The 127,316-nt window shown below is 40.0% G+C and overlaps 9 protein-coding genes, 3 non-coding genes and 2 pseudogenes across 12 annotated transcripts; 6 read left to right on the top strand and 8 right to left on the bottom strand.

Annotated features, from left to right (window-relative positions):
- Positions 1-21,180: 21,180 nt before the first annotated feature.
- On the bottom strand, positions 21,181-25,332 carry LOC120289481 (annotated as a pseudogene).
- A 2,131-nt stretch (positions 25,333-27,463) lies between these two features.
- LOC104425959 lies at positions 27,464-28,585 on the top strand. The gene is made up of 2 exons (XR_005547917.1): positions 27,464-27,607; positions 27,985-28,585. It is a non-coding gene; the product is annotated as an uncharacterized LOC104425959 (transcript).
- A 451-nt stretch (positions 28,586-29,036) lies between these two features.
- LOC104425961 (hypersensitive-induced response protein-like protein 1) lies at positions 29,037-32,901 on the bottom strand. Its single transcript, XM_018865754.2, is given in 7 exon segments — positions 29,037-29,431; positions 29,434-29,607; positions 30,036-30,132; positions 30,203-30,294; positions 30,401-30,521; positions 30,916-31,123; positions 32,739-32,901. Coding segments are annotated over 6 exon segments (858 nt in total). The 5' UTR covers positions 31,108-31,123; positions 32,739-32,901; the 3' UTR covers positions 29,037-29,249.
- Positions 32,902-40,496: 7,595 nt separating this feature from the next.
- On the top strand, positions 40,497-42,825 carry LOC104425958 (homeobox-leucine zipper protein HAT5). The gene is made up of 3 exons (XM_010038840.3): positions 40,497-40,951; positions 41,670-42,064; positions 42,235-42,825. Exons 1-3 carry the CDS (start codon positions 40,840-40,842, stop codon positions 42,652-42,654), a joined length of 927 nt encoding a protein of 308 aa, XP_010037142.1. The 5' UTR covers positions 40,497-40,839; the 3' UTR covers positions 42,655-42,825.
- A 2,238-nt stretch (positions 42,826-45,063) lies between these two features.
- On the bottom strand, positions 45,064-49,791 carry LOC104425957 (annotated as a pseudogene).
- Positions 49,792-50,349: 558 nt separating this feature from the next.
- Positions 50,350-51,363, bottom strand: LOC104425956 ((-)-isopiperitenol/(-)-carveol dehydrogenase, mitochondrial). The gene has a single exon (XM_010038839.3). It carries the CDS (start codon positions 51,280-51,282, stop codon positions 50,494-50,496), a length of 789 nt encoding a protein of 262 aa, XP_010037141.1. The 5' UTR covers positions 51,283-51,363; the 3' UTR covers positions 50,350-50,493.
- Positions 51,364-52,636: 1,273 nt separating this feature from the next.
- LOC104425954 (RNA polymerase II C-terminal domain phosphatase-like 4) lies at positions 52,637-53,917 on the top strand. Its single transcript, XM_010038838.3, has one exon. The coding sequence runs from the start codon at positions 52,637-52,639 to the stop codon at positions 53,915-53,917; it is 1,281 nt and encodes a 426-aa protein (XP_010037140.1).
- Positions 53,918-54,863: 946 nt separating this feature from the next.
- LOC104425953 ((-)-isopiperitenol/(-)-carveol dehydrogenase, mitochondrial) lies at positions 54,864-57,395 on the bottom strand. Its single transcript, XM_010038837.3, has 2 exons — positions 57,370-57,395; positions 54,864-56,166 (listed from the first exon to the last, which is right to left on the bottom strand). The coding sequence occupies exons 1-2, from the start codon at positions 57,393-57,395 to the stop codon at positions 55,107-55,109; spliced, it is 1,086 nt and encodes a 361-aa protein (XP_010037139.2). The 3' UTR covers positions 54,864-55,106.
- A 441-nt stretch (positions 57,396-57,836) lies between these two features.
- LOC104427703 (heparan-alpha-glucosaminide N-acetyltransferase) lies at positions 57,837-61,558 on the bottom strand. The gene is made up of 13 exons (XM_010040757.3): positions 61,169-61,558; positions 60,907-61,044; positions 60,412-60,493; positions 60,047-60,123; positions 59,815-59,930; positions 59,615-59,723; positions 59,403-59,519; positions 59,229-59,320; positions 59,064-59,130; positions 58,902-58,983; positions 58,681-58,772; positions 58,427-58,570; positions 57,837-58,296 (listed from the first exon to the last, which is right to left on the bottom strand). The coding sequence occupies exons 1-13, from the start codon at positions 61,400-61,402 to the stop codon at positions 58,150-58,152; spliced, it is 1,497 nt and encodes a 498-aa protein (XP_010039059.1). The 5' UTR covers positions 61,403-61,558; the 3' UTR covers positions 57,837-58,149.
- Positions 61,559-67,246: 5,688 nt separating this feature from the next.
- On the top strand, positions 67,247-67,364 carry LOC120290094. Its single transcript, XR_005547968.1, has one exon. It is a non-coding gene; the product is annotated as a U5 spliceosomal RNA (small nuclear RNA).
- Positions 67,365-68,535: 1,171 nt separating this feature from the next.
- Positions 68,536-68,650, top strand: LOC120290083. The gene has a single exon (XR_005547957.1). It is a non-coding gene; the product is annotated as a U5 spliceosomal RNA (small nuclear RNA).
- Positions 68,651-86,387: 17,737 nt separating this feature from the next.
- On the top strand, positions 86,388-92,927 carry LOC104425950 (serine/threonine protein phosphatase 2A 57 kDa regulatory subunit B' beta isoform). Its single transcript, XM_010038836.3, has 2 exons — positions 86,388-87,992; positions 92,301-92,927. Exons 1-2 carry the CDS (start codon positions 86,823-86,825, stop codon positions 92,622-92,624), a joined length of 1,494 nt encoding a protein of 497 aa, XP_010037138.1. The 5' UTR covers positions 86,388-86,822; the 3' UTR covers positions 92,625-92,927.
- A 1,241-nt stretch (positions 92,928-94,168) lies between these two features.
- LOC104425949 (probable pectate lyase 12) lies at positions 94,169-98,833 on the bottom strand. Its single transcript, XM_010038833.3, has 5 exons — positions 98,427-98,833; positions 97,311-97,771; positions 96,173-96,615; positions 95,222-95,430; positions 94,169-94,467 (listed from the first exon to the last, which is right to left on the bottom strand). The coding sequence occupies exons 1-5, from the start codon at positions 98,558-98,560 to the stop codon at positions 94,314-94,316; spliced, it is 1,401 nt and encodes a 466-aa protein (XP_010037135.2). The 5' UTR covers positions 98,561-98,833; the 3' UTR covers positions 94,169-94,313.
- Positions 98,834-125,880: 27,047 nt separating this feature from the next.
- LOC104425948 (aquaporin TIP1-1) lies at positions 125,881-127,241 on the bottom strand. Its single transcript, XM_010038832.2, has 2 exons — positions 126,597-127,241; positions 125,881-126,514 (listed from the first exon to the last, which is right to left on the bottom strand). The coding sequence occupies exons 1-2, from the start codon at positions 126,978-126,980 to the stop codon at positions 126,140-126,142; spliced, it is 759 nt and encodes a 252-aa protein (XP_010037134.1). The 5' UTR covers positions 126,981-127,241; the 3' UTR covers positions 125,881-126,139.
- Positions 127,242-127,316: the final 75 nt, after the last annotated feature.

The following is a 127,316-nucleotide window of genomic DNA, read 5'->3' as shown; positions in this document are numbered from 1 at the left end:
TTCTCCAACAATCTCCCCATTTTTTATGGTGACAAAACTTTCTGCAAATTTGGATAACTTTGACCCGCAAAACAATACTCAAGCAAACATGGATATCTCACAAAAGATAATTGGCATAGTAAAGATAACATTAAAATCTGCATCCACATAAAGTAGGTTAGTCTGTAAATGAGCAACTATATTTGCCATGAAATACCGTGAGTGCTTAAGATAAACAAAAAGCGTTAAAAGCAGTCAAATCCAAAATCCACCAAATCCAAACAAGCCAAACACAAAAAGTAAAGTCAATCAACCACAAAAGTCACAAAAGTCACAAAAGTCGACAATTCAAGAGTTTAAAATCTCAAATCCCGCACATCTCTCCCCCTTTTGTCACATTAAAAAGGTAGAGATGAAAAGATAATGGAATTATGATTGCTTGGAACACGAACAAGCTGGAAATCTCCCATTGACTGGACAATCCCTTCTAGCTTTTCCGGATCCTCTTTCAGCCGAGCCATCTTCACCATTGGCATTGGCTTGGACTTGAAGAGCAAGGGCATGAAGTTGATCATGCAAAAAAAACTTAAGAGGCTTGTCCTGCATTTTGCAAATTAAATGCTTATCCCGAGCATAAATTTGGCCTCGCATTTCCAAGAGAACATCAAGCACTCATGTAAAAGTCCGTTTGAATTGTCGGTCCGACACTGCTTCGCTCGATCAGATGGTGTATTGGAGATGATGGCAAATTAGCATGATCACTTGCAGATTGGGCAATGAAACCTCATGTCCTTCCTTAGGAAATTGGAGAGGCATAGATGTCCTCTAGATCCGCCGGAGAACGACTTACTCATTCATTGGTGGTAGCAATTGAGGACGCCTCTTTCTCTCGGATCTCCCTTGTTTCAATGCCTTGAAGCGTGAGAAGTACTCCTCATGCTCGACTTCTTCTTGTTCTTCTCGACACTCTTCTTCCTCTTCCTCAACTTTCCTCTACTTCTTTCCAATTCTTCTCTCTCTCTCAGTCCTCTCGTTTGATCCCATCCTTGTCTTGTTCCCTCTCTTTGTCTCGGGAATGAGAATGACTTAAGTTCTTCAATGCAAGCGCAGAAATGGTGATATCATCCTCATCCTCTTCATCTTCCAAGATGAGTGCTTTTCTTTCTTCGATGGAGCAATCATGAGCTCATTCCCTTTCCGCTTGCGGCTAAAGAGACCCAGGTGAGTCTTGACAAGGGTTTTAACCTTGAATTGCTCCAAAGCCTTGTTAAGTTCCTTGAGGCACGTATTTTAGAGACCATCTTCAGTCCCACCATTTGATCGCATGTTGTTCGAGCACAAAGAATCCGGGGGAGGTTGAATGTTCAAATGTTCGAATAACGGTCACAAGTGCCGAGTAAGGAAGACTGACCATTGTCCTTCACCATCGTTACGCCATGGGAACATAATAGTGTGTGGAAAAGAGAACTTTTTGCCAAGATTGATGGCATATATCGGCTCCAAGTTTGAAACATCGGTCTTTGAAGTTGATTTTGGTCTCGAGCGCAGTTGATCACTTCTTGTGAAGCAAGATGTTGGATGCATTCATCCTCGAATATGAAATCTTTCATTTAAAATTCTCTATCCCCAACAAGCCTATCGTCAGTCGCTCAATAGACACACGATTGGTTGATATCTCCTCTTTCAACTCCAATCACATCAGCCACATAGTCTTGATCTCGAACACTTTGAAAGAGAATCTATTCCATCCAAGAAACTTAGATTTGAATAGAGTAGCGTGAGTTCGGCGCATGGCCTCACGATTCGAGAACAAAACCGTTCCTGTTGAAGAAAACTGAATTTTCTCTCAGCTTGACATCTGAGATTATTAAGAAAATCAAAATCCACGCTTCTAGGGTTAATTACACACGCTTTAGCAACTATAGTACAGCTTGCTTGTGTTCCTCCGAACGAAACAAATATGTCCTCTTGCTTTGGATTTTCGCTGCAACACCCATTTTAGGTTTAAATTAAGTATACATCCTATCATCATCGTTCCCATCAGGTTGACTCGGCCCTCAAACACATGGATCGCTTGGGATATTTGCAAATGCTTTTCTTCAACCACAGGGGCAATTCCCAAATCGTTCTATTGTGCGTAAAAAGTAGGTTTCATTTTCGATACCTTTTTGCTCAAAAATTCATCAATGTAGTTCAAAGGAGTACCACCTGTTCAAAGCACAGTAAAGCTTATAAGTAAAAGCGGGCTTTTGAGTTCTTACAAGTTCTACATCTCCGATGATTTCTTCCTCTTTATGATGTTCAATATTCTGAGTCCAAAAGGAGAAGATGGATGCTGAGAATGCCATTGGGCTATCTTGGAGGAGATTCTTCTTCCTCGTGAGATCAAATGCGTAAGTCCCTCCATTTGCCGTGGTCCCCCGGGTTGCGATCCTCGAAGACTTTCTTTAGGGCGACATTTTTCACAGTTTTTGAGAGATTCCAAGCCTGTTTCAAGAAAAGATGAAATCTTTTAAGGATTAAACAATAAAATAAGACAAGTGGAAGATCTGCGTTTCTTAGGGTTTTTGTGAGTAAAATGAAGAAGAACTGATGAGTATATAAGACAAATGAAGCGGATAATGAAGCCGTAAAAAAGAAATATAAAAATGCATTTTCAAAATAAAAACGCCTTTTCAAAATTAGATAACCGTCATTTCAAAATGACTTCTTTTTTAAAGGAAAGATTGCAATAATCACGGAAATTGGAAAATAGCATCAATCAATTATGGATAGATGATCGTACATTTTCGAGACTTGATCCGAGAGATAATTTTCTAAAATAAAAGTAACTACGGTCGTAACCACTTGATCGTGAGTCTAAGTGTCTTTTAGACTTTCGATCCCGGGTCGAACTTCTCGAGACTTTAAGATATTGAGTCTGAACGAATGACTTCAAATTGATTTTTCTCCAAAGGCTTTGTGAATATCCGCCGGTTTATTCTTTGAATCTATAAACTAAATCAAAACTTCTCCATTTTGAACATGATATTTAATGAAATGATATAGAATCTCTATATGTTTTGCTCTTGAGTGAAGAATCGGATTCTTGAGTGAGATTGATTACGCCGGTGTTGTCACATTTGATCTCCGGTGCATGAATCTTCAATTTCAAAGTCTCTTAGCTGTTGTTTTATCCACAGAATTTGTGAACAACAACTTCCAAGAGCTAAATATTCTGCTTCGCGTAGAAAGAGCTACGGTATTTGCTTCCTTGAAAACCAAGACACTATCCTATTTCCAAGTAGTTGACAGGTGCCCGAGGTGCTCTTTCTATCAACTCGCATCCTACTAGATTCTGATCCAGTATCCAAGAAGAGTAAGTCTCCTTCTTTAGGATACAAAACCTAAATTTGAAGTTGAGGCAATGTATTTGATAATAAGCTTTAACGACTTAAATGAGATTCTTTAGGGTCCGATTGAAATCAAAGGCACAAATACAAACACTAAAACAAATGTCGAGTCTAGAAACAAGAAGATAAAGAAGTGAACCAAAATGCTCCTATATAGCTTCGGTCAAGCTTTCTTTCTTCCTTCATCTTTGTCCAAATCTTCAAAGAACTTGACATTGGTATATCAATCTTTTTGCAATTCTCGAGTCAAACTTTTGACAAGTTCTTTAGCATATTTTTCTTGATGAATAAAGGTTCCCTCCTTCAGCTTGTTTCACTTGAAGCCCGAAAGAAGGTTAGTTCACCTACATCATGCTCATTTCAAATTCATCCCGCATAGACTTAAAGAATTTCTTGCACAAATTTTTCATTAGAAGATCCAAAAAAAAAATAATATCATCAACATAAATTTGAACAAGTAAAAAACTTTTTGCTTTCTTTTTTGATAAACAATGTAGTATATACTTGGTGCTTTGGCGGGCTAATTTTGAGTACTGTAATCGGGTAGGATTTGGGTTGGTTGGGATCCTACTTTGTGGTTTCCTGAAGTTTTATCGGTCTCGGATCAGATTCTTGGGAAGCCATGGTTGAGACAGGTGGCCACTTATGTCTCTTCATTATTATGCCGAGCATTCTTTCTACTCGTCGACCTCTTTGGGAGGATTTGGTGGCTATTCTCTGCAGACGTGCCTTGGCTTGTTTTGGAGACTTTAATGCTATAAAGGACCCCTTGGACAGATTAGGTGGCTGGACTTTGGTTCTGGAGTGCTCCCAAGGGACTTTAAGGCGGTGTCTGGATCGAGACGGAGCTGGATGACCTTCGGTATGTGGGTTTTCGATACACTTGGTCGACCTCTTCGGGGCCCTCTCGGAAGATGAGAAAGATTGATAGAGTCCGGTAAACCCTTGTTGGAGCCCGGAGTTTTCCTTTTCGGAACGTCCTTCCATGCTGGGATTCCGACCACTCACCTATGGTGGTAAAGGTGGAGAACGATCCTTCGGAAAAGGCCGTTCAAGTTCTTCGACTTCTGGATGCAGCACCCGGATTTCGACTCAATTGTGAAGCAAGTTTGGGAGAATCCGGGTTATGGAGTGCCCATGTTTAGGCTGGTGCGCAAACTAAAGATCTTGAAGGGTCGGCTCAAGCGATTAAATAGAGATTCATTCGCCAACATCTCCGTAAGGACTTCGCGAGGAAGCCTTAAAGCAAACTCCAAGTGGGCCTCCCTCAATGACCCTACCAGCATGGTCCTCGCGGACTGGAGAGAGTTCGGCGGCGTACTTTAGTGGAGCTTAGGTCTCGGAAGAGTCATTCTTTAGACAGAAAGCTCGTATAAGATGGCTCAAGGAAGGTGGCCGAGACACAAAGTTCTTTCACCCAGTATGTCGGTAAGAGACATCTCGAGAAACAAATTCTCTTTTGTGGATTCTCGGGTAACCAAATCACGAGCCTCAATTGGTCCAACAGCATTTTGTGGAGCATTTTCATGATCTCCTTAAGCGAGGATGGAGGACACCCTCGGGTATTGGAGACTGGGGAAGTTATCCGCACCCGAATGAATGATCGAGATTTCTTTTCTTGCTCGCCCGTGGCTAATCTTGAGATTTGAGATACTCTTTTTCCCCTTGCCCAAGGCGCAGTGTCCGAATGGCTTCACGGTTAGTTCTTCAGGAGAATGGGATACGGTGGGTCGGTGGTCACGGAAGCCGTGAAGGACTTTTTCACATCGGGAGGCTGCTCGGAGAAATTAACACCATTTTGGTCATGGTTCCAAAGGTTCCCAATGCGACTACCGTTGATGACTACGGAGCTGTGCTTGTTGCAACACGGTCTACAAGATTATTACCAAAGTGATGGCGAATAGGGTTGCGGCGGTGCTTTAAAAGACCTTGTCAATCCGTCTCGAGTGCCTTTGTCAAGGGACGACGAATTAGGGATAATATTCTCTTGGTGCAGGAACTTTTCTCTAAGTTCCATGTCGAACCCTATTCTCCCAAGTGTTCTATCAAAGTCGACTTCGAAAGGCGTATGATACCGTCGATTGGCGGTTTCCGAGTGTACTACTTGCTTTTCGATTTCTGATCAATTGGTTCACCTCATCATGACTTGTGTGAGGACTCCTCGGTTTTCCATCGCGTTGAATGGGAAGCAACATGGTTTCTTCCTAGTGGGCGAGCTTACATCGGGAGACCCCATCTCTCCCTACTTATTCACGTTGGTTATGGAGGTGCTCTCCTGGATTCTTAGAGGTGCTCGCTCAGATAGGGATTCCATTCTTACCGGAGATGTAAGTCTACTTGCCTCTCGCACTTGTTTCGCGGATAATGTCTTCCTATTTTGCGAAGGCCACTGCCATCCGTGAAGCTTCTCGGGGGGATGGTCTCCATATGTTTTCTTCTTGGAGCGGACTTTTCCCAAACCCAAGGAAAAGCGAGGTGTTCATCTCGGGAGGCACATGTCGACCTTGAGAAATCAAATCCTCACGAGCTTGGCTTTGTTGAGGGTAACCTTCCCGTCCGTTATCTTGGGGTTCCAATCATCACATCGAGGCCCCGGAAGGCAAATTGCGTTGAGCTTGTGAGGCGCATCACCTCCGGTGCGATCCTGGACTCATCGGTTTCTTTCTTTTGCTGGCCGAGAGCTTTTAGCTTATCGAATCGGTTCTCCATGCCATTCGGGCTTTTTGGGCAAGTGTCTTTATTCTTCTGCAGGTTTATGCTGGACCAAATAGAGCGCATTCTCAGACAATTCCTTTGGAAAGGACCCCGAGTTGGGCGGGAAGCAAAGTCTCATGAGAAAGATGTATGCCTCCCCAAAGTGGAGGGAGGTCTTGGTATCCGGGAGATTGCGTGAGTGTAATAAGGCGGCCATGCTCAAGCATATCGGAATTTATTTTCGGATAAAGAATCTTTATGGTGTAAGTGGGTCCACTTTCGACCTTCTTAAAAACCAAGAACTTATGGGTAGTTAAAAAGCCAACCCGCCTGCTCTTGGGCGTGGAAAAAAATTTACAACTCGGAGACAGTTGCCGGCTTCACTTCCACCGGAGGTTAGGCGATGGATTATCGGTGTCGCTCCGGTTCGACAATTGGCATCCCAGGGGTCCTTTGAATTTATATTTCACGGATCCCCTCATCTATAGCTCCGGTCTCTCTAGGCAGGCTTTGGTTGCCGATCTCTTCTCTGAGGATGGACGAGCTATCAAATCGGAGATTGAGTCTTGAGGTTCGCCGCTTCCTTCCCTTGTCGGAACCCAAGATCGGTTATGTTGGAGGGAGGACTCGGCCCAGACTTGTTCTCGGTGGCCTCGGCTTGGGGAGGCCTTGAGGAAGAAAGCCGAGTCAATGGCATTGTTTCATTTTGGAGTAATGCCATCCCCGCCTCGCTAGCAACTGAACCCGTGGCTCATCACCAAGAGGAGGTTACCTGGCACGATCTCTTCTCATGTCTTATGGTAGGATTGATGTTGCTTCACGCCTTTTTTACCTTGAGTGCACTTGATTCAATCAATCATCTCTTTTTTGGTTGTCGCATTACCTCGAGTATTGCCTTTTCAGGCTACTATATGCAATCTCCCTGGACCAACGGGACTTGGGAGGAGACTCTCGGTTGGGCCATTACCTTGCTCGGCGGCAAGGAGTTTTATAAGTGTGTTGTCCGGTTCTCCTTTGGGCTACTGTGTCACATCATCCTGAGAAACAGGGAACAATATTCTGTTCGGGGAGCCGTTATCTATTTCGGCCATGAAGAAGCATCTCCTCAAGGTTGTTAGGATAAGGCCCTAATTTTTAAGAATGTTGAGGACTCTCCTAGGAATAGGCGGATGCAACGCTCGTGGGATGTGGACCCCATTATCTTCGCTTCCTTGTAGTCCGGTGACTTAGGCTTTTCGGTGGTTGTTTAGGTGTTTTTGCTAGGCTTGTTTTTCCGTTGGCTTTACATTGGTCGTTTTTTTGCTTGTCCGGCTTCCTTTCACTCTTAATGAGCGTGTTCATTTTGAGTGTAAGCTTTTGGAGCCGTGTTGTTTGTACAGTTTGACCCCTATTAATATATTGCTTACTCTTACCCAAAAAAAACAATGTAGTATATACTTTACCTTTGACAAAGCCATTTTGAATTAAAAACTTACTTAGTCTGTCGTACCAAACTCAAGGTGCTTGCTTTAAACCATATAGAGCCTTTTTCAGTCTGAATATAGAGTCTAGTTTCCTTGGGTCTTCAAAACCGGGTGGTTGTTCCACATAGACTTCCTCTTGGATAAATCCATTTAGGAAAGCACTTTTGACATCCATTTGGAATAACCTGAAATTCTTATGACAAGTAAAAGCAAGTAATAATCTAATTGCTTCTAACTAATGCAGCCCACATTGAAGACCGGCTCTCTCGACCAAGAAGATCGGCCCGCATTAAAGCTCGCGAGAAACCGAGAAGCCATAACGACATCTTGAGTCCATCCCGGAAGCTGGAAAGACACCTTGGGAGCCATGAAGACGTTATGTTTTTATTATTTCTCCTAGTTTTAATGTTCTGTCTTTATTTCTCCTAGTTTCAATGCTCTGTCTTTATTTCTTTGTGATATAAGCCATCCAATTTCTGGTAGAAGACGAACAGCTTTTGATGAATGAAAAGCTTTGCTTGAAGCAAGTATCATGAACCTTGTAGAGTTCATACCCTTGAAAACCTAGAAGAGTTTTCCTCCGTCCTGAAGAGTCGGAGCTTTCGAAATCTGCATCCTTGAAGAGTTGCAGGTCATCGATATAGAAGAATCGGTGCCCCCTCAACTTCCTTGGAGGCCTAGAAGAGCAACCAACGAAGTTTCTATATTTTCCTATTCTGTTCGTTATTTCCAACCCAATTTCGACTACTCTACAGTGCTTATTTCAGAAAACCAAAAACAAAGAAATTGTAGATCCAGAAGTCTTTGTTCATTTGGTTTTGGAATCAGGTCGATCCGATCTGTATCGACAAAGATACGACTGTTCTCCTGAGCTTGCGCAGTGCTGAAATTTCTGTCGGTCCTGTTTCCCGTGCACGAGTCACTCTCCCGATCCTATTGTTTGAGAAAGCCTACCCTAGGCTTGCATCACAAATCTTGCTACTGGCACGTAAATCTCATCATAGTCCATCCCTTCTTCTTGTGTATATCCCTTGGCCACAAATCTTGCTTTGTTTCTTACGACTTTTCCTTTCGTTCATCTTGTTCCTAAAAACCCATTTAGCTCCAATGATGGATTTTCCTTTTGGTTTAGGAGTCAATTCCCAGACATCATTGTACTAAATTGCCCGAGTTCTTCTTGCATAGCTTCAATCCAGCTTTCATCGATTAGAGCTTCTTCTATGCTTTTAGGTTTTATTTCAGAAATAAGAGTCATAGCACTAGACTCTTCACGTCTTTTGGATCTTGTGCGGAATTCCTTCATTAATATCACCAATAATGAGATCTTTGGGATGACTAGACTTATGCTTCCATTTGCTGGTTGATTTGTCAAATTGTTGATTATTTTTCTCATTTGAATCTTCGATGATCATTTTATTCTTGGTCTTTTGAAGTTTGAGCTACTTGGAGATTTAGACTTTGTAGAGTCCGGAGCGGGTTCGAGATTCTTCAAGTTGAGTCTGAATCGATTCATTTTGCATAAAGTCTTGAAATTTGACATTCATCGATTCCTCCACAGATTAGTCTTTTTGTTGTATACTCTGTAAGCTTTGCTTGTAATAGAATATCCAAGGAAGATACCTTCATCTGATTTTTCTTCAAACTTACCAACTCGATCATTTGCATTTTTCAAAATAAAATATTTACATCCAAATACATGAAAATACGAAACAATTGACTTTTTTCCTTTGAATAACTCATAGGAGTTTTCTCAGAATAGGCCTTAGAAAGACTCCACTAATAATATAGCACGTTGTAGAAAGCTGCTTTAGCCCAAAAACGAGAAGAGATGTTACTTTCAATTAAAGAGTTCTAGCCATTTCCTAAAGCGATCTATTCTTTCTTTCCATGACTCCATTTTGCTCCGGAGTATTTGGTGAAGAGAACACATGCTGAAAACCAGATTCATCACGGAATTTTGTAAAGTCTTGATTTTCAAATTCGCCTCCATGGTCTGTCTTGTATACTTGAAATAACATACATTTCTCATTTTAGACCTTTTTAGCAAACTTTATAAAATAGAAATGGTTTCAGACTTACTTGCCGGAAATATACCCAAGTGAATCGTGAGTAATCATCCACAATTACTAGGCAGTATTTCTTACCTCCAATACTCTGAGTTCTAGTTGGTCCAAAGAGATCCGTGTGTAGGAGCTGCAGTACACGATTAATGGATACTTGATTTATTGGTTTGAATGAGTTTCATGTTTTCCCAACACACATGGTGTGCATAGATCAAACTTTTTGGTATGTCGGTTGGGTAGTCCACAAACAAGCTTCTTTGCTAAGATTTTGGCTATTTGCTTCATGTTGATGTGCCCAAGTTTTCTATTCCATAAGTTTGCTTCCTCTTAAATTGAGATTAGACATTGGGTTTCATCTGGTTTGATATCCAAGAGGTAGATATTCCCATGTTTCGCCCGTGAAAGACTAAGAGGAATCTTTACTGGTTTCTGAACATATTCCTTCTTAAAAGTTGATTTTGAAACCGATTGTCGCACGCTGATTAATGCTCGCAAGTTGTAGTTGAGTCCTTCTACTAAGGAAACATTACTGATCGTGAGGCTTCCAATCTTTACAGTTTCGTATCCCACAATTCTTCCTTTGCTATTTCCTCCAAAAGAAACTTTTCCACCACTAACTTGTACAAGTTTTATGAAGTAATTTGAGTCTTCCATGTCATATGTCTTGAGCATCCACTATCCAAGTACCATTTAACATTTTTCTTGATAGTGACCTGCATTTAGAAAAGAGACTCAAGCTTTCTTTGGTACCCATATTTTCTTGGGTCCATTGGTGTTAGTGTAATATACCCCATACCTTCTTAATAGGTTTCTAAACCATAGGACATTCTTTCTCAAAATAATCTGAGCTATTGCACTTAGAACATTTAAGAGCACTGCGACCTATTGGTTTTACAAAAAAAAATTGAAAATGATTTTTGTAAGAATCTCTTGTAGGTCTTTGCTTAATTCTTTCCTTTTACTTTAGGAAAATCAATTAGAGGAATGGTTTTAGGTAGTCATTCTAAACCTGATTTGTTGAAGTAAGGTCTTTGTCTTGAAAGAATTTTTAAGTTTCTCAGATCTATAGAAAATCTTTTAGAAATACTTGAGATATCATTTTTAAGAATGCATTTTCTTTTGAAAGATTGTCTACATTTTATTTCAAAGTAGTAACACTTTTGTCTAAACTTTTGACCTTTTTTTCAAAACATTTTCCTATTGTTTCAATGCAAATTTTCTCTTTTAAGTTCGGAAATCCTTTTGAGAGAGGTTTTGAGACTAAGATACAATTCATCAACGTATCTAGAGACTTTAGTAGGGATTTTCAAATTACTTACCTCGATTTCCTTTGTCTGAATCTGAGTCTATCTCGGAGTCTGAATAAGGTTTGATTGTGCCATGAGACAAATATTGGCATAATCATCATCACTTTCCTCACATTTTGTATCACTCCAAGTTTCTGCTTTAAGTGCCTTTCGATATTTCTCAGTTTTTCCTTTCTTTTTTTCAAAATGGGACAATTGGGTCGATGTGTCCTTTTTCTTGCATTCAAATGGACTATATCTTTATTGGATTCATCATCCTCAACTAACTTATTCATTTGCTTTTGAAAACTTTGTTTCTTTGGATTGAATCTTCTCCCCTTTCTGTTTAGTTTTCTAAATCTTCTTATCATGAGAGTGAACTCTTCATCATCCATATCGTCTTGAAACTGTGATATCAGAATCATCATTAAATTTTAATGCAATGGATTTCTTACCTTTAGGATCTTCATCTTCGTTGATTTGTTCCACTTCATAAGACTGAAGAGTCCCAGCAATTTTTCAACAGAGTGGCATGATTCTTTGTCTCCCTTATTGAGGTCTTTATGTGATTTCAATCCTTGGACCAAACCCAAGATAACTTGTTTACCTTCATGGGTCCAGAAATGGTTGATCTTGATATTCAAGACCATTCACGATTTCGTAAAACAACTAAACATGTTAGTGATAGATTCTCATGATTTCATTTTGAATGCTTCATATTGACCGAGCAGAATGTTGATTCTGGTTTCTTTCACTCGATCGGTTCCTTCATAGGTGATATGTAATCTATCCCACTTCTTTAGCTATTTCACAAGAAGATGTTCTGTTATATTCAGTAGGAGATAATGCAATATAAAGAATAAATTGCTTTTGCATCAAGAGCTTGTCTCTTGATTATCCCTCTTGAGTCATTTCCACTTTGGACTCAACACTTCTTTTCCTCTTTCTAAGACCTGGTGCAGCTTTAGGAATGATTCCTTTGTCTACCACATCCCATTCGAGGAGGATCCTTTGATCTTAGGAATGCATTCATCTTGTTTTTTCCATATGTTGTATACCTTTCCATCAAAATAAGGCGGTGCTGGTATTGCTTTGCCCTTCAGAGTCTGAAGCCAACATACTAGCCATGGATCTTTAACTGCAAGTAAAACACTTCAACTTAAGTGAGTACACAAGCTCGATACCAATTGAAAGCTAGTACGAGCACCTAGAGGGGTGAATAAGTGCAAAAATAAATTTCTCGAGAGAAGTGTGCAAACACTAATCAATAATAGATTATGAAAAGGAAATTAGACTCTTGTAGACAAAATGAATTACAATCAAAGTAAAAGAGCGTAGAGAAGAGAATAAGAACACAGGGTTTATAGTGGTTCGGCTTAATCCAAGTCTACGTCCACTCTTCCGCACTGACAGCCCACTGGTTAGATTTCACTATGAATCAAAAGAGTTGTTACAGTAAAGCTCTTCCTTAATTCCATAGTGTAGAGACTCTGCTACACTTCCTTAAGGTCTCACAAAGATATAGACTCTCTTTTGAGTACAAGATTTCACTCAACAATTTAATTGACTAAGAACAAGGGACTTGGACTTTGGAATTCTTCTATCGCGCACACACTTGAACAACTAGAACGTCTTCCTTATATACTCCTTCATGCCATCACACCCATTGGCACTTACTAAAGGAGTTCTTCCGGTCTACCCGTTGACCACGAATCAATTAGAAAGATTTCGGAATTATTTAAGGAATATCACGATAGCCCACCAATCTTTGCTTAAGCCCATACAATCGGGATCTAGATTTCCATAAGTAGAACCTTCCAAGTATACTTTGTCAATCAACGGATCAAAATCCCTGAATCAATCTCAATTTGAATAATGGATTCCGACATGCTGTATCCAGCCAAGAGATCTTCTCGGTCGATAGAATCAAATCCTTAACAAACATTCAGTTCTAGATAAGCCTTCTTTGACGGTCTAGAACGCCAATGAGGATAGACTTTGGGTCTTGAGTCTGGCAGTCCAGAAGTCTTCAGACTTTGATGGAAGAGTCTGCAAGTCTTCAGACTAGACTAATGGAAATGTTTTGTCAACTTCAAAACACTCAAGGAAGTTTTCTCCAACACGTTATTAGGTGTAATTGGAGCTTGGAAACACCGAGAGTGTTTGAGTGACTTAGTATGTAATCTCATTATATCGCTTGATCTATAGCGAAATTCGCTGCTGCTCTCCCGTGGACGTAGATCTTTACAAGCCGAACCACGTAAATCTGGTGTTCGATTCATTTTTCTTACTGTCTATATTATTGTTCGATCGCTCGCCTTTTCGCAGCAATTGGTATCAAAGCCAGGCTTGTCTAAGTTGGAAGCGAATCGATGGCGACGAAAGAAGTAAAAGTGAGAATCGACGATTTGATGGGAAGGATTTTTAGTTTACGGAAGATGCAGATTGAAGATTATCTTTACCCAGATAAAACTGCACTTACCCTTATTTGGGGAGAAACCAAAGACGATGAAGCAAGCTGATTGGGATTTGCTGGATAGACGAGCTATGGGTGTTATTCAGCTGACGTTGGCTTGTAACGTCGCGTTTAACATCTTGAAGGAGAAGACCACTGCTGATTTGATGCAAACCCTATCAGATATGTACGATAAGCCCTCTACAATTAACAAGATCTGTTTGATGCGACATCTATTTAATCTGAAGATGAGCGAAGGTGCATCAATGGCAGATCATATTAATGAATTCAATGTGATTGTTAGTCAATTGAGTTCAGTTGAGATTAATTTTGAAGATGAGGTACGTGTTTTGATTCTATTATCCTCATTACCTGATAGTTGGAATACTATTGTTACTGTTGTTAGTAATTCCTCTAGGTCAACAAGTTTGACGTTTGATGGGGTTTGAGATTTAATTCTAAGCGAGGACATTCGTAGAAGAGAATGCAGCGAATCTGTATCTTTGCTTTAGTAGGTGAAAATAGAGGAAGGTCTGTAACACGTGTGGGTAAGAGTAGTACTAATATGAATAGACGCAATCAATCTAGGACTGGTAATGTTGTCTGTTGGAGTTGTGGTAGAGGGGACATCTTAGAAGGGATTGCCTTAAGTTAAAGAATGATAAGGGTAATGGAATTATGGTTGATTCTGCAGATAATGTTGCAGCTATAGCAAATAATGCCGATTATGTCTTGTTTGTCACTAATGATTCATCATTTGATGGATGGGTTATCGATTCCGGTTTTCTTTTCATGTCACGCCAAATAGAAATTGGTTTATCACTTATCGGTGCACGGGTAGTGGTAAAGTCCAGGTTAGGGAACAACGCTGAGTTCGATGTTGTGGGTGTTGGTGATGTTAAAATCAGAATGCATGATGGTATTGTGAGGACATTGACTGGAGTGAGGCATTTTCCAGAATTGAAAAAGAACTTAATTTCCTTGGGTGCCCTAAATTCAGCTAGTTGCAAGTATTCTTCAAAAGGTGGAGTTCAAGGTTGTTCGAGGTGCCTTGATGATAATGAAAGGAATTAAGCATGATGGCTTATATAAACTTCAAGGTGAGACAATGATAAGTTTCACCCCGGAGACGTCGAATGCATATGTTCGAGAGTCTTTTGATTGCTCGAAGAAGACCTGGAGGTTTGTGCCAATGCACAAGTTTGATGCTAGTGTCAGGATCACGCAGTCAAGAGCTTTGATCAAGACGAAGACTAGTAAGTCGATCAAGCATATGTAAACTGACAATAGTATGGAGTTTTGCTCAGAGCTAGTAAATAAATTCTGCATGAAAAAGAGCATAGTGAAACACCGCACTAGTGCAAATAAATCACAACAATTTGCAGAATTGACTAGAAGAACATTACTAGAGATGGCCCGAATAATTATCTCTAGTGCTGGTATTGCTAGGAGAATCCTAGCTGATGTGTAATACAATGAGCTGCACAGTGAATAGATCCCCATCAACTACTATTGAATGGCGGACTCCTGAAGAAGTGTGGTCAGGTAACGTCGCTGGTTATTCTATTATTAGAATGTTTGGTTGCCCGTGTTATTTTTGAGTGAGTGATGGTAAGCTTGATTGGAGGACAAGGTGCATATTCCATGGTTATGAACAAGGTGAGTGGGGCGATAAATTGTGGTGCCCGAATATAAATTCACTATTGATAGCAAAAGAAGTTACCCTTGACAAGTCTCCGATACTTCTGGTTAGGAGTGTTTGTGGCGGTGTTAATATAGATCTGGACGGTGTTCAACCTGAGATGGAGTTGCGACCAGAACTCCTAAGGTAGTGAGTATGAGTACTAGCAAAGTAATTGACACAGATGGTACTCATAGCGAGGTGGAGCCTATAAAGCCAACGGTTGCTGTAAATGCTGATATTGACAAGGTACTTTTTCGATCTCCTAATAGATATAGATGCAACAATGGTTTTGCTTTATTTGCGGTTGAGGAGGTTGCGTCGGAAAATCCTTGCAGAGCAGTCAAAGGTGCATGTGGAGTTGGTATCATGATGAGGTCTCGATTATGGCAAAATTCAAGTAAGGCTTGAACTTGAATAATATACGTAGCGGTTGAGCCCATTGGGGGCTATGCAAGAGTAGCAGCAAAGTTTGAAATTTTGTGAAGCGATTGCGACTTGGCTCAAACGTCGAGTCAAGGTGGAGAATTGTTAAAATATATCTCGAGTTTGAGTCCAATGTGAAATTACTAATATTCCGAATTGGATATGTTATGGACATTCGAAATCGAGCAAAGAAAATCCGAATATCAACTTCCCAAATTTGAATCTGCGTTGGAGAGTTTGGCTGCTAAAATAGGAAAGTCCAACTCGACTAGGACTTGGATTTTGTTTAAATTATTGAAGATATGTTTTGGATAGGAAACAAAATCCTATGAAAAGTTGGCAAAGGAATAAGAGTTTCACTTATATATAGACTTGTGGCCATGGATGGTAGAAGTGGATCACAAATTGTCTTGAAGTGCCGCATGAATGCTCGGTGTTCCGCTGTTGATCATGAAGAATTGTTCTTGAAGCGCCGTCTTGTCGTCGAGTGCTTGGGAGGATTTTCTTTGTCGTTCTTGTTTGTGAATTACATCCAAGAAGATTTAGTGTTCATGCCAATTAAATCTTGTGGTAAGATTTGCATGTAATTCCTTCATGAGATTGAGAGATTATTTCTTGAAGAATTTCGGGGCTAAACACTGCATGCGTTATTGGGTGTAATTGGAGCTTGGGGACACCGAGAGAGTGTTTGAGTGACTCAGTGTGTAATCTCCTTATATTGCTTGATCTATAGTGAAATTCGTTATTGCTCTCCCCGTGGACGTAGGTCTTTACAACTGAACCACGTAAATCTGGTGTCCGATTTATTTTCTTCTTCTGTCTATATTATTGTTCGATCGCTCGCCTTTTCGCAACACCATGCCTAACAATTTTACCACATAATCAAGCGCAATGCATCACAATCATTCACACGTGTTCCGATTAAATCTTGTGGTAAGATTTGCGTGTAATTCCTTCGAGATTGAGAGATTATTTCTTGAGGAATTTCGGGGCTAACACTGCGTGCGTTATTGGGTGTAATTGGAGCTTGGGAAACACCGACAGTGTTTGAGTGACTCGAGTGTGTAATCTCCTTATATTGCTTGATGCATAGTGAAATTGGCTATTACTCTTCCCATGAACATAGGTCTTTACGGCGGAACCACGTAAATCTGGTGTCGATTTATTTTCTTCTTCTGTCTATATTATTATTCGATCTTTCACTTTTCCGCACACTATGCCTAACAATTTTACCCCATAATCAAGCGCAATGCATCACAATCATTCACACGTGTTCCGATTATTACGACCCCTCAAGCCACGGCCAACACAAGAGTCGGTGGTCTTCTGACATAACCAGGCATCATCCCGCCTCATCAGGCACGACAACGTCTAGAACCCCTGCCTAGATGGCATTCCATAAAGGAGCATCGGTCCGGCCTCAACCGCGACTCGGCTTCGAACTCCTGCCGGGCATCCAATAAAATCGGGCATCATCGGTTGACAGGTTCCATTAAGTGACCATGCAAGCACATATTTAGCCAAGAACACCATACTTTGTTTTCAAATGCTTTGTTTTCAAATAATGAACTTGGCCAATTTTTTTATTTAAAAATCTCGGTAAAATAATCGTGCGTGGTCACGTATTCAAATCGAACCGTCAAACTTAATACACTCCCATTTAAAACTCCACAGTTTTATATAGCACGTAAGATTTGGCGTACGAACCCGACACTTCACATTTTTTTTCATTTAATTGTCCATAAAATCATTTTGGCAATAATAATAGATAATTAGCATGGAACAACCAATCACATAATATCGCACGTGCAAACACTCAAATTCACGCATAATTTTATCCAAGAAAATGAGCGTAAAATTCTACGTAACGACTAACCCGTCACTAATTACACTAATTGCAATTAATTAAATAAATGAAGATTAAATAAATAAATTACTATTAATTAATATAATCGTAATTACTTAAACTAATCGTAATTAAAATTAATCTAAACCATTCTTAATCTCAATTAAACTAAAACAAGCTTACTTAGGACTAATCACAATTAGTGCTAATCTAATCACCCCTAAGCACAATTAGTGCTGGTGGCAGCAGGGGTGAGCTGGTGGTGGCACTGTGGAGTCGCCACTGGTTGGTGGCGTGAGGCGCAGGCAGTGCTGGTAGCAGCGATGGCTGCTCGGTGGGTGCTAGACGGTGGAGACGGAGAAGTTGATGGTGGAGTTGGCGGGTAGAGATGCTGGTGTGGTGGTGACGGGGTGGGGTTGGCGTGTGAAGTTGCGGGTGTGTTGGGGCGTTGGTGGTCGGTGAAGTGGACGGTGGTGATGGAGTAGTGGCGTGTGAAGTTGCTGAGGTGAAAGGAAATGGCAGAAGGAAGGAGATGAAGAAAAATGAGGGAGAAACGTGAGGAAGAAAATGAGAAGAAGGAGCAGAAGGGGAGGGTCGGCTGATCTTGCGTGAGAGAGAGAGAGAGACAAGGAACAAAGACCAATCAAAACTCTTAGATAAATATCTCAATTCATCAATCATCACATAAGCCTCCAAAGTTTTATGCTCATCCTTGGTCACCCAATCACAAATTAACTCTAATTTCCCAAAATTAAAACCTTTTTGGGTAGAAAAATCCAATTTCTCATCTCTATCCGAATTTCATTTCCTTTTTCTTTTTGTCCAAAAATCATTTTCCACAAAAATTTCGGACTCGTTGAAAATTTCCCAAAAGATGAGACGACGTCCAATAAATAAATTATGACAGCGGCAACATTCGATTCGAAATCAAATTAAATTTCGTGGTTAAAATTGATCGAACGTGACTTTAGTTAGCGTTTGACCCATGATCGATAATTTTGATCCACGTTTGTGCATCTCCGAATCGTAGATGAGAAACCAAACTCACTCTATGGATCCGATCCGCTTTCAAAGTCAATTTGGAATCAACTGATTATTTTAATTCATTTTCTATTTTCCTAAAAATGACAAGCATGCTATTTAAAAATTAAATATCCATCAATAATGCGACATTAAGCAACCAGATAATGACCACCAATATATATCAAACATAAATATAAGATAAGATAACAATAGAAAATTACACTTGCAAAAAGTAACAAACCATAAAAATGAACACGCGAGGCAAGCGGCAATGCAAGTGAATAGAAATGAGCAACAAGACGAGTGAACAAAGGCGAGCGATGAGACAAGCAAAGAGAGGCAAGCCCCAATGCAAGCAGTGAGCAGTCAAGCAACGCGAAGGCGAGCAAGCGAGGTCAAGACAAGTGAAGAGTTTCTTTTCTTTTCTTTTCTTTTGTCAAATTAGGGCTAGGTTTCTAGGCGCTAGAATTTAAAATAAACAAAAGCATATAATATATAATAACATATATTATGTACAGGTTAGTCCAATCAGGACCAATCATAAACTCGTAGGATCAAGGATCAATCCGCACAATGTAGGGTCTAGAGATCTAAAATCAAAGATCAACCTAGTCTCCCTGAAAATCATATTAGAATCGGCTGGATTGAGTCTGTCCAAAATTGGTTCAGAATTGACCATGGACCAATGCTCACCATAAGGGGTGTTTTCAACTTTTCTCCACTACTCAAGATATCTCTCTCAAGTTGACCGTTGAAGTAGCTCCCTCTCAAAATATCTTTGTTTTCTTACCAATCAAATACCCTTCTCTCTTTAATATCTTATCCTCTATAAAGTACTTTGGCTTAAAAATAAAAAGTATCAAGTACACTTCGTATTTTTCTTATGATGTATTTTAGAATAACTACTATTTGGAACACGTGCATTGCATGGGTTGTTCCTATTGCAACTTTGATGGAAAGTCTTGTTATAGGATCGAAAATATTAAGTTGTTGTTTTTTTAATTGACTACCCTTTGGAAACAAGAAATAACCGCACCAACAATAAATGGAAATTCTTTACCTTGACATATTTTTAAAAAAAATTGATTAATACCACGAAAAACTTCAAATTAATATACATGTGATAAATTTATCATAAACTAATTTTTTTTTTAACTCTAAAAATCCCAAACTAATATTTTGGCCACTAAAGAGCCCAAATTAATATATCTATGACAAATTTACATCTATTAGTTTCAATAAATTAGAATAATACAATGAAAAAGCCACAAACCAATACATCTATGATAAATGGACAATAAAACCTGTCAACCCATTACGTGTCATCTAACTCGGCAACTTACCTATAAAATTTCACGAAAATTAATATAGGGTAAATTTGTCCCAAGTATATCAATTTGGGGGGTTTTCATATAATGACCCTAAAAAAACTTGCGAATGATTATGCAAGTGTGTGAATCTATAATGAGAAAAAGTAAAATTTAAGCATTTTAAAGTTTATTAAATCATTATTTATAAACATGTAATAAAATTATAAAAATAATAAATTGATTCTCAAGCTTCAAATGAGCCAACACGGAACTTAAGAACTAGAGGTAACTTTTTTTTTTTAGTAGTTTGATAATTGTATGATAGAGTTTTGAAATTCCATAATGAATAAAAATTTTTCCAAAAATAAAATTTGCTCTGAAGCCCAAAACCAGCGTGGACTGAACCGAGTAATCTCGGTCCAAGCATTAAGAAAAGTCAGGGCCCGTTTGTTTGGGAGGCCGAAAATCCCAATTATTTTGAGCCGTTTGCACTCTAAATTACTTACAATATATAAAAGAAAATGTAGTTATTCAATTAGACTGACCAGCTAAGTGTTTCCAGGCTCAAACTCAACTCAATAATTACTTCACATCGTTTCTTTGTAAAGTTTAGGTATACGTATCATCTCAGTACAAAATGACTTAAAATATTTAATTTGAATCTTTTAGGGTAATATGCATCATCTCCTCCTGCTAACTTCCGCCGTTAGAATCTGCATTATCAGTTCATGTCAAAAAAATTCAATGGCTGCAGCTACAAGCATTATCAAGGCCGGTCGAGTCAACCACGGATATTGCTCAGACACCTGAACTCAACTAGACTAAAAACTCAACCGTCTCGTACTCAAGAGTCAAGCTTAATCAGATTTCATTCTTTCATGCTCGACTTTGGTTATGAATGCTCACCCGCTCGAGCCTGGTTCATTTATCAAAATCAAGTTCGACCTTTGTGCATGATCGTGCCTAAATTTTGTAACTTTCAACTCACGTTGTGTCAACCAAGGTACCCTTTTGAGCTTGATTGTGGTTTCAAGTTTGAACTTCAACTCACGAACATTCAATTGCTCGACAGTTTGACCCAGTGAAAAATGCATGAAATATCCATATTCATCTGGTCTTTAGATACAACCTCCCGAAGAAAAAGATATCATTGCATGCTGTGCATGAAGATAGTACCTGAATAAACTGAAAATGCTGCCTTGGCAGGAATTATGAGATACTAAAAATGTAAGAATCTACTGATTCACAAAAACACCATTATTCGTAAGAGAAAAGTTTGCACGTGTCTCACCCGATGAATGGAACTGCATTTCTCGACATTCCCTAAGATGACTACAAATCAACATTTTGGAAAAAAAGGCATGTTCCTGGTTGAGCATGTGGTCAGCATGTCCGACTACTTAGCCATTGGTGGAGAAACAACTAATACTTGAAAACAGTTCTAAAAAGACCGGTGCGCTTGACATTGCCATAGGCACAGTACACTTACTTAGTAAAGAGAATAAAAGTGTTACACTGTGCAGTCTTACACTCAACATCATCAAAAAGACAATGCAAAATCAAAGGGAAATATTTATTACTGTGATTAGGAGCCCATGAGAAATGACTTGTTGAAACTAAGTCGACCAATATTTCACGGAATGTTCAAGGTCGTCAATGAACACTAAAGAACATCACGAACTATAAATGTAACAGAAATGTTCCATAGTTTTACAACATACATATGATCTACTGAGCTATTCCCATTCAGAAACCTTCTGTCATTGCAAAAACTCGACCAGCTAAGGAGGACCTAATGCAGAGATAGCCGCTTCGATTTCCTGTCAAGTGAGAATTGCAAATTTCAATTTTATCTTTCTGTGAATAAAAAGGTTGAAGGAGCCATCACAACTAGTCATATGTAAATTCAACAGAAAAGTATTTAACACTTGCACCTCATTCCTCCATTGACTACTGACTAGAGTAAGATGTATGATTAAATCAACACAAGCACAAACAAAAAGTGGATTCTGCTAAAAAGCATGGAAATGATGTCTTTTGATGCATATGCACTTTCTCATTTACAATGTCTGGAAAACACAAACTCCACAGTGTATAGTAGGCCCAATTAACCAATACCCTAAAGGCACTCGTCAACAAGACCAAATATCGAAATTTGAAGCCAACTAAAAATAAAGAGATGTTGTACCTCTCGTTTATGTCTGGCTGAAAAGTGAATCAAAAGAATAGCTTTGTTTGCAAACCTATCTGCACAGCCAACAATCTGGGTTCCCAAAATTGAACAAACATAGAGGTAGGGCGATCAGGCGGCACAACCAAAAAATGCAAAGTTAGTTTAGGAGAAATCACACTAGATCTGGAAACTTACCTCAGAGAGATGAGTATGCCCATAGTCCTTGGCATGTTCTACTGTCACCTTGTCATCGACAAAGGTGCTCTGCATGATGAAATAGCAGTAGAGAAAACAACTAATTAAAAACAAAATCATGATAAGCTAATGAGCAAGTAGCATATCAAATTTGTTCTAAGGATAACCTAGATAAAAAAATATCATGTATGGTACAATGACCTTATTCTGACTGTAGAAGTAGCAAAATGGATTGTCAAATCATACCCCATTAAGCACAATGCTTCTTCCTGGAAGCTTAAATGCCATCCCTTAAACACACTCCGGCAGCTAATTAGGCACAAGAAACGAGATTCATCACTTTCATTTGTTTGTCTTCAAACGCTCTAATGAATTACTACTGGATTACTATCACTTCAGTGCAAGAACACAGTTACATCCAAAGCCGTATGCACACAGGGTAGCTTATGCTACCCAAAGTCCTCTTACTCCTTGTCGAACACTCTAACAGAGAGTAGCATATACTTTTCCATCATTGGTTATGCATACTGAAATTTTGCATATGCATGTTTTAAGTAAATGCAACCAAAATCTGCTCAGTCATCGATCATAGAAAAGAGATCGATAATAAATAAGAAAAGGTGACAGAACAGAGTTAAAATGAGCCCTTGAGTAGTGAATAAAACTCAAGTGTGCAGCCTCTTAAGAAATTTACATCTCGAAATTAGAAAAAGAGACCACATGGCTAAGGTTGTTTCTTGTTGCAATGTCTTCATTGGAGAGACTGAAGCCTATCTATATGAGTGATCGCACACTGTGTTATGTTTCGTGGTCTACCTGCTTAAGCAAATGGTAAATTTAAACCACTTTTAACTTAACAAATGCAAATCTGATGGTCATTATCTTTAACAACCTTCTCCGGGAATGTACCAAATGCATGCTTTGCTACCTAATACAAGTTCCACTCTAGAAAATCCAGAATAATAGCCAGTGACAATTCTTGATTTTCCTCCCAGCTCAGTTCTTTCCTTTGTTTCCAAATAGAGAAAGGAAATTCATCCCATGTGCAAGCAGATCAGAAAGTGAAGAAGAAAACCCTTTTTGATCCCCACGTTTCCACACTAGAGACATGGGGGTAATGCCAGGGATGGCTATATTTCTGGGAGTGAACTCTAGGCAAATACTAACTTGCTAAGAATTAAGCTGTAGAGTCAGCTTCAACAGGAATCACGTAAGGGTAGATTGATTCACGTTGTGCTCCAACTCGACAACTCTAGCTTTCCTTGAACAACCCTCTGTCTTTTTTTGCCATAGAGGTGACAGGGGAACTTACCTCCATAATAAGAATCTTTGCCCTCAAAACATCAGCATTATTTTCATCATGGATAAAATCAGAAGTGGTATCTCCAGTAAAAGCAACTTCAGGTGTCGTTGTGGTGTATGTGATCTGGCAAAGCAAGAATGAAGCAGAGATGAAATAACAAAGCAATTAAACAGGAGATGATGAAATAAGAAAGAACAATTCTCGTCGTGTCACAGAGAATGCAAAGCATCCAATGGAGTAATACAAATCCAAGAGCAATAAACAACACAAGGTGCCTTTTTCTCTGTCCAAAGACAAAATGCTTAATTACAATGATGGATTCCAGCATTAACTTACAAGCCACAAGGCGACCGCAGCTTTTATCTGAAAGCATTTCAGTCAGTGAAATTTCTTTCTAGCAGATAATTAAACTTGGGCAGGCAATTCATCCGAAGTCAACGGGAAAGTTAACAAAAATAATCACAAAACCGGTAATTAAACACTTGACAGGAAAAAATAAATATCAGATATGTGATTTACATTCATTATCTAGTACTTTTAACAGAGAATGCATAAAGAGGTAAGAGCCTCAAGTAGTTTTAGAAGGAAATACACAAGTAATATGGTAAAAATTAAAGGAGAAAGAATAGATTGATCACGAATTTCTAAGGAAAGGCAGAGTTATTTTGCAATTGCTTAAAACTAAAGACAACAAGTTCGGCAGAAAGCCTGCAAGGAATAAAAGAGAAAGGACATCCTCTCAAAGGGCATGATTCTAACAATCAAATTGGAAAACTGACCTCCACACCAGATAGCTTGAGATCCTGATCTTATTTCAGGAAGGCCCATATAATCCTGCTTGAGTTTCTCTTTCACTGAGTAAAAACTACATAACCCTGTAAATTATTAAGAAAGATTCATTTACCTTAAGGCAGGAAAGCATTTCAAATGAAAGTGAGAAGAGAAAGCATGTAGCATTTTAGCCTAACCTGGCTTGGTATGACATGATAAGTCCTAAAAGCTCGTACTTTAACATCTCTCCTGATATAAATCTCTTCTCCTGCACGCATAGGTCGTATGATCTAGAGTAATACAATACTGAGAGAAGTGAGAACAACAGCAGAGGATCTCTTTCAAAACTAAAATTCTGTAAAAGATGGACATTACCGACATCCATGCCGATTAGATTATGCTTCAGTTCTGAATTGTCCATCTTTCTGTGAACGTCAAAAAGTCTCTCAACATCTTCTTTTACACACTTTGGCACTATTACTGTTGGGGGCTTCAAAGAAAACAATCCACGACTTGCAACATACATGGCAACTCCTCCCTGATCACCCGGGCAAGATAACAAAGCCATTTTCCATAAGAACACACCACAATTTGAACAATGGTGTAGTCTCCCAAACAAAAACAACATGTAAAATTCAAGGAATGTGTTAAAGATGACAGATTGGGAAATTAATTGAGTGCACAACAACTACAAAACTCCCCAAGTGACTTCCCGGTATTGCAAACGCCACTTCATTCTGGTAAGAATTACTCATAACATTTAACACACCAAGAGTATACAAAGGCTGCTAATTGTAGAGCCAGAGCATTCTTTAGCAAAAACTCCCATCACATAACTCCACATCAACTGCCCAGCATCGAGAGCAAATGCCGACCCGACACGAGACCGAGACACTTCTCTTCAGAGGAAACCCACAACGTAAATTCTCTCAAAGAACCGACTTTTCAAGAAAAAAACGAAAGAAAGAAAGGAAGGGAGGAAGGGACTGACGATGTGATCCATGTGAGCGTGGGAGATGAAGAGGAAATCTTGAGAGATGGCGCGTTGCGGGCACCGGCCGATGTCGAAGGCCAGCTTCAGGGACGGCAAGATCACGCACGTCTCGTGGCCCGCAATCGACAACCCCTCGATCGGGTATCCTTGGATCATCAATTTCTTGCCGCTTCTCCGGTCGGTGCACGAGTCCGCCGATTCAGAAGGCCCCTGCTCCGACTCTTTCCCGACTTCCGTTTTCCCGCTTCCGGGTTTCGTCTCCATCGAAGAAAGGATCGAGAAAATCAAAACCAATTGATCCTCCTTGAGCGCGCGCGCGCGCAGGAAGAGACAGGAATTACAACGGTAAAGCGAGAACGAGGGATGTGTCTGGTTGGAGACACGAGCATGCACCGCAGGAGCACGAACGAGGGTTGGAGCAGAGGAGAGCGTTTGCACGGCGATCTTGGGCCTTTTTGTGGAATCGGCCCAAATTGGCTTGCGAGGAAAGCCCATCATTATCGGCGTACCATCCATCCCTTCTTTGAGCGAAGCGAAGGATTGACGCTGCCAACGCGGACAGCCCATGAAACTTTAACCATTTACACTCTATTTGTTTCGCGAAAAATCTAATATTTTTAGATAATATTTTTAGAAAAATGACAGTATTTTCCGATATTTAGCTGAAGCCTCTAAATGAACTAATGGTATGAAAAATCCAATTACCATAAAAATTTGAATTTCTTTCTTTTTTTTTTTTTCCTTTTCTTTTTTTTTTCTTTACTTTTTCCTTGTTCCTCGGCCAATGGCTAACTATGACGACGGCCGGTGACTAACCAGAGGCAAAGGAAGAGCTCTCCCAAGGCCGATGAGACTTGAGCTCGGCACAACTCACCGCGAGTCACCGATTTGTCTAGGTGGAGCCTCGTCCTTGACTCGGCTCGTCGAAATCTAGTGAGCTCACGTCTTGCCAACCTTGGTCAAGCACATCCCATGCCTATGGTTGGTGGCCAGCCGTGGGGTCGCGGCTGTTGCCATGCCCAATCACCAATCAAGGAAATAGAAAAAAGAAAAGGAAATTATTAAAAATTTGAATTTTTTAAAATATTTCTATAAGACATATGTCTCTTGCCAGTGGCCGGCGAGGCTGCCGTCGCCAGACATACATACTCACATACATACATTATATAGGCATCTTTAAGATGATCCGTTGGCTAATTTATAAGAGATATCATTCTCCTTGCATTGAGAAATTTTTGCAATTTCCACTCATTTTGGTTCCAGTTCGGATTTATACTTATCTCATTATATAACAGGATTATTATTCAACCAAAAAGGAAAATAATCTTAATGAGCTTTAACGTTACAAATTAACAATTGTGGGAAATTCTAACATATTTTGTGATTCTTATTACTAAGTATATCCCCATGTCATATGATAACGACAAATCGGAATTTCTACCTGTTATCGGATCCTTATAAGTCCCAATAACATAATAATTTACCTAACGATTCCACCCTTGTGTTCCAAAGATATTCATACGTAATAGAATACAATAGATTGCTAATATATATATATATATATATATATATATATATCTGATTTTAGTCAAATGAAAGTATTTTACTCAAGTGAGACTCACGACTAACTAGCTAGAACTCATCATGCACATAGAATATGAATTTCTTGTAAAAAAAATGACATAAATTATTTTACAAAAACAACTTATTATAAATTGTTCTTTACCCAAAATTCACTGTGAATGCCTAAGAATGCGTTGAGATGGAATAAAGTGCAGCATCTATCTCTATCTATATATGTAAGTCAAAAGTGTATATCGTATTACTTTTAGATCCCCTTTTAGCCTAGAATAAAATGTTGCCTTAATTTTGCAACGCAATTCATCTTCAGATAGAAAGAATAAAGTTGGTCAGAGAAAAAGGATAGAAAGGTTAAAAAAAAAAAAGAATACACTTGGCGAAGCTCCTTAATTGACGGTGCAACAACCAATTTCAATGTTCTTGGCGGTTCTTTCTTCCGTGGATCCATCTTTATGTTTATTTGGCACTATGTATGTACACAGTTCTATCCATGGATTGTTACAGACATTCAACTCAAGTTCACATTGATTTTTCGTTCTGTCTTTTATTGGTTCTGTCGAACGGGATCGAAGGTAGCCCCATGCGAGTTAATGCACGCCTGGACTTCTTCATAAGGAAAGTAAAGAATCGCCCCTTTGCTTGAGTTTGACACCCCTGTCTCTAGGGTTACGAAAATAAGTTTGGAATAAGAGAACACCTAATCTTACAAGGAAATCTACCTTGGATCCTACACAATTTTAAAGTAACAATCCCAAAACACTTCGCATATATCTTCCATCAGCAATCTCCTGCTATAAATAAACCAAGGCGTAGCACCATTAAGTACTTTTGGGGTAATCTTGAAAAGCTTCCCGAAAAATGGAGAGTATTGCAAGCAGAACGCGCTCCAAAGACCATAAAGTCGAAGAGTTTAAACCTGCTTCCGGTGGTTCGAGGACTCGAATTGCCATTACCTCGTTGTTGATCTTCCTGGTACGAAAACTATATAACAATGTCTTTAACCATTTTGTGTGCAGTGAAACATCATATCTCGATATCATGAGTTTTCGGCAAAGTGCCGACCATTCCCGCTTTAATTGAAAATTTTCTTAGAACCGTTCCCGGTAACATTATCTTGGGAGTGTTATAATTTTTTTCTCTCTTCCTTCCGACATTGGAAGTATAAATTAGGAGGAGGTCAAGAAATTCATGTTCTAATCTGTCTCCCATAACTGATTAATGTAGAAGAAGAATTTGAGAAATTGCGTCTAAAATGATCCTCTTAAGCTGTTGGAATTTCCCTCGAAGTCTACTCTGATGCTGGGTTTTGATCTAATTTTCTCCTCTCTTACTCAAAAACAAAAATATAGGTTTCAAGAAAGAAGACATCAAGATTCAGACCGATAGCATCGATCACGTAACGGTCAGCGGAGAAAGACTAGTGAAAGACAAAAGGTCAATTTGCTTCGAAGAAACCTTCAAAGTTCCGGAGAACTCGGCAATCCAGATGACGAGTGGAAGAATTGAAGAAGGAATTCTCACCGTGACGGTGCCGAAGCGAGCTCCAACTGTGACGGAGGAGGAGGAGGAGGAGGAGGAGGAGGAGGAGACCGAACACCATGAACAAGACTTGAACAAAGAAAGCCACGACGAAGCCGCCAAGCCACCCGAGAGCGAAGTGACAGGGAGAAAATCCAGCGGAGAATGTTGCCCCAGTGACGAGATCATCAAGAAATGGGGAGAAGAAAGAAGCATCTTCAGGAGCGCAATGAAGATGCTTAACGAGAAGAAGGGGATCGTCATTACAGCTGTTTTAGCATTCTCTCTCGGGGTCTGGGTATCACGTAAATTCAATTTGGGTGGCCATGAGAATGCACTTGAATGATTTGTTCTCCAGACGTTATATGTCTCGGATGCAATCACAATAAGAGCATCCTCAAGAACATGAAATAATGACTTTCATTAAGTTGCCCTGTCCATTGTTACTTTCCGTGGCAAACTAGACCTTAAACTGCAAAAGGGCGAAGACAAGTCCATCCAGTCTCATCTTCCCCTGCCAAATTTTCACAAGAAAAGGAACTTTAAGAAAGCAAATGCACTCAATGAATGGAGTAGGTTACGACAGAACGGGGCGAGAGCGGGAGCACAATCATAGCGTTACAAATACAAACTGATTCGTTGTCACAGGACACAATGTGAACCACCATATTAAGACTCTTCATTGGAAAAATTTCTTCCTCGAGAGTGATGAAGAAAAGTCCAGTTTGAGCACTTCTACCTTGATTACAAATTATTTTCTGACAATAGCATTGCATATATTGGCTTTGCACAACAAATGGACCGTATCTGTTGGAGCATATTACAAAGCAACAGATGACTGTGTAAGGTTTAAGATATTATGCTACTGACTGGACAAAAAAAGGGAAATTGAAGAACTAACTTCTTAAGTAGATCATTCATCAAGATGCATATTTACATTACTAAATCGTCTGATATGAGAACCGAATATGAAAGCATAAATCACCCTAAAAACCTTGTAGTTTCTAGCACTTTGAAGCAAATATCTACATTAGCTAAGACAGAATAGTTCATATCTCAATTATTTAGAGGCCATACCAGACTTATACTAGCACATTTACTGGTGTGTTGGCGCTTGAAGAAGACCATCACGGATCTGGGTGGTCACATCACGGATTGCCCCAGGACCATGGGGAATGAACACGGCAGAAGATTTTGATGATGCACCGATTTCCTTCATGGTGTCAAAGTATTGCGTCACAAGAACCATGTCCATGACATCTTTTGCGGTTGTTCCCGAACTTTCTCTGAGAAGCCAAGCACACTATCTCTTAAACCATCCACAATGGCCTGACGCTGGCGAGCAATACCCAGACCAGCAAGGTACTTGGACTCAGCCTCGCCTTCAGCTTTCTTGATTTGCAGAATTTTCTCCGCTTCAGCCTTCTCGTTTGCTGCAACCCTCAGTCTTGCAGCTGAAAAGGATGAAATTGTTAGAGACAGAATAACAAATAAAAACAAAACTTGCAGTAAATCAAATTTGATGCAGATCAAAATATACTTTTATATGTACTGGTGTATCTTATATTTTGTCTGATGCTGATGAAAAAATGTTCCAATAGTGGAGGTTTATGCAAGTCCATTCTCTTGTCTTCCATAAGCATGAGATTTCCATTTTTAAGTTGTCTAAATGGTAGCACTGGCTCAAAAAGGAGAAACTTTACAATGGCCACGGATCATATCTATGCTGAGTTTTAATTAAACCTTTGACATATGGCCTCTTAGAGCTGCAGATTACATGTTGCCATGTATCACTGACCATTTAGAAATTTTACCGTATGAACAATTATCTAGAATCAATCGGCAATTGAAATTTCAAGGGCTTCAAGAACTTTGCAGTTACCAGCATTAATTTCATTCATAGCTCGCTTAACACGTTCATCCGGTTCAATGTCAACGATCAGAGTTTGCACAATCTCATATCCATAGGCAGACATAGCCTGCAAAATATAGAGAACTCCAGTTCAGATTAACTCTCATAATAATATCGAGAAGTCTAGAGTGGGCAACCTTTTCAAGTTCATCTTCAACAGCTTTGGCAATTTCATTCTTCTGTTCAAAAGCATCATCCAAGTTTAGCTTTGGAACACTAGCTCTGATCACTGCAATGATTGAAAAACAAAAACAAGTTGCTTACTCAAAGTAGTAATTGAAGGACTGAAGTATGTTACTTGCACATGAGAACTGCATAATTTGTTCCAATAATACCATCAAACACGTAGGCCTGGATCTGACTCCTTGTGTTGGTGAGCTTGTAAAAGGCATCACTTGCTTTGCCTGCAAGGGCTCGGTATTGCACAGATGCAACAACATTGACAAAAACATTGTCCTGTGAGAAATATATCATGTGAGGTTAATTACCTATTCAATCATTGACATGTCAATTGGTAACAGTAACAAGATGCCATATCAAAGAAATGAAACAAGAAAAGGAATATGACCACTTCATCAACATTCAACTCCAAATTCACAAATTATTTAAAATGCATCGATAGACCCTCACTAAAACAACTCGACAAATCCACGAAAACTTGTTTAATTTTGAGCATAGGATATTCAAAAATCGATGTGCTGATTTAAACATTTTTCATTTCCCAATAAAATGATCACTGGCACATTTGTGTACTGTCGCAATATCCTCTGCAATGAAATCCATATGTTGTTAGAAGTTTGCACAATAGAACTGATAAACTTGCAAGGCAAATCAGCGTAATTGAACAAACCTTGGTCTTGGTTTCACATTTCACATCCAACTGCTGCAATCGGAGTGAGAGATGGCCAGCGAGCTGACTTCCGAGAAACCAAGGAAGACAGTGGCACCCTGGTTCCATTACTTCTTGAAACTTACCAAATCTTTCCTTAATAGCTACTGTGGACTGGTCAACTTGAACGCAGCAGCAGAGCAGGTTACCCATCTTATATGTCTTTCAACTGGATCCACAAGATTAGAAAAGAAGAAAAAACGTTTAGATCTAAGACCAGTCCAATTCAGATAAACAGAGGACACATGAGATGTCAAGAAGAAGAAGAAGAGGAGGAAGAGGAAGAGGAAGAATCCCAGAACGTGTCAGAGAAAAGAATTGTCCATAAAAAGCAGCAGCCAATTACTCTGATCAGCTCATACTGTTCAAATAGTAGATCGTAGTCATAGTACCATTACTTCTAAGTCCTAACCAGTACGGAAAGGTAATATATCTGATGCCAAGCAGATCATAACAAACAATTGAAGCAGGAAAAAGATCCAAATTTCATACCCCTCGAGCAAATTAAATCACAACGAGAATATGGTATCATTAAGAGAAAGAAGATTAATCAAGGCACAGAGAAAGAATGCCATAACATTTGGACAATTCAACAATACATGAAAAGTTTACACTACACGAAAGAGATGTAAGCAACAATTAAAAGACAAACTCACTAAGCACACATACAAGGGAGAGAGAGAGAGTTACCACCAGTAACTATGCACAAGATGGATGGAAAAATGACTAGAGAAAGATGAATATGTATGCATTTAATTCACTGACCCATTGAAAGACCATATAGTGCAACTTTGTTTATGAGTGTGATAGATATGGAAGTGAGCAGCTAAGGAAATCAACAGTACAACCAATTTAATCTTCTTTTGATAAATTGACATTTATTTTAATATCTGAGCTTTATATAGAGAAGCTATTGAGAGGAACACTAAGGTAAGCATCAAAAAAGTGGATTTTGACGAGAAAAAGGAAATACTTGAACCACTTTTTGGAGTTTGGATAGACGTTACAACTCAGGTCACAAATATTTCCTAAATGGCTAGAAAAGGATTCTGCACTTAATCCTTATCAGAATTACCACCAATGCATAGCCAGAAAAAATGTTTAAAAGATCAAGAAACAAGAAATATGCCAGCACTTATGAAAAAGTAATCCAAGCCAAATGATCAATTACAATGTTAGTCTTTATCCCTTATCCCTGTCCTCTTGTAAGAAAAGTTACATCTAACTTTGCTTCACTCATCAAGGCTATACATACTCTAATGGGTTAAAAACATTGATGACTATACACTGATAAATTAGAGGCAAATGCATTTCTTTTTCTGCAGATAACAATAAGTCACAATATCAGCAAACCTTTTGCAACATCAAGTTAATCAATCCACGTTAGAGTAAACCCTAGTACTAAGATTTCTGTGAGACAACCAAAGAGGCGAAACATCAAACACCATACAGACCACTCCAGAGAACTCTGAAAGGAAACAGATGTGACGAATAACTCGCCGAAAATGATCATTCATCGAAGTATCAAAGACAGAACAAGTATGCATAGTTCAGTAATTTAAGCAAACGTTTATAAAAACACTAATTGTGCAAGGCCAGATTATATATAAAAAGTGCATTATATTTTGCAAGACAACATGAAGCATCAGGAGCAATTGAGTGCAAGAGTAGGATGATCCCTATTATCTCTTATAACGCACCCACCACCATTTAGGAATAAAGAATTGCATATTTTTAAACATGCACAGACACACACAGAGACAAGGAACTACGTTTTCTAGTACCAAAGCGTCAGAGGGCTCGGCACAGAATGACTTGGAGGAAGATAGGATCGTGAGACTTCTTCGAGACCTGAACAAACGCTGTTTGTTAAATGCTTTCAAATACGATGTTGGCTCTTGAGATCAAAATGCAAAACAGTTTCTGTAGATGAAGATATTAAAAACGTATGAGGGGAGTCAACAGGTCAACCACTTGGAAATTCTCGCTACGACGCCATTCACTGCCTCAGCTGGAACCCCGACAAAACATTCCAAGAGCGTTTAAAACAATTAAATCGCATTCCATCCTAAGATATTTTCCTTGGTTGGACCACCATGAAGGATTACCTCCACATTCGCGTAAGAATATTCCCTTAAAACTCCACAAGATGACAACTCAAATCAATGTACAAGAGAGTCCTAATCAAGACTACACAAACAGGCATTCCACCCACAGACGCCAAAGCGGAATTACCAATCACGATTCAAAGGCGTCGCGCACAGAATGAGATTTTCACAGTCACGAACTTCAGGCACGAGTACATCAACCTCGCACGCTCGGTGCAGATCGTGGAATCACAAACCCACCAACTCCCCCACGTCAAACTCCATCAAGAAAATCATGGTGCCGCCGCAAGCTCCGTTCCGAAGTTTCCGAGAAACCCACTTGGAGAAGGAAACGTAAAGAGAACAGAGATGGAAAATTCACCTCCCTCGTCGTTCCTTCGTGCCTGTCCGGGCGTCCTGGCGAAGAAGGGTGGCGCGAAGAGGTAGTAAATAATCTGTGCTCAGTGAGACTGGGCGTGGCTGGGGGCGACGCCGTGGCCCCGGATTTGAAGGGGAGGGATGGAGTGGGAGTGCGGAAAAGGAGAGATTCTGTGGGTTGACAGCGGAGTTGAACGAATCCGAGATTGACTGCCCATCCACGAACTAATCGGAATGATACTTAATGGGTGAATTTGAAGGGGATTTTGATACTTTGCATCTGAGGGAATGAAGTGTTGATGAGAGATTCGTGGGATAAGATTGTACTTAGAAAATTTAAGATCTGCGAAAATATATTAAAATCAATCTTCCTCTTTTATATCAGGTATGTTTGAGATTGACATCAGCCTAAAGATTCTTATTGATACTTTTATTTTAAGGAATGAGATGCAATGAAATTGCTTAGAGATAAGGAAAAAAAAATGTAATCTCAATCCTGAATCATGAGAAGTTCATGAGATATTATTATGCTTAGAAATTTAAGATTTGCGAAAATATATCTAAAAGGTCGTAGGATGAAATTGCATCATAATCACTTTTAGAAATTCAAATCGATCTTAGAATCTAATATCGCATAAGTTTGAGATTTACATCCGTCTAAAGATTCACTTTTTGATACTACAACTTATATTCATATCCTCCCCACATGGGTGCAAAAGAAATTCTCGATCTTTTTCCCCATAAAATTCCTTTCAGCAGTAGACAATAACTTAAAATTTTATTTCGTATATGACCCAAAAAATTGTACTTTATATATAATAAACCTTTTCGATTATGGGCTTATTCAACCAAAAGAATATTGGGCTTTTTTGCTTCTTACGATGATGGATCAATAGACAAGCCCAAACACCGTTTGCTTTTTGTCAATAGGCCCATTTTGCACGCCACGGGAATTGGATCGGATTCCTAGAGAAACACATGCATCATGTCATATGCATGTATATATCTAATGATAACGACACGAATGGCCCATGAACTTTATTTCAATATATAATGCGATCCTTAAATTTTTAATTTGTCCAATATAATCTTTGAACTTTAGCCCAATGTACATTATGATCCATAAATCTTTAATTTATCTAACATGTTCTCTTAACTTTTGATACATATTCAAGTTAGTCCTTAAACTATACAAAAATATTCAATATTGTCATTGAACTTGAATTAATGAAATGACAATATCGAACATTTTCAAATAATTCAAAGATTAAGTCGCATGTGTACCAAAAGTCCGCGAGTCAATGTACAATTCAGAGACCACATTATATATCGGATCAAAATCCATGGATCATTCGTGTTATTTTCTCATGTGTCCGCTATATAAATATTGCAAAAACAGAATATTCAAACTGATTACATAACCGTCGTAAGTTACTTTATTGATATATCCAATCTAAAATAGAAAGAGGTCAAGAATAAATAATCGAGGGCCCTGTCAAGTCTCGCACCTTTTTTCATCCTTATCAAATGAGCGATGGGACCGTTATAAGAAGTGCTCGCTATTCATTTATAGTGTGAAAATGGGGTGTCCATCGATCGAGCAACGGCCACCCCACAAGGGCGATACGTAGACAAGAGGGAGCGCAACATTGATTGAAAGGTGCATGGCAACCTCAAAATCCAATCCATCTTTGATAAGACATCAATCGACAAGCACGTATCAAAATTTATATAAAAAAAAGAAAATTAATAATAATAATAAGAAGAAGAAGAAGAAAAAGAAGAAAGAAATTAGGGAAATTGCAAGCCTCGATCCGAAGCGATAAGCTCGAATCTGACACGACGGGCTGGGGAAGGGGGGAGGGGGGCCCACGGTCACGTTGGTCCGGCCCGAACGGGTCCTCACCTGTTGGAGCCCGCCCCGGGTCGACATCTTAGTTAGCATTTCTCTCGCATGGCCCACCTGCCCTCCTCCTTCAATCCCCTTCTTTTTTTTCTTTCTTTCTCCCTGGCTTTTTCGGTTCTTGCTCCGACACACGTTCTCTCCCCGCCCTCGTGCTCGAATCGCGCCCTCATCTCTCGTCCGTCCCGACTCCAAATTCCGAAATGAGACCGTGGTGGCGCCACCCTGAAAGAGACAGAGGTGGGTCACCGTGTGCAGCGCAGCACTTGCACGGCAAGAGCATCGAATCCTTGCTAGATCCATCAAATCAAATGGCTAAATTGAATCGAAAATGATCCGACAATAATGAATATATATGACCCATTTTAATTATTTTTCGTTGCAGTATAAATCTAATGATTTATTCGATCCATATCTCACACATACTTGATCCTCACCCATATTGCTAAGATACTATTATACTTAAGCTAATTCAGAAAAATTAATGCCCACATATGAGAGTGCGGAGTAAGGGTAAAATCAAATAAGGACAAGAGAAAATAAAAAGAGAGTTATAGAAATAAGTTAGATCTAAGTAAATTGTAAATTCATCTATGACTCATTTACTCTATATAATTAATTCATATATTAACTCGATCTATTATATATGAATTGACAAATGGGTCTATGAACTATTTTAACAGGTTTAATTCTTTTGGAACTTGGCAATTCGTGCTAATTGCCTATAGGTTTCCATTCCTTCGTTGCAGTTGCTTTTCTATCACGGGTTTCCTTCAAATTTAAACTCCATGCTATGGAAAAATAAAAAATAAAAAATAGCTTCTTTTTCATCATTGCTCTTATAGCAATCTTGTCACCCTACCTCAAAACTCACTTTGGTGGGGACCTGTCCCCACTTGTTAAATCAAAGAGTTGGTGAATTTGTTCGGCTATTACCGAGAGATACTTTTACTCATATCATGCGAGAAGATATAAGAATTTTTCAAAGTACAATAAGAACAATGACGTGAAAAGGTTTTGCACGTCAAGATACCTTAAAATATATAATTTTTTCTAGACGTTCCGTGGGTGATATTAGTCATTGTCAATTTAAATTGAATCAAAATCAGTTGTCATTTTAAAGTTTATTTTATTTTATGCGGAGGTGTGATTTAATCGAAATTTTAAATTTTCGCATTGAGAATGTAATTGTGACTCTACTTTCGGCAAGGAAACATGTGCTATAGGCCTACAATTCTCAATGGAATACACGATAAGACCCACTTTATGTTCCCTACATAGAAAAAAGAGAACCAAAAAGAAGAGAACGTAATAAATTTGGAGTCCATCGCTTTAAATTCCAATAGAAAAATGAAGGGCAATTTTACCTTTTTAAACATAAACGAGATAAATGGAGACGAAAGTAACCCAACTTAAACATGAACGAGCAACACATGTTGGACCAAACAATCCATTTGTTTTCATCACTTCATTTCGTTCGTTTAACGCTTTCCATATTATAATTACGGGGGGCAAGGGCAAGACATTCCCCTCGTTATTATCGTTCTTTACATTTTCCTTTCTTCGGGGGATTTGCGAGCCAATGATAGGGAAGTAAAACTCAATCTTGACATCATGAGAAAAAGTCAATGTCGATCCCAGCGTAAACCTATCAAATCTCACCACATTGACTCATTGGTAACCTCGTTGCCCTCGATGGAGAATTAGAATATATGGAAGCCGTACTTCGGCAATAGATTAGTGTCTTTATAATCATAATTAACACATGCTAACCCTGTTGCAATTGGCTTAGTCACCAGCCATCGCCCTCGCTATCCTCTCTGTGGACGGTAGATCGCCACCCCCATTCACCTTCGACCGCGACTGATTGGACGTGTTCCTTCTTCGTCTGGTCTTGGGTTTTCCATTTTTTTAACATTTTCTCAATCGTGGGACCCAAATGTTCCAAGAGTTTAAAATTTTAAAAATTCAAATTCAAAATCTTCTAATTTAAGTATTTATATGAAATTTTGTGAAATCACTGATAAATGTTCAAAAATTTAAAAATAAGGCTGGGTTTATTATTTGAATATTCTAACATTAATTTTCCATTTTATTATTCCTTTTTCATAGTTGAAAATGAGAATCCAAACTCCAATTATTGTTCTAAACATTAGATGGTGAATTTGGAAGTAATGGTTAGAGGAAACCCTATAGTAATGTATTTTTAGATGTTCACACGCACGTTGTGCAGACCATCGTAGGAAAACATTATTAGGAGGGTTAGTACCCTAAAAAATTCTAAACTTGTACATTTATGACAAATTTACCCTAAACTATTTTTTGACAATGAAAAACCTCAAACCGGTACACTTGTGACAAATTAACCCAACTGATCATAAAAAAACTATAAACTAATACATTTATGACAAATTTATCTCAAACTAATTTATTCGACTGCAAAAAATCTCAAACTAGTAAATTCGTGACAAATATACCATCCACTAAATTTGATTAATACTACCAAAAAAATCACAAAAATTGTAAACTGTGATAAATAGAGCGTAAAATTCCAAATTAGTATACCGGTCAACCGTTACATCTCATTTAACTTAATAATTTGACAGTAAAATTTAAAAAAAAAACTAATATATAGTAAATTTGTCACAAGTGTATCAGTTTGGAGTAAATTTATCAAAAGTATACCAATTTAGGGTTTTTGGTAGTCAAAAAAATAGTTTTATGTAAATTTGTTATAGGTGTACCAGTTTGAGGTTTTTTAGAGTATTAACCCTTATTAGAATTGAGCGTGAACTGCATTAGCTAGCATAAGGACAACATTCGTTCTAATGTATCGTTAGTTGTGAAAAGGTGAGCGTTAAAATTAAATTACCGAACTACAAAGCAACTATCGTAAATGTTTTGTTATCTTTGGATTGCATGTAAATTATAGAAAGTTTTATCTACTAAATAACATGAGAAAAGGTTTAAATGTTGTTGTGCTAAAATAAACTTTTTTTTTAAATTTTTGAAAAAGGATATTTCTCGAATGCTAAGGAGTTACAATGAAATAGCAAACTAATGAAGGGAGAGAGAAAGGATAATGGCGATAAATTAGTGCATATATGTTTTGCTACTTTTTATAAAAGAAAGCATTGAAATATTTTTTTTGTGATGAGGAGATTCCAATTCTAATATTAGGATAGCTATATAAATGATCTCTAGACTTTGATTAAATGTGTAATATTGCTTTTGAACTTTTTAGCTTGTTCAATATGATCCATGAATTTTAGCACAATGTTTAATGTCATCCATAAACTTATCATTTGTTCAACGTGGTTCTTGAACTTTTCGTAAATGTTTATTTTATGCCCTAAGTTATATGAAAATATCCAATATAATTTTTTCATCATTAAATATTTTCATATAATCTAAGACTACAATGAATATGTACCAAATGTTCGGAGACCACATTAAATAAATTAAAAAATTTATTGATGGCATTGCATATTATATTAGAGTTCAAGGATCACATTGAACAAATTAATAATTTAAGGATAATATTACACATTTGGCTAAAGTTTGATGATCATTTGTGTCGTTTTCCCACTAATATTCTACAATCCTAGATGACAAACTTACATAAGATTTTGTTTTGATGGGTTCTAGAGAAGAGCCACCAGCTAGCAACCCCTCAACCAAAAGCTACAAAATGTTTGTTTGACTCATATCTAACCGTAGAGGTACAAGTTCGTCACTACAACCTTTGGGACGTGTCAAAAGCCAATAGATCTCGCCGCTCAAGCTGGCCAAAATTTTACTCCCGACACGATTAGAATACGTGATCTTGTGAAGGATTGTAATCCCTTCATCGTCAGGTTATTGCGCTCCGCAGTCCACCCTCTTACGTCAAAAAGGAGGTAATCGCAATTTGACTGGCTCTCCGGTCCAGGATGGCAAGCTCCAGGTCTTCATGCTGATCTCACCTTGCATGCCTCTTGTACTCCCCAGTTTTTCTCCCTTCTTGGATTATGGAGTTGAAGCCTTGGAGCACCATCTTTCCCTATTATTTTATTTCTCAATAGGCATCATGTTGAATATATCTTTATTTCGATCTTGCCACTTTTTCTTGAGTTTACACCTGTCTTTCCTCTAATCTTTTTTTAAATGAAAACTAAAATAGTTTACCGGCAAAGGTAGAAAAAGAACCGTTCACCTGGAAAAAAAAAAAAAAAAAAAAAAAAACAATGAAGATTTATATTCTTGTGAGGACCTTAGATAGGTCTAGGATGCTCAACATCAGCTAAAAGGTCAAACTTTAGATGCTGAAAAGATAAAAAGTTTGTATCATTCCCGACACATGTCGATGATATAGAATTTGCAAGTATATAAAATCAACATGAAAGCTTCTCATTTGCACGACTTATCAATTTTTCTGCTAAACCATTGGGGCTCGTTTATGCAAAGTATAAGCTATCTATGACAATTGAAATGCGATAAACTACATCAATTGAAATAAAACCAAAACCCTAGTCATCTATGGATTATATAATTATATTTCTGAAAGTGGAAATAGACTTCAAAATAAGGGGAACTCGATACCCTAAAACCAATAAAATAAAATAAAAAAGGAGGAGGATTGATTCACCCTCTTGAATTTATGTCAGCTTCGAATAAATGACTCTTTTTTTCTTTTATTTTTTATCATCCTTGACGTTTCTTAATAAAAGATGTTGATATATTGTAAAGATGAGAATTTTAGGATAAACATGTGAATCTATGACACGGTTTTCTCCGAAAAACAATTAATGATTTGAAAAATATTTTTCAAAATATGATTGCTTGAATCACATATGAAAATGAAAAAACGAAAAATATTTTCATTGTTTATGAATATGTTAAAATATAAATTATTATTGACAATGAAAATATTTTTCATTGATTAGTTATTTTTCGTAAAATAAACAGAACTTATCAAAATTCATTAATCATCCACCGTTGTTTTCCGCCAACGGATAAAAACATTCTCACTTCGAATCATATGGGAGCCTACAATAATTCAGATAAATGCTCAGTAATAACATATAATCGCACTTTCTATCAAAACTTTCTCAATTAATTAATAATCAATTTTATGCCTAGAATCATACTCTTCCACTCCAGGAACACCCCCAGCTCTATAAAACCACAGAGAGAAACAGAGGAAAACAGTCATCTCTGTTCTCTCTCTGTTCTCTCTCTGCCTCTCTTACCCCATCGGCCACACCTTCTTCCTCGCTTGCGAACCTCTTCCTTTGTCGATACACTCTCCCTCCTTTGGCCCTCCAAAAATTCTGCTCTTCTGAGTGATGGGTGTGACCTGCCGGTGCTCGCACACGTTCCACATAACCGAGATCATCATGACCAGCTTCTTCCGCCATAAGTCTTAAGTCCTTCATCTCTCCCGGTTCCAGACCCCCTTCTTTTCATTTCGGTCGATGGTGTCGAGCTAGAGACCAGAATCCGACCCAGAAGAGCACGCGTGGCGGGGGATCGTCCATGGCGGGCGGTGGTGGTTGCGAGGGTTCAGCGATCGCATCTTTGCTTCAGAACCAGCGAGTCTCTCCCTCTTCCGATGCCTTTTTCTTTTACGGGTCTTCTTTTTCTGTAGGTATGAATTTCCATGCTCTCTTTGCTATATGCGCCTCGCTTTCTTCGTGCATAATCTGTGTATATTTATGTTTACTGGGTATGTTTGTGATTGGACAATCTGGGGGGGTTCGTTGACATATGCGTATGTGTTGCGTGACTTTTGTTGGCGTTTGCTCTCTTTTCTTGGGTCAAGATCTTTTGCCGGCGTTGACTTGCCGAATCTAGTTAGAAAGATCGACAAGCATGTTGATTTGATGGAGAGTTTTCTCCTGCAAAGATCCATTACCTGGTTGAATCGTGATACGTGTGATGGGATCAACAGAAGTCGCAGGATGAATGATTAAAGATTGTCTTGAGTTCGATGCATATCAATACAGTTTAATGGTGGGTTACAATGCGCCCGTGAAAAGATGCTCTTTCAAAAACGCAGATCTCAAACCCTCGTCTTTCTATCAGTACTGTCGTTCTTCTGGCTGCTCGTCAGCCATTCGTTTAGCAGCATGAGTCAACTCTCGGTATTCTTTTTCTAGATCTGTTGTTCTGAGGTGCTTCTAATGGGCTATTCTTGCACGGAGATTAAGTTTACGGCCATGTGAATTTCCCACAAACTAAGATCGCTTTCGAAGTCTGCGAAGTTTTTTGTTCGATCGAGCAGTTGATGCCTTATAGGAAGAATTTACTCGTCTAAGATGGGAGCATTTCCCGGGTGCTTCATTGCTGGGTGTTCTGTGGTTCAGGATCGAGATCCATGGTGAGCTTTGAGGATGCTAGCGGGGCAAACGTGTCGAAAAATCCCTTCTTCCAAGCGTTTGATCCCCATGAAATCGGGGAGGAAGAGCTGGACGAGTATCTCCATCAACCCGAGAAGAAGAGGAGGCTGACGACCGAGCAGGTCCATTTCCTCGAGAAGAACTTCGAGCTGGAGAACAAGCTCGAGCCGGAGAGGAAGATCCAGCTCGCCAAGGACCTCGGTTTGCAGCCCCGGCAAGTCGCGATATGGTTCCAGAACCGCCGGGCCCGATGGAAGACCAAGCACTTGGAGAAGGAATACGAAGATCTGCAAGCCAGCTATAACAGCCTCAAGGCCGACTGCGACGGCCTTCTCAAGGAAAACGATAAGCTCAAAACCGAGGTGAAAATTACATCGAAACGTTCGAATAATCAATTGCCAGTTAGTATCGAAATCCCACTATTCTAGTCGAATGAGGCAGGGATTGTTGAGAAATGAAGAGGAAGCCCGAGCATTTTTTAATGTACATTTTGCTTTGAATATGCTGATATGGTCAAGATGTCTGTCTGCAGGTTCTTGTCCTTACGGACAAGCTTCTTATCAAAGCAAGAGGAACGCAAAATTCCAAATTGTCCAACGCATCATCTCCTGGACCACCGGAGAATCCCGTCGCCTGCTCCAAGGGCGAAGAAGAGAGAATTTCGACGGTACCCGAAGATGTCTGTCCCGGCAAGAGCGAGATATCGGATTCCGACAGTCCAAATGGTGGCTATTCTCCGCTGAGAGAGCACGGTGATTCTTCCTACGCCTTCGAGCCCGACCTCTCGGATTCGTCCCAAGACGAGGACTACACGCGGAATGAGAACCTGCAGCATCTGTGCGTCTTCCCGAAGCTAGAAGAGACTCGAGACGATTACCCCATCCTATCCACAAGCTCGTGCCATTTCGGATTCCCTCCCGAAGATCAAGCCTCCTGGCCCTGGCCGTACTAAGGAACTATCGGTATCTTAAGGCTTGTTTCTTCCATGAAACTGGACTCTTGTGAATTATGACCATAAATAAGCAATCAACTTCATCGTTAGCGCTCAACGCAGATCTGATCCTGTACTCCGCAGTAGTTTTTTACCCTTTTCCGAGCCGAAAGTCATGTTAGTAGTTGTCGACCCCGTCTTCTGCCACGCAATTATACTTGTATTGAAAGCAAAGTTTGTTTGCAAGCTCAATCGTGTGACGTTCCGATACGTGAATAGGCCCATATGCCGTTTGACATGATACAACCGTGCACGAGAGGATCCCGCGCGAGAGTTTGTATCGGTTGTCCTCTCTGTCCGATGGCCGTCTGGTATCAAAGGAACTTCCTTAGATCTGTTGAGATGATGAGGGCACGTCCTTTTCAATTGGGTTCCATTTCTTGAAGCTTAGAAAAGGTCCGAGGCTTTAGGTGGTTCACTTCACTGAAGAGAGTATTTTTAAATTTCATGGGGGAAGTTGGGAAATCTTAATTTGGGATTTAATTAAAATTATCAGCGCAGATGATTAAAGCATAATTGGCTGTTGCTCTCCTCCTTTAATCTTGTGGGGTCGAGGGACTTTTTAGACTAGGACTAATAGAGGTAGCTTTTAGACGTGAGCATTTTCTAGAAGGAAAAGGATTAATTAAATATTCGGGGGAGGGGTTAGTGGTTTTAGACCTGTAAAGGTCTTAATCATGTCGATTAACCTTTTTGGTTTTTTGGGGAGGCCTTTTGAGGGTTGCGCATTCAACACCCGAAGTGAATCTTCCCGCTCGCCTATGTTGTGATCCGAGGCGTACACGTTCGCACGGCAACCGAGCGATTATATCGGTGAAGTTGTTTGGAATCTCAATCGGTGAGTATTATAAAGATGTGATCACGTGTTACTTTGTCTCGAGACGCAATGGGCGATCCCCGACAAAAAAAAAAAAAATGATTTCTTACAAAAAAATGGAGTTTTTCAAACCTCCTACACTCGGCATGGACCACATAAAGTTCGCTTTTATAAAATTGGACGAATTGGAGAGGTTGTAAATGGGCTTATCTCTCGCTTTTAACATGTCTTTTTCGGCAAGCACGATGCGATGAACCGAAATCATCGATGGAGTGTACAAATCAATCCCATGGCGTGTAACGTACATTAGGATGCGTATTTCCTTAGCGACTGATTTTCAGCGGAACGTACCGAAGAGGTTTCGCATAAAATTCGCGGCGATAATCCACGCTGTACACGTGAAAAACGACGGCGTCCCGATGTCCCGCATTGGACGACTCCGCGGTCACGGGCATCGTTTCCAAGGAGACGATACCGTGGAATCTGCAACTTCGTGGGGCCCGGTTCTCCGGCGCACGTGGCGGACGATCTCGAATCCTATTGGCTAACCAAGGGGTGGGGCCGGACGGGGAAAAGAGTACGGGGGTCGTGGGGCCCACCACTAGTTGTTCTTTCTTTTGCAGCGGATGAGAAAGGGACGGCAGGATGGGGACGGGGGGCGGGGGGCGGGTCCCCTGATTCGCAGGGCGGGCCTCCGCGACGGCGACGTTTCCGTGGTGATTGCGCCTTTCGGCCCCGCCTACTCCCCCTCTCTCTCTTTCCAACCGGAACGGGTCGCTTGTAAATCGAATCCATCCCAATCCGTTGATCATATAAGTCTCCATACAAGTTGGATTAGTAAAATTTGTATAACCGATTATCACCATTGAAAGTGATCTTGTTGATGGTCGTTGGCGACATTTAATTATTCAGTAAAGATCATCGATGGTCTGCTTATAACTTTTTAATTGCAAACAGACAATGTTATTTATATATGTTATTGAACAAATTTTTTAGTGTAGTATCATTAATTAGTTTTGATTATTTCTTTTTCTATTGATTCTACGCTACTCTTTCTCCTCCAAGAAAGGGTGATTTCACCTAGAAAAAAATTTGTTAATTGGAAAAAAATTATCGTGTGTTTATTTCACGGAAAATAAATGATGTATAATTTTTTTTCTAAAAATAATTATTTACATCGCTTTTCAAATTAAACAGCTTAATGGTATTTTCATTACCCTCGAAAATGCTTAGACATGAATCATAACTGGTAATGAAACATTTTTATAATTAACTAATTATTTAAAATAACACAAACAATCAATTTTAGGAAAATGATTTTCAAATTATTCATTTTTTGCAAAAAAGATGAAGTCTTGATGGAGTTCAATTTCTCCAACTTGGGTTTATATATCAAGTGTCTTGACCTTTGAGTCTGACCTTGCTATGGAATTTCATCACGCTTCATCTTCTCAATCTTCATGTTAAGCAAATCGAGTGATAATGTATATGTGAGAAGTTCAAAATATTTTAGGTCGAATTTTATGGCATAAGATAAAGTCGATTCGAGATAATTAATGTTTCAAAATGATTAAGAGTAAATGGACATGAATCCGAAATTTGATTCAAATCCAATTCCATATAAGACAATGTCCAATATAATCTTCCGTAAAGTTGATCGAAGAAGACACCGACGTGGGAAACTGAAAAACAACAAATGCGGAAAGAAAAAGCGATCCAAATTAAGAAAATTAACGCCGGAGTAGGTATCCGCCGTCCACGACCAAATCGTGCCCGGTGATGAATGCCGTCCGACGCCAGGAACAACACCGCCTCCGCCACGTCTCCGGCCTTCAGCATCCCTCCGCCCTTCAACACCATGGCCGGCTCATAGTACCTCTCCACCTCCTCCGCGCTCATCCCCCCGAGCGCAGCGCTCGTGAGCGGCGTCGCCACCGCGTACGGCGACACGCAGTTCACCCTGATCCCGTGCGCCCCGAGCTGGACGCTCGCCGACCTCACCAGCCCCACCACCGCGTGCTTCGACACGTAGTAGTCCGTCCGCCGCACCCCGCCGCAGCTCCCCGAGGCGCTGCCCGTGCACAGGATGCTGCCCCTCACACGCCCCTCGACCATCGCCTGCGCCGCGTGCTTCACGCACGCCGCCACGCCCCGCACGTTGAGCGCCATCAGCCGATCGAACTGGGAGAGCTCCAGGTCAAGGATCTTCTGGTCGGAGGGGCTCGCCATCCCGGCATTGCAGAACATGACGTCGAGGCGCCCGTGGGCCTGCACCGTCGACCGGACGAGGGCCTCGACTTGGCCTTCGTCGGTGACGTCGCAGCGTGCGAAGGTGCAAACCTCAGCTCCGATCGAGGTGGCCACCTGCTCGCCGAGGGCGTCCTGGATGTCGGCAATGACGACGGCGCGCGCCGTGGGAGGCGAAGAGGCGGGCGGTGGCCCCGCCAATGCCGCTCGCGCCGCCTGTGACGATGGTCACCTTGCCTTCGAGCCTACCAGCCATGCTAGACTTTTTATCAAAATGGCTGTACCAGAAAACGGTATAAGTATACGCGACACTGGCTTCGTAAAATTATTTAATTTCTTTTTTTTCCCCTCTCAATTAACATAATATTTCCCACATGTCTGTCTTCATTTTTTTTTTTGTTTATCTTTTTAATCCATTCACAGATAAATTTATTTGTTTATCAATACCAAAAAAAAAATTATTTATTTATCTAGTTTTCCATCTCGTCTTTCTAAATCAACCCACTCAGGTATCCTTTTATAGTTTTATATTTTTCTGCTTTACATTGTTGATAGACCATTAAAATATTTCGTTATTGAATCCAAATATGAAAAAATCATTTCAATTTGTTTAGTTGTTTATTGCCTGATAAATCAAACTTGAGATAATATTATTTATTGCATGTCCCAACTAATCCCAACTAATCCATATTACACTAATGCTATGTGTAGGTGGTGCTCCCATGTGTCTATGTTTTATCTTCCGTGACACAGCTAACGATAAGACAGTATATTTTATTCTTTTATTATTTCGACTGAATATTGAGATAAAGTCCGTATCCTTGTAGAGTTCATTTGCTTTTTACATAATTGACAATTTTTTATATCAAATAAATTCGTTTTATCAAATTAGAGAGCATTGGCAAAATAATGAATTAATTTGCCAAAAAAGTTTAGCGTCCTTTCACCAAATTACTTCATTTTCCTTTTTAACACCGAACCATACAAACGTCTTCAATACGAGCATTTCTTTTTAAATTTAACTTTTGTTTGTACCCATTAATCTTATTTTATAATTATATCAAATTTTAGGCAAATCATTGTCGTTATTTTTAACGTTTTGTCTGGTGGGCACATTTTTCTACCCCTAAAGAGACGTTTAGGGTACGCATGACAAAATTTCTATTTCTCGATTTCTTTGTTTCTTTGTTCCAACATTTAGGAACGGGTTTGAAAGCAAACTGTTTAATGCAATTTGATTTCTCTATTTCGAAACAGATTTCTATTCCGAGGAAATAGAGAAATCGAACAAATCGAGTTAAAATTTTTAACTTCTCGGTTTGAAATAAAAATCGAAGCTGAAATTAAACTATATAAAAGAACCTTGCGCTTTCTTGCTAACTTAATTCACTCATAACCATAACTTCACAAATTATTGCTAATTTTCTTTTTCTTATTTTGCTCGTGTTTTTTTTTTTCATTTTTTTTATAACCTCCTCTTTAGGATGAAAGGCAATTGAATGAGTCCCCAATTTTAAAAAACGACCAAAGTTCTTAAATACTTACTTAAAAACAATGGGGCTCTTTCCTCCTAGAAAGGGCACGCGCATGGCCAGTTGAAGAAAAAGTTCTTACACAATAGATGAATAAAAAACGTGCCTAGCCTTTACCAAAAAAAAAAAAAAAAAAACGTGCCTAGAAATTTAACCTTGTTTCTTTACGGATTCAAAATTCTTGCAAAATCAAAATAATTAGATTGTTACCCAATCTTGAATTTTAATTCGAAGGCAAGAGATTCAAGAGAATCTCTCTCTTTGCTATGCAAGGGCCATTAAAGGTTCATTGAGTAACAATAAATAAATTAGGGATGAGCAACTGAACTGATTCAATTCGAGAATCAAAATAAACCGACCTTCCCCCGATTGGTTCCTAACCATAAATGTTACTTCAAGGTAGAATTGTCATATATTTCTTTACACCGTCAATTTTATTTTGTTGATAATCTTGTAAAATACTAGTCTTTGATAAAATGATAGGGCTATATAGGCACCATTGATGGCACTCATATTCATGCTTCCATAGTACTTGTCTAAACCTATGCAAGATGAGCTTGCAAACAATACATTGACCAATGAGGGAAACCAAATAAATATGCTTAGGAAAGCCATTGCCAATAAAATGGCAAGGGATAATAATATGCCGAAAATTTCATGAAATTGTATTTTCAACTTTTGTAATGTATTAATATTATTTCGACTAATATTTTGTATTTGAGGATTTCCTATGTTGTTTTAGTATTATTTCGACTATTATTTTGTATTCGAGAATTTCCTATGTTGTTATTTAATCAATTTCTATTCCTAGAAATAGAAATTTTATTCTGTTATCAAACGGATTTTTGTTCAAGAAATATAAATTTTGAGTCGTTATCAAATGGGTTTCTTTGCTCAGAAATTTGTCTGGGGAATAGAAATTGAGAAATCAATTTATGGAATAGTAATTTTATCACGCGTGCCCTTAGAGCTGAAGGCAGCCGCTCATATAATTTCATGTGGTCAAGTCAATTAATATTTTAAATTAATCAGACCATTTAAAAAAAACCTAATATAATGAAAAACACTAAACTGATATATCTTTGATAAATTTATCCCAAAGAAAGCTTTTGATCATAAAAATACTCAAAACCAATACATTTGTGCATTAAACTTTACCCTCAAATAACTGAGTTTGATGATATATTAAAGTTGATGGGTGTATTGATTTGTGGGTGTTTTACCCTCCATTTATCATAAATGTATTGATTTATTAAAGTTAATGAAAAATAATAAAAGATAAATTGATCATAAATGTATTGGTTTGGAATTTTTTATAGTCAAACAATTAGTTTGATATACTAAGTTGGGACTTTTTTGTGGTAAAAAATTTAATTTTTTTTATAGATTGTCGATTATGAGTTTTTTGATGTTAACCCTCTTTAAAAAAAGCAAGGCTTGGAAACCTAGACTTTTTAGAATCAGGGGGTACATCACGAAGGAGAGAAGTTTATGTGCTTCCAGATGGCGTCTGAGACCAAGATTTCATTTGGTAATATTCCTATCTTTTCAAATTATTGTTATTTTGTTCTGTGAAACAAAATAAAAATAGACATTCATTTAGTGATGTTAATTGACTTTTCTATTCCACGGTGTAGAAAATAACTGGGAAATAAATTTGGAACATAAATAAGAGATACAAAAAGTAATTTCTAGTTTGCGGGAATAATTTATAAAAGTAAGTCATTTTCTTTTTTTTTTTAATTTTCTTTTTCTTCCTCACTGCCTACCGTTTGCCACCCTTACCGCAAATCACCAGCTAGAGAAAGAAGAAGAGAGGACAAAAAGACAAATCTAAAAATTATTAAAAAATTAAAAGAAATTTTACATTATTGTGAGTCATACTAAAAGCATTTATATTATTTTTTATTTTGAGAATATAAATTTTGTATGGTTATAAAACGCATTCTTTTATCTAAAAATTATTTTAGGAAATAAAAATATAAAAAATTATTTGTGAAAATAAATCATTACCGAAATAGAAATGTTAATTGCCGGATTCCAAATTGCCATTCTCATCATCGATTGAGAGCCCCCAAAACCCCCCGCGGGTAAAGATTACGTTGTACACGTGGCCGGGCGATCCCGAATCCGATTGGCTAATCAAACGGGTGGGGCTCGGACGGGGAAAAGAGGACGGTGGGGGGGGGGGGGGGGTCGTGGGGCCCACCACTAGTTGCTCTTTCTTTTGCAGCAGATAAGAAAGGGACGGCAGGATGGGGACGGGGCGGGTCCCCTGATTCCCGGGGCGGCCCTCCGCGACGGCGACGTTTTTGTGGTGGTTTCGCGCCTACTCCTTCTCTCTCTTCCAACCAGAACGGGTCGCTTGTAAGTTGGGTCCATCATAGTCTGTTAATCATTTAAGTCTCCATGTGAGTTGGATTAGTGAAATTTGTACGACTAATTATCATGGTCGAACATGACCCCGTTGATGGTGTCGATGGTGGTTGGTGATAGTTCCATTGTTACTATGATGATCATTACTGATCTGCTTATAAGCTTTTGTTGCAAGCAAATATTATTCATAGCACATATATAGGCCGAACAATTTTTTTGGGCAATATATTTATGCTACCCTTTCTCCTTGTTGGAAAGGGCAATTTCATCTTTAAAAAATCTGTTAATTGGAAAAATATCTCGGGTGTTTCTATTTCATAAAAAATAAATGATTTAAAAAATATTTTTCTAAAAGTAATCGCTTACAAAATTGAATAATCCAAAAATATTTTTATTATCTACAAAATATTTAGATATAAATTATTATTGACGATGAAAATATTTTTAATCAACTAATTATTAAATAATATCCAAATCATTCATTTTTCAATAAATAAAGAATCCTTGTTAGAGTCCAAATTTTCAAACTTGTGTTTAAATTTCATGTGTTGTGACCTTCAGGTCCGACCATGCTATGGACTTTCACTGTGATCCATCTTCTCAATCTCCATGAATGCAAATTGAGTGGTAATGCATACGAGAGAAGCTGAAATTATTTTGGTCAAATTTCATCCCACAGATAAAGTCGACTCTAGATAATTAATTGTTTCGAAATATAATGGCCAATATAATCTTTGACAAACTTGATCGAAGAAGACACCGTCGAGGAAACTACAAAATAATAAATACGAAAAGAAAGAGCGGTCCAAATTAAAAAAAAAAAAAAATCTAACGCCGGAGAAGGAATCCGCCGTCCACGACCAAATCGTGCCCTGTGATGAACGCCGACTCGTCCGACGCCAGAAACAGCACCGCCTCCGCCACGTCCCCGGCCTTCAGCATCCCTCCGCCCTTCAACACCATGGCCGGCTCGTAGTACCTCTCCACCTCCTCCGCGCTCATCCCCCCGAGCGAGGCGCTCGTGAGCCGCGTCGCCAGCGCGTACGGCGACACGCAGTTCACCCTGATCCCGTGGGCCCCGAGCTGGACGCTCGCCGACCTAACCAGCCCCACCACCGCGTGCTTCGACACGTGGTAGTCCGTCCGCCGCACCCCGCCGCAGCTCCCGGACACGCTGCCCGTGCACAGGATGCTGCCCCTCACGCGCCCCTCGACCATCGCCCGCGCCGCGTGCTTCACGCACGCCGCCACGCCCCGCACGTTGAGCGCCATCAGCCGATCGAACTGGGAGAGCTCCAGGTCGAGGATCTTCTGGTCCGAGGGGCTCACCACCCCGGCATTGCAGAACATGACGTCGAGGCGCCCGTGGGCCTGCACCGTCGACCGGACGAGGGCCTCGACCTGGTCTTCGTCGGTGACGTCGCAGCGCGCGAAGGTGCAAACCTCGGCCCCGATCGAGGCGGCCACCTGTTCGCCGAGGGCGTCCTGGATGTCGGCGATGACGACGGCGCGCGCGCCGTGGGAGGCGAAGAGGCGGGCGGTGGCCTCGCCGATGCCGCTCGCGCCGCCGGTGACGACGGTCACCTTGCCTTCGAGCCTTTTCTTGGAATCGGACATTGGTTTTTTCTAACTTCTTATCAAAATGGTTCTGTACCAGACTAGTCTGGCAGTATCGGTAAATGCGACAGTGGCTTTGTAGAATTTATTTATTTTTTCTCTCAACTAACGCAATATTTCCTACAAGTTTTTCCTTTTTATTTTTATTTTTATTTTAAGACGATATTATTAATTGCATATCCCAACTAATCCCTATTACACTAATGCTATGCGTAGCCTAGGTGGGGGCTCCCACTTGTCTATGTTTTATTTTTCGTAACCCCACTAACAACAAAATGAATATTTTATTCTTTTATTATTTTGTCTGAATACTGAGATGAAGCTGGTATCCTTCTAGACTTCGTTTGCTTTTTACATAATTGACTATTTCCTATCAAATATATTCGTTTTATCAAACTCGAGAGCATCAGCAAAATAATGAATTAATTTGCCAAAAAATTTTAGTTCCCTTTCACCAAATTACTTCATTTTCCATTTTAACACCGAACCTTACAAACGTCTTCCACGCCAGCATTTCTTTTTGAATTCTACTTTTGTTTGTACGCATTAATCTTTTATATATAATAATATCAAATTATAGGTAAATCATTGTCGATATCTCTAGCATTTTGTCTGAGGTGCACACTTTACTAACCCCAAAGAAACGTTTATAGCTGAAGGCAGCAGCTTATATAATTTCCTGCAATCTAATCAATCAATATTTTCCATTAATCAGTCTCTTTTAAAATAGGGCTACTAACATGAAAAATCCTATATTCAAAATTAATTTTTTGACCATAAAAAATTCTAAAGTAATATACTTATAACATCCGTTAAATCTTACCGTCTTATTATTAAGTTGGATGGTATGTGACAGTTAATAGATATATTAGTTTGCGTTTTTATGAGATTAATCAAATTTAACGGAAATTAATAAAAATAAATTTGTTACATATATATTATTTTGGAATTTTTGGTAGTGCAGAAATTATTTTGACAAAAAATTGTCACAAATATATGAATTTTTAATTTTTGATGATTAAAAATTTAATTGAAAGTAAATTATGAATTTTGCGTGATATTTATCCTTTGGAAAAAGGTAAGGCTTGGCGACCCAGACTTTTCAGAGTCAGTGGGCGTACGTCATGGACTCATGGAGGAGGAGAAGTTTCTCTGCTTCCGGATGGCGTCCGACACCAAATTGCCATTCTCATCTTTAATTTGATCGATTGATAGCTCCCCCCCCCGCCGTGAATATATGGTCGTGCTTGGATCTTTCTTGTTTTCATTATTAGCACCTAATTTCTAGATTTCGAAATAGCTCCAAGAATCGCAAAGTCAGACGAAGGATATAGGAGTTTTCACTTGGCCATCGATGAAGACGGATCATTCTTCCGGCGACCATCCTCCCATGTCGTCGTCCGTCACTCGCTCCGTTTCGTCGTATCTTAAGCAGAAGTTGCATTCCATCCACTCTCACCTGGGCGGCGGCGGCGGTCGCAAGCTCGACGAGGAACCGGCGCCGTCGGGTTCGGGACAAGGCTCGAAACCCGGATCTTCTGCAGCCACGGCGTGCAGCCACGCCACCGTCCTCGAGGGGTCGTGCGCCGACTGCGGCAAGACCCTCGGGGGTCGCTACGGCGGGGATTTCGGGTACTTGGTGGAAGGGCTGCGGCTCTCGGCGGCCGAGGTCGCGGGGTACCGCAACTCGTGGAATCTCGCGGCCACTAAGAAGCTCTGCTTGGTCCTCGATTTGGACAACACGCTGGTGGACTCGATCCTGGCGTCGCACTTAGCGCCGGAAGAGCAATGCCCGCTGGACGCTGCGGATGCGCCGTTGAACGGGACGCTCTTCGTGCTGCAAAATTTGCCCCTGGTGACCAAACTGAGGCCGTTCGCGCTCGAGTTCCTGCGGCAAGCCGGCGACATGTTCGAGATGTACGTGTACACGATGGGCAACCGGGAGTACGCGTCCACGGTCGCCCGCCTGCTCGATCCGGCGGGGGCCTACTTCGGCTCCAGGGTCATCTCGCGCGAGTTCAGCACCTCCTCCACCTACAAGAGCCTCGACCTCGTGCTGGCGCCGGAGAGCGCGGTCCTCATCCTGGACGACACCGAGGAAGTCTGGCCGGATCACAGAAGGAACTTGATCCCGGTCCCGGGGTACAAGTACTTCGATTTCGAGAGCGGTCCCGACGAAGGCGTAGATTGGAAGTCGTACGCCCAGACGAAGGTCGACGAGGCCGAGGACGGGGGCGTGCTGTCGTCGATACTCGCCGCGCTGAAGGACGTGCACCGGGAATTTTTCGACCCGCAGTATGGGGCGGACAATTGGGACAACAGGGACGTGAGGAAGGTGCTGGCCGGGGTGCGGTCCAGGGTCCTGAAGGGTTGCGTGCTAACCTTTAGCAAGATCGTGGCGTCGGGGTCGGAGTCGGGTCGGCTCCGGGCCGCGGCGGAGGAGCTAGGGGCCAAGTGCAAGGCAGGCCTCGGGTCGTCGGTGACGCACGTGGTGGCGCTGGACGGCGGAGAAGAGAGCTCGAGGTGGGCGAAGCGGGAAGGGAAGAAATTGGTATCGCCGGATTGGTTATGGGCTGCTTATTATCACTGGCGGAGAAGGCCGGAAGATGAATTTTCAGTGTCATCGGAAAGTTAGAATTAGATCGTTGAGAAATTTCTTCTTTTTATTTTCAATTTTTTTTTATTTATATATTTAGTTACATAGCTTTGTTTTATTTTGGTGAAAATTTTAATTTGCGAGACCATTTGTTATTTGGTCTTTTAGGTAACGCGATGCTTTCTTGACTTTATGATGGGAACTCTCGAACTCGTGCCGCCGGTGTCTTGGATTTTTGCAAAGATTTTATTTTCCTTTATCACGTGGCTTCCGATTGTCCACTAATTTGTGATTTTTCTAAGGTTCGATAAGACCGTGCAAAAATAAATAAAAATAAAGAGGAAATTGACTAATTTGTATTTGCTTTTTTTTTTTTTGACCAAAAAAAAAAAAATCCCAACTTTTTCTAGTAGCCATCATTTGAGCTTGAAGGTGACACTTGACAGAAGTTGAAAAGAAAACATTGAAAAATAAGAAAGAAAATTTCTCGATGCCAAATTAACTTTTAGCTGACGACTTAAATGGTGGATTTAATAAGAGAGAACGTAAATCCACGTTTCAACCGAACAATTAAATAGAAGGTTAGGTTTTCCTTGGGTGGTGGATAGCATCGATTTTTAAAAGTAACCCTTAGAAAAAAAGTCTGTCATATTACGAAAAACCCAAACTCATATATTTGTAATAATTTTTTTCATTCAAAAAAAATTTGCCTAAAACTAATTTTTTACTTATCAAAAACTCAAAGTGATATATTTATGACAAGTATACCTTCTGTTAAATTAAACTAATACCACAAAAAATTACACTTATAATAAACGGAGGCTAAAATGCCAAATTGTACATGTGTCAATTATTATGTATTTAACTCAGCAATTTGTTAGTAAAATTTAATGAAAATTAATGGACGATAAATCTGTTACAAGATTTAGAATTTTAGTTTGGAGAATATTTGTTATAAGTGTACTAATTTAAAGTTTTTAATGACATTAATTATAATATTTTTTTTTTATGAGTAGTTACATATTATCCATGCATTACATCCCCGAACGATAATTACCCATTTCGATATAATTATTGAAGGAAAAGATACATTTTTTTCCCATCATTTCCAAAATTATTCTTGCATCATTACACCATCAACCATTTCATGTAGATGTTCGCAAATGCCATCATTTCCAAAATTATTCTCGCTCTACTATATTCTTATGTAATTAGTCCGAAAAAAAAGCTACTGGCTGGAGCCGGGAGACGGCCACCGCTGACTCGACCTGAACGGCTGGTGCAGGAATCCGCCGTCCACCACCAGATCATGCCCCGTCACGAACGCCGCCTCGTCGCTCGCCAGAAACAGCACCGCCTCCGCCACGTGCCGCGCCTTCATCGGCTCCCCGCCTTTCAGGCACACGTACTGCTCGTACGCCCTCTCCGCCTCCTCCGCCTCCGTCCCCAGCATGCGGCACAGCCCGGGCGTCGCCACCGCGTACGGCGACACCGAGTTGACGCGGATCCCGTGGGCCCCTAGCTGCACGCTCGCCGACCGCACCAGCCCGCCCAGCGCGTGCTTCGACACGTGGTAGTCCGTGTTGCGGACCCCGCCGGAGCGCCCCGTGACGCTCGACGTGCACACGATGCTTCCCCTCACGCCGCCCTCCGCCATCGCGCGCGCCGCGTGCTTTATGCAGGCGGCCATCCCGCGCACGTTGATCGCCATGACGCGGTCGAACTGGCCCAGGTCGAGGTCGAGCACGGTCTGGTCGCACCCGCTCACGACGCCGACGTTGCTGAACATGACGTCGAGGCGGCCCCACAGGTCGACGGTCGATCGGACCAGGGACTCCACCTGGGGCTCCTCCGTGACGTCGCAGTGTACGTAGGTGCAGTTACCGGTGCCGACGGAGGCGGCGACTTCTGGGCCTGTTTCTTGGACGTCGGCGATGACGACCATGCGAGCGCCGTGGGCGGCGAAGAGACGAGCCGTCGCCTCGCCTATGCCGCTCGCGCCGCCGGTGACGATGACGACTTTGCCTTGGAGTCTATTCATCTTCGAGCTGTCGGTGGCGGTTTCGGCGTTTTTCCAGCGGCGGACGACTGACGAGTTTGTGCCGAAAGGAATATTGTTTTTTTTTTTTTTTTTTTTGCTTTGAATTAGTAGGAAAGTTTCTATAGGGCCAAGAGGAAAAGGACAAAAAAACTTCGGAAGGACATTTTGGGCCCCAACGTGGTAAGTTCTGGCAGAATTGCCATTTTCATTCAAACCCTCGAGATCTTTTCTGGATTCCGATTTGTCCCTTTTTCTCGATAATTAAAGCAGAACCAACACTGACCAAAAAAAAGCAGGACCAATAAAATAGGGACATCTTCTTCTTTTCAAGTCTTTTTATAATGCAGAAAATTTATTTCACTTTGATAACGTGATTTGCGTTCTGAGGGACCCGCGACTAAAGTTGTCCTTTTCTTTTCTTTAGTTTTTTTTTTATAAACCTTTAATACATCTACTTTTGAGGGAGGAACAGAAACGAAATGAACAGATGTTGAATAATCTGTTTGATGCCCAAGCTATCGAAGTAATATTATCTATCGACTTGGCTGCATTTGGTAATGATAATTAGGACCTTAGGTTGTTTAACTTCATGAAGGTGTAGCTTCTCTAAGAAACATCAGATAAATGGGCAAGTGATTGGACTCCATCAAGAAAAAATAAGGCAATTTCCATGAAATTTGAATATAGATCAGCATTAAGTGCGTACCATAGAGTTCGTCAACAGATTAAGATATTTCTAATTTTTTATTGGCGTTCTGATAATCCCTTTATATTCTCTATTGTTTTTTTTACCCTACTAATACTATTACTCCAAAGGATATTTTTATAACAGCAACATGCACGACACTTTACGATATATTTTATCGAAACATTATTATAACTTTTAGCAATATATGTCATGTCTCTTCCAATTCAATATCAAAATATGTTTAGTGAAGATGTTGGAATATCGGACTCTCAAATTTTAACTATTGTCACATGAATGTCCTTATAACATGTTTTTTTTTAACATATAATCATGGTACAACAAAATTTTATTTTACAAAGTTAGAATAAGTAATTAACTCCAAGTTCCACGAGAAATCCAATTAATCTCTTTATAATACATTGTCATGGATGAGAGATCCATCAACTATTGCCAAACAAAAGGTTAGATATCAAATGGTCACCAAAAAGATTAGGAAGAGATTCGATAAATAATGAAACTAAAATATTTGGAATTGAAAAGTAATCTTGAAAGAAATCATCTGACTTTATAAATAGAGAGAAGCACATGAAGAAGAGAGAAGAGATCATTTTACCTCAAGAAGATTCTACACAAACAGATTGACTGTCATTCTCAAACCAAGTTGTTCACAAAAAAAAAATGAAGATTTTGACAACGAATAAAAGCCATCCAGAGAGGGGAATTTACATTCTTTGTGCTTTCATGTATTTTATTATTTCATACCATTTCACGGGCTCGAAAGATTGCATGTACTTATAGTATGATTTACTGTATATTGCAATTTTAGTCTCGTATTTTCTTTTAATCAAGGGATAAACTTACATTAAGGGGCTCAAATCTATTTCGAATAAACTTCACGGTGAACACTAGCGGAGAAATTGATGGATGTGAACATTTGTCTGTTTAAGATATTTTGGTTATTATTTTTCTTGTGAAAATTCGCATCGACCCCAACATTTGGGGCAAAAGTTGATTTTTGATGCTGTACGAGTTCATTTTGTGGTACTTTTACTCCTAATGCTTCTCGTATAGAGGCTCACCACTGTTCATTATGTAGGACGAAAACAGAGCGAGCCTGACTAAATCGTATCCTGTCAATCTCCTTTCCGATCAAAACTCTTGAGATGAGTGTTGCAGTCGACTAATGGCATGAATTGTTACAAGCAGCTCAATCAAATTAGAGTGTCGCTTACAACATAGATTCGTAAATTCCAAGGAGCGATGTCTAATACTATCCCTACATCAAAATCATGCTACTTCCAATAAATTTCAAGGATCAATGCTAATTGTTCTTTCAACAGGCGCATTAGGTAGGGAAACCATGTTACACTTCCCGAATCAAGATATGCTTATGTACAACAAACCCACATTGACAGTAAAACAAAGCAGATTAAAATCCGAGCAACTTCCGAAAAGTACCAAGAGAAGCCAGGAAAAAAGAAAGGAAGCAAATTCAGGACGTGCGAGAGGAGCGACGAATAGCCATCTGCAGATGGTTGGTTCTCATAGCTTCCAGTATATACCCAGTTTGTGTAGGATGCCGGAGACGACTCCCCAGAAAACTATCTCCGCGAATATCACGTACAAGAGCGTCCCTAACCGCTCCGAGTGCCAAACGTTGATGAATATGTGCTTTTGGATCCAATTCACCTGCTCAAGTAGCGGAAAGTTTTCTCAGCTTGCATGATCCAGCAGAGTTTACTGTACTCGAACTAAGGCTGGAAAGTTTTATCTGACGAGACTTGAATTCTGCATGAACAGGGGTTTCTGCACTACTTACCAGATTGTCGTCTGGATCTTTGTAGTACCATCCATTTATGAATGCAGCGAAGATGCCCTGTGCAGCCATCACGAACACAAGCATCGCGTTCATTCCAATCCACTCCAAGAATAAGAAGGGCGTTCTCAATCCCCAAACATCGATCTGTAGATCATTTGTGAAATTCCAAGTAGGAGTGAAAACAGGTTGTCAATTTGCATCGGCTATTTGTTTAACCTTGCGACAACTAAGTATCTAAAGTTGCAATTATGTACCACTATGTAGAAGGCAGAAAACACAATTCCAGCTACACCAGCTGTGAAGCAGACATAGCTGAAGCTATAAAGCTGCTTGTTAATAGGAATGGCTGCAAAATCAGGGGTAGGCTGTTTCAATCATCCACCAGAAGAAAAATCGCAAAAAATATTGTAAATCCTGCGATCTATAATGTGAGAGTTGTAATCAATGGCGGCATTGAAGAGTCGAAGGAGATCACCATCTGTAAAATGTAGGATAATGGCAACAATAAGTAAGCAAAGCCCCATTGAGACCCACTGCTTGAGCCTCTCAGAGTGACCCTGCAAAACCAATTACCATCTTTACGAGCCCAAGGTTGATCGGAAAGGCAAATTTGTCCAAGCACAATTCATGATCTTACCTTGAAGTGAATCAGGACATGCCCGTAGTGGATGCCAATAGTGCCGGATAGAATGGCTGAAATTGTACTGTGCAAGGCAAAAATAACACAATCATTCAAACACAAAGCTAGTAGGTCCAAACAAGATGGGCAAATGAGAACACGGCTAGGATAAACTGTCAGAACCTCAATAAGCCTTCTGGCTCAAATGGAGCCCGGCACCACGTAGGAGCATCATCACGAAAAGGGCCGGAACTCGGGGAACTAAGGGTGCAAGCCTGCAAGCAAGATCAATTGGTGACAAGCTTCTGATCAGAACAAGTCAGATTAGAAAATTTTCTCCGATGAATAAAAGCTAACCTTTAATCGTTGCCAGACTGGCTGCGTATACAGATGATTGATGCCCCAAACCTGTCGGTCGACGTAGCCAACCGCGTTGCATGCAGGACCTAGGTGTCCTCTCATTCCACATTTGACCTTGCACAAGTCGAGCAAAAGAAATCAAAGTTTTTCACTTGAAGTCATTTCTCCAACAAATAGTACCTCCAAGATTTTATGACAGTTATACATACTGTATATCTCTCAGGTTCATCCTGGCCATGGACAACGAAGCTCCAATCAGGAACATATAAAGCATACGTCGTCACCATGTAAATTACAAAAGCGACAAACCCCCCGATCCTAATCATACATGCGTAGATCATAAATCACTTAGATCATTAGTCAAGGTATAAGTTGACTCTCAGTAATCTAAGCACAAAATTGAACTCACCATTGCCAACGGTATGCTGTGAAAATAGATAAATGTCCAGGCTCCAGTACTGCTGGTCTGTGCTTTGTGGTGAGAGTCTCTATTAGGGCTACGATAAAGTAAACAAGTGCTATTCGCTGCAAAAATGCACGAGACATATAGTTGTGAGCATGATAGCTGGCTTGAATCTGATCTGATACGCCAATTTAAGGGAAGAATTTCGAAGTACTATATATTGAAATCCAAAAATAACCTGAAGGATGCCGAACCATCGGATGTGCTTCATGTCTACTCCATAGGACAGATCATCAGGTGCATGGGAATATCCTCCTGCAGAGCTTGTTTAGTTGCCAATTATACCTAATCTTTTTGTATTATCTTTTGTTAATTCATCTATTAAAATAGAATTTTTTTTTTTTTGGTTGCCAAAATGCTTTAATTTGTCTTCTGCGAAAGAACATTGTATAATTGACTGAGAAAGCATGAAACGCTTCTTCAAATCCTTAGCCAGCAGAATCACATTTGAATATCAATGCTGCAGGATCTAAGAAAGAACATCTTACCGCTCTCAGGACAGACAGAAAGGAAAGACAAAGCCAGGAGGAGTATTGATGTTACCTTGCAACAGAATGCCCCAGAAAAGAAGCTTCAATGTCCTTATGACAATCTTTTTTATTGCATCCTTGATTCTGGGAATTTTCTGCAATATCGAGAAACTGTGCTGATAACATGCTCAAATGCTTCTGTTTCCACAGAGAGGGTGAAGCAGAAAATATGAACATTGCTGAAACTTTGTAGTATAGGACACTGAACTAACATGAGCTCTCAACACCAAATTATCGGCCCAGCCCTTTTGGAAATTATCTCGAATATGTCCCATTAGATGAAACATAAAAACTCTCAAACTCTACTTATATTGGAACAGTTTACTGATATCTATACGATGCTGCCATTTCATTCAAAGTTGGAAAGTGCGACTATGTTGTCACTTGCCAGAACGAAGAACAAATCTTCTAGTTGGCGGGGAGCAGATTTTCTAGCTATAGCCAGACAAGAGACAGAACTAATTTCATTAACGGAAATGAGCAACGATTGGAGTGGGAATTCTAGTACCTTGAGAGCAAGGGCGATTGCCACGCCAACAATGAAGAGAAAGAAAGGCATGACAAAATCAGCCAACGTGCAACCATTCCAAGGCGAGTGGTCGATGCGTGCATATGCTCCCCCAGCATCATCCACGAGTATCATCAACTGTACATAAGTTCAAAAACATTATCAGCAAAGAATTAACAAGTGCCTCATAAGTATAAGTATTGGCAGATGATGCAATAGGCTAATGACTGTAACATATATGGATTTTAGGAGTTAAAATTACCACTATGGTGAGGCCTCTAAATGCATCCAAAGTCGCAACCCTCTTGCTCTTCTGCTTAACCTGTGGCTGCTCCTCTACTTGCTTGGCAAGAGGCTGGTCAGGCACATCGTCGATGCGATGTCCGCCATCGTTTCTGTCAATTTTCTTGCACAAGTCACCTTCGCCATGTTCCTTAATAAGCTGTGTCTGGGTGTCCCCGGCGAGTCCTTCTTCTACTCTCTTCGCTTCATCCATAGCTTGTGTATGCCAATTTTCTTTTCAAGCTAATGAAGTGATGGGAAGTGTATATATTAGAGTGGAGCTTGAGCTGTTGTTTGTTGTGATAGCAACATAACAATAGGAAATAATGAGACAACGTCAGGATCAAAAGGGCCGGCACATGAATTAATCGCCTTGACTGGAATAATAAGGGGTGGGGCATGGAATTTGAAAGAGAGACAAAAGAGAGAAATAAACTAAGGTGATGAGGACTCACAGAAAAATCAGAAGCTAATTCAAGAAAAGAATATGGAAAACAATTGAAAAGTCTTAGCTGACCGTTTCTCTGTCAAGTGATAGAATAGTGACAGAGGAACGGTCAGCTTAGGACCGCATGTTATCAATGGAAACCGGTTCATTTGTCAGTCAGTTTCCACCCTTTACTTTTTTTCTTTCTTGATTTTTGTCTTTTCCAAAAGAAATTAGTGAGAATGCTACTAATGAAAAATTATAAGTGAACCACCAACGTGATAATTTCTTATGTTTGTACACATAAGACTCAAGGTCACCCTCATAAAACCCTCCAAAATTCCAACATAATCCAAACACCATCAATTACAAGAAAAAAATATTGTCTACTAGAAAGAAATCCGGAGACTTTGGATGGAGGCGATGGCGGCTTCTTCCTCCTCTTCAGCCGAAGGAAGAGGAAGACCTCCTCTTGTCGCTCTTTCTTATCGTCTCCAGCTTCGGCTCCCGCTGCCTCGACGACCCACTAGCTATGAGTGATCCCTCTCCGGTTAAAGCGTCGTGCACACTCTACTGACGGGTTTCTACTCGACTTTGCTACTGCTCTCGCGACTTGCTTCCTTTTCGACTCACCCTCCTTCCTCCATCAGCTGCGATGTGAACTCATCGGACACGCGTGTCCGGAGGCACCAGGAGGGGTCCTCTAGATGTCGAAGGGCTGGCACCTGGCGGATTTTCTCGGGAATGCGTTCCGGCAGCTATTGACGTCCCGCGGGAGCGGGCTCGGGTCCTACGGCTTTTGTGACGTGACGGAGGAGGCCATGGTGACGAAGGTGAGGACGGACCGAAAGAACCGCTGCGGTGAGAGAAAGCACTTGTGGCCGAGCTAGAGGAGGTCGGGTGCTCAGACAGGACCAAGAGTGTTTTTTAATCTTTTAAATTTTATAAATCTATAAAATCATACGGACGATTTCTTTTTAGCAGATGAATAATATTTTTTACTTGTACTTAATAATGTTTGGATTGTGCTAGAATCTGGAAAGGTTTTACGATGATGGTCTTGAGTCTTATGTGCACAAATATAAGAAATTATCATTTTGATCGTTTATTTTTTCCTGTAATTTTTATTACTAGGATTCTCACTAATTCTTTTTTGGACAAGATAAAAAAAAAAAAAAAGATGAGTAAAGGATGGAAACCGGTTGACAAAATCAACCAATTTCCATTGAAAATATGTAGTCCTTAGCTGACCGTTCCTCCGTCACTTGACTGAGGGACGGCCAGCTAAGCCACAGTTGGAAAACAATTCTTGATCCCTAAAGATGGAAAGTGAGTATTTCCGTAAGGTCAGCACACTTTTCATAACTTGAGAATGCGGTTGGGGGTCGGGTCTTTGCTGTAGTATTCAAAGGTTTATGAGTCTAAGAATTTGGCCAAAGCAAATTTACTGAGCTATAATAATTGAATTATGAATGAATTGTGGATTTTGGTTGATCCTTGTTTATGGGCAATTTTCATCTGCGAAAAAAGTTTGAAGTCTTATGATTGGGCATTCAGGTCGGGCCTTACCTACATTCATGTAATTTTAAAATATATTAGTTTTAATATTAGGTTGCACGAGACTTATTTATCGGCACAAATGCTTAGACCGTGGCAATGCGAGATGTCTAATAATTATCAAGGGTCTCCAAAATTGACTAATGAAAAAAAAAAAGAAAAAAAAAAGGAACACTAAAATCAGCTTTCGCTTCCGCTGCTTTGAAGAAGGAGGCCCCACAGCCAGCCCGTGAGCATACTAAAGTTGATTATCGTTCTCTTGGTATCGTAGGAGAGACTCCCTGTTGCAACAGGAGATCAACAAGGTGTGAATCTTTGTTTTGAGGTTGTATACAGTGACAGTTGCCATTGCTCTCATTTTGTCCCATCTTGTGTTTTCCTCCTCTCTCTCTCTCTCTCTCTCTTGCTGATCTCTTCTTTTCACACTTTTGATGCCTGAAAAAGGCGAATTACTAAGATATAAAATACATTGTGCGGTATGCTTTGATAGCTTAGATTTTTAATATGGAATCCGAGTCACAAATTATCCTTTGAGCTTTCTTTGAATATATTTATGAGGTTCATCTAGTCATTTTGTCTACGGTTAAGGCTTTTATCTCTGTGTCGGCTTCATATCATGTGAAGATTGGTGTTAAAATAGGAAATGTGCTGCGCGCCATAGCCTTCTAGTTTTAAGCTTTTGGTATCGGATCCTCTGATGAGATCATTTCCCAACAAAGTTTATTGGCTCCCAAGAAAAGGTAGGGCTGACTGACCTTATGACATTTACGAATTCACATGTATTTCTCGAAGACCATATAAAATCAAGTAGCGTAATAGAGTAATTTTGGAATATATCTAGGGATAATAAAAGCGTTGTTTACTTTTCATTTGGATATCTCTAAATCTTTTGGAGCCGGCAACAAGTTCTAGATACTCTTGTTTTCTCAATTTGCAATTTCATTTAGAGCGAGTATAACATACAAAGTCAATGTGAAAACAAAACTTGTACATTATTGATTTTAAAGAATAGGCCATTAAAATTCTCAAATTAAGGGTGGATAGAATTGTCTGCGTAAAATTTGAATTAACTTTGTATGCGAAATGATGTATTTTCCATAAATCCATTCATTGTTCTTTTAATCATTCATTTATGCAAGTTCATTTTCAATTTTATAAAGGAACTTAGCTTCGCTTCTTGTACTTTTTAAGGGGCTTAGATTGACATTCATTTTGTTCTTTAAGTTTAAGAGTAAGATATATTTTTCAGTTAAGCTTTCTCAATAATTATACAGAAACTGTAGTTTTCAAAGCACTAATTGTTTCGGTGTTATGTTCAGTTTATGTGTTAGATTATTTGGGTTCTCTAAACAGTTTGTCGCAATTTGCATTTTCTACTATTAATAGACGCAATTTCGTTCCAACTTCAGTATTTTATGGTTTTCAATGCTCACACGATTGGTCCCGACCTTCAAGCATCTCATTCCATGTGCATGTTAAAGATGCTCAAACTCGTTATCATAGCAAATTCCGAATCAAATGCTTTAATTAGGCTCACTCACTAAAATAATCACTTATAAAGTATGACATCGCTTAGTAAGAGCGGTTTATTCGATGGGTCCCCGGTCTTTCTATGTTAGCATGGGATATTTAAACCTAACAATTTGACCAATACCCAAAAGTGCATGAAAATCACATAGTATTTAAGAGAAAATGACACTAATTATATCTGAATTTTGATATGATCTCGAACTTTTAATTTTTTTTTAATATATTTTTTAAAATTTAGTTTAATATGTAATGTAATTCTTGAATTTTTAATTTATTCGGTGTACTTAAACTTTTGATATATCTTCTATTTAGAATTTAAGTTATGTTCAAACTGTTGATTAAATCCTGAAATGAGGGTAATTTCATTAAAAGTCTCTCTCTCTCTCTCTTCGAATAAAATCCGATATTCTTATACACCGGACTGCAGCCACGGCATCATCTAATCACTGTGGTCAAAGCTGAGGTGACACCGTCGGTCGACATTTGTCCAGGGCTGCCGGCCACAGCTCCTCAGAAAGGGAGTCGATTCGATATTCGATCTCGGCCGTCCAATGGTTAGACTATTGTCCTCCATTGCACGCAAGCAACAAGACCTGTGCTCGAGTGATAGAAATTATTAGATTAACATCCGGCGTAAAATCATAGTTTATTCATCTCCTTAAAAAAGGGCGTGCCTGTCAGTAGAAATAAAAAAATTAAAAGAAAAAAGAAATCTTCTCACAACGGTGTCCTATTTGTATTAGAGGTTTGAGCTTTCCAGAAAAAAAGAAAAAGAGATTCTCTTTGTGCATCTTAGGGGAAGGCAACGAATTGCGTCTAGTAAATTATGACTGCTATTGACGTGTTGTTGTTGTTATTTTCCAAACGTTCCTTTCATTTTGTCCATCAGAAATTAATTTCCTTTCTATCGACACCCAAAATTCAAGTATACCCATTGAATGAGCCAAAGAAGGCTCTTCCTATCAAGCTAAGTCGACGAGGACACGAGGAGGCCAATGATTGATCGAGCAGTCACATGCGCTCATATTGACGATTGGGAGTTGAAAAAAGGATTCATTGACCGCCTAAGTCCAATAGTGGATAAGATTAAGATAAGCGATTGCGCCGGTTTATTGAAGGAAACCGCTCAAACCAGCATTACCCAACTAGTTCACACGAGTTGGTTCGGTTTCTAAATCCAAAAATTGGGAGCCGGAGGTTTCACTTGAGAATAGGCTTTGCAATGTCGATTTCTAGATTAAACATGAAATCGAACTAGTTTCAAATAAGGTATCATGTAATCGAGGGAATAAAGAGTCCCTTCAACTTTGATTTCTTTCTCCTCTTTTTTTTTTGGGTTTCCAAGAGGCTCACTAATTAGGGTGGACTAAAAAAAAGTTGAATCTCAAGCCTTCTTATTCTCGGGAGTTAAAATAAATGTTCTTTTTTAATGTTTAAATCTTCTCACCAGTGAAGTGCATATAGGGTGCGTTTGGGAGTAACGTTGGAAGGGGCTTTGGGCATCAAAAGCATTTTGGGCCAAAAAATGGATGTTTGGAAACCAGCTTTCGAAGTCTCTTAACGGGAAAGCAAGTACTTGGAAGGTTGAAAGCCCAAGGCAGCCTTGGGCTTTTCAGCATTCTCGGCATGCTGGGAGCTCACTGTTCATCTTCTTCTTTTTTCCAAAATTGTCCTCACGAATTTTTCGTTTTTCCGATGCGTGCCCTTGTATGAGCACTGTTCATCTTCTCCGGAACGCCGCGAGCCTCAGGGTTGGGCGACCTCCTGCGAGGGTCCGCCAGAGGTCGCAGGTCCTCGCGGCGATCGGATCTGGTCACGGCGACCTCGCTGCGCGACCTCTGCGCAACCAGATCTGGTCGCCGGAGGTCGCGCGATCTTGTGGCGACCGGATCTGGTCGCCGCCGATCGGTCGCCGCGAGGTCGCGCGACCTCCGGCGAACAGATCTGGTCGCACGACCTCCGTGCGACCTCGCGGCGCGACCTCTGCGCGACTAGACTTGCCTCCCGCGACCCGGATCCGGGGTTGCCAAAGGTTGCCGGCGGTCGCCGGAGGTCACTGACGGCCGCTGCCTTTGCTGGTCATTTTTTCTTTTGATAATTTTTTATATCACAAAACTCCTTTGTAAATGTAATTTCCTAAACACTATTTTTCTCAAAACACTTCACAAAGAGCTTTCAAAATATAATTTACCAAACACAGTTTGTATTTTGAAAACACCTTTAAGTTAAAGGTGCTTTCGTTTTCCTAAAGCGCTTTCCCAAAAGTGGTTAAACGCACCCATGTAACCCAAAGCACGCCCGGGCTCTTTGGATCATACACCCCATTGAATCTTGGTCTGCTGAGCCCGTGGGTCTTCAGGGACCAGCCCGCAAATGGGGGCCCAAAGTCACTTTGACAACTGGGCTCGGACAGGAGCCTCGTTTCGTACCATAGAAAGCCCGAAACAGAACGACCAGAACGTTGTCCCATATCGACAGGCGATGAACCAGGAGAAGAGAGAAGTCGATACATTATGATTCTTTCGGCCGCAAAACAACTCAAGCAGCTGCGCGGTGAGCACAGAGCGAACTATTCTTTCGCCTTTTACTAAAGAATACCGTGTGCGCGCCGCAAATAGCAGCATACTCCAATTTTTTGAGGGTTTTTGCCTTAATCGGCATTAGCCCAACAAAACTTAGTGTAAGCATAAAGTTTCTGGTGCCAGGTTTCTCTTGTTGAAGGGATTGAATTGAATGCCTTATGGAAATACTTGACATAGCAGAACAAGTTTATGGTAAAAGAAGCGGGCATTTTGGACTGGTGCATGTAGTTTGATTCGTTACGCCCTTAACTAAGAACCAGAATAAAGCTCTCCTGGCCTCATTTAACTCATCAGCTACCGAGGATCCGAGTGGCCGGTAAACCAGATTGACTTACCAACCAACACGGAAGAACTCTAGGAAGCTCAACCTCAATATAGATCTCTTAAAGCCCTGAAATGTTCGTGGCTGTAGCAGCGATTGGACCAAATCGATCTCACCGAAGCTCAACCTTGTAGGTGCAGCATCCTGGATTACAGGAGCAGCGCATGAAGCTGGGTTTTTTGGCTCTCAGGTCAAGCTAAATATTCTCCTTCATAAGTATTTTCACTGTCTTCCCCACATCCCAAAGCCTTCTTCATCTGCAAGGATAGAAGGGAAGCTCAGTATCATCGCCCTGCTCGTGGTGGGTACCCGTGGCACTATCACGATGTTCCATCACACTGCATTCTAAGCACTCTTTATGACACAATTTCATTAGGCCAGTCCATTACCTTAGGCTTCTTTCGAGACAGTCGGGTGACAAATTCATTCATATTTCTGTTTTGTGGTGAGGTTCGAAGATTCTCTCTGAATCTTTCATAACGGTTCGCTGTAATGCATTCCAAGTTATTGGGTGCCAATCAAGTAAAGTCAGTACCTCTGTTATGACGATTTTGATTTAATCTCAATGCGCCATGTAAGTTCTTAGGAGGGTTAATTCAGCTATAGCTCTAGCTTTAGTCAAAGTTACAGCGGTGACATGTCTGGGTTGACCAGACCCTTTCTTGCTACCTTCAGATTTCATGAATCTCTCCTGTTCTTTGAAGCAAAGATTTATAGCCCAATCAAATTGCAATTTTGACCCAGTCTTTTACTTGTTTAGTTATCAGCTTTTTTTTCTTTTTCTGAACTTTTGGCTCACTTGAGGCTTTTCTTTGCTACCGTCCAGTCTCGTGAGCCAAGCTCAAGAGTCCCACATCGAATTGTCACACACAACCACGTGAAAGACTCCCAGTACATGAGACCTGGTTCACCCTTCTCACAAACCACGCAGCTGCGCAGTGAGCACAGAGCGAACTATTCTTTCGCCTTTTACTAAAGAATACCGTGTGCGCGCTGCAAATAGCAGCATACGCCTATTTTTGGAGGGCTCGCCTTAACTGGCTTGAGTCCTATAGATCAGTAAAGAAAGGTTTCTCGTCACTTCTTTGTCTCTTCTTGTGCTCTCTTGCAAGCATACGTTAAAAAATGCGTCTCTGATTGACATGCTTTAAGTATTGCGTTACCCGTGACCTCTGATGATTTGAAGAGACAGGGGACATTGGATATAAGGCGTCAGGTTTTGGCAGTACCTATATGGTGTCGTGACCTCTGATGATTTGAAGAGACAGGGGACATTGGATATAGGCGTCAGGTTTTGGCAGTACCTACATGGTGTTCGAACTTTTGTCCCAGTGAGTTCATCTGATTGCTATCCAACGAGAGATGGATGCTTCCGACGATTGCTCGATGTCAACGACAGAGAGAAGGCAAAGGGATCTGTCCGAGCTGTTCGCTAGATATGGTTTAATTTGTCGGGCAGGATTCGACTGCCGGCTAGACTAAATTATTCACAATCGAATCCAGAATGACGACACTTGCGACTTCTTTAGTCCAAGTCCTAATCTGCAGTCCATGGGACATTAACAAGAAATCATTATATATTGAAACTGGATTCTCCGCCAATGAGACAGCACAATTCCCTTCCCTTGTTCTTGCTGACCAGAACAACAGACGGCAGATGCAGAGGATGGCAGTACCCGAGTCTGCAGTCGACGCTAGCAAAATGGCATGGATCGGGGATATCCCAAGAGCTTTCTCTGGCAGGTGCTCACAGGCCCGTGGTTCATGCTCTCCTCGACGCTCCTCATCATGTTCGTCAATGAACGTCCTACATGTTCGGCTTGTACTCCAAAGGCATCAAATCGTACTTTGGCTACGACCAGACAACCCTCAACTTGCTAGGCTTCTACAAGGACCTGGGTGGGAATCTGGGCGTGGTGTCCGGATTCATCTACGAGCTTGCGCCCCTGTGGGCCGTTCCCTTGATTGGGGGCGCTCATGAACTTCTCCAGCTACTTCACGGTTTGGCTCGCCGTCGCTGGCCGCATCCCTAAGCCACCAATATAGCAAATGTGTCTTTACACGTGCGTTGGCGCAAACTCTCTCCTTTCCCAACACTGGGGCCCTGGTCACATGCGTCAAGAACTTCCCGGAAAACAGAGGACGTGTCATCGGCCTATTGAAGGGGTTCATTGGCTTGAGCGGGGCCATCATCACACAAATCTACTATGCCTCCTATGGCGATGACCCTGCGGAAGTCATTTTGCTGATTTGCGTGGCTTCCTGCAGTGGTGTCCTTAGTTTTCATCCGGGTGATTCGCATCATGAAAGCTTCTCAGCCAGTGAATGAGGTCGCGGTATTCTATCGCGCTCGGTCTTGCTGGGTTTCTCATGATTGTAATCGTCCCACGGAGTAGGATTAAGTTCACCAGATCTGAATGCATCGGGAGTGCCTTTGTTGTCTTATGATGTTGATTCTGCCATTTGGTTTCGTCATAAATGAAGAAACCAAGGTTTGGAAAGCCGAGATAAAATGTTCGCCCAATGATCTTCCATTTGAAGTGGTACTGGTTGATCAAGCTCCCGGCAGAACATCGCCTGCAGAAGCCAGGTCAACTCCTCCAAGAAAATTGGACCCGCTTTCTTGCCTTGGCGACATTTTAAGGCCACCCAAGAGAGGAGAGGACGATTCCATATTGCAAGCGATCTTCAACATCGACATGTTAATACTAATCGTCTCAACTACCTGTGGAGTGGGAGGAACCGTGGCCGTGATCAACAATCTTGGCCAAATCGGTAGTTCCCTAGGCTATCCGCCTCACAGTATCGCGACCTTGATTTTGCTCGTGAGCATCTGGAATTTCCTCGGTAGTTTTTGCGGGCTTCTACTCAAGAGTACCTTTTGATCAAGTATAAGCTTCCCGCCACCTGATGGTCCCTGCGATACTCCTCTTCACTTGTGTCAGCCGTGCATTACTCGCCAGTGCAGTCCTGAACTCTCTTTATATCACCACAATGATCATGGGATTCTGCTTGGGGGTGCAGCTACCATTGGTGTGCTTTTATCATATCTGAGGTATACGGGCTCAAGCATTACTCTACGCTGTACAACGTTGGGTCGATATCGAGCCCAATCAGTTCTTTACATTTTCAATGTGAAGGTGGCTGGGCATTTGTATGATAAACAGGCGCAGAGGCAGTTGAGAGCGTCAGGGCTCATGAGGAGAGCAGGTGATCCCTTGAACTGCGCCAGGGTAAAGTGCTATCAGACGGCCTTCATGATCATCACTGCAGCCACATTTTTGGGTTGCCTCGTCTCTGAGGACGAGGAATTTCTACATAGGCGATATATGCGAGGTTCAGAGAAGACCAAGAAAACGCAGCAGTCGATGTCGATGCGATTCCAATAAGAAATTGAACTGATCTTCACGGTGGTGAAAGAGCATGAGAAATGTGAAATGATCACATCATTTGATTGGATATCAAGCAACATTCAGCGAATTTGATACTTGTATAATTAGCCTACCATCTTAGCTGAATGGAAAACTGTTACCAGTTACTGCAAGCTATTAAGGGCGAAGAGACCATTCATTTGGTTGAGAAACGATTTTTTTTTTTTTTTTTTGGTCAGTTGGTTGAGAAACGATTTGATGAGTCGAACTTGCACGCACTAGGCTACTGCTGGAGTTAGCCAAAAACCGAAAATAAACAAATAGAAAGAGGTAAAAACTTCAGCATAAATTCGCCCTGAGTAATTACTCGGATGCAAGGTCACGATGAAATTCAATAGTACGAGAGCTTGATAGTGCTCTTTATGAAAAACACAGACGTCTGTCGATATACTGAAGGTTCCTTCATAGCAAGAAGTGATATATTCATGTACCAGAAGGATTAGTAGTATATTCGAGTGCACTGTCCAGAGCGATAAGATGATTCATATAGCCCTCTGATTCCAGCCCATCTTCGTCGCAGCGACCAGGGACAGCGTCACGTCACCATGACCACCACACTCAGGAGCAGACGGAATACATAAAACGAGAGTTCGACCACATGGCGCACGTAATGCAAGAGCACCATCTTTCTCTTCCTTCTTCTGGTCCTCTTGCTAGAGAGAGAGAGAGAGAGAGAGATGAGATGTAAATGATCAGATGATAGTTAACTCTGCCATTCAAGTGTTGTGTAATCGCGTCCTCTGTTTTTGTCCATTTGGGGGAAAATGATGATGGTGGTGGTTGGTCCTACTCGAAGGATTATTGTGCTCTTAGCGATTAGATTCGTGTTGGAGTTAGTGGAGAAAGCTACCAGTTTTTTCCCTTCGCCCATTCCAGTAGCCCCCGGCTTGACTGTTTGGTAATGGCTACACCCAAGCGTATCCACGACGGCACCTGAGGAGCGTCTACGTTCCGGCCTCCGGCGACTCGTCCTCCACGGTTTGCCACTCTTGTCGTAGGCTGAAAGTAGATCAAGATACTTGGGCAGCCTTTACTTGTCTTGGTTGTCGTCGGTAATCCTTAGCGTTCCGTACATGTTCCGACATGTTACTGTACTTTAAAAAAAAATGTCGTAGCAAGTCATGACGTTGTTTCATGACTTTACGTCGTTGCAATCAAATGTGAAAGAGTAGTGAAAAATGCGGTGGTACGACACACTAATGTGCTTTGAAAAATCCTTGGGACTGTTGAGTTTAGACCAACAGCAGCGTTTGAAAAAGAAAAATTACATGGAACGCTCGTGATTGGTGTGGTACTAACCGAGTGCCAGGGAAGTTCTATGGTCCCCTTTTGGAAAATATAGGACCGTTCCTGTTCAATTTGAGCAATTAGATTAAGACAGAATAACTTTCCAGTCGGATGATTTAAAAATAGATAGCAATTTACAAACATTTAAGGAAAATTACTAACTATAAGATCGTTAACGTTTCTATGAATTACAGGAAGTTGCAATGAGGATAATTACTCACTGATAGGGCCCCTAAACTTACGAAGTGTAAATGAGCATTACGATCCTTGGGGTTAGTTACATACAATAGGGAAACAGTACAAAAAACAACTTAGGTTGTTTACGATGATTTAGGGAAAATCGCTAGGGAATTCAATTTGGATAATTACCAAAAAAGTTTTAAACCTATTATATATGTGTCAATTCAATCATAAATATTAACAACTTATCACTATAGATCATCTGGCTAATTTTTGTAAGAAATCACTGGCATAGATGCCAATCGTCTCTTACATGGCACGGTCATTATTGACGTAAACAATCTTATTAATTTTTGATGTTTTTTGAATTATTTATTTATTTTTAAAGAGGGTTACCAGAGTTCACCGACCACTCTGCGAGGGTCGTGGCCATAGGCAAAGTTGGCTAGGTTTGGCGACCCTTGTTGACCATGGTGAAAAAAATTAAATTAATTAAAAGATTGAAAAAAAAATATTCATGTTAGCTTCAGCAATGCTACATAAAACAATCAACATTTGTAATGATAATTTACACTCAAAATTGATCGGATAGACTAGCTTAGCAAATTGTCAAAAGTTTATAGCTAAATTGGCTATATTAAGAGGTTTAATATTGAATTAATACAAATGTAATGGACATAGAATATTTTTGGTAATTTTTCTGAATTCAACTCTACAAGACTTTGGGGTATATTACTATACCCGAAGAATAATTACAGGGACTTACAGTGAAATTACAATTATTGAGAAAAATTACTAAGTGTAGGTACAATTACAGTGATGGCATCACTTACAAGAATTTATGGTATGGTAAGTAGTAATAAGTGAAAATATTTTCAGTTTATGAATCTATAATTAGATTATTATCCACTATGCCTCCATTTATTTCTTGGAAAATAAGTGATTTGAAAAATATTTTCTTAAAAACAATAGTTTGTGTTGCTTATAAAAATGAATAAAAGAAAAATAATTTCATTGTCCATGAAAATATTTAGAAGTTAATTATTGTTGGAATAAAAAAAAAATTATCGGTTAATTATTTTAAGCGATACAAACAATCATTTTAAAAAAATAATTTTTAAATTATTCATTTTTTGCGTCACAAACAAGCCTAAAGGTATTTTTTAGGGACAGAGTCAAAACGACTACATATATATTATCTCATAAAATCAAATTAATACATATAGATGTGACCAATTTTACAATGATTCTAGATAAATTACAGCAGATTTTAGGAAAATTACGAGCTTAAACAGGACTAGTCTCGTTTTTCTTTGACATTTTGGACGGTACCAAAAAATATGAGTGAGGTTTCAATGTTTCATCAAGAAATCAAAAACATACATTGGCTTTCAAAACTACAAGCTTGCACACTCACCTCTATTAAAATGACTAAAATACCCTTCTCATGAAAAAATCTCCAAAAAGAGACCCTAACCTCGAATCATCCCCACCACCACCACCAGTACCACCCCCAAAGTCCCAATCCAAGTACGTCCACCACCGGCCCCCACTTCTGAATCTCTGATGCTATCATTGCCATTTGAACATCAAAATGGTGGAGCCATTACTCAAAAGAAGGTTTAACATTCTGTCATTACCATTATGGGTAACTATCTCCACCGCACGAAAGGAAAAAAAAAATGTAAAAAAAAGGTAAGGTGGAAAGAACTGCATTCTCAGCATTTCCTTGACGGAAAGTGACCAACTTGGTTGATAATTGGTCAGAACTATCAGCAATTTGAAGAATCAACGTGAAAATTACTGATGAGATCTTTCATTAAAACTAAGATTGATATGACTACTGGGTAATGATATCTATCGCGGCTAATTTAGGATTTGTATAACTTCTTATAGATAGGTGTTGCTATAACTTTTCATGGATAACTGTTGCGTGGACTCTTTTTTCCTAACCGCTAATAGCGTTAGGAAGTTGCTTAGTTATGTGAATTCAAAAACAGTTGCTTGTTCAGGCGGCTACTTGGCCAGGATGGTGTAGTCGATGGCGAGTGGTCGTCGGCTGCAGTAGCTAATGGCTCGCAAGAGCGGAGTGGACAGCAGTGGTAGGAGGCCACGGCGGAGGAGGGGAAGTGGTGCCTGAGTTAAAGGGCGTGTTGTTGGGTTTGGTAGGTTAAGTGTTAGTGAGGGTACATAGATGTACAATTTTGCTGAAGTAAGTATGCAAATTTGTAGTTTAAAAAATAAATTCGTTTAGATAATCATGGAGTTAAAAAGGGAAGATTTTTTTTCATACATGCCTTTCCCTTTTCCTACCGGACGCTAGAAGCAGCCAGTTGCGGTGCAAGAACACATTAGAATTTTCGTCTCTAACGTGCTAAGGCCCCATTCAGATCCTATGAATTTTCCTTGGCTGGGTATACTAGATACCAGAGTTTGTGCAGTACTTGGTGCCTCACTACTCCATTACCCCATCATAGATTTCTATGAGCACTATTTCGATGTTAATTTGATGGTCAATGATAAAGATAATTACACAAATGATTCATGAACTTTGATTCAACATTTAATATCATTCCTAAATTTTTAATTTATTAAATATGGTCTATAAATTTTAGCTTAATTTATAATATTGTCCTTAAATTTTTAATTTGTTCAATGTGATTTATGAACTTTTCATAAATATTTAATCTAATCCCTAAGTTATATGAAATTATCTACTATTATACTTCTATTAATTTACATTTTCATATAGTTCAAGAATTAAATTGAACATTAGTCCAATTGAAAGGTTTAGCATTGAATTGATATTAATATAATAGGTTTGTAACTTTTTTTTATTTTTATCCTTTTTTTCCTCTTTTTTTTTCAATTGCGGCCAACAAGTTTGCGAAGCTCATTGGCCACTTGCGTGGGTCGTGGTCATAGGAGGGGGCAGCACCTCATCCAATGGCTGGCGAGCTTCCTTTGTTAGCGATAGTGAAAATAATGAAAATAAATAAAAGATTCGGATTATATTAAAAAATTATCCACATCAGATAGTAGTATTACATAAGATGGTTGGTATCCACATCAGCAATTTCCACTTAAAATTAATCAGATGGACTGTATTGGCAACTTGTCAAAAGATTTATAACTAAATTGACTATATTTAGGACTGAATTAGCACATATGCAACAGTTTTATTTATTTTTTATTTTTTACAATATTTCCGAATTCAACTCTATGAGACTTTGGGGTATACTAAACCCAGAGCATAATATCATTTCCAAAAATTTATAGTATTTTACTATTCTCTTGGTTAATTAATAAGTGATAATATTTTTAGGTTATCAATCAATTCTATAGTTAGATTATCATCCACCGGGGCTTCATTTATTTCATAAAAAAAAAATGATTTGGGAAATAATTTTCTAACAACAATTACTCATATCACTTATAAGAAGAATGAACGAATGAACGAAAGAAAATTTTTTTCATTGTCTACAAAAATATTTGGACATAAATTATTGTTGTAAGAAAATATTTTTCATTGACTAATTGTTAAAAACTATAAAAGTAGTCGTTTTTAGAAAAAAGTAATTTTCAAATAATTCACTTTTCATGAAAAAAAAACTAAAGATATTGTACTACCTTTACGGGACGCAAAGTTAAAACAACTACATATAAATTACAACTCATAAAGTCAAATTAATACATATAGATGTGACCAATTTTAGAATGGTTCTAGGTAAATTACAACAAATTTTAGGAAAATTACAGGCTTATTATATAGGACTAGTCTCGTTTTTCTTTATCATTTTGGAAAGCACCAAAAAAATGAGTGAGGTTTCATCAAGAAATCAAAAATATACATTGGCTTTCAAAACTACAAGCTTGCACACTCCCCTCTACTAAAATTACTAAAATTTCCTCCTCATGTAAAAATCTCCAAAAAGAAACCCTAGCCTTTAATCATCCCCGCCACCACCCCCAAATTCCCAATTCAAGTACGTCACCGATCTCCACCGCCGGCCCCCTTCGATGCTATCATTGCCATTTGAACTTCAAAATGATGGAGCCGTTACTCAAAAGAGGGTTTAAACTTCCTATCATTACCATTAGGATTAGTACCCTAAAAACTCCAAACTGATACACATGTGATAAATTTATCTCAAACTATTTTTTTTACCTCCAAAAATCCCAAATTAGTATACATGTGACAAATTTACCCCGACTAACCATAAAAAACCCTAAACTAGTACATTTATGATAAATTTACCTTGAACTAATTTATTTGACCGCAAAAAACCTCAAACTAGTAAATTTATAACAAATATACCTTCCACTAACTTAATAAATTGACTGTAAAATTTAACAAAAACTAACAGAGGGTAAATTTGTCATAAGTATACCGGTTTATGGTAAATTTATCAAAAGTATACCGGTTCGGGGTTTTTGGAAATCAAAAAATGGTTTGGAGTAAATTTGTCACATGTGTACTAAAGGTTTTTCAGGGTATTAACCCTCATCATTATGGGCAACTATCTCCATTGCACAAAGGGAAGGAAAATAAAAGGAGGAAACAATTGCATTCTCAACATATTCTCAACCACAAGTAACAAACTTGGTCAATAATTGATTAGAACAATCGATAATTTGAAGAATTAAATATACACAACATGAAAATTATTGATGAAATCTTTCATCAAAACCTGAGAAATGTAGTTCTATCTATTGCCGCTAATTTAGAATTTGTACAACTTCTTGTATCTTGATAACTGTTGCATGGACTAATTTTTCCTAATTGCTAATAGGATTAGAAAGTTACTTGATCATGTGAATTCAAAAATAGTTGTTTGTAACTATCACTTGTGGATTATAAATACTCACACACTTTTCTTTCTAAAAGATCATCAATTAATCACGGAATTCAACGATCTTTTTGTAAATTTATCTTTTACCTATACTTTCTTGTATTTTACATCACTAGCAATGATTGATCCCAATGTTGTACTTTCAAATTTCTTATCATTTTTTCTCCTGTCCAAAATCAACAAAGGATTTTTCACAACCTTTATCGATTCACTTATCAATCCATCATATTCTTCAAGGACATTTCACCAAATCCTAGTGAAACATCTCCACAATAGAGAGGGAAAAAAAGAAGGAAGGCACTGTAATTTCAACTATCTTTTACAGTGTTACTGGTGGCATTGTAGGCCGCTAACCCGACCCCCTCTCTCTCCAAACAACCGCAAAGCTCTGTCTCTCTCTCTACAATCACGGCGACTTCATCGCGGCTATGATTGCACCTCTATGGTTGTGGTGGCCTTAGATCCGAGGTTATGTCAATCTATCGTCGTCATGCCTCATGGCAACTGGTCAAGGGGACCAAGGCTGTCCATAGGGAAGGGACATGCCCTCCAGCTCCCTTGGCTGACAGACCAGTTTGCTTGGGCAGGCGGCTAATTGGCCGGGACGATGTAGCCGATAGCGAGTGGTCGTCGGCTACACTAGCTTGTGGAGCCAATTAATGGAGTGGGCAACAGTGGTAAGATGCCACGGTGGTGGAGGGGAAGTCGTACCTAAGTTAAGGGGCCTGTTGTTGGGTTTGGTAGGTTAGGGTTACTGTGTTGGAAGATGGAAAAAGATGAGCTGAGGGTGCTTAGATGTACAACTTTGCTGAAATGAGTATGCAAATTTGTAGTTTAAAAATAAATGCATGTAGATGATCACGGAGTTAAAAGAGAATATATATATATATATATATATATATATATATATATATATATATATATATATATATATACCTTTCCCTTTTTTTACCATACGCTAGAAGCACCCAATCGCGGTGCTAGAACACGTGAGAATTTCCATCTTTCATGTACTAAGACCCCATTCAGATCCTACGAATCTTCTTTCGCCACGTTTAGATTTTATAGCTTAGGTGATGCTTGGTGCCTCACTACTTCATTACCCCTCTATAGATTTCTAAGTGTGCCATTTTGGTGATAAGGATAATTATACAAACGGTTTATGGACTTCAATTCAATATATAATGTCGTCTCTAAACTTTTAATTTGTTTAATATGATCCATAAATTTTAGTTTAATGTGCAATATTGTCCATGATAAATATTCAATCTAGTCCCTAAATTATATGAAAATATATGTTATGCTTCCATTAATTTTCATATAGTCCAAGAACTAGATTGAACATTTATAAAAAAAATTTAAGGACTATAATGAACAAATTAAAAGTTATGGAATGACATTGCATATTGAGCCAAAGTTCATGAATCACATTGAACAAGTTAAAATTTCAAAGATGATATTATACATTGGATCAAAAGTCAATAATCATTTGTAAAAAAATATTTACGTCGGCACTAACTGTGCCACTAAAATAGCAAGCATTCATGTAAGCAATTTTCAAATTAAATTAGCTAAATTGTCTCAATTGATACTAATGTGAAAATATTTAAGATTAAATTAATCCAATTAAAACGTTTATAATTGAATTGATACTAATGTAGTGGGTTTATAACTTTTTCTAGTACTTTTCCTATAGCAAAGGAGTCAGAGGAAGGCAAAATATTTGACAAAAATAATTTTAAAAGATTGATTGGTTTCTTAGGATATCAGCAAAATAAGTCAATCTAAAACACAATGAGACAAATACATTCAACAATAATCAATGCTTGATTGAACTATACTATTATATATGTAATGACTATGATATTTAATGTAAACCTTCGCACTCACTCATGAAAATGTTTATCTTTTCAAAGACTTGAAATTAAAAGGGAGGAGAGTTGAAGCTGCAAAGCTCGAGTCTTGTGGGGCTAGGCTTGCCCCAACCCCATGAGTTCTAAAAGTAGTGGGCCGATAGCTTTTGAAACATGTTGGACTCTCCCTTAAGTTTTAGATTAGTTTAAACCTGGGAGAATGAAATAAATAGTCTCTCAACTTTGACCCAATACGCAATATGATCCTTGGATTTTTGAATTATTCAATGTGATTCTTGAACTATAACCTAATGTGTAACGTGGTCCTTGAACTTTCAATATGCTTAATGTGGTCCCTAAACTTTTAGTATATGTTTAATTTAGTCCCTAAGTTATAAAAAAAGGCATTTAATGTTATCCATGAACTTGAATTAAATGAAGGATGACATTGAATATTTTTATGTAGTTCGGAGGATAATTTGAATAAGTACAAAAAGTGTAGGGACCACATTGAACAAATTAAAAATTCATAAATCATATTGAATATTGGGCTAAAGTTCAAATACTATTTGAATAAATTAAAAGTCCATGAACTATATTACACATTGGGCCAAAGTTCAAGGACCATTTGTGTCATTATTCATTTATATTATTATGACCAAATGTAAATAACTAAAATGAGAAAACTATTTTCTTTGAATTAATAAATTAACATGAATCAAAATAACTAATTATGATTGAATATTAAAATAAAATAATTTTTGTTGTCTTACGTGGCATGATTGGCATTAACATAAAAATTTCAATACATTTATGATTTTTATTTTTATTTTATTTTATTTTTCCTTGTTTCTTTTCTTCTATTTTCCTTTTTGTTTTTTTAACTATGACTGGTGATGATGCCCTCACCAACCACTGGTGAGAGCCACGATGTCCTCACTTGGCTTCACCCAAATCCAGGTGAGTGATTGTAGCCATAGGCAAGGCTACCTCGCTTAGATCATCATGGTTGTTGGTATTATTGCCTTGCCCAAATCATTGTGGTACCTAGCAAGACCGCCTTGCCCAAATTTAGGTGAGGTTGGCCTCACTTGCAGTGATCGAAGGCCTAACGACCCTCGACAACACAATAGAAAGAAAAGTAAAGAATGAAAAAAGAATTAAAGAAAAAATAAATAAGAAAATTTAAAATATATTAAAATATTATTAAAATTCTTCACGTCAGTGCCGGTCATGTCGATTCAAAGATCTCCAAACAAAAATGATCAAATTGACTCAATTGGCAAAACATAAAAAGATTTATAACTTAATTAGTATAATTAAAATATTTGGGACCAACAGCCATAGGCAAGGCTACCTTGCCTAGATTATCATGGTTACTGATGAAATACCTTGCCTAAACCATCACGGAAGCTAGCCAGACTGATTTGCCCAAAATTTGGGTGAGGTTGGCCTCACTTGTAGCGATCGAAGGCTTGGCGACCCTTGACGATATGATAAAAAGAAAAGTAAATCATGAAAAAGAATTAAAGAAAAAAATAAATAAGAAATTTGAAAAAATATCAAAATATTATTAAAATTCCTTCGTGCCAAGTAAAAAAACTCCAAATACTTATGGTCAGACGGACTCAATTGGTAAAATGTAAAATGATTTAAGATTCAATTAGCATGATTAAAAGATTTGGGACCAACACTTTTGATAATTTTCCCCTACATAACTACACAAGATCGGATGTGGGATATGGGTTGCCATAAGCTCTCTCACTTAAATTAATGACATTCTACGTTGTTAATGGTACTGTCCAACAACATTATCTATCTCCAATAATTGGTCCGGTACATTCCCACCATTCCCTCTACAAAACTTATTAGAAGTTGCACGTTATTCGAATCCTTTCACCTCAGCGATTACTTTGTGCTCCTCGTCGATCAAATTAACAACATTTTTACTAAAAAAGAATCGCATTATGATATTATCTATAATGACCTGACATGTTTAACGTGAGTACAATTTTAAGGAGAATACTACGAGCAATCACACAAGATAGCGACCCTTTGGAGGTAGACTTACTTATGAATATTGCCACAAAATCTCATTCATCCCATGCAGAACTAAGGACATCACAAAACTAGTCATGTACACAAAAACCCTAAGCACGAGGCATGGAGGCGGACCGAAGGGGGGCTAAATGGTGGCCCCGCCCCCTCGGCTTAAAGTTGCTTATATTTTCATTTCAAGTAAAAAATAAAAAAACACGTTTAAAAAAAATATTATATACGTCATTTACTATAAAATAAAATTTCTCGCCCCCAGCTCAAATTCCTTGGTCCGCCACCGACGAGGCATGCCACCAGCCAGTTGAAAAAATACACATATTTTGAGTCTCAGAATTCCTTGGTATCTAGATTAACTTTTATTTTTTATTTGACAATAAAATATTGCGATTCACTTTGACTTCTTTTTTCTTTTTTTAAATCCAAGACACTTGAAATCAGATATATAGAAATCGACACGCCATTAATATAAATATTTTTCATAATTCTTGAAAATTCAAATATTATTTATCGCTGATATATTTTTGCTTTTCGCTTTTACTCGATGTTAGCATACAACAAAGCGTACATCACATGTCAGGCGTCCAATCACACATCGGAACCTCGTACAGAGTGCTTGGATGATGCATCCGGTACGTGTTAGAAAACTTAACCACATCCATTCTTGTCTTCCTCTCACTGTCCATCTCCTTTTTCATTAATTTTTTCTAAACAATTTGCTTTAGAATTTCCTCTCTGCCTCTTTTTTTTTAATGATAAATAAATAAGGACGCACGTTATTTCTACTCTCAACTCCATGCACATCATAAAATTTAAACTGTCCGAAATACCTTCGTAGATCAATCAATCTAATGACCTTTATCAATATTTTCTAGACTGTTTTTCTGCTTCTTTTATATTCAAATCGGCTATGTATTATCAACACGGACACACGATATATCATTTCTTATAAATAAATTTTTTTAATATATTCCGACACATTATATATTAAACATATTTATAAATAAATAAATAAATAAAAAGAGCCTAGAATTAATTCACACTAAAAACATTAATTTAACATTTTTTAATTTTATTTATTATTTTAATTTGACAAATTCAACAGCATTCTATTACAATCATACATAAAACTCAAAGAGAAAAAAACATTATCTAAAGAAAAATGCTGAAGTGATATTTTTAAATTTATTTATTTATTCTATGTGGCATTTTTATTAGATTTTTCATAGTAAAAAACTTTTACAAAAATTGAAATAATTCTAAAAAAAAACAAAACTGAAAAGAAGAAGAAGAAAGAAAAGCATGGTCATAGTCATGGTCATGGTTGGGCATGCTACTGCAGCCGACATAGGTAGCGGCCCAGCCATCGGCGAAGGGGGTGGCGACCTCGTCGGCCCTAGGTAGCAAAGGGAGGTCGACCCTTGTCGGGCCAAGCTAGTTCGGGGCAAGGCTTGCCTAGATTTGGGCGACGCATCAGTTGGGATAGGCGAGGTTCACCTAGATTTTGGCGACATCGGTTCACTTGTGGCCAACGAGCCTTCGACACGAAGAAAAGTAAAGAATGAAAAAAGAAATACATAAAAAATAATAAGAAATTTTAAAAAGTATTAAAATATTATTAAAAATTTTCACGTCGCACCAATCGTGTTAATTCAAAGATCTCCAGACAAAAATGGTTGGATTGACTCAATTGACAAAATGTAAAAAAAATTATGACTCAATTAATATAATTAAAAAAAATTTGGACCAAGAACCACAGGTAAGGCTACCTTGGCTACATCTTCGTGGTTGCTGGTGAAATACCTTGCCCAAACCATCACGATAGCTAGCCAAACTACCTTGCCCCACTTGCAGCAATTGAAGGCTTGGCGATTCTTGACAACACAATAAAAAGAAAAGTAGAGAATGAAAAAAAAATTAAAGAAAAAATAAATAAGAAATTTGAAAAAGTATTAAAACATTATTAAAAGTTTCCACAATAGTATTGGTCGTGCCAAATCAAAGATCTCCAAACAAATATGGTCAGATGGACTCAATTAGCAAAATATAAAAATATTTAAGACTCAATTAGCATAATTAAAAGATATTGGACTATTATTTTTGGTAATTTTCCCCTACATAACTACACAAGATTGGATGTGGGATATGGGCTACCATAAGCTCTCTCACTTAAATTATCAACATTCTACATTGTTAGCGGTACTGTCCAACAACATTATCTATATCCAGTAATTCGTTCGGTACATTCCCACCCCTCCCTCTATAATAGAAACTTATCAGAAGTCGCACATTATTCGAGTTCTTTCACCTCGGTGATCACTCGGGGCTTCTCGTCGATCAAATTAACAATATTTTACCAAAAAGGAATTGCGTTATATGATATTATTTATAATGACCCGACACGTTTAACGGGAGTAAAATTTCAAGGAGAGTACTATGAGTGACCCTCTAGACTGGAGGCACACTTACTTACGAATATTGCCACAAAATCTCGTTCATCCATGTAGAACTAAGGACATCGCAAAACTAGTCATGTGCACAAAAACCCTAAGCACGAGGCACAGTGGCGAACCGCCGGGTGGCCGGGGGGTGGGTGGGTTGGTAAACGGTGGCCCCGCCTCCTTGGCTTAAAGTTGCTTATAATTTCAAGTAAAAAATAAAAACATGTTCAAAAAATATTATATACTTCATTTACTATAAAATAAAATAAAATTCTCGCCTCCAGCTCAAATTCCTTGGTCCGCCACCGACGGGGCATACCACCGGCCAGTTGAAAAAAATATACATATTTTGAGTCTCAGAATTTCTTGGTATCTAGATTAACTTTTATTTTTTATTTGACAATAAAATATTGTGATTTACTTTGACTTTTTTATTTGTTTTTGAATCCGAGGCACTTGAAACTTCAGATATAAAGAGATCGACACGCCATTAATATAAATATTTTTAATAATTATTGAAAATTCAAATATTATTTCTCACTCATATATTTTTGCCTTTCGCTTTTACTCGATGTTAGCATACAACAAAACCCACATCACACGTCAATGGTGGGTTAACCATCCACTCACACACCGGGAACCTCGTACAGAGTGCTTGGATGATGCATCCAGTACGTGTCAGAAAACTTAACCACATCCATTCATGTCTTCCTCTCACCGTCCATCTCCTTTTCACTAATTTATTCTAAACAGTTTGCTTTATAATTTCCTCTCTGCCTCTTTTTTTTTTTTTTTTTTATATGATAAATAAATAAGGACTCACGTTATTTCTACTCTCAAATAGCTCTATGCACACCATAAAATTGAAAAGGTCCAAAATACCCTCGTAGATCAATCAATCTAATGACCTTATCAATCTTTTTTTTTTTTTTTTTGATGACCCAGGAACTCACGCACCGTATCAACACGAATGCCCGATAGGCCCGGGGTAATGAAAGGTAAACCTTGGGGCGACCCTAGCGGAGGACCTACCACCCGACGTAGCACTTAAGATCTCGTGTGGCCAGCAAGATTCGAACTCCTCTCCTCCGACAAAGAATTATGGGAGTACTTATCCAATTGGGTACGATGGTTCAATCTTTTCTAGACCGTTGTTTCGCTTCTTTTACATTCCGTATCGACATGTCGACATGTTATTTTTTAAAAATAAAGTATTCCAACACATTCCGACATTATATACATATATATTATTATATAAAAATACATAAATAAATAAATAATAAAACACTTAGAATTAATTTACACTAAAAACTAATTTAACATTTGTTAATATCATTCATTATTTTAATTTGACAAATTCAATTTCATTCCATGACAATAATACATAAAACTTATAAGGAAAAAAAACATTAATTAAAGGAAAATGTTGAAGTAGTATTTTTGAATTTATTTATTTATCTTATATGACATTTTTTTATTACTTTTTCATGGTAATGAATTTTTAAAAGCCAAAATAGTTCTACAAAAAACAAAACTGGAAAAAAAAAAAAAAAAAAATAAAGAGAGGCATGATCGTGGTTGGGCACGCTGTCTTCTGCTGTCGGCAGCAGTAGTGGCCTCGACCACCATCGGAGGGGGTTGGCGACCTCACTAGCCCTAGGCGGCAAAGGGGGGCGACCCTTGCTCACTTAAGCGAGCCAGATCTAGGCCACGTGTTGGTTGGGATTGGTGAGACTCACCTAGATCTAGGCACCACCCGCCCTCATCTATGGCCGGTGACTCTTGCTAAGCCCGAGTGAGGGGACGGTGTTGCCCAGATTTAGGCGAGCCTCGCCTGAGCATCAGTAGAGTCATCACTAAGATTTGGGCAAGCCTCACCAACCCTTGCTTGGCTACCGATGACCTTACCCAAGCCAACGAGGGCCACACCCCCTCCGTCACCCGTTGGCCCATTCCAACGGTGGGAACAGCAGCGGCGCTCAGTCACTAGCTGTAATCTTTTTTTGTATATTTATATTTTGACCCCTCGATTATTAATTTTTTTAAAAATTGACCCTATGTGGAGTTGTGTATCGAAATTCCAAACTCGCATATTGGGGAAAGTTGACTATGTATCGGATTTTTGACATTCGTTAACAATCGCATATCGGACACGTGTGGGACATGACACGAAAGCTTTTAAAAAGTGTCAATAGGAGAAGGTTACACGTTCGCTCTTTGTAAACTCCGAGTATTTTGACGAATTTATTGACTAGATACAATTCAAAATAATATTTACAAAGCATGTTTATTTTCAACGTTTCCCTAATATTCAATCTCTAAGAAGTTCTCAAAGTATGAAATTCTTCTCTTTAGGTTCTTCGGAGGAATTCCTTGGGTTAAAGTGGTAAACTCTTCATGATTATAATTCATATTTAAGATACGTCAATGAACAAAAATTAACAACAAAGTTCATAATCATAATCACACTCATTACAAGAAAATCATATATATATATATATATATATATATATATATATATATGAAGAAACCTGCAAAAACGGATAAAGGAAGTCAGTTATTCCATATTACGTCTCATCTCGCGAATAACGAACAACGAAAAATTATCTCTCCTCACTTTTATTTCTCATTTTCGTCCCTTTCGTTCGCCCTTCCCTCCCCGTGTCTATCCGCTTCCCTCCTCTCTCTCTCTCTCTCCCCCCCCCCCTCTCTCTCTCTCTCTTCCTCTTCATCCATCCATCCATCCATCAATGGCCGCGGCCTTTTGATCTCCGGTCAACTCGGCGATCGGGACCCCCTCAGATGACTCGCCGCCGCTCCGGCCAATCGCCGCCGCCACCGACCCCCTCCGAATCCCGCCGCCGCCGCCGCCCCTCCTCCTCCTCCTCCTCCTCCCCCTCCCCCCTCCTCCCGCACCCGCCGCGAGGCCTTCCGATTGGCGGAGGCGACATGCGAATACGCCCCGCCCTCTAGGGTTCCCCCCGCCGTCCTCCGCCGGCGCCGAATGCTGCTGATCTGCCGCGCCCTCGCATTGGGAAGCTGAATCGCCGGCTCGATCGAGTTGCCCCCCCCCTGCGGTTGGTGAGCGCCTTTAGGGTTTGAGGCCTCTAGGGGAGATGTTAAAGAAGATCATCAAGGGAGGGAACCGGAAGCCCTCGAAATCGGACCCCAACGATGCCGGCTTGTACGGCTACAGCCAGGCCGCGAATCGGAATTCCGTCTCCGCGTCCAACGTGGTGGTGAACCATGCCTCCAGGGCGTCGCCGCTCGCGAGCTCGCAGCCCGGCGGGCCCGCGGCCGCGATCTCGGTCGTCCCGCCGTCCGGGACGGTGGAGGCCCTGCCGCCCTTCCGCGACGTGCCCGTCTCCGAGCGCCAAACCCTGTTCCTGAGGAAATTGCACGTGTGCTGCTTCCAGTTGGATTTTTCGGATACGCTGAAGTCGGTACGAGAGAAGGAAATCAAGAGACAGACGTTAGTGGAGCTCGTCGATTACATACAGTCCGGTTCGGGTAAAATCACTGAGCATTGCCAAGAGGAAATGATAAAGATGATCTCGGTGAACATTTTCCGGTGCTTGCCGCCGGCCTCCCACGAGAACACCGGTCAGGAAAATGCGGACCCGGAAGAGGAGGAGCCCTATTTGGAGCCATCATGGCCTCATTTACAGCTTGTTTACGAACTGCTGTTGAGGTATGTCGTCTCGTCTGATACCGATACGAAGGTTGCCAAGCGCTACATCGATCATTCCTTCGTGTTGAAGCTGCTAGATTTGTTTGATTCGGAGGATCCTCGAGAGCGTGAGTATTTAAAGACGATCCTCCACCGGATTTATGGGAAATTCATGGTGCACCGCCCATTTATTAGGAAGGCAATCAACAATATCTTTTATAGGTTCATTTATGAGACAGAGAGGCACAGTGGGATAGGTGAGCTTCTGGAGATTCTTGGTAGCATAATTAATGGGTTTGCTTTGCCAATGAAGGAGGAGCATAAGTTGTTTCTTGTTAGGGCTCTCATACCCTTGCATAAGCCGAAACCGATTACGGTTTATCATCAGCAGTTGTCGTATTGCATTACTCAGTTTGTGGAGAAAGATTATAAGCTGGCAGATACAGTTATAAGGGGTTTGCTGAAGTACTGGCCCTTGACCAACTGCCAAAAGGAGGTTCTCTTCCTTGGAGAATTGGAAGAAGTGCTGGAGGGAACCCAACCCGCTGAATTCCAACGGTGTATGGTTCCACTGTTCAGGCAGATTGCTCGGTGCCTCAATAGCTCTCATTTCCAGGTGAGATGTGTTTATTTTTAGAAGCGTCAGGTGAGACATTGACTTTGTTGATTTTGTTGTCAGCATCTCCATGTTTAATAAATGTATAATTTGTCAGTGTGCTGGTGATCAGTGGTTCTTTATGCACATACTTTGGCGTGATTAGTGTGGAGGTGTTGGACTAACTATTTGCTAGGTAGAGAAGCCAACATAAAATTTTAAGTGTTTGGTGTATCCTATGCATTGCTTGATTGTTGGTCAACGTTTATGGGCATTATATTTGTTAGGGGTGTGCAACGGAAACCCGAACCGAACCGGACCGAACCAACCGGACCGGCCGGTTTTGGGCGGTTCCCATGGTCGGCGGTCCGGTTCCCGGTTCCTAATCTTGGAATCGGCGGCCGGTTGGTCCGGTTTCCGGTTCCAAGGTAGGAACCGGACCGACCGGACCGGACCAAATTTTTTTATATATAATTTATATTCATATAATATATAAACACATATAATATATTAATATTATATATGAAATTTATTGCAATTGGAATTGCAATTTAGGTAACAACCTCTTATGTGGCCAAGAGACCACCAAAGCTCTTGTTGTTACTCTTTATTTATAGAAAAAACTCTCCTCATGCTCACACTCTCTCTTGCTCCCCTCACTTGCAAACGACAAGGCACTTCAAGCCTTAAAAAGTTTCATATCAACTAAACATTCAAAGTATAGAAGAGAGATTGTCTATAAAACCTAAGCCAAGCAAAACCTTTAATCACGTTGTTCATAGGTTTTATGCTTAAAATTAAGCATGAAACACATAAACTATGATTGATATTCATACAAGTGAAGTTTGAATATTTTGCACGTGGAAACATGTGTGAGTAGTTTTATTAGATTGCTCGAAAACCGAATTTGATTAATCGGTCCGGAGCATGATTATTCTTTAGTGAATGGTCATTCTTTCGTGAAAAAATAAAGTGCCAATTCTTTTGGACCGGACCGGACCGGAATCGGAACCGATGATCCGGTCCAGTTCTCGGTCCTAAGACCAACGGTCCGGTCCATGGTTCCCAAAATTGGGAACCGATTCTCCCGGTCCGGTTCCCGGTTCCACCTTGGAACCGGACCAAACCGGGAACCGATCACCCCTAATATTCGTTTACTTATAATAAAGAAATGATAAATACCTCTCAGCAGCCTATTTGACTGTTATTCAGTCTGTTGATGCTCAACATGTATTTCCATACCACAATGTTCTTTTTATTATTATTAAGATGTGCTAATTGGCACTGAGTATGTTTGGTTGTATGCATTTTGATTGAGAAAGTTGTTTGGAGATCTAGGAAATGCGCTGTTCATCAGGCAATGGGGTATGTAATTATGTGTAAATGATCGTTACCCCCTCAAAAAAGGGGGAAAAGAAGGAAAAGGGAAGTTGGTTATATTATAAGGCAGGCAGAGATTTATTTCTGCTGCATTTTCACATCCTTTGTACTTGTCGGACCTTGGTGGACCTAGAATTCAGCAGTAGGGGTTCAAGGCTTCCTAAGTTTGAAATCTGATGCCAAAAATTATTATATTTGTCTGTGTTCTCCATCTTTTTTTCCCTAAGGCACTGTTATTAAAAATGGTAACTATATGAATACTTCTCTATTAACATTAATTATCGAAAACATGATAAAAACGACTGAGCCAATGGTGTAAAATCAAATCTGCTAGAGTAAGATCAGAGAGATTCAATGTAATACCCTAAAGTTCAAAAACTTCAGTTTGCATGTACTTCTTATGCTATAATCATATATAAGCGCAATAGTAGTGGAAAATCATTGATAGGGCATAGCATGACCCAAAGTAGCAACAAACAAATGTACATTTCTAGTATGAACATGACATCATGTACTTAACAACATTGCTACGCAATAATTGAGTATTGTAGGTTGATTATACTTTCAATGAAGGAAAAAGATTTCCATTGCAAACACTGTTTAGAATTTGATTCTGCCCTCGCAATTTTATATATTAGCATAACATGTTGTTTATAATCATTGTACTTTGGAAACTTTTAAGGTTTATATGTAATTAGTTGGATGAGTAGTGTGATTTGAATTTTGTTAGAGATGATAGGAAAAAAGTTCTGATATATTGACTCTCAAAAGGAGATCTTCACTACATTGTGGCCCAAGGTCGTGGGTGGGTTCAAGTCTTGGCAATAGCATCTCTGGAAATTAGGAGTAAGGCTGCGTATGTTGACCCCTCCCCTGACCTTTGGAGTGTGAGGAGCCTTGTGCGTTGGGAAGCCCTTTTTCTTATTCACTCCTGAAAGGAAATTAGGTGAGGAAGGAGTGCTTTTTATGAATTGAATAATTACCTTTTCTCATGTAGAATAGGAAAACATAATTCTTTTGGTGTCTTTAAAAGATAACCTGCAACACTTGCACAGTGCTTGAGATAAAGACTCGTGCAATTTCTTTTTAGGCTTTTAGGTATTTTGAGCTATAAACATATAGATTTTGAGAACGATGCATACTCTTCTCTTCCCTCTAGCTTTTTACCACATTATTTTAATGTGAACAATGAGGAGTATTTATTGGACCAGGTTTTTCAATTGGATAGATATAAATTTGTCTTATTAATCTGTATAATCAGTGACAGGAAGGTATAATTTATGCAATCTACATGTTCATAGGTAGTCTAACTGTCGATTGTTGATCATTTAATAACAGTAATGATACCAGGCTTTCAGCTATAGGAATCTGTAGGTGACTAAATACCAAATCCCACATGAATATTTCGATTTACCTCCAAATTAATGATTTACCTGACATCTTATTCACCACAGGATACATTTTTAAATTATATCTCATGAACCATACATTATCCTAACTGTTTCGCAACAGCATAAAAGCAAATTAGGAACTTATCTTTCAATAGAAGGTGAAGTGTTATGTAAACTTTGTCCGTACATCTGAAGTTGATACTTGTTCGAAAATGGTATATATTCTATAGCACCACATGTAGAAATCAAAGCATCTACGAGAGGTTAAGATTACATTTTTGTCTCTTGAATTACTTTATGTCACATAAACTATTATATATTGCATTATATTGTGTTTCAATTATAGTTATAGGTATTAATGTCATTCAAATCTTTCTTTCCCCTACTTAGCTAAATCTTACGATTTCTATTCGATTAATGATTCATGACTTTTAAATTTGATGTTTCAATTGATAATTTGTATTGAGATTTAAAATCTAAGCATACATGTATTAAGCCTTCCCATCTGTAAAGCAGATGGTTTTACTTACTATACTTGTACATGAAGAGTGATCCTTCTAAGATAATTAAATATTACGAAATTACAAAAAAGAAGGAAAACCTGAAGAGAGATACCTGAGCTGTTTAAACGTACACAGGTGCATAAGTATCATAGTTTGGATGGGCTTTATACATTATATTACTCAGGAAATAGCAAAATTTCTAAGGTAAAAGAAACAAAAGTAAAAAGTAGATATAGCTTTGGGTAAATCTGAAAAGTTCGTGCAGAGTGCCAAACAGTAAAGCACCTTGTTTCTGATAAGTGCTCATTGAGGGAGACAATCTGACAAGGAGGGAGGGGTGCAGCCACCTCTGCTTAAAGCTTTTCCTGCTTTGCAGTTTGGCCTTGTTTTTCTCCTCTCTCATCTTTGGATCAAGGGAAAGGTGGTAACTTTTTGGTATTGCTTGGCTCATCATATATCTTTGCTTCTACCTGATCTTGTGTTTATAATTGCTCTTATTGCCATGAATTTTTTTGACTTTCTTCCATAGGTTGATGTCATGCTTTGAAGAAGTATCTTTTGTGCTGGATCATCTATATTGGGGACTATAGTCTTGCTCATGCTATAACCATTAATTCTGATCTTGAATGATTGTGACGGGATTTTCCTTTTTTACTGAATTCATAGGCATCATCAATTCACTACTGTGCTTTCTTATAAAGCACTTAATGCTGGAGTTATTGCTTGCAAACTGTTTAGTTGCTACTTGGCACATGAAGGCCAATTTTAGATATCCAAACCTAGTTATCCAAACCAGGTGTAATTCAGTGTCTGTTTTGCTGATGTGAGCAACACATGGTCAAAGTGACCGTTATCTTCACTCAAGAAAAAAAGGTTGAAAAAAAGTGGAACCTTTTTTTCAAGGCCTTGCATGCTTTCAATTATGAGGGAGTCAGAAAGAACCTCCACTTGCCACATGAAAAATTTGCTGATGAAACATCACCCAAGTTATGGAGTTGCACTTCTCTTTTAGCATTTCTTCAAATAAATTAGCTGAGGAAGAACTTGCCATGCAGGTTGCGGAGCGAGCCCTCTTTTTATGGAACAACGAGCATATAGTGAGCTTAATCGCCCAGAATCGTAAGGTGATATTACCCATAATATTTGAGGCATTGGAAAGGAACATCCAAAGCCATTGGAATCAGGCAGTTCACGGTCTTACTGTGAACGTCCGGAAAATGTTCTTGGAAATGGACGTTGAGTTGTTTGAGGAGTGCCAAAGTCAGTACGCAGAGAAAGAGGCAAAGGCCAGAGAAGTAGAAGAGCAGCGGGCCTTGACGTGGAAGAAACTGGCGGATGTTGCAGCGCAAAAAGGGGATGAGGATATGGTTACGGTTTGAGCAAAATCACTCAAGGCGGGAGTGATGACGCTGCTAAAATATGAAGACGGACAAGATGTTGGATCTGTTCCTCTTCATTTTGGGCTATTCTTTTTCATCTGTTCTTCCCTTTTGATTTTTCTCTCCTTTTTTGGTTTATTGAAAATATCCAGTTATAGTAGAGGCAAGCTCGATAAATCTAATCATATTAAATATAATGCAGATTAAGAATGATCTGTGAAGTGTCATTTGTAGCTCTTTTTTCATATGTTGTAATTTTTCCGGCCATTCAAGTGAGAACGACTTAAGTTTCCTTCGACTTAAGTTTTCCTTGGTTTGGGGATACAATTCCCTTCTTTTCGGAGTTATCATTTGGACTCCTGCGCCATTTCGTGTCATGGGCTTTGGGTTGTTCTCGTCCACAGATAAGTCTTCGTATGTGCTTTATCCTCTTCGGATACAGAGTTTCCTGGAAGCTCAGGATTTGCTGTCGTGAACTCTAGTAGCCCTCTCCCTCTCCCTCGGGGCGATTCAAGCCTTTTCTTCATCGCTTCGACAGGGTGGAGACCAACATATTACAGTAGAGCATGTACGTCCATATGTCTTTACAAGAGCAGCAATCATTCGTTTCTTCCCTGGCACATAAAATGTGCGCATGACAACTATTCTGTTTCAGAATTAATTTCTGAAACAGAAATAGATTTTTCTATTTTTATTTTTAGAAAATTTTTTAAGCAAAAATAATTATTTGATAACGACACAAAATTTCTTCATTTCCTTTGAGATGATGGCGGACCAGCGGATGGCGGTGATAGACGGTGGCGGCGGCCAGCAAGCAACCGATGGACGGTGGTTAGCAACAATAGATGAAACTGGACACAAAATTTCTTCCTTTGAGACGACGGCGGACCATCGGATGGCGGTGACAGACGGCGGCAGTGGTGGCTAGCGGCCAACAGGCGACCGATGGACGGTGGTTGGCGACAATGGATGAAACCGGTTAATGAACGATGAAGAAATTTTTTATTTTTCATTTTTGTTCCAAAAATAGAAAAGTAGAAAATTTCTACTTCGATTTATTCCAAACCTATTTCTGAAATATAAATCTATTCCGTAAATAGAAAAACGAAATAAATTTATCAAACAGATTTCTATTCCAGAAACAAGTTTAAAATAGAAAAATCATTTATGAAATAGAAATTATTGGTTGTCATGCACTTCCTACATAATAGACCGCCAAACCATCTCTATTGGGAAAACCAGCTCTAGTTTCTAAATTATTAAGGAAGAGTGTCGATCGACCACCATCATCCGAAATAATTTTAACTCTGTCCGAGATTCTTGAAATGATGGTTTGGTGCATGGTGATACTCAATTCAATGTCTCTTGCACTGGTGTAGCATGTGTCGTTGATGTTTTCTTCCCTTATTAGTGGGTATGATCGGTAAAAGACGAATGGAGATCTTTTCTTTCCCCTGGATACTCGTGCGTTGAGCATATGGCATATGCTGGAGATGGGCGGATCAGAAACACTATCCGGAATGAGAACAGAGCAGAGAGAGACGGAGAAAAGACTTAAGCAATTTGCATCAATTTCAGAACTTTCTTTTGTTCCGATGACAGAAATGTCAGCAACCTGCGATTATGCAATCAACACAATCGGATAAAAAGAAGGATAGAATTGGTTGGAGTTGTTCGTTTTCTTGGGGGTTACAAACCTGATGCGAAAATGTCAGCATACAAAAGCAAGAGGCAAGACAATGCCGTGAGAAAGACGACGAGAGGGGACATCGACGAGGGCGGGCGGGCTGCTTCGCTCCCCTGAAACTTGGCCCTCGTATTCCACTCTGCCAGGTTGTTGTCCCTGCTCACCCCCACCAAAAATTACATTAGAGATTTACTGTGTCGTGTTCTCTTGAAACGGTGCTGCTCATGAAATGCACGGCAGGCTTTGCCTAACTTAAAACACGCAATATCATTACTCTACCGATCACGTGTAAAATGATAGCTCTTCTTCGTCAACAAGTGATTATTTACAAAGAGAATGACAGAGGTGAAAGTGAGTTTATCGAAAGGAAAAAGCCCAATAATCCGAAAAATTAGCCCCGAACCTACGCGGTGGACCCATGATCATCCGAAGCTAAAAAAGAATCGTACCCAAGTGCTTGGACAGCCTTAACTAAAGGAAATCTCCTAACGGATGCGTATGCTTATTCTACTGATATTGTCCACCCAACAATGATTTTCTTGCTTGTGTCAACTTTTCTAGTGATTGATTGAGGGCCCAAAAGCGCTCAGCCGGTCGAAGCAACTGTAGAGAAAGGGAAATGCTAAAGAAAAGAGGAGAAAGAGGGGGAGAGAGAAAGGAAAAAGAAGCAAAGTTAAGGGCGCACGCAAGGAAGATTTGGGGCAAATGTGGGCGACAAAAGTTCCGTGAGAGGAGGACCAATTCCGATGTTGAAGTTGTCGTAATTAGGTTCATTGTTCGCATGATTCCAAAATAAAATCGTAGAAATACGTAAAAGACGATTAAAAATCCTTGCTCAACGACCCATTTGTGAAATAAACCAAAACAAGAAGAGAGTGAATTGGGAGAATGGAATGAGGGGTTAGAGTACCTGCCCCCAACGCCGAGGACGCCGGCGTGCCAAGTGATGAGATCAATGTAGGCCGCCGATTTGGGCTCGACACTGTATGCCTTCTCGTACCTTTCCTCCAAGCCCTCGCCCGACGCCACGAAGAAGGCCCCGTTCACCAGTATGTCCCCCTCCGACCTCCAATTCCAGTCCCTCCATTTTGATTGTTCCGTGTCCACACGCTTTGTCACCTAAGGAACAAAATAGTGAAATACCCTCGTCAAAAAAAAAAAAAATTGCGTCGGCTCAATCCAATGAGGTTAGCTTAGTGGTCGAATGCCGTAAGAGCGATAACGGCCTCCGTTGAGAAAAAAAATTCTAAATTGGGTTAATCCCTTGATTTTGAACTTTTGTATGTTGCATAGGCTATGTACATTCTGCCATACAAAAGTTAAAGTTAGATTAGTGATCATCAATTAATTGTTATTCTAATTTTAAAAGTATAAAAGAATTCATACAAAATGATGAAAAGAAACTTGTGTGGAAAGAGCTAATCCAATCAAATTCTCAGCAATCCAAATATAGCCAATCGTGCTACGAGCACGCCGCTAATTTAGGGTTTTGAAAACTTCTCCCTTTCTTCCCCCCTTATAATGGGGTTAGACTTTCTAGGCTCCATAAGAAAAGTGAAGCCCACCTAGACGACAAAAAGAAGAGCTTGATTTACGGCTTTGCGGCGATTAATATATAATATTTCAGGCTCCATATGAATATATACATTTATTTTTTAAAGAAATTGCAAAGCTAAAAAGATTTTTTTTTAAAAAGGCCGGAGAATGGGGAATAAGACAATAAAGAACTCACATTTTCCACCAACAAACAAAAAGAAATGAAAATAAAACTAATGTATAACATAAACAATAGGCCATAATAAATCATTTCCATCACTAAATTGGAGAGTGGGACAGATACACTGAAGAGAAAGTTTGTTACCTCCTTGGCATTACGGTCAGAGGGGGCTATGTAACGGTTCCCCTGGCTGTTGATGGTGGGGTTGCCGCTGCCGCCGATGGCGTACATCTCCCACTGCGTGAAGTCGTTGTTGACGACGTGGATGTAGCCGAGGCGGCACCGGGGCATGCGCTGCACCAGGTTCTCGCCGAAGTGGTTGAAGGCGATGGTGATTTGCATGCCGGAGTCGGGCAGGTACTGGTCGCTGTGCCCGAGCAGCATCACCTCGTTGTGGTGGGAGAAGTAGTTGTTGGAGATGGTGATCGCCGTGGACCCCATGATCGCGTCGATCAGGCCATCCTTGCAGTGCGAGAGCGAGCAGTGGTCGATCCATATGTCCTTCGCCCCGAATAACGATATCCCGTCGCCGTCCGACATCGTCCGAAACCCCCAGTGGGTGGGGCTCGACCGCACGTTCGCCTCCCCTGCCAAAGTTGGCGAACAAAAGCGCTCGTTAACAAGACCTTTCTTCATGACCCAAATTTTACAATCACATTACTCTTTTCAGCGCACCATTGAGTGCTTTCTCTTAGGATGCCTTACAGGGGGCCCCAACGAGGCAGGACCAAAATGTGCATTGAAAGGTTGGTGGTATAGTCTCACTCAATCGACACGAATGGTCCAGCTCCTAAATGATCTGACAAGTTTACCAGGAGTCTCAAAACCCTATGTAACGACAGAGACCAAACCAAGGAAATTCATGTCTACAATTTCTACCTCGTCCTTTCCAACGATTAAAATGCAGTCTTAAATCGAGGAAAGAACAAGAAAAATACTAGTCATCAGACTTGATGGCGATAGTACAGGCCCCATTAGCCACTGGAGTCATACCCTCCGGTCGAAAAGGTCAAATACAACGTCAGTCCATGTTTCCGTCCTGGCACATTTGCCAAATTAGCGACGGACTTTACCCCAGTCACAGGGCGAGAACCTTAATTATTAGCATGGAAATGACGTTTCTACATACCCCACTTTTTAGTGTTTGGATGTCATTGTACGCTCGCTCCTATTTTTCATCATCGCGAGTATCTGAACTTTCTTGCTAAAAGGAATTCGAAATTGATGACCGAAGAAGCGCGTAAAGAATTCATGAAATTGTGGTTTCAATTCGTTCATTTACCTGACGGATGACAGTCGTGCACGTGGATGTTGTGTATGATGACGTTGCTGATGTACTGCAACGTGATGCATCCGCCACCGGTGATGTGGACGTTCACGCCGCGGCCGTCGAGGGTCTTGTAGCTGTTGAAGATGAGCTCCTGCGACAGCCTGATCAGCATGTTGGCCGGGAAGACGATCCACAGCGGCTCCTCCTGGATCACCGCGTACCGCAGCGTGCCCGGCTTTGGGCTCACGGCGTCGTCGTCCGACGAGTCGGTGACGATGTATATGTCGCCGTTCTTGCCGCCCAGCGCGTACTGGCCGAACCCGATGGCGCAGTCGGCGAGCCGCTGCCGGTTGTTGGCCCAGTCCGGGTCGCACTTCCAGCAGTCGTCGATTGGGTTGCCGGTCAGGCACGAGGCCTCGTCGCTCTCCATCGTGTCCAGCATTAGCCTTCTAGTCATGGAAGCATTCACTCTCCTGCGCATTTTCATAAATAACTTAAAAAATAAGACAATGTAACTATCGTTGTTTAGTCAAAGTGATTTTACTTAACCTTACTAAAACAAACACAAGAAAATCTTTATGAAGGTGGGCGTAAAATGTAAAGGCGAAAATAAAGAAGGATAACAGTAGAGGAGCTTAAACTAGAGTCATTTGAGGCTGTGCAAAAAAAAAAAAAAAAAAAAAAATTAGAGTCATTTGAGGAATGGGAACACGAAATGCAGCAAAAGGTTTGATTTTTCTTCATGGAAAACGAAACAGAGCGAAGCACACGAACGCGCATTTCTAGAAGAGGTGCGTTTTCTCAGGCCAGTGCAAGCTGGTTTTCGCTTTGTGGAGGAAACCCAAATATGGGACCAGCGAGTTCAGTCGACCCCTCCTCTCAGAATGATGGCCTAAACCCTAAACGAGACCCTTATCCCAAAGTAAAGGTGGGAAAAATGAGAACCCAAAAGGCATTTCTAAGGAAAAAACCAACAGTGCAAGATCAATGCAGCTAGAACCAAGCTTTGAACTTGTCTTTCCCATCTCTAAACTCGGACACAGCCCCTCTGAAGAAAAGAGGCCCAGAAACAGAGCTCGGAAGGCCTCAGAGCAGCACGAGGGAACACAGGACAGAGCAGAAACGGACCTATGCACGTCATGGACGACGGACTCCGGATCCGGGTGCTGACCGGGGAGGGTGAGGTTGAGCATTGCCATTCTAGCGGGAGAAATGGAGCTGAGGAGCCATGACAGCACAATGTAGGTCGAGCGAAGCAGCATTATGCAAGACCCCAGGAGGGAGGGAGGGAGGAGGAGAGCAGAGGGAACGGGGTTAGTTCACTCCAGCGGGGCGAGTCTTTCGCTTTACTCTTTTGGAGTTACTCAGGTTCTACAGTTGAGTTTGACAAGCGCATTCCCGTAAAGCAAGCGCGATTAGTGTTGTTAAACCCGAGACCCGAGAGAGGAGGATGCGCGGGCGTGTTAACAGAGAGGAGAAAAGAGGGGAGAGAGGCTTCGCTTTTCCACCTTTCCTGTCTCTCCCCCTCTCTCTCTGCCTCTCTCTCTGTGTCAAATCGATTAAGTGAATCTTGAAAGAAAATGGAAATATGATTACAGTGTTGGAGCAAATGGCAATGGATGATGGACCCTCTGCAAAGACACAGTAGAGAGAGAGAGGAACAGAGAGGAAGAGAGAGGGAGGGACAGACGGACAGACGGACAGACGGGGAGCGGCATCGAGCCTTCAAAAGCACTGACAGTTGGGGTGGTCTCGAGGGAACTAGTCTCTCTTCTAGCGGCCGTTCGGAGAGGTCAGTTTTTCGCGGACCTTAAATTACAGAGATGCTCCTGTTGTTTTCTTTGGGTTTTTTTCCAGATGATCAATCCCGGTCCGGTTCTGATCCAGTCTTTTAGAACCGGTCACTCTTTTTTCTCTTACTACTTGATACCTCTATTATGAATAAATAAAAAGAAAGTTGGTCACTTTTATTTTTTTTTAGAAATTTTAAAAAAAAGAGATAATATACATCGACAATCTGGTCTTGTTTTCACTTGAACCACTGTCCTGTTCGGTCCGAACGATTCTTAACTCAGACATTCTATTTTGCATACTCCTATTGATGATTGCAAATGGTACCTTTAATAAATACTTCACTTGAAATAATTCAAATGCACTAATTATGCATGACATGAAAACAATCGAAATTATAAAATTTGAGTGATACTATTACTTAACAAGGCCATAAGACACTCGTTAACATGATTGTTTCTTAAAAGGAAGGTTCGATTGTCGCTAGTAACAAAAATCATTGGCGACAAGATTGGCAAATCCGTCGTTACAAATCTATCAAGATGCTAACATTAATGAAATTTTTCTACACAAAAGTTAAAGCGATGTGAATTAAGAAATTTGTTCACGACGCGAATCAATCCCATGATCTCGTGAAGGATGGACGGCTCCCTTACCCAATAAGGACAACCACTTTGTTCGTCGCTGTTGCTTAACATGGCCGCGGAGTAAATTCCCATTCATTGCACGTCTCTTCATTATTGATAGATTCCTTGCAAAATCTCTGTGTAATGTACAAAGTTGGGTAACGCAGTTAATAATAACTGAGCGGCCGCCATGATACTCTTGACCTTTTTAGCCTTCTCTTTTCCTTTTTATTTTATTTTATTTTATTTTTTTAAAAGAATCTTGGACAAATGGTACCACTTGACTTTTGCTCCTGAGGTTAGGAAGGATGGTTTAAAGTAATTTGTCCTGTTTCACTTTTACGGGGGAGCTAGTAACGAGTCGGGAGCTTTTTATCTTTACGTTGCATTTTGGTCATCCAAATTAAGATAGGAACTGTCGTTTATAAATTCTCTTTCTTATTTGGTAATCGACCATGTATTATATTAGCTATGAAACTGAGCTCCGACTTGATCGCTAGGTGCGTATAAATAGGATAGGTCAAAACTAGGAAGATGAAAATTTTAGGATTAATTAAAAAAATACGAGCGCATGCACAAAAATTGGGAATGCTTTGGCTATAGACGCGAGTATTTTTTAGTCTGGCCACTACAGTGATCGTAGCAATGGTGGTAGCTTTTGCCTGGGGACACTGATCACCTTGAAGTGGTCGCTGATTTTGGCGTTCTTCGGCCCGAGCAACGATCTATAACTAGCAAGAGAGGAGAAAAAGACCAAAATTTAGCAAGTCAATTAAGAGAGAGAGAGAGAGAGAGAGAGAGAGAGAGAGATTGCAATGGTCTTGGTGTTATGATGCTCACGAAGAGGTGTCGTTGGCAAAGGTGATGATGAATAGCGTGATGGTTATTGTAAAATTAACGCGGAAAATGATATAATCTTACAATCAAATCAACAAGAGATTAGCAAAGTAATAAGTGAGGAATTATAATAGACATTAGAAATTTACGTGGTTCGGTCTGAATGTCGATACTTACTCTACGAGAGGAGTTAACAGTAAATAATTCATCAATAATTAGGGAATTAGAGTTATAATTACTCATATATTCAAGTGTTCTCCACACATTCAAGGGCTTCCTCGTGCGATTTATTTATGAAGAAATTCATTTGCCACTGGAAAACCCAAAGAAGACGACCACCGTGTGGCTTATTAAGAAGTCCAACATTGCGGTCGGACTTGGATATTTTATCTCCAGCAAAAAACAAACCCTTAACATGAAAAATAGAAAAGTTTCGCCGCCCAAGAAAATAATTCAAATTTGATTATATTTAAAAGGCACAACAAATTTGAACTAATCAAAATCCTCCACTATGGAACCCTCGTGCCCAGACGGCACCGAAAGACTGGGCCCCTATACCTCATGGGAAACTAGCACAGGATCCCACCACCATGATCCCTCATTTAAGACATGTTAGCAGCTGCGGAGTTTCAATCCTAAGACCTTTGCGATGAAGTCCTCAAAGCCGAACCAATTCAACTGCCCATCGGTGGGTGAATTGTTTATAACTTTACACAATCAAAAGTTTGTACATGGACAATTAGAATATAGAAGTTTGGGAAATTGGTGACGCAAGAAAGTAACAAAATCAAGCAAAATAAAGAATACTAACAATGAGTAGGAAACTAAAACTATGAGCATTTTGCACTAAAGGTAGTATTTTTTTTACTCATATAATGCCCATATTCTAAATGGCTGTGAGACACACTAATTAAGTCAGTGAAAATAACCTCGAGAAATTTATTCGCTAGAATAAAAAGGGAAATGATGAAAGTTGTTTTTTTATGGAAAATGCATGATGGCACGTTATCATAAAAAAAACAGAGTTTTAATCAGAACAATGTGACTTTAGTCTCCTATCTTCTGTTATTTCCCGTTCGTTTTTTGACCAAACTGCATTTTGCTATCTACTTGCTTACGTGGTTAAGTTGATTTCTATGTAGTAATTGCCGTATTGAGCACGCACCTTCAAATTGTCAACCCAAAGGTATAAGATGCAAAGCTGAGAAATCATGAAGGACACAGGGTGGGCAATCTCGAACATATTCCCAGGAAAACATCTGCACATAGATTCCTAAATTTATCTTTCTTGTTTCTCGCAAAAAGCCGAGGCTCACAATAACTTCTCTCGGACAAAACCAGTGTACATTAATAAAATAGATTAAACAAGAGTGCCCACCAACTGCCTCTTTTCTGATTGACATAATCTGACCCACTTAAAAAAAAAAGGAACTAAAGAAAGATATTCTATCGGCAGGATAGACTACCCCAAAGGCAGGCTCAAGAGTCTTTCGGAGGAAAAGAATTTTTGGAGGACCAGAAGATCGATCGGGGGAGTTCAGAAATTAGCTACTAGGATTTTAGGAAGAGATTAAACAAGATGCAGCTCGAGATTGCCATTGCAAGAGGGAAGGAATAAAGGTTAAGACACAGCAAAGGTAGAGCTACGTAAACAAACTCTGTTGCGCTTCATGGTAGGAAAAACATATGAAACTTCCGAAGTTATGCTTCAGACAAAAATAACCTCACTTTCAAACGACCCAAATAGGAAGCACGAAGTTTTACTCTAGAAATAAAGACAACCACAAACTTATCCTATCGGTATAAAAATAACTTTCACATTTTCAAACAATCCCAAAGAAGGGCATGACCTTTGCTTGAGGGATGGAAAAAAAAAAAAAAAACAATTCACCTTTGACTTTTCCGTCCAAGAAGTTCATTGGCTAATGGTCATCTGACATGTCATCCAAGCCAAAACAACCTTATTCCGTGTCAATTATAACGGTTATCTGTTCAACTCTTTTTGAAATTGATAATTTGGAAACCCACTCGACATTCTAATCTAGTTTCACACCTGAAATCCACAAATTAGTTTAAAATCAACGATCTGGAATCCTAATTTGCGCACTCAACTTGAAGCTAGATTCTTCCTGTTTCACTATTATCTAAAAAGAATGAATAAAAACCTTAATTAGGCTACACCAATTTTGTTTAAATACATGGCGTCTATTTGGTTCCACTAACGTCTCCATTGTACACGTCATTGTGGTCAAGTGCATAGGGGGATGGCTAAATGGGCTTGGCCGCTAGACATGATTGGGCCTATAGCATCTATGATTTCCGATCTCATGAGAAATGGCTATGAGTTCAATGTGTCAATAGTAAGGATTGGCCATGGACTGATCGGCCCAATCTGAAGGGTAACCAAGGGTAACCATGTGTTGATCAAAGAAGCGGCCATAGATTAATCAAGGGATTAGTCACAGACCAATCCAATAACCATGCAAGTGGACCCAAGTTGTTCGACCAATGGACGATTGCTCGACCATAAGGGTTAATCAACGGATGGTCATGTACCACCAAAGATCGAGGGGCAATCATGGATCAATTATGAGAGGTCATGTTTTGGTCTCAGGTGATTCTGATTGAACATGTACCGTCAGTGAACGACCATGATTTAACCTGGTGCAACTGTGTGTTGGTCACAAATTGATCAATCCCACACAACCACATCACAACCCGGGGTCAGCTTGGGACCGGTCTACTCAGCCAGTGTTGGCCTAAGGGCCAGCCATAAAGCCCATGCCTTGGGTCACCAACCTAACCAAAGTAGGCATTTTTGCCTAAAATAAGCAAACCAAGGTGGCTTTACCACAAATCTCGAGTGTGTTGAAATGGTCGGTAGGAGTTGTACACGAAGGCTACGTTTGGGAACTGCTTTCCCAAGTACCTTTGGATACCTAAAGGCCTTTTGGCCAAGTATTAGATGTTTGGGAAGAATTTTGGAAACCTTATTGAGCCAAAGCCAGCCTTCTTTGGCTTTGCCCTTTATTCTACTATTCATCTTTTTCGTTGAGTTGTTCATCTTCTTCGTACATTCATATTGTGTAGGCTGCTGAGGGCGGCCGACGGACTAGCAAAAGGCCGGTGACGGTCACGACAACCATTGCCGGTGGGTCACGCGACCTTCAGCGAGTATCTAGGCCACACGATCTGGTCACACGACCCAGGCGCGAGACCTTTAGCGACCTAGATCTAGGTCACGCCGGCACTAGAGGTTGTGCAACCTAGATCTGGTCGTCACGAGGTCACACGACCTTCGACGGACCCAGATCTGGGTCGAGCAACCTCTGTGAAGGGTCACCGGCTGTCGCTTGACCCTAGGTGGCCCTCGCTGGAGTTCGCTCGACCCCAAGTGGCCTTCACTGGTCATCTCCGGGGGTTGCCTGAGGCCCCTGGTGGTCGCCTGCCTCGTCAGCCAACTTTTTATTTTTTATTAATCACCAAAGTCATTTGTAAATTTATCTCTCCAAACACTATTTTGCACAAAGGTACTTCACAATTGACTTTCAAACTACAATTTACCAAACACAATTTGCATTTTTGAAAACTCCTTTAACTCAAAATCCTTTGCATTTTTCCTAAAGTTTTCCCAAAAAGTCCAACCAAACGCACCAGAAAAGAGCTTGTTTTGTCCCATTTGTATTTCCAATGGTCTATTTCCCATATTTGCCTTATTCCTTGGCAGAGAATAAAATAGAATGTTTTAAAATGCTTAGCTTAATGAACAAGTAAGTGCATGAAACATGTGCCAAAAAATTCGAGCTTCATGATTACCATATCTTTGGCATTAAATGAGGAAGGTGAATCACTAGCTTAGGTGGCTATTAGAGATTCACCTAAGATCTTGCTTGGAGAGCAAGTTAGCCAAGTTATGATGACAATGGTGACTCATAAGCTTAGGTGTCCATAGAAGATACTAAAAGGCTTTAACATGGAGAGCAAGTCTTGAAATAGGCATGTGATAAATATCCAAGCCTTAATAAGAATGGTAAGTCATTGGCTTAAGTATCCATGAAAGACACGATCATCATTAGCATAAGATTTTCCCTGGAGAATAAGTAGATCAAGTCATAATGGCATGGTATGTGGTGCATTAAGAAGGTTAACAAGTGTTTTCCCCCAGGCTTTAGGATGCCACCTCTTCCAAATAGGCATGCCACCTCAAGCAAACCTATTGGGTCATTTGGATAAGTAATGATGAGATTTGAGCCTATAAATAGAAGAACCACCCTATTCACTCTCACCCTTGGCTTACTTCCTCTTCCTCCTCTCCTTACATGCTTCGTTCCTCCCTCTTGGCTTTGCTTGCCCATCGCCTCCCTGGACGGCCCTCTCTTGGTAAAACCATATCTAGTTCAACGAGGTTCATCGAAAGTAAGTAGAATCCATAACTATTGACTAAGGCAATAACCTACGTCATAGAGTTTACTTGTGTACACACTCGTACTTAGTTTTATGCATGTTGATGACTGATTATTCACGTGTTTACATTCCTAAGCCGAATTGCGCCCTAGGTCACGGACGGTTCTTGATTGGCCTTAGATAGGCATTGAGAGGTGTCGGTTCAAGTCGTGAGTCACGTTGCTCGGACATGATTGCACTCTCATTCGCGCTTAGTTTGTATATATGTTGTCGATTAGTTTTCTCATGCCATTATATGTAATTAGAATCTCTAACTCTTGGTCAAGGCAATAACTTACGTCGCCGAGTTTAGTTGTATATATGCTCGTACTTAGTTTTATGCATGTTAATGATTAATTGTTCACATATTTACATTCCTAAGTTGAATTGGGATGATTTATGAATTTTTAATCAATCTCCGAGGTAAGGGGTTGAGAGATCACCCTAGATGGTGAGAGTCCAGTAGCTGAAAGCATTACTAGTGCGCTCTAGATCAGAGATAGGTCTCACTCAGCCTTAGATCGACATTCAGAGGTGTCAATTCAAACCGTGAGTCACATTGCTTGGACTTAGTTGCACTCTTATTCGAGCTTAGTTTGTGTACATATTGACAATCGATTTCCTCATGGCTTTGTATATAAGTAGAATTCTTAACTCTAGACTAGGGTGATAAGATACATCGTTGAGTTTAATTGCGTGCTCACTTATGTACTATATATATATATGTTATAATGTTCTTTTTAATGATTTGCTCATATTTGCACGTGGGAGTGCGTTGACGCCTTGGGATGAGGTTAAGGTTCACTCGGCTGGGAATCAACGTCAAGTTGTAATGGCGTAAGCCCACGAGGCCATGGATCAGTATTGAGGTGTGCCAATTCCAGATTTCGTTTGGTGCGGGGATCACCTAAGGCTATGAGGTCTTAGATTGGCATTGAGGTGTGCTGGTTCCAAGGCTCGTTTGGTATGAGGATCGCCCAAGCTCACGAGGTCTTAGTACTACATTGAAGAGTACTGGTTCCAAGTCTTACTTGTTATGAGGTCGACCTACGAGTGTGGTTAAAGCCACAAGCCAAGAATTGTGCCTCGCATATTGTATAATATAGTAATGAGAATCATGGCACACACACTTGAATGAGCACTCTCTCGGGCCTTGTATTCGTCGATTGAGAGGAAAGATAAAGAAACCAACTTGTGTGATATATGATTTATAGTCACAAAGAGGAAGATAAATGCTATAAACGCATCTAGGCTATATTAAGGGCAAATCCTTAAAAGGGATGGTCTAAGAGCACACCCCGAAGATGACAATACTGGGTTGGGATGAGGGATGGTTCGGGAGCACGCTTCTAACCCAAACGATATGTTACGTTACCTCATTCATGAGAATGTGATGCCTGGGTTTGAGCTCGGAAGCCTTGGAAAGTTAGCTCCGAGAAATTTCCATTGAGCCGAGTTGCCCTGGTTGAGCTAGGAAGCCTAGCATGAAGCTAGAAGTCTCAATCTAGTTGAAAGAGCTTGCTTGAGCTAGGACAAAGTTAGATGGATCTTTTATGCATGCTGATACATGCATAAGTATGACATGTTGATGTGTTTATTGATAAGCTGGAGGTAAGCATGCATCGAAGTATGCTATAATAGACATCTGCATGCAGTTGAGGTGTAGTAATAAGTTTGTTATTATTTCGTCATCGATATTATATTGCAAGTGCTATACCAACTAGATTTTGATGATAAATATCATTCTAATAGAGAATTAGGGGTTTTATTTAATGAGTTCTCCAACTCACTCATTTATGTTTTAGACTTATAGATATAGAAGTCTCACGTCAGTTTGGGAGTTACAATCACAGTAGAGGAAACAAGAATTCCTCTAGCTTATGTGGAAACTTGTGGTGTGATGTAAAAAGGAAAGATGACCCATAGAGAAAGGGTTTGTAAATGTACTTTTATAATATAAAACAGTGTATTATGTGTGATGTATGTCCCAGTCTTCTAACTGTTATTTGTTTAGGAAGTTTGTTTGTTCACATATCCACATGTGCCTATAAACAAGATTAAAAAAAATCGGGACAACAATGAGCCTGGGACCTCATGAAAATAACTCATATCGCTTGTGACCCTAGAGATGGAGTTAGGGCCATTATAGAACCCATGCTTGGCATGGGCCTAGCTAGGCATGATCTCTTGGGTAGCAAGTTATGCTTCGGCTAAGCTGAGTGTATAGACCTTAATGGGCTAGTTCAAGTCCAAATTATTTTATGAGGCCGAATTGCCCATGTGACCATATGGGCCCGGGGATTAATTACTAGGGGTGAGCATGATTTCAGGGTAAAACGAGAATTCAAAGACTAGATCAATGGAAATAAATCTGGTTCCAAGTTCTAGAGTATTTAGAATAGGTTCCAAGTTTTAAATATCAAGAAACTTGTTCCAACGAGTAGGAACCATGTACAAGTTTGTGTTTTTCTTGTTTATATGTCTTTGCAAAATCCGGCAATATTTCACGGCATTCAATGATGAGTGTGCAATATGCTAGTTTGAGCTTCCATATTAGGCGATATATATGATTGAGACTTTTATTTTGTTCACGTTCCATATTCTTCGTATGTTTAAACATGAGTTGTGATAATTGGATGTAGCAAATGATAGTCATTAAAGGTTAAGAGAATAAATGAAACCTGAATAGATCCTAGAATCAATCTTAAAAGCTATGACATGGTGGATTTGAGGTTCTTGAATATGTAGAGTAGGTTTTAGATTCAAAAAATTATGAAATATGTTACAATGGATAGTTTTCAAATTTCAAATAGAATCTGTACGGAACTTGAAACCGTTCATCCTGTCAATGACTTGTGAAGATGATCTTATTGTAGAGCAAATGGCAAAGTGGATGAGTGACCGTGAGAAGTTGAGAAAGAAAGTGGGTAACGTGGATAAGATGCTGCTATGGTGATTGAAGACGTGATTGGTAGTTATCCAAAGTTACAACACTAACATTTTGTAATGGTGGAAGACCACAATTTCACATTTTCCAATTTTGCTATCATAACTCGTGACATACTGACCTCATGTTCGTTCATGATATCATATGGGTCCATGTATAGTACTAGCCAACGAATTATGGAAGACGAGTGCAGCTTGATAGAGAAAACTGTGAAAACGACTGTTTACAAGCATGATTGGTTATTATAAAAATTAATTCCAGTCAAATGTGCCCAACATGAATGAGAGGACAATGATGATAGTTTATCTTCCGTATCATGGTGCGAGACAATTTCCAAGAGACCAAATTCAGCACACATTCTATTGGATGTAGTTTGTGTACAATCGTCCTTAGGGCATTGTACGTATAATTCGTTTGAAGATATACTCATCCTTCATTTATGTTTAACGGAATGTGTTCTTTTTCATCAACTTTCCTAACGTAAGTTTCTTATTATATTAATATTTGAACAGAAATTAAATAATTTTTTTCTGGACTAAATTTTTTTAATTTACTTTAGCATAGATTCCTGATGGAGTATCCATTTTGACATGTCAAGTAAGAAATTCATTTTGTGTATTGGCAAACACCAATGATGACGTTAGAGATTTGAATGAGGGAACTTGTGACTTCTTAAGTTCGTATTATAGGACCAAGGTCTTGTGAGGTTATTCACGATCACCCCCGATTGGCCACCACATTGAGGAGTTACGCTTGACTATTACACTTGACGTCATCAACTATTCACTAGCAAGTGCTAGCCACTTCAAATTCAATAGCAGATAAATTTTTCTATCCTCAATTAGGCAGCAATGACTTATTAGGATAACATAGATCTATATTCAACTTACATTAAGTCACTTCCAAATAAATATTTGAACTTAACAAAATCAGAAATTTTCTATCTAATCATATTGGTAGTACCCATTTTTACTACATATATTTCCATTGAGGCATTTTTATAAGTTATGTGTGTCCTCCACTTTGATTTGACTTGATAAAGCAATGGAATTAATTTGTCTTGAACCTTGTAAAGGAAGAGAGCTCCACCTAGAACTATGGAGGTCGAATGAGGGAAACTTGTGAAGATGATCTTATTGGAAAGCAAATGACAAAAGCGGATGAGTGGCTGTGAGAAGTTGAGAACGAAAGTGGGTGACGTGGATAAGATGCAGCTATGGTGATTGAAGACATAACGGTAGTTATCCAAAGTTGTGTGAACTATTTTGAAGGTTTATGCCAGTTTGAACGTTGAATAGTCCGTTAATATTGCGCAACAAAACTTCTATTTTGGTCTTGCCAAAAAATGACTTAAACTTCCATTTTGGGTAAAAGGGCTCATCTCATGGAATGAACAATCTCAATAGTATTTTTTTCTCGGTTAAATAAAAATGTTAAAGTATGCACATCGAAGAAAATGTGCAAAGGACCCGGGAATCTACGCGGGCACGGAGCCCCACGACTTTTTTGGACGCTTTGAATGAAAAGACGCGCCCTCAAAACTGGCAGGCTCGCACGAAGACTTTGTTTCGAGGCACCTTTTGACTTATTACCCTCTTGGTTGGTCCCATCCTTTGACTGCAACGACGACCAATGCTCCTCATCCTGATCGTATTTTTCGAATTTGATTTACTTTATCGGGGTGTGAGGTCATCAGTAGAAGCACCAAATCGCGAAGTACAGACTTCCTGCCTCGAACTTGGGACCAAGTGGAGCTATATTGTGACTTGTGAGCGAACTTTTAATCAGTTAGTGTTTTGGTTTTTAATACATCATATGAAAAGGCTCCTTGATTTCTGATATGCAGATGAAACCACAGGGATAGGCTCATATTCCTTCAGATGGATTGAGTAGTTATCAATCATCCTAACATTCTGTTGTGGGGTGTGAAACTTTCAAAGATCCAAATGGGTAGCTGCGTTAACTATATATGCACACCTTCTTCGTTGATGGAAAGCATAAAAAAAAAGCGTCACACCTCAAAAGACTAGCTAAAAAGAAAAGATATTCCAAGAGATCCATCTTGAACCGGAAAAGAAGATCAAGTGACCCTTGAGCTATCACGCGTGATTGTTAAAGCTCGAGGTAAAAAGTAGAAGTCAGAAACACCATGGGCAATGGGCATGGTATCATGTTTGAAGGGTAAAAGTAGGCAAACCGAATTTTCACCATGCTACTCATCTACCTCGTTTGGTGAGGAACACGTATATAGATTCCCGTTTCAAGCGATTTTATTCTTTGATACGAGATTCCTTCTCAATTGTTTAAAGTGCAAAAGATTTTGGACTTTAAGAAAAAAAATAATACTTCTCATCAAACGAAGTAGATGAGAAAAAAATAATACTTATCAGTCGATTCCCGTCCCTTGCGTTGAGTCCTTGATGCTCACACTTGGGTCCATCGAGGTTAGCTATTACGCCCCAAACCTCGAGCTCACGAACATCTCATGATGGTCAATTAAAATTTTGCGACATCCCAGGACACATTACTGACCTAATCTTTTTATCTTTTAATTAAACGCAAGCAGAAGCAACTCAAATAAACAATACCCAGTCAATCATCACAGTAGGGATAGTAAAACACAACAAATGATTTCCAAAAGTGGCACATTTATTTATCCACTTGTTAACTCTAGGAAGTTTGATATTTATAAGTCTACCTCAAAAGACAACTTCTTAATGACCAATGGGGAAAAAAGAGTTAGAGAGGGTCGGGGTTTGCTTAAACTTTACTAACAACGAAGCCAACCAAAAGTAACACCAAGCATGTCCACGTCTTGGTCCATCGAGACCCCAAATCGCACATGATGGTTCTCTGTACTACGGACTTGAAAATATTTAATAACAATAGGGTGAGATATAAATTTTAGCGAGTTAACAACTTAAACCTTGTTTCGGACGCAAATTTGTCTCGGAGCCAGCCTAAACACACATCACATACAAACTTATCTTGCCTTGGCACACCCATGCATATTAGCACATCTCACATGGCAATAATAATGCAACATGCATAAATAACAATCAAAACACATTCTAAAAATTCTATGCACATTGCCAACACGCGTGTTCCAATTATTACGATCTCTTGGGCCAAGGCAAACACGAGAGTTGGCGATCTTCCAGCATGACCGGGCATTGTCCTGCCCCATCGGGCACGGCATCATCTAAAACCCCCGCTTAAACGACATTCCATAAAGGAATATTGGTCCGACCTCAACCGCAACTTAGCATCTAAACCCCCGCCGAGGTGCATGGTCCGAGCAAGCGGTTCCCGACCTAAAACTGGGAATCACTCGCTAAGAACCGGTTCCGAAAAATTAGAACCAGTCTCACAATAACAAACACAGCCCGACCCCACAAGGTGACAAAAATCAAATTGCGATCAATTTGTTCAAGCTCTATCATCTTTCTCGCATTGAAAACCCCCTGAACACCCGGAATCATCACGGTCGAGACGCATCCACTCAAACAATGACCACTCATTGTCCCATCTGTTGCTAACTTGCTGTCGAAGGCGACGGTGCCAAAAAATCGACACCGGAGGGCCAAATAAAGAGATAGCAAAAGGGACGGACGGATGGACCTGCTGTTGTCGAGGGCGACGGCCATTTTCCGGAGGGCCAAATAAAGAAAGGGATAGATGGGCCTACTGCGATCGAGGGTTTCCTCGTGAACCCTAGCTCGAGGGGTTCTTGGGTTTCTCAAAAGCTCCAATCTTGACGCGAAACAATTTTGGTTTTTGACCGAAATTGCTGATTCTTCGCCCAACCTGTTCTTCTTCTCCTCCTCTTGCAACCCTGCTTCTTCACGTGCTTACTTTTTGCCCACTCACTGCTTGGCACTTTGTCAAGGACTCAAGGTGCGCTTTCGACATTTTAGCTTCTGGACCTCTCCGTTTGGTTTGACTAGAGATTACCCAGCCGAGCTGGCCCTGCTTTGGATGGCTTTGGACTTTTTAGCTTCTGGGCCAGCCCTGCTTCTCCGCGATCTTGACTTAATTTTTTTAGTTATTTGATTTGGGCTTATTAATTAGTAATTTTAATTTTTTAACAGTAAAAATTAATATGTTATTTTAATTTAATCGGTTCGGTCCGGATGGACGAGTGGACGAATCCGCCCATGGAACTAGGAACCAGACCGATACCCACCGGTTCCCATAAATTGGAATTGGGAACCCGACCGGTTCCCTCAAGAACCCCTAGTTCCGGCGGTTCTGGGTGGTCTAGGCGAGTCCCGGTACTTTTACACACCCCTAGTGGGGGGAGGATATAGTGGGAGAGAGAGGAAAAAAAAAGAAGAAGAAGAAAGAAAAAAAGAATCCCCTCATATTTCCCTAAAATTTTCGTGATTTTGCCTTCCATCCACTCTCCATAATTTCCTCTCAACCAAGAAATTTATCCCCTCAATTTATTTTTATTTTTAACTTTATTAAAATAAATTTTTTGGTCCAAAATTTCAATTTTGTTTCTTGATTTGAATTTCTTTTTTTTTCCGATAATTCATTTTCCAAAAATTTCGAACTCGCCGATAATTCGACAGACAATGAGACAATGTCCAATAATTAAATCTTGAAACCCTCGAAAGTTCAATACCCAAAATCTAATTAAATTTCATGATTAAAAATTGATCGAATGCGATTTTAGTACAACATAATCTATCATGTGGCTTTTAAGGGTTCTCATGCGGTTGACTCGTGGTCGATAATTTTCAATCCACATTTATGCATCTTTAAATAGCAGACAACCCTTGGTTGTCATGTAATTGCAAGGGTTCAATTACATACATTAACTATAAGATCAATAAAAATCAGTTTATTGTCGTTCGATACGAATATTGTAATCATGCGGAATCACCCGTGAATTGACTACGTACTCTCGTCCAATCGATTTATATTTATTCGCTAATTGACTTATAATAGTGTAATATTGACCCTTATCAATTGTTATGGTCGAGCGATAAATTTCTAATTGAATTCTTTGGTTTTTCACATTTTTAACCATTTACGGTATTACCCAATAGATTAGTTAACTCGTGAGTGATCAATTCAAAGAAAAGTAACTATAAACGCATTGACGAAATATTCATTTAATATATTTCGATATAGGGTCAAATTTGGGAATGTAACATAGGCCTAAGAGCTCGGCCTAATGCTCAAGTCCCTGGTGCCTGGGCCTATGTCCACAAAAGGCTGAAGTGTGAAACTCTGGTACTTGTGCTCAGATCCTTAGCACTAGGGCCCAAATCCACCAAGGCCATACCTGGGTTCCTAATGCTCAAGCTTTGGTGCTTGGCACTCGGGCTCGAGTCCAGAAAGGCCATGCCTAGGGACCCAAGCTCAAACATCGCCTAAGGTGAGTCCCTGATGCTCAAGCTCAGGTCCCAACGCTTGTGTCTAGATCCCCTTGGCTCGAGCCCTGGTCCATCGAGACCCAAGCCCTAGATCGTAGCACTTGAGCTTGGGATCCTAGAGCTTATACCCAAATCCGTTGTGTTTGAAACTGGGTTCATTAAGGTAAAGACTCGAGACCCTGTGCCCATATTCAAATCTATTGAGGTGGGGCCCTAAACCTCGGTGCCCATGTCTAAGCTCAAGGACATCAAGATCGAAGCCTGAGTACCCTTGCTCGGGCCCATCAAGGCCAAGACCTGAACCCCGAGTGCTTGGGCCTATGTCCACAAAAGGCTCAGCTGAAACTCTAGTACCCATGCTTAGATCCATGGCATTAGAGCCTGAGTCCACCAAGGCCATACTTGGGGTCCCCAACACTGAGGCTCCGGTGCCTAGCACCCAGGGTCGAGTCCATAAAAGCCATGCCGAGGGACCTGAGCTTGAGCATCACCCAAGCTGAGTCCCCAATGCTCGAGCTTGGGGCTTGAGCCCCAATCCATTGAGACCCAAGCCCTAGACCGTGAGCTTATGCCCAAATTTGCTATGCTTGAACCGGGTTCATTGAGGTTAAGACCTAGAACCTCCGTGCTCATATTCGAATCCATTGAGGTCGGGCCCTAAACCTTGGTGCCCATGCCTAAGCTCGGGGGCATTAAAATTGAAGCCTGGGTACCCTTGCTCAAGTCCATCGAGGCCAGGACCCAAACCCTGAGTGTTGGGGATCTAGGTAGGTTCAAACTTAGGCTTTGTGGACTTGGGCCCCAGCGTCGGGATCCAAAATGGGTACCAAGTCCCATGCCCAACCTCAATAGACTAGTGAAAGAGCACTAGCGTCTAGAACCTCAACTTTGATCGACCTAGACTCCAGTGTAGGAGATCCAGGCATAAGCATTAAAGTCTCGAGCTCGGGTATTAGGGACAAGAGCACGAGCATCGAGTCTTGGACTGGCCTCAATGGACTTAGTGTGAGGAACTCGGGGCTTGGCCTCAGCCTTGACCTTGATGGACCTAAGCCCATGCGTGGCAGATCCAAACTTGGCCTAAATAAACCAAAACATAAGCAATGGGGTCTTAGGCTTCAACCTAGATGTACCAATGCCTGAACATAAGAGATCCAAACCTAGCCTCAATGAACCCCTGTGTAGGTATTGAGGTTCCAAGCATGCCATTATGGACCCAAGCTCACGCATGAGGGATTCAAGCATAGGCACCGGGGTCCTAGGCCTAACTTCTATGGAGCCTAGCCTAGCCTTTGTGGACTCGAGTTTAGGCACCAAGGACTTGGAGCCGAGTCAAGGACTATGGTTAAATCATCAAGGACCCGAGCACAAGCACTGACATCTTGGGCCTAGCCTCAATTGACTAGGACTCTAGTGTTAGGGACCCGAGCTTGAATATCGAGGGCTTAAGTCATTGCTTGGTCTCTTTAGACCTGAGTTTGAGCAACGAGGTCCTGTGCTCGAATTTTGTGAACTAAGGGCTAGGTGTTGAGGATTCAGGCTTTGGCCTTGGGCCTAATTGGCCTCTATGAATCATGGCTCAAATCTTGGGAACTCTAGTGCGGATGACTAAAACTCAAATAATATATATATTTTAAAAAATCAAAATTGATTTTTGTTTTTAAATAATGAAAAAAATTTGTTTCTTTTTTTTTTAGATTTTGACCAAATACCGGAAAACATTATCATTTTGCTGAAAAATAAATTTTAAGAAATATTTTTAAAAATATAACATTTTTTGTGAAATAAATATAAGAAAAACATATTTAGTATGTAAGTTCCATTAACTTGACATAGTCACTAGGCTCGCAAATGGGGCGGGTGAGCAATGCCCTAAGGGATTTTTGGCCCGATCCGAATAAGGTCTCAAAGCCCTGTGATCGATTGACCTAGCCATTACTTGACTTGATCTAGGCCAATCTTATGACATCCAGATTTTTCAACTTTGTCTTCTACTGAATAAATCGGGCATTTCATTAACGCGCCTATAGGGTTATTCTTAGAGCCGATCACTTTCGATATAACTAGACTATCTGGAGAAATTATTAAGAAATTTTAAGGCAATAAACTTGAGAACTCGATTAGGAATCGGCTTCTCGACCATGTCCATCTTTAGAGGCATTACAACACAATTAAAAATCGATTTGAAATTAGAGATAAACTGGATCGATAGAGATGTGTGGCTAATTGTGGGTGACACCACTAAATTGAAAAATTCTTGTCGATCGGCACTAGACTAATTTTCTTATTGTTTTAGTACCCTGTGTCCGTATTTGGATCCTCGATATTTTCACGACAATCGAGAGTCACCAATTAGTCGAGTGGGTTCATAGTGGTTCGAAGAAAATCGAGTATGGGTCATTTGCACTTAAAAATATCTGAAAGTTACCCGATAGTCTAGGTCACGCTAAAAACGAGCCGAATAGAAATTAACCGTCGATTCGAGCCCGATTTCAGAAATTGAAGTTCCTGTCATGTCACAATAAATTCTAGGAGTATCGACTCAGTCTCAAAAGATTTTTTTGACATCCGACATTTTTTGGGAAGAAGTCGTCGCCGGATTGTTTTAGTGCAGAAAATACCGGAGATGGTTTTTGGATGGAAAATTGAGATGGAATATTGAATTATTGGAGGTCAATTGAGATGAAATTGAAGTGGATCAAGTCATCAATTGGAGTCGATTCTTGCAAAATTAGTAATCCCCCCTAAGCCTAGCAAGATTGGACTAATTGAATTGTCATTTGGGGTGTTGGTGTAGCCCATTGTGAGCCAAGGATGATACTTGGCTAAGATTGAGTCTAAAGGGATAGACTTGTGCAAAATATCAAGCTAAGACCCCACCTCACTCCTATCCATCTCTCTTTTCCTTTCACCTCAACCGGACAGCTCTCTTTCCCTATCGAATTCCATGCGACAGCCTCCTTCTTGCCTTTCTTTACCGCTGCTTGAAGACTGAGAGACCAACAAAGAAGGGGCGAGCGTCGTTTCCCTTGTAGCTCACCCTGCTCCACTTCGGTTTATTTCCTTGCATCAACGCATGAAACAACACCAGTGTTTCTACCTCTACCAGCGCCCCACCGAGTCAACCGGAGATAGTTTGGTGATCCTGTCGGCCACTCATGCCACAGCCCAGCAAAGAACAAGCTGCTAGACATCCCCTCTTCCCACATGCAACATCGAAAGAAGACTTCATCACCTTCTGCACGCGTCATCTTCGGTCAACCACAGCAAACACCGAAGCCATTTGGTTGACCGAGCAGCACCGTTCGAAGCCGCAACCATCCACGCGTCCACTGAACCACCTCCTTCAGTCAAGCTTCTTCATCCAGCAGAATCAATTGACCCGCAACCCCTTCGTGTTGTCTGCGAAGCCTTACTATCCATGCGTCCAAGTTGCTTCCCTTCAGTCTTCATGCCCTAACAGCACGCGTCCAGGAATCCACTGAGTTCCCATCTTCACGCTCGAGCTTTGTCAGTCCAGCGTTTGACCCGACAACCCAGCAAATTGGGTCAATCCGTCGGCCCAACAGTCTTTAGCCCACCGAATTCATCCGAGGACCAACCCTGCGGCAAATTCAACTCACGAGCTTCGATCTTTTGGGCCACCGAATCCAAAAGAAGCCGACCCATCTCCCAGTTTTCAAACCCATTCCAGTCCAAGTGAATTATTTGGTTAAGCCCAGTCCAGCAGCCCATCAACTGAAATTTGAGGCCTAATTTCCAGCAAAGCAATTGCAACCCAGCGCAAAACTCAGGCTCAACCCCACTTGGGTCTAGCCCAAAAGCAAGAACAAATCTCAGTTGGGCTGAGATTTGTTGGGCCCAAGTTTAAGGCCTGGTCCAAGCCCGCCGATGTTATCGAAAGCCCGATTTCGGTCACCGTTGCGTCACCGTCGCGGTGATTCATTCTCCGCTTTAATCAAGTGAGTTTTACTCACTAATACTTTCTTAGTTTGCTAATTATACTTAGGGTTGGTTAGATTTAATTAAATGCAATTAGGTGGTTAGATTGGTTTAGATCAATTAAATTAGAGACTTAATTATGCATGTTAGGTGGTTAAAAATAGATATTAGCAAGTAGGTATGCCATGTTATTTATGGAACGAGTCTCGGTAATTTTTCAAGCTCTTCTCAGCGTCAATTCGGCATTACAGACCTAAATTGGATTTTTTAAATTATTTATTTAAATTTTGAAATTATTTATTTAATTATTTATTTTTTCGGAAATTCAACCGGGATGGTCGGTGACCGGAATTTCGTGTTGATCGTCGTGACGTAGTCCGTTTATTTATTTGAGCTTTATTTGGTGCTAAAGTAATTTATGAGTGATTTTAAGATTCATTCCTAAATTAGATTTAAAAGGGTCGGGTGGAACTGTAAAGCCACTAGATCTTGAAAGAGTCGGGTGGGGCCATAAAGCTACTAGATTCAGAAAGGGTCGGGTGGGACCGTAAAGCCACTAAATTTAAGAAAGTTGCTTGGTGTGGGATAAATGACCTAGAAATGGTTCGATTGAAATGTAATCGACTAGGTCGATTTGATTGATGCTTCGATCGATGATGTAATTGTTTGAGTACCTATTGAACTGTACTAATATGCAGATGGAATCTGAGGCCAATATAAGTCCTCTGACTCGTGTTGTGCTTAGGCAACCACGTAGTGTATTGGTTTACTAATCGGATCTTAGGGGATAGAACTCGCTGAGACATGGTCTCATTGGTTATTGAATAACCATTTTAGGACCCCGAGGGGAAGCGAAGGAGGAGGAACCTAAGGAGGAGTGCACGGATGTGAAACCTGAGGAGGAGAAAGATTTTTGAAGCAGAAGATGATCTAGAGAGGGATCTTGAGTACAACCCGGATGTGAATTGAGATCCCATTCCTTTTGTGAACCCTGTCTTAGTGTAGATAGGTGTGAGACTTGTTTGCTGTAAATGGTATTGTAAATATACTATCAGTTGTGCTGTTAATAAAAGTGTGGTGGTAAATTTCAATATGAAAAATATGGCATACTTTTTTATCCCATTGTTTTATTATCTGGGGATTTAAAACTGTTTCCGCATGCATAATAAAAAGAAAGGTTCAGTGATACTTAGTCATGGGACATCGCACTTTAAAATCAACTTGACAAGAAGGATGGGCGCATCCCTGAGGATTGGGGCGTGACAAATCTAGTCCAAATCCCCAATTTGGTTAGGAAAGAAAAATTACTTACTGGGTATCAAGTTTCAGAAATCAAGCATGTTGTTATTGTGAAAATTAGTTAATTATATTTTAACAAGGAAAAAAAACTGAATTCGTACACCTCGACTTTAGCGAGATGTAACTTTTGATTCAACTGGAATGTAAGTAAAATCCAGTTAGAGCTCAACGCATGGTGCCAAAGGTCAAGGGTTCTCAACTTACTAGGTTAGTCTGACTTTTTAGGCTTCCAGGGCTATTTGAACACCTCCGATGATCACATTGCAAAGTACATGGTTTTCCCGAGAAATTGGTGACATTATTAATCCATTATTTAAGGTGCGCAACATCTTTTTTTACTGTCGCTTGCTCTGTTACAGTTTTCAGAGCAACATTTAAGGGGAGGTCAATCCACAGTCAATAATCATCGTGCATGGTTGGTTTCGTTATAACGTGCTGAATTTATCTCTTAAATTATTTTAAATTTGAGTCATGAACGAATATTTGATCGAGACCCTCCTATCTTGTGTGGGGTGGACATATCATCCTCCATAGGGGCTATAATGACAGATTCACCTATCTCAAACTTTAAAGTTTGGGTTGCACAAGTAATAGGGGTGTGCAACGCAAACCGCCCGAACCGGGACCGAATCAGACCGGACCGGACTAGCCGGTTTTGGATAGTTCTCACGGTCGGCAGTCTGGTTCCCAGTTCCTAATCTTGGAACCGGTGGCCGGTTAATCCGGTTCCCGGTTCCCGGTTCCAAGGTGGGAACCGGACCAACCAGACTGACCGGACCGGACCAATTTTTTTTATATCTAATTTATATACATATAATAAATAAACACATATAATATATGAATATTATATATAAAACTTATTACAATCGAAATTGCAATTGAGGTAATAACCTCTTATGTGGCCAAGAGACCACCAAAACTCTTAGAAAACTTATTTGTTAGTTTTATCTTCTACTCGATGTGGGACAAGGCTCTAGGAGTTTCTCATGCTCACACACACTCTCTTGCTCCCCTCACTTGCAAACAACAAGGCACTTCAAGCCTCAAAGAGTCCGACATCAACTAAACATTGAAAGCATAGAAGAGAGATTGTCTATAAAACTTAAGCCAAACACAGATTTTACTCAAATTGTTCGTGGCTTTTATGCTTTAAATTAAGCGTGAAACACATAAACTATGATTGATATTCACGCAAGTGAAGTTTGAATATTTTGCACGTGAAAACATGTGTGAGTAGTTTTATTAGATCGCCCGGGAACTGAATTGGATTAATCGGTCCGGAGCATGGTCGTTCTTTAGTGAAAAAAGAAAGTGTTGATTCTATTGGACCAGACCCGACCGGACCAGAACCGATGGTCCAGTCTGGTTCCCGGTCCTAAGACCAATTGGTTCGGTCCACAGTTCCCAAAATTGGGAACCGGTTCTCTCAGTCCGGTTCTCGATTCCATCTTGGAACCAGACCGAACTTGGAACCGATCACCCCTATCAAGTAATTATGACTTGAATTATCATTTTGTAGTAAATGTCGGATATCTGTGGTAACGCACGGGGAGACATGGTCATCAACATTATATCAAGAAAAAGATCAGTTATTTTGGGATGCTAAAACAATTTCAGGGAAATTCCAACCTCCAGCACTTCTCGTTTTCTAATCGGAATTCCATATGCATCTGTAGCTTTTACGGAGGTTTCTTCTCCCGCAAAAGGACGTTACCACTTTTATCGTGTGGCTGATGATTAGCTTCCTAGTTGTCATCAGTACTAAGTACTAAAGATGTCGCATAAGACGAAACGCTCGCTTGACGGTCCATGATCCAGCGGGGACATGCTCACCAAAGAGAGAGAATCCTTTTGACCAAAAATAAAAAGAGAGAGAGAGAATCCCAAAGCAAGCGATGGGCATTGTTTCTAATTGAGAAATAAACAGTCATGAGTTTTTGCGCATCAATAAGGTAAAAGTGTAAGCCGCAAAAACACAATAATGGAGAAAAGAGAATTTATGTAGTCAATTGAAATCTATCTTTTTTTATGCAAAATAGTAACATCCAAAACTCAAGCGTTGCTTTTTTATTACCCTTTGTATGACTGGTTTAATGAGATTATTTCTCATCCTTAACATTAAGGAAACAATCCTTATGTAGGGTTATTTGTTTAGAATGGTTAAACGAGAGACTCAAGTATTATTTATAGAATTTTAAGCCACATGCTCTCTTATCATAATTTAAGCTTTACTCGGCCTATACTTACTAGCTTCATACTAGACTAATTAACAATCTTTATATTTCACCTTATTAGATCACTTATGTAAAATGATAAATTAAAATATTAATTAATGTAACTCACATCATAAAAACTTTTACAAAAGGTGCCTTGGCCATGAAATCTCCATCCATCCCATGTGAACTTTTTTTTCAAGGGTTAATATCACAAAAATTCCAAACTGGTACATTTGTAATAAATTTATTACAAACTACACATCTTACAAAAGGTGCCTTGGCCATGAAATCTCCATCCATCTCATGTGAACTTTCGTAGGTTTCTGTCAAATTTTTGTAATTAAATTTATCAAAGTGGATGACACTTGGTGACATGTTATGGTGACTTATATAAAAATCCATAGAGTTAATATCATGAAAAACCCCAACTATATCACAAGTGTACTATTAAATTTGTCACGGGTGTACTTTTTCAATTCATACATAACCAAAATAACCTTTTTTATAAAAATTATATCCTTTTCACTTTATACATCAAAACTCCTCACCTTCTTTTAAAGTCAATCCTCTAAGGAAGACAACTATTAATGCAAGACACCATGGAATCTTACCATCGGCTGCCGATGCGCAAGCATCAGTGCATGGCAATTCCATGGATCAACTCGCAAGCCCAACTTAAGCATCATCAAGTAATCAAGCCCATTTCTTAACCATGCAAGCAACTGAAAATTTAGGCCACACATGATCCAATGGGTTTAGGGCGTCCAATATAGACCTTCCAGAATGTGGAGAGTATATCCTGATCGAGGGGGATGGCTGGTGGTTGATATAATAGGTTAGAGGGTCAAAGTCCTGGTTCCCATGTGTTTTAATCTGTCTTTAAGTTCTTAAGTCTTTATTGTGTTTGTTAGTCTCCACGCCTTTAATGTTTGGCTGGTTCCTATGGCTTAGTTCTTCTATAAATAGAGGGGAATTCTCAGATGTACGGATTCAGATTTGAGTTTGACAATACATGAGATTTCCTCATCAAGTGAGCGGAGTTCTTCAATTTCGGTTCCATATCCAATTCTTTGGTAGTAGGTCTTGAGTTCTTATCCAACACTCCACACACTTGGTCCATCAAATACGTGAACATCCTCTAAAACTAACCACGCACCACCTACTTTCCATTATCACCACAAGCCCCTTAGCTTGAAAGTGAAAATTAAAGGTAGTAAAGAATGTAACTCGTTGACAAGTAAGATACATTACCACGAAGAAAAGAATCTTAATTGGAATATATGGAGGAAAAATTTTACTTAATTAACTTAGGCATTACCCAAAGCTTCAATCAATAATTTGGTACTCTTAATAAGCTTAATGGTTTGCCTCTCTTGACAATGCCTATTCAAAAGTCCACCCAAAGCCTTAAACTTATAGGTAGAGGGAGATACACGTATATAAAGACTATATAAAATCTGTAAACAAACGACATAGGATACTTTAATGCTGTTGACAAGGTCTTCGCTAGTGAACCTCTCCGAGTCAAATTATTATGCATGAACACAACATTGATCCCAACATTTTTGCTATTCTGGGCCACCTTCGGAAATTTTGGTTTTTATTAACTGAGGCCAGTACAGCCCGGCTCATTCACAAGGCCGGTCCAATTTCAAGCCCATGCGTAGCATTGGTAAGTGTTTCGTTCAAGCCGTTTCATCAATGCTTTCTTCAGTAACTGGATCGTAAAATCGGTGCAATAAGCAGTAGCAGAAACTGAGTCCAACATGTCAAAATAGCAGCAAGATCATCTTTCCCTAACATTACTTTTTAGCCTTTTGTTATGAGATAGACAGTAGGTTTTCTTTTAAATTCCTCAAGATTGTTTATCTGCAAGACAAAACATAACCTCACGCGAAAGTAGCGAATCTATATAGGAGGTAATACACAACCCCTTCGAAACAAAGTTGTATTCTCCTTAAGAAGGGGAATTTTTAGGCTTAACCTCAAATATCAAATGTGCTATATAATTGAAGTGAAGAGCACAAGCTATTTTGAAGGAGTTCAAACTAAGCTTGTAGAGAACGCTCGGTCATTTATCCATGGATGTGTTTATGCTTGTACAAATTGTCATTACTTACTTGGGCAAACTTTCCTCGGGGGTCCTTTGACACCTTTTATGTGTTTTGGTTTATTTTTAAAAAAAGAGTTTGGCTTTCACTTTGTCATGAGCACAATCAAAGAGATTCATATTGATTTGTCTATTCGATGACCAACATGCTTTCGTAAAACTAGAAATTTAATCCTTTTTATAGTTTTGATCATAATCGTGTTCAATCTCCTTCATTTCCAATTAGCGAAGTAACATGGTGAAATCACCATTAATCGATGTAGGTGCTATGATTATCAAATTAGTTAGATTGATTTAACACACTTAAAATTGGTTAAAAATCAAATCGACTTGAATTTTATAATTTAGCATTTTATAACTTGGCATTTAAAATTCAACACTTGAATTTAATTACACAATATTAGTTTGACCAGATGAACCGTTTTAAGAATCACTCGCTTATGTAAATGGAACTATGAATGACATTAGCAATTCACAAGCCTAAGAGTTAAGTCATCTCTTTTAAAGAGTCAAATATTTTAAAATACGATGAATTTATTGGTCAAGTATCCCAATCAAAAGTTCGACATACTGCAAACAAAATGAGCATATAATCAAGTTATGTGTATTAACCATATGTAACATCAACTACCTCAACTCTTTAACGATAAAAAAAATTAAGTTTAAATTTAATTTATAGTCATTTCAAGTTTCCTTTCATAATTTTCTAAAGTTCTAATCTTTTTTACGTTAGGGCACAAAATCATTAATTACTTTCCAGAAATGTCAATATGTACCTACCCAAAAATAAAGTGGGTGTGCAGAAAAATCTTTCACGGCTTCCCACCTTTCCATCACCAAAGAAGAAAAAAAAAAAAAAAAGAAAAAACAATCTAGGAGCTAGAGAGACGACAAGCCAGGATAAAGGTCGGTCCTATCACATAATTGTCGACATCGATTGTGGTAAATACCGGGTCCAAAAGTTTCGATTGCTCTGCCCTTTTGCTATCGATCATCTGGAGGAATCTCTATGCACGATATCGAATAAATCCGAAATATCACTAGAACAACGTGTTTGGAATTTCTCTTTTTTCGAAAAGTGAATAGCTCATGTGGAGCCCAGGATTCACCGCCGCGCCAACGACCTCCACAAGCTGAAATAAAAGACTGGCAGTGATGGAGAGAGGTAATACAGAAGCACGTTGTGAGGTTTTCACCTTTTTGTCTCGGAGTGTGTTATGAACATTTTGGCTGATTCTAGATTGATATATCTTTAAATTTAGAAAAAAAGGAAGGGAAAGGAGTACGTTAGAAGAACTCGTGATCACGGGATAATTTATTCTTAAAAACATTATTAGAACAAGTTAGCGTCACAAATTTTCAGATATGTATGATCATTGGATTCCGGTGGTTTCGATTTTGTTTCTCGCCAACTATTTTTTTTTTTTTTTTTGTGTGTAGGAAAAAGACATTTCAAATTATAATGCATTATCACATTTTATTATTAGCTGTAGAATACGTAAATAAATGAAAAACGGCGATACTGGACCGACCCCTCCCTAGAGACTTCCCATATCAATTGAAAGAATTCGATGTTCACCGATACTTCCTACTTCCGATTGCCGACATCGACCCCACCATAGAACGTAACATCATGCTCTTGCTAAATGCCAACGCTAAGCTTGATTCTCAAGATCGGCAGTGAGGTTGACCTGTCATATTTATTGAAGTCCAGAACTATTAACCTATTTTCATGTACGTCCGGTAAATTGGGCTGGACTCTCCGTGCTGATATCTGATCCTCACAAGGGGAATTCATGTTCCAATCTTTGAATGAATGGGCTAGTCTTGGAGGTTTCCTACTCGTGGACCATCCATGTATGGTACACTTTTGGAGAACCACTTTTGAGGACCACGGTATGTTGAATAATTATGCATGTGCATAAAAATAATGGACCATGATTTGAAGTAGGTACTGACGTGACTCATGAAACGCATGTGATAATTCATACTTATATGCTTCTCATAATTCATATTACAAACATTTTCTCAAAGTTAGGAAATCGCTCACAACTAATTTCACCCAAGATATGTATTTGTAATGTCCCTAACTCGTACAACTTCAATAAGAGAGAAATATCGACAGAAAGTTTCTCCAATCAACAATTGTCAATAATTGGATCCTTTCAATTTCAAATGCCATCATTGATATGTCCCATCGTGAAATTTATCGGGTTCAACCTCCGACTGAACTCATGAGGCAGCATTATTTTCGAACAGCTAAATCCCGATCATTATCGTACCGCCTTATTGCAACATCAAGAGATGGACCATTTTCTCCTAGAAAAAGCTACATTTAAAAAGCTCTAACAACAGGATGGACGAGGGCTGAAGGTTTCCCACAAAGGGCAGATCCCTGAAAACGTTGGAAGAGCATTTGCTCTCTTTTTCTTGTGCAGTTACGGTTATAGCTATCTGGACAAATATTATATAACAGTGCAAAGAACAGTGCAGAACCTTGTGCTATAGGGGAAATTGACGCGAAAGCTATCAATTAGGTACGATTGACTTGATCTGGTGAAGAAAATCTGCCTGCTGCTCGCTCCCCATTTACACAAGATGTTCGGCGCATGCCACCAAAAGTAGGCAACCGTCTGATCCGACTCTTTGCTCCTGCACCTTCCTACGGCATGACATTATTACTGTGTGCCTACCGCCCTCTACAATTATTTACTACTGTCCAGTGACTTGCATATCTGCATCTTTCCATATTTACATCTTTTACCTGATGAGTAGATCACTCTGGGCTTTTCTCATAAGTTGAAAAAAAATAAGTGTTTTTTTAGTACTTGTATGTTAAGATTTAGAATATTATATTATTTTGGAATCCAAAAAGAGTTCAAACTTTCATACCGGAACACCTGAGGTATCGAACACCAAGCACTGAGCAATCAGTTGTAAACTGAGAGCGGCGCGAGAAGAAGAAGAAGAAGAAGCAGCAGCTCGTGAAGGAAGAAATGAACCAACTAGAACAAAATAAGATAAATCCACACCCTCCACACCCCCTTGCCTTAAAAGTTGACCGACTCACAGAGCAGAGCATTTTCAAGGGGGAAAACCAACGGTGATCATGACGAAGACGAAGCAACGACCAGACACAGAAGAAAGCTCCTCAGAAGAACATGGGGAAAAAATAAATACACCAGGAAAGAAGGAAAAAGCCGTCGAGAGACTGTTCAAAGCGACGCGGAGCAACGACTTCCTCTAGTAGTCGGTGGTGGGCAGCGGCTCGTGGCTGGAGTGGCCGATGAAGAAGACCTCGTAGATGAGGCCGGCGAGGCCACCGCCGATCAGGGGGCCGGCCCAGTAGACCCAGTGGTTGTCCCAGCTCCAGCTCACCAGGGCTGGCCCGAACGACACGGCGGGGTTCATGGACGCCCCGTCGAAGGCACCCCCGGCCAGGATGTTGGCGCCGACGATGAAGCCGATGGCCATCGGGGCTACGATCCCGATGTTGCCCTTCTTCGGGTCGATGGCCGTGGCGTACACAGTGTATACCAGCCCGAACGTCATCACGATCTCCAGCACGAACGCGTTCCACACGCTCACCCCAGATGACAGCGAGAACGCTGACGTAGTCTGCATACACAACAGAGGCATCGTATCACGTCGACCAAACCAAAACGCATTCAGAAGATTCGCGGGCAAGGAAATCTCTTACCAATCCGCCGGTGGCGAACTTGAGGAGCAAGCAAGCAACGGTGGACCCGAGGAGCTGGGCGATCCAGTAGAGGATCCCGCGGAGAAGTGTGATGTTGCCCCCGACGAAGGCCCCGAAGGTGACGGCCGGGTTGACGTGGCCGCCGGAGATGTTGGCGCCGACGGAGACGGCGACGAAGAGGCCGAACCCGTGGGCGAGCGCGGCGGCGACGAGGCCGGCGGGGGTGGTGGAGCCGTTGTCCGTCAGCTTGTTGAAGGCCATGCCGGAGCCCTCGCCAGCGAACACGAAGATGAGGGTGGAGAAGAACTCGGCCAGCGCCGCCTTAAGGGCGTCGGGGTGGTAGGTCTCCTCGGGCCGGCCGACGGCTATGTTCCTGATCGGCATCTTTCCCGGCGTACGGACGGCGGCTGGCTGCGGCGGCGGCGGTTTGGCGTGGGGAGTGTTATGGGGCTTCTTCACTCGCTCGCTCGCTCGCGGATGTCAACAAAGACCGGTCTCCACATTTCACCAGAGAGGGCGCTTATATGGAGCTCGTGGAGGGGGGAGGGGAACCGGCTATCGCCAGTAGCCGGTGAGGGACTGAGGAAATATTTGGATCGTGATTGGCGGACAGGTTGGACGGATAATACAAAAGGCATTATTTTGCAATTTCCTGGCCATCGAGGGAAAGGCCATCTGGCATCTACCAGTCATTATTGTGGAGAGCCCATACAGCGAAGC

The sequence above is a fragment of the Eucalyptus grandis genome, chromosome 11, assembly GCF_016545825.1.
Source record: "Eucalyptus grandis isolate ANBG69807.140 chromosome 11, ASM1654582v1, whole genome shotgun sequence".
NCBI lineage: Eukaryota > Viridiplantae > Streptophyta > Magnoliopsida > Myrtales > Myrtaceae > Eucalyptus > Eucalyptus grandis.
The sequence above is the reverse complement of the archived record's forward strand: the minus strand, read 5'-3'. Positions and strand labels throughout refer to the sequence as shown.

Bases quoted from the DNA above. Each gene is read 5' to 3' on its own strand.
- LOC104425948 (XM_010038832.2), bottom strand. From the start codon at position 126,980: ATGCCGATCAGGAACATAGCCGTCGGCCGGCCCGAGGAGACCTACCAC. The intron at 126,515-126,596 runs GTAAGAGATTTC...TTGTGTATGCAG, and splicing joins AGTTCGCCACCGGCGGATTG to ACTACGTCAGCGTTCTCGCT.
- LOC104425954 (XM_010038838.3), top strand. From the start codon at position 52,637: ATGAAGACGGATCATTCTTCCGGCGACCATCCTCCCATGTCGTCGTCC.
- LOC104425949 (XM_010038833.3), bottom strand. From the start codon at position 98,560: ATGCTGCTTCGCTCGACCTACATTGTGCTGTCATGGCTCCTCAGCTCC. The intron at 96,616-97,310 runs GTAAATGAACGA...CAACTTTGGCAG, and splicing joins GCACGACTGTCATCCGTCAG to GGGAGGCGAACGTGCGGTCG. The intron at 94,468-95,221 runs GTACTCTAACCC...GGGGGTGAGCAG, and splicing joins GTCCTCGGCGTTGGGGGCAG to GGACAACAACCTGGCAGAGT.
- LOC104425958 (XM_010038840.3), top strand. From the start codon at position 40,840: ATGGCGGGCGGTGGTGGTTGCGAGGGTTCAGCGATCGCATCTTTGCTT. The intron at 40,952-41,669 runs GTATGAATTTCC...TCTGTGGTTCAG, and splicing joins CGGGTCTTCTTTTTCTGTAG to GATCGAGATCCATGGTGAGC. The intron at 42,065-42,234 runs GTGAAAATTACA...GTCTGTCTGCAG, and splicing joins ACGATAAGCTCAAAACCGAG to GTTCTTGTCCTTACGGACAA.
- LOC104427703 (XM_010040757.3), bottom strand. From the start codon at position 61,402: ATGGATGAAGCGAAGAGAGTAGAAGAAGGACTCGCCGGGGACACCCAG. The intron at 61,045-61,168 runs GTAATTTTAACT...ACTTATGTACAG, and splicing joins TTAGAGGCCTCACCATAGTG to TTGATGATACTCGTGGATGA. The intron at 58,297-58,426 runs GTAAGTAGTGCA...CTACTTGAGCAG, and splicing joins AAGATCCAGACGACAATCTG to GTGAATTGGATCCAAAAGCA.
- LOC104425953 (XM_010038837.3), bottom strand. From the start codon at position 57,395: ATGCAATCTTTCGAGCCCGTGAAATG. The intron at 56,167-57,369 runs GTATGAAATAAT...ATCGAGAAAAAG, and splicing joins TCTTTCGAGCCCGTGAAATG to GGACAAATCGGAATCCAGAA.
- LOC104425950 (XM_010038836.3), top strand. From the start codon at position 86,823: ATGTTAAAGAAGATCATCAAGGGAGGGAACCGGAAGCCCTCGAAATCG. The intron at 87,993-92,300 runs GTGAGATGTGTT...CTTGCCATGCAG, and splicing joins TCAATAGCTCTCATTTCCAG to GTTGCGGAGCGAGCCCTCTT.
- LOC104425956 (XM_010038839.3), bottom strand. From the start codon at position 51,282: ATGTCCGATTCCAAGAAAAGGCTCGAAGGCAAGGTGACCGTCGTCACC.